This window comes from Narcine bancroftii, chromosome 6, assembly GCF_036971445.1.
Source record: "Narcine bancroftii isolate sNarBan1 chromosome 6, sNarBan1.hap1, whole genome shotgun sequence".
Lineage (NCBI taxonomy): Eukaryota > Metazoa > Chordata > Chondrichthyes > Torpediniformes > Narcinidae > Narcine > Narcine bancroftii.
The window spans coordinates 242,358,286-242,502,464 of NC_091474.1; the positions used below are offsets into that span (position 1 = coordinate 242,358,286).

Here is a 144,179-nt window from a genome sequence, read left to right on the forward strand (position 1 = left end):
AAACTGGCAGCGAAAAGAGGTTGTGAACACGGGCGTGGGGTCTTCTGTGATGTTGGCCACCGCGATCCCAGATTTTGGTGGGTTACTCCTGCTCCCATCTCATGTTTTGCAGTGACAGCCCCTGACCACTGAAGAGAGAGAGGTCTCAGACACAGAGAAAACATCCTTGCTGATTACAGACGTGTGAAGTGGTGATCAACACAATCCTTAATCCCATTTGAGTTATCTTCTGCTGAATATCCCCCCATTTCTCTCCCTTTCTCATGTAATCTCCTTCAATGGCTTAAGAGCAGAGTGAACCACCTTTATAATATCATTTAGCAAAATGGTCACACTTTAATGAGATTAACTTCCTACCTCCCATCCACTGCAGACCTCGAAGTGAGGGTCTGCCCCAAGGAGGCAGCCAACATCATAAAGCCCCCCCCCCCTCCAGTCACAACCTCTTCCCACTGCTACCTTCAAGAACAGTTTCTAGACCCGTCTGGTAAAAGTTTGACCTGCTGAGTTTCTCCAGCACTTTGTGAGGTTTTACTTCAACCATGGCGTCTACAGCATCTTGTGATTTACTTCTAGACCAGTCTGGAGTCCTTGCACTGCCAGGCATTGAGGGGCTGCAATCGAGGGGAAGCCCCTCAAACATCAGAGGGGGAGGAGGGAGTAACAACAAGGTGCCTCAGAGAATGAACGTAACACTGCACAACGATGGAAATGTATGGATGTGACATCAGGGATGTGAAAAGTCTTTGAACGGCTCTCTTTTGTAAATAATATATTGTGAATAAAGTTTATTTTTGGAAAAAAATGTTTCTTTTTTTCCCTGTAGTGATATGATTATATGTACTGGCTAGCCTGCCCTTCGGGTGTCCTTCGAACTATAGCGCCTACTCTTGGTGGCGATCGGTTTTGCAATCTGGGGTGAGGTTCGCGAACAGTGACGGGGTTGGGGGGGGGGAACCCGTACAGTGGTGAGGTTGCAGGACAGTGCCAGAGACTGGGTGCTGAGACCGCAGGATGGTGTCGGTGGCTGAGTGCTGGGACCACAAGGCAGTCCCGGGGACTAGTGGCTGTGGACAGTCAGCGGTGGTTGGGGGACCCCGAACGGTATTGTCAAACTCTTGAACTGACTCTAAAAGTCAAGGCCCAGGAGGATCAGTGCACAGAGGCGAAGCATAATTAACAATACAAAATCATTATAGCATTCCCCCCACCACCGTCAGTGACGCTACACAATACCCTCGGATACTGGTCTGTTGGTCCCTTGCAGCCATTGAAACCGTCCCAGTCATAGGTCGGACTGGGAGGGAGAGTCTCTGGACCACGTCGGGGTACACGAAACTTTCTGTGCTGCCGCTATCAAAATGACAGTTCGTTTCATGCCCATTCACCTCAATCCACATCATGGAGTTCGAGATTGGGTGAGGGCTGGCTTGATTCAAAGTAACCAATGCCAGGATCGTTGTCGTCGGTGGGGAGGCCTTCCCAAAATGGCGACCTCCATGTTGACCACGCAGTGTTCGATGAGGAAGAAGGCGGAAGTGGAGTCGTGGCGGTTGGACGTGACATCATCGGGGCGGTAGGCCGAGGAATGCATGCTGTGCTCCTCCCGGACTGCGTTCGGAACCTGCAAACCTTCTGGTAATGGCCCTTCTTCCCGCAGCCCAAACACGTAGCCCCTCTCGTGGGGCAGAGGCGTTGCAAATGCTTGGACTGCCCGCAGAAGTTGCATCTCGACAATACCACTGGCCTAATTGCAGCCGTGGTTGGGTCGGTAACGCCCAATGCTGTCCCAGGCCGAAGGCCCTTGCGGTGAAACATACGAAGATGGCCCACTTCTGCCCGCGATCGACACCATGTGGCGCTGGGCCGAGTCTAAAGTCCTGATTAAGTCAATAGCCTTTTTGAGTGGGAGTGGGTCCTCCTCGATGAGTCGTTGCCGGATGCAATCTGACCTCAGGCCCAACCCGCAGGAGTCTCCAATCAGTTCTTCCACGCACTGGGTTAGGAATATAGTGGCCATGGGTTCCCCCAGTCTTTTCCCAGTGTGACCAGGGACAGGACAAACTCTTCAGTGGACTCACCAGGCTGTTGTTTTCTGGACGCCAGCAAGTAACAGCAGTAGACCACGTTCATTTTAGGCTTGTACAGCTCCCGTAGCTCAGCCATCACCTCATTGTAGGTCGCACTGCCTTGGATGGTCAGGAAGGCCCTCTGGCCAACTCATGCCTGAAGGATGTTTAACTTCTTCTCGTCAGAGTCGACCACCTCAGCAGCAGCGTCGAGGAAGTTATTGAAGCAGTTCATCCACTGCTCGAAGAGTACTGAAGCACCTGCCACTTGGGGGTCAAATTCTAGTCGATCGGAGCGCAGGAATTTCTCCATTACCGGAGACCTCCAAAATCTAGTACAATAAATTGTTGGGCGCTATCAGTAGCTCCAATAATGACAAAGGCAAAGACTGAAGGGAATGATAGGCTTTATTATACTAGAGATTGCTGGCCCAGGTCCAAGGCTAGGATTGAGCGGGAAGGAGAGGAGACTCTACATTTATGGCCTGGGATCACATGGGCAGGACTAAGAGAGGAGCCAAGGTAGAAGGACACAAGGAGGGCGGGCCAGCCAGTAATCATATCATTACATTCCCCAAAAATAAATCTCTGTGGCAGCTCACCACAAGGCAGGCGAACCGGCCTCGTTTGTAAGCCATGTGGCAGGGCAACCGGCCAAAATGGCGCCGTCGGGGGTTTCCCTTCCTTCCAGCTCGGGGCTCGGAAACCCGTCCTTAGGGACCACGTGACGCTCGGGTGACGTCAGCGCCCTCCAGCCTGGTTCTCAGCCAGGTCCAGGCTGGGAGTACAAGTGCAGCCCAGCAGCCTGCAATGAACTAGTCTGCTCACTGAGCTCAACCCATCTGGTTGTGTGTGTTATTGCAGGAGCACTGTAGCCACCGCTACAAATCCTCTTTTTTCACGACTCAGGGGACTGGTTCGACTGCACAAAAAGACTATGGAAGCACCTCTTTCAATGGTTCCTTTTATTGTCATGCAATAATACATAAAAATGTAATATACGTATGTCGACTTTAGTCTGGCCTAAGGCAGAGTGTCCTCTTGAACACTGCCCAGCCACCCAAGGAGAAAGAGAAGCGAAAGTGGGTCCCTTCAGAGTCACTGAGTGTCCATGAATTCACCTTCAGCGCTCCCGCGGGGTCTCCAGTTCCATTCATCTGCCCCCACCCCCCCCCCTCACCGAGCTTTGGATCCAAACCTCCGACCCGATCAGGAAGCCCTCAGCGTCCAAGGCGCCTTCGGGATCCCCTTCTTGCCCTCAGTGCCCTATGGGATCCTGGATCCATTACCTGGTTCCCACCAGCCAGTCTCCTGCAACCCAGCAGCCTGTGGGACTTTTAGCTGTGAATATTGATGCTCTATCTTTTTAATGTAATTGAATTTATGCTGCTTTTATTTTTCAGTGTTACCTGGTCAGCTGCAGCAAGCAAGAATTTTGTACGGTGTGTATAACAATCATTAGCACCGTGGATTTAACTGGACTCATCTGCATGGCAGACGCTAGAATCTGGAGTGATGGAGAAACTGCAAGGGCCCACTGGGTCAGGTAGCGTCTGTGGGGAGTCAACGATTCAAGTCAGGACCCTTTGTGGAGATTCCATGGGCACTGCAATGCAATGTAGTGCTGGCATTCATTCGAAGAGGAATAGAAGTCCACAAGTCCTTGGAGCAGAGACAGGCCATTCAGCCCCAAGTCTGCCCCCACCATTTCACCACGAACTGATCCATTTTCCTTCTCCCATAACCTTTGATGCCCTGGCTAATCCAGAGCCTATCAGTCTCTGCCTTAAATGCACCCAATGACCCGGCTTCCACAACGGCCTGTAGGATGATTCGGGAAATGAAAGGATTATTGTATGCGGAGCGTTTGACAGCTCTAGACCTACTCCCTTTGGTATATACAAGAATGGGGTGGAGAGGGGGGGACGAAATTGCATTGAAACATTTTGAATGTTGAAAGCTGTGGTCAGAGTAAATGCAGAACGGTTGTTTCCCATGCTGGGAGAGTTCAGGGGAAGAGAGCATAACTTCAGGACTGAAGGGTGTTCACTTAGAACAGAGGAATTTCTTTAATCAGAGGGTGGTAAATCTGTGGAATTTGCAGTTGTAGAGGCTGGGTTATTGGGTGGATTTAAGGCAGAGACTGACAAGTTCTTGATTAGCCAGGGCATCAAAGGTTATGGGGAGATGTGAGGGGTGGGGTGGGGGCTGAGTGGAAAAATGGATCAGCTCATGATTAAATGGTGGGGCAGACTCGATGGGCTGAATGGCCTATTTCTGCTCCTATGACTTATGGTCCTAAAAGAACACTCATGCCCCTGTGCAATGGCTGCACGAGGTTCTCTGTGAAGAGGTGAAGATCTGTAGACCAATCAGGCCCGAGTCTGTCTTCCTGCCCCTCACGAACACCACACAAAGTGGTGGCCAGACACTGCTCTCCCATGCACCTCCTGGTTAGAGCCACAACTGGTCACCCCCTCTTCTCACTGCTACCTTCAGGCAGAAGGTACAGAACCACAGAGCACTACAGCACAGAAATAGGTCCTTCTAGTCTGTGCCAAACAATTATTCTGCCAAGTCCCACTGACTTGCACCCAAGTCCACAGTTTTCTTTAGACAGCAATGTCAGAAAAATCTGAGAAAAATTTAACATCAGTTAACAGAATTACTCACCTTGTGGTCGTTTACACTGCACACCTTAAGTTCCTGTGGGCGTTAGTCCCGATGCTTACATGGAGCAACCTAGCCTAATTCATCAGCTGGACGTCGAATTCATGAGGTGAGCTTTGCGGCGCGATTTAGACTGCAGGCTTCCCCCGAAAAGTAGTAGGGGGTCCTGCAGGGTCAATCGTGGTGCAGGGATTGATTAAAAATTCCTGCACTTTCTTTTCTAGACTGCCCACGTTACAGCAAATTTAGTTGATTGTGCCGTTACATGCCTGCAGTCTGAAAACCACTCAGTTCCGTCCATACTCCTTCCTTCCACATATCTACCCAAATTTTACTTAAAGGTAAAAACTGAGCCCACATTCACCACTTCAGCTGGCAGTTCGTTCCACACTCCCACCTCTCTCTGGATGAAGAAGTTCCCCTAAACTTCTCCTCTTTCTCCCTTAACCTCTGGTTTGTATCTCTCCTAAACTCAGTGGAAAAACCTGCCTGAATTTACTTCGTCTACCCCCCTCATAATTTTGTATGTCAAATCTCCCCTCATCCTCCCACACTCCAAGGAATAAACCCCTAACCTGTTTAATCTCTCCCTGTTATCTCTCAGTTCCTCAATCCTGGCAACATCCTTGTAAATCTCCTCTTTGCTGTTTCAGTCTTATTGATATCCTTCCTGTAGTTAGCTTACCACAACTGCACTCAACGTTTGGCCTCAACAATGTCTTGTTCCACTTGATCATAACATCCCAACTCTACTCAATACTTTGATTTATAAACTCCAATGTTCCAAAAGCTCTCTAGAAGCCTGAAAGCCTGAACAGTGGTGCATATATATTTATAAACATTCTATCCTGGACCCGCTCCTCCTCATTAGCCAGGAAGGCATGAGGAGGGCAAGGCTACCGGCCCCCATCTTGATGTCCTTTTACGGGAGTTCAATTGTCTGGCTACCAAAGTTCGGTAGGTGCAAAGCATCAGACCGGAAGTTAACAAAGAGGATCATCAAAATGGCCACAAGGATCACTGGGGTCTCCCTTTCCTCACTAGGAGTGTTGTTTAAATAGGGCTTAGTGAATTATTGAGGACCCTTTCCATCCAACACACAGGATCTTTGACCTTCTACCATCAGGAAGAAAGTACAGGAGCATCCAAATCAGGACGGCCTGGCTGGGAAATAGCTTCTTTCCGCAGGCTTTGAGATTGATGAACCGTATCATGTTATTGAGTAAATCTTCTCAAAATATTTATACAGTATATATTATATTGGTATGTGATTATTATGTGCTGTGTATTAAATGTGTATGTGTGTATACCATGGTCTGGAGAAACGCTGTTTGGACTATGTGTACAGTCAGATGGTAATAAATGAATTATAACTGTGAATATTGATATCTATCCTTGTAATCTCTCACCTATTTGTCCCGCCCACCTGCAGTGACTGACACCCACTGGTCCCATAGGAACATAGGAAGTGGGAACAGGAGTAGGTCAAAACTGGCCCATCGAGCCTGCTCCGCCATTCAATACGATCATGGCTGATCTAATTTAGGACCTAACTCCACCTACCTGCCTTCTCCCGCCACCTAGAGTGACCAACACCCACCTGGAGTGACTAACACCCACTGACCACGCCCACATGGAATGACTGACACCCACTGGCCACGCCCACCTGGAGTGACTGACAACTATTGGTCTGAATCCATTGAACCTGCTGGTGATAGTGATTGACATCCACAGGGCACACCCACCATATGTCATCACTGATTGACATCCACAGGACCCACTCACCAGAAGCTGTCAGCAACTGACCCGCCCATGCAAAAAAAAAGCTGGGAGCTGAAGAGAACATACAGAAACGATTCTGACATTTATTTTTCCACCAAATTATAAAAACTGAGGAGGCAAACGTCTCGGTCAGTGTCCAGAACTCTGGCCTGGCTGCAGATCAAAACACTGCCCGTTATTAGAGTCAAGTGTTGGAGCAATGCACTAAGGAGTGGCTCCAGCTGAAGTTGACACAACCCCACCACTTGGTGCCATGTGAGGGGGGATTAATTGGGAACGTCAGAGGGTCTCGGAGAGGGAGCAAGCCTGTGCCTCCCAACATCCGCTCAGGGCATGGGGCAAGGTCGACCAGCCCCTCACTTCCTCCTGCCCTTGGCTGCCTTGGCCAAGAGAGAGGGGTCGATCTGCTCCCTGGACAGGCCCTTGACGGAGAACAACCTGGCAGCTCGCTCCTGGAGAGTTCCACCACACTTTAACCCCAGGCCCAGCAGTTCTCTCTTCAGACGGTCCAGTCCCAGGGTCTCCAGCTCCTGTGCAGAATTAAACACTGTCCAGTCCTCCAGCCCGTGGTCCTGTGGAGGGGCAGAGAGGCAAAGGGTCAGTCATTCAGCGGGACAACTCCAGATGCCTCTGGACGGAGGGTCACAGCCCCAAACATCAAATTACCCATTTCCAGTTACTCCAGCCTGGTGGAGGTGCTCAGCAGAATGTGAAAGGGAGCCAACATTTTGCGTTTGGGCCCTTCATTAAAAGGTACAACCAAAAACCGGCCGGCGCCTGTATAAAAAGGTACAGGAGGGGGAGCACAGGCTAACAGGTGAGGGGTAATAGGTAGATCCACAGGTGGGATGATAAAGAAGCTGAGGTGACGGGGGGAGTGGGCAGAGGGATGAGCAGGGTAGCCATTCCACCCACGGATGCTGCCTACCCTCCTGAGTTTGCTTGAGAGTCCTTCCCCTCGTATGTCCTGGGGCTTTGCAGGGGTGGATCATTAACTAAACCATCGTCAGCTTCACAATGAACAGAGGAACAGGGGGAGGCCTTTCAGCCCCTCGAGTCCACCTTGCCAGTTCACCTGCCTCCCCAGTGCCATCAGTCCCCTGACCTTTCAAAGATAATACCCACTTCTCCATTAAATACCCCCAGGGAGAGAGGTTCACCACCCTCTCCGAGAGAAAGAGAGATCGATAGATACATACCTGTTTTAAATGACCACTCCAGTGAAAACATTTATTACAGCTAAGGATATGATTCAATGATATCACCTCCACCCTCACATATTGAACACAATATTACAGTACAGGCCCTTCGGCCCACAAACCTACTTCACTACAACCTATCCCTTCCCTACCTCACACCCACCACCCTCTATTTTTGTTTTACATCCATGTGTGGTGGAGGCTTGTACAGGCACCCACCTCTGACGTCTCCCCTAAACTTTCCTCTATTCACCTTAAACATGACTGGCATTTGCTATTGTCGCCCGGGAAGAAGATGCTGGCTGTCCACTCTATCAAAGCCCCTCATAACATTATACGCCTCTGTTAAATCTCCTCTCATGCTCTGTCGCTCCAAAGAGAAAAGCCCGAGCTCTGATAACATTGCTTCATACGACGTGTTCTCCAATCCTGGTGAATCTCCTCTGCACCCTCTCCAATCCACCTTCCTGTAATGAGGTGACGAGAACGAATGACTAAAGTTCGGACAAAGGGCGTGGAACACAAAGCACTACTTCGATTTCTTTCTCCACACACGCTGCCTGGCCTGTTGAGGGTTTCTACTTCTGTCTGTTTTCATTTCTAATCTCTGTTTCTACTGAATCTGTGACCAGATTCACTTGCTCCACTGACGATGGCTGTAATCGGCCAGGATACTTCATTCACAATCAGTAACCAGAGGATGTGGGCTAAAGGTGAGGGGGGAGAGATTTAACAAGAAACTGAGGGGAAACTTTTTTTTATGCACACAGAGGGTGGTGGGTGCATGGAATGGGGTGGCAACGTTAAAGAAACTTTTGGACTGACACATGGATAGGATGCTATAGGTGCTCTGTGGTTAGTAAAGGATTACCTAAGATGGCATGTGGGCGGGGGGGTGGGTGGTGAAAAAAAGGTTGAGAACCACTGGTTTAAAGAGATAAGGGCCAAACGCAGGGAGGAGGGACCAGTGCAGGTGGGACAGTTTGGTTGGTGTGGGCAAGTTGGGCCAAGGAGGCTGTTTCCACACTGTATGACCACCGCCAGAGGGTCAGGGTAATGTTTCCGATAAGAGGCGGTACCTCCCACCTGATAGAGGTGCACAAAATCATTGATTGAGTGGGCAGTCAGGACCTTTCCCCATGGGGGAGAATGTTAATAAGTTGATTGACATACACTCTGCGTTGTGTACAGATTCTCCAAGATTCTCACTTGCTGCAATCGAACAGGTACTTGTTTTTAAAAAAAAACTACAAAAGTACACATTAAAATGAAAGGAGATAATAAATTCAAAGATGGCGAATAAATATTCACAGCTACCATAGAGCAGACAATCCTTTTGTGGAGAAGGAGCAGTCCCTGACAGATGTACCAAGGGGAGTTTCTAGCTGTTGGAAAGAAACTGTGGTTGAACCTAGAGATGCTTCTCTCTCTACCTTCTGCCTGAAGGGAGCAAATAGGTTGTGACCGGGATGATGGAGGTCCTTTGTGAAAACGTCACACGCTCTAGAGGTTTAAGGGGACAGGGAACAAGTTTAAGGGAGATGTGCGGGGGAGCAAGGGTTTACACAGGGAGAGGTTGTAATGATCTACTTCCTCTGCTGCTGACCTTCTCCAAGTAGCCAAGTCAAGAATGTGGACAAACTCCTGATCAGGACACTTTCTGAAACAGTTTCCAATTTTATGCCTCAGGAACTGGGTTCCTGTGCTTGGTGTCTACCACCCTCTGGTGGAGGACCTGCATCACTACAACTGCACCCTCCGAGACAGCAGGCATCTTGACCCTGCTTGGGAGCGTTACACTACTCTAAGTCAGGTTGGGGGACGAGTACAACGCACAGACTCAGCAGATCAGGCAGCATCCAGGGAAAGCCCTTCATCAAGAATGTGCACAACCGAAGGAGTCACGTGATGGAGTAGTGGCCGGTAGGAAAGTACCAGCCCTCTCCAGAAAAGAAGGAAAAAAGCAAAGCCCCAGACACACAAATCATAGCAAATAAAAAATAAAGGTGTGGAGAAAATGACGCCTAAGAAAGAAAAGCCAAAAACAACGGGAAGAAAAGAAGAAGGAAGGACACCGGAAGAGAAAGGTGAAGGCCTTACCTGCACGAAAAAGCAGGGACCCGCCGTGGAAAGAGGAGCCCGCTCCCCAAGGTTAGTGGAGACCCTGCAGGGTCGCGACCCACCAACTGCGGGACTGCAAAAATGGCTCATGGAGCCAAACAGGGGTGCGCAACTGCACACGACAAGGAGAACAGCGACGGGAGGGGGGACCAGCTGTGGAGTTTCACTCCACAGCACGAACAGCTGAGAGAGGCCCAACAGCAGGTCCCCCAGCTGGAAGATAAAGAAAGCAACAGGAAGGGGAGGGGTAAGAAAGAAAAAAGGAAACTAGAGACACAACAGATGACCAGCCCAGAAGAAGAGGACCAACATCAAGAAACTATGGAAAAGGATCGGAGTCACGTGATGGAGTAGTGGCCGGACGGTGAACTCCAGCCCTCTCCAGAAAAGTCGGGAAAAACAAAGGAAAACACAAAGGCACAGAAATAAAAGTTACAGAAAAGTGAGTATAAAGGTGGAAAGAAGATGGCGACAAAAAAAGAAAAATCGAAAGCAACGGTAAGAAGAGAGGAAGAGAAGACAAAGGAGGAAAAAAGTGAAGGCCTTACCTGTCCGAAGAGGCCCGTTGTGGAGAGAGAAACCCGCTCCCTCAGGTCGGTAAATAATGGACTACAAAAATGGCTCGCAGAGACGAGTAAAAGTGCGCAACCGCGCATGCGCGATGCGAATGAAAAAAAACACACCGACGGGAGGGGGGACCAGCTGGGGAGTCGATCTCCACAGCCGGCAACGACAGCTGCAGAACACCTGCAGCAAGAAGAGACCACAGAAGACAATAGAAACAAGAAAGAAGAGGAGGAAAGGGCAACAAAGAAACAACAGATGGTCAACCCAGAGGAAGAAGAAGAGGAAGAGTATGGTGAAACAGAAGAAGAAAAGATAGGCAAGGTAAAGGATATACTTGCTCTTATTAAAGGATACATGGAGTCATTTAAAGAATGGCAAACACAGGAATTTAAGGATTTAAGAAAAAGAATAAACAACACAGAAGAGAAAATAAATAAAATGGAGATGACCTTAACAGAAATGGGAAAGAAAATGGACAAGATGGAAGAGCGGGCAGTAGCAGCAGAAATGGAGGTAGAAGACTTAAAAAAGAAATTGGAGAAATCTAATAAAAAAACTAAAGAGACACAAGAACTACTAGCTCAAAAAATAGATACAATGGAAAACCATAACAGAAGAAATAACATAAAGATAGTGGGCCTTAAGGAAGATGAAGAAGGCAAGAATATGAGGGAGTTTATAAAAGAGTCGATCCCTAAGACCCTAGGATGTCCAGAACTACAGCAAGAAATGGAAATAGAAAGGGCACATAGAGTATTGGCCTCTAAACCACAACCACAACAAAAACCAAGATCTATTGTAGTAAAATTCCTAAGATATACTACAAGAGAAAAGGTACTGGAGAAGACAATGGAAAAAGTAAGAGAGGGCAACAAACCACTGGAGTATAAAGGGCAAAAAATTTTCATTTATCCAGATATAAGTTTTGAACTCCTAAAGAAGAGAAAAGAGTTCAATACAGCAAAGGCGATTTTATGGAAGAAAGGGTATAAATTTATACTAAAGCATCCAGCGGTATTGAAAATATTTATTCCAGGACAACAAAACAAACTATTCTCGGATCCAGAAGAAGCACGAAAATTTGCAGAACAATTACAAAAATAGACTGAGGGAGGAAGACGGGTAATGAGAGTTAAAATGATCACGATTGATATATATGTGGGTAAAGACAAAAATAGACTGAGGGATGAAGACGGGTAATGAGAGTAAAAATGATCACGATTGATATGTATGTGGGTAAAGACAAAAATAGACTGAGGGAGGAAGACGGGTAATGAGAGTTAAAATGATCACGATTGATATGTATGTGGGTAAAGACAAAAATAGACTGAGGGATGAAGACGGGTAATGAGAGTAAAAATGATCACGATTGATATGTATGCGGGTAAAGAGGTATAAGAGTGAATAGAGACAATGAGCATACATGAATGTATCTGTACTTAGAGGAAAATATAGATAGTATAGACAAGAATTAATAAGGGAAGGTAATGGAATAGAGAGAATAAGGAGGGAATTAAAAGAGTGACCTTTGTGACATATGAAAAGTGAAATCTTTTCTGGGGGAGGCGGGGTGGGGGGAAATAGCGGTCACTGCAAAATCAGTTGACGCTTGCGAGTGGATTCGCAAATCCAAATGGAGAGGGGAGATGTGGTTGTCCGACAAGGGATAAAGGACAACTCAGGAGGTGAAGGGGAGATTGGGGATAAATAAGATAGAAATAGGAGAATAAGGAAAATGTTGGATGTTGTAGAAATGTTGTCTTATAAAGAGTTGAAAATAAGAAAACAGAAATGGAAAAGGAGGAAAGGTAATGATGGAAAAACGGAAAGAGAAGATAAACAAAATATAAAAGGGCTACGCTGAACTATATGTCTTTAAATATTAATGGAATACATAACCAAATTAAAAAGGAAGAAACTACTAAATTTAAATGAATAAATGTATTCCATTAGAAAAAATAACATATAGGTTAAGAAATAATATTGAAATATTCAAACAAGTATAGGAGCCTTACATTAAATACAATAGCGAAAACCTACCGGGGACAAACATTACCTAAGTTGATGAAAGGAGAAGGAAAGAAAAGAATGGACTCAGTAGAATTTCTGGTGTAATTTTGTTGAATGACAACATTGTCTGACTGGCTTAATGCAACCTAGATTGTATACCTAAAATGGATGAGAGGGGGGGGTGGGGGGGTGGCTTGGGAGGAGGGGGGGGGAGAAAAAGTCACTGTATATGTGTGAAAAAGAAATAGTGTATATCATGGCTAATGTGATTTATGGTGTGAAAAATAAAAAAATAAAAAAACCATGGAAAAAAAACACCCAACAAACTGAGACAAGCAGCGCAACAAGAAAGACAGAAGAGACACAGATACAAGGAAGAGAAATAGAAGACACAAACCCAAGAGCAGATACAGAAGAAGAAGAAGGAGAACATCAAGCTCTGCACAGACGAATAGGAGGTAAAATGAATGGACAGTACATAGATTTTAAAAATTTTCAAGAACAAATGAAAGCATTAAAAGAATGGTTGACACTAGAATTTAGTGAAATAAAAGAATGAAAAGTACAGAAGAAAAAGTGAGTAGAATAGAGCTGGTCATAGCAGATGTAGAGAAAAGATTAGAAAATGTGGAAGAACGTGCAATGGCGGTAGAAATGGAAGTGAGCGACTTAAAAAGTACATTGGAAGAAAGTGACAAAAAAGTTAAAGAAGCACAGGAGTTGTTAGCGCAGAAGATGGATATAATGGAAAACTATAGTAGGCGAAACAATATAAAGATAGTGGGCCTTAAGGAAGATGAAGAAGGCACAGATATGAAAGAATTTATAAAAGAATGGAACCCCAAGGTCCTGGGAATGCCAGAAATGCAGGAAGGAATGGAAATAGAAAGGGCACACAGAACATTAGCCTCGAAACCACAGTCACAACAAAAACCAAGATCCGTTTTAATAAAATTCCTGAGATACACGACAAGAGAAAATATATTGGAGAAGGCAATGAATAAAACGAGAGAAGACAAAAAACCACTGGAATACAAAGGTCAAAAAAAAATTTTCTACCCAGACATCAGTTTTGAACTCCTAAAGAAGAGGAAGGAGTTTAACGCAGCAAAATCGATCCTATGGAAAAAAGGCTATAAATTTATGTTAAGATATCCAGCGGTGCTTAAAATAGTTATCCCGGGGCAGCAAAACAGACTGTTCTTGGATCCGGAGAAAGCACAAGAATATGCAGAATGCCTGCAGGACAGAAAGAGAGATGAAGAGATGTAACAAGAACAAGAATGACAACAAACTTAATATAAAGAAGAAAAATAATGTATAAGTAAGAAAGAACTAAAAGAGGGAAGAAAAGGGGAGTAAGGGAGAAGGGGGGAAAAAAGAGGAGGGGTTAAAAAAATAAATAAAGAAGAAAAGAGGGGGAGCTTTGTTGTAATGTGAAGATAAAAGTCTTCTGGAGGGGGTTGGGTGGGAGAGAATAACAGTCACTGCAAAATCAGTTGACACTTGCGAACGGGTTCGCAGTCCGAATGGAGAGGGGAGTTGTGGTTGCCCGGCAAGGGACAAGGGGGGACTCGAGTGGGGGGGGGGGGGACACACTTGGGATTAAGGGAATTTTAGATGTGGGAATGGTTGAAATATTTTATGTTTTAGAAGTGTTGTCATACAGTGTGTTCAAAAAAAGAAAACTGAGAAATGAAAATGGGGAAAAGGGGAAAGGTGGTGGTGAGGAAACAGAAATGAGATGTAAACAGATTATGAGATGGCCATGTTGAACTATATGACTATAAATATTAACGGAATACATAACCAAATTAAAAGGAAGAGGCTATTAAATTTACTGAAAAAAGAAAAAATAGATAGAGCATTCATGCAGGAAACGCATCTAACTGAAGTGGAACACAAGAAATTAAAGAGAGACTGGGAAGGGCACGTAACGACAGCATTGTATAATTCAAAAGCTAGAGGTGTAGCTATATTAATCAATAAAAATGTACCAATCAAAATAGAGGAGGAAATAATAGATCCAGTAGGGAGATATGTAATGATAAAGTGTCAGATATATTCTGGAATTTACTCAATATATATGTACCTAATGAAGAGGATCAAAAGTTTATGCAAGATATTTTTTTGAAGATTGTAGATATATTGATAGGAGGGGACTTTAACCTTAATTTGGATTCAAAGATGGATAAAACTGGACAAAAGACTAGCAGAAAGAACAAAGTTGCCAAATTTATGGATAAATCAATGCAGGAAATGCAAGTTTTGGATATACGGAGGAGACAACACCCAAAGGAGAAGGAATACACATATTATTCGAGTAGACATAAAACATACTCAAGGATTGACCTGTTCCTGTTGTCAGCCCATATCCAAGGAAGAGTTAGGAAAACGGAATATAAAGCTAGACTGTTATCGGATCACTCACCCCTGTTATTAGCAATAGAACTGGAGGACATCCCACCAAGAATGTATAGATGGAGATTAAACTCCATGCTACTTAAAAGACAGGATTTTAGAGAATTTATTGAGCGACAAATTAAAATGTACTTTGAAATAAATACGGAATCAGTAAAAGACAAATTTATATTATGGGATGCAATGAAAGCCTTCATCAGAGGGCAGAAAATAAGTTATGTAACTAAGATGAAGAAGGACTACAATTGGGAAATAGAACAGGTGGAAAGGGAGATAGTAAATACAGAAAAAGAATTAGCAATAAGGGAAGTACAACAAGAAGAGAATTGGCAGACAAAAAAATAAAATTCAAAACACTACAAAAGTATAAGGTGGAGAAGAACATAATGAAAATAACGCAGAAGTATTATGAGCTAGGAGAAAAAAACGCACAAAATACTGGCTTGCCAGCTTAAAACAGAACAAGCTAAAAGAATGGTATTGGCATCAAGGAAAAAGGACAAACAAATTACGTATAACCCAACAGAGATCAATGAAAACTTCAAGGAATTCTACGAGCAACTATATCGAATTGAGAACGAAGGGAAAGAAGACAAAATAGGTGAGTTTCTAGCTAAAATTGAACTACCGAAATTGCAAGAAGAGCAAAACAAATTGATAAAACCATTTGAAATAGAGGAAATACAAGATACATTAAAAAAGCTACCTAACAATAAACTGCTTGGGGAGGACGGACTCCCAATAGAATTCTATAAAGCATTTAAAGAGTTACTAATTCCTCCTCTCCTGGAAATAATGAACCAGATAGAAGAAACACAAAACATGCCAGATTCCTGTAAAACAGCAATAATTACAGTAATATCAAAGACGGGGAAAGATCCACTAACACCAGCATCGGAAAGACCAATATCTCTATTTAACTCAGATTATAAGATAATAGCAAAACTATTAGCAAACTGTGGACCAAAAATAGTAAAACTAGATCAAACTGGATTTATTAAGAAAAGACGAACAGCATATAATGTCTCTAAGTTCATTAATTTAATTCATGCAGTTCAAGGAAATAAGATACCAACAGTGGCTGTTGCTTTAGACACAGAAAAAGACTTTGACAGGGTAGAATAGAATTAATTATTCAAAGTATTACAGAGGTTCAACCTACCAGAGAAATATATTAATTGGATTAATGCATTATGTAAGGATCCAATGGCGAAGGTGACAGTAAATGGATATATATCGAACCAATTTAAATTAAGCAGGTCAACTAGGCAGGGATGTCCACTATCTCCCTCACTGTTCGCTTTGGCAATAGAACCATTGGCAGAACTGATAAGAACAGAAAATAAAATAAAAGGGATAAAAATAAAGAGGAATATAAAATCAGTCTATTTGCAGATGACATCATAGTATACTTAACAGAACCAGAATTATCAATAAAAGAATTATGTAAGAAATTGAAGGAATATGGAGAAATATCGGGGTACAAGATCAACGCAAATAAAAGTGAAGCGATGCCAATGAACAATGCGGATTTCACAAAGTTTAAAAAAGAATCACCATTTAAATGGCAAACACAAGCAATCCGATACCTAGGTATTAGACTAGATAATAATCTAAGCCATCTATACAAATTAAATTATCAGCCATTAATGAAGAAATTACAAGATGACTTAGAACATTGGAAAGATTTACCACTAACACTGATAGGAAGGGTAAATTGCATTAAAATGAATATCTTCCCAAGGATACAATACCTATTTCAATCGTTACCAATTCCCTTAACAGAGAAATTCTTCAATGAGCTAAAGAAAATAATAAGGAAATTCTTATGGAAAGGGGGGAAACCGAGGATAGCACTAGATAAATTAACAGAATGGTATAAACAAGGTGGTTTGCAGCTACCAAACTTTAAGAATTATTATAGAGCAGCACAATTAAGATACCTATCAGATTTTTATCAAACAAGTGAAAAACCAGATTGGACCAGGATAGAGCTAGATAAAATAGGGGAGAAGGTACCAGAACATATACTTTATAAGTGGGATGAAAAGCTGGTCCAATATAGAAGTTCACCAGTACTGCACCATCTGCTCAACATTTGGAAGAAGATTCACGTAGAAAGGAAAAAAACAAATTACCAACTACCAAAATTATTATTGACACAAAATCAACTAATCCCTTTCACAATAGATAACCTTTCCTTTAGAGAATGGGAGAGAAAAAGGATCAAAAGAATAGAAATTTTTGGGGGGGAAATAATTTATTATCATTTGAACAAATAAGTACAAATATGGAATAACTCATGCTACAATGTTTGCATACCATCAACTGAAAACCTGCTTGAAGGACAAATTAGGAAACAGGCTGAGGTTACCAGAAGGAAGCAATTTTGAATATGTGATTACAGACACAATGATAATTAAAAGATTTATAACAAACATGTACATCAAACTGCAAGAGAAAGAAAATTATGAAATAAGCTATAAACCCAAACAAAAATGGGAACAAGATCTAAACAAAGGTAAAGAATGAAACATGGGAAAAGCTATGCTCCGGATCTATGAGAAATACAATAAACATGAGTTTACGCATGATACAATATAAGTGGTTACACAGGCTATATATCACGCCCCAAAAGTTAAATAAATGGGACCCAACAGTATCAGACAGATGTTTTCGCTGTAAAAAGGAAACGGGAACAACAGTACATGCAATTTGGGCATGTGATAAAGTGGAAAAGTTTTGGGAAGATCTAAACCAGGTATTAAATAAAATCATAAAAAGCAACATACCAAAAAATCCAGAGATTTTTCTTCTAAGTAATATAAGAAATAAAGAACTTGGACTCGATTTGGATGGAGCACAAAAAAGATTTATTATGATAGCCTTAGCTGTAGCAAAAAAATGTATAATGTCAACTTGGAAATTAGAAGATAGCCTGAGAATACAGCAATGGTATATAGAAATGAATAAATGTATTCCATTGGAAAAACTAACATATAATTTAAAAAATAAAATCACAGTATTCGAACAAATTTGGGAACCGTATATGGAGCACAACAGAGAAGGCTTGCCTCGGACTTCCAGTCCCTAAAATGATAAGAAGACAAAATGAACTGACCCAGTGTGTAAAAGTAGAAGACACATTTTTCTTGTTTATTTTCATTGTGTGATGACATTGTTTAATGGGTTTAATGTATCATATATGTTGAATGTTGAGTGAGTGGGGAGGGGGTTGGGAGGAGGGAGGGGGGAAAGGGGAGAAAATGACACTGTGTATATTCAAGAGGGAAATGTCTGTATGTATTTTGATTGATATAGTTCATAGTGTGAAAAATAAATTTTTTTAAAAAGAATGTGCACAACCAGGCTCTGAATGACAAGGTGCGGGGAGGGAGGAGAGGAGCACAGGAGATACAGGTGGTAGGGTAGAAGGGAAAGAAGCTGAGAAGTGATGGGGGATCAGGCTGAGGGCTAAGAAGGGTAGTTCTCTGATAGGAGGAAGGAAGGAAAGAGGGTAGGGAGCTGGAGGAAAGGAGGCAGAGGGATAGAGAGAGAGAGAGAGACTCAGGGGAAGGAGGGGTATCAGATTTTGGAGGTCGGTATTGATTCTGTCTGCTTGGCGACTGGAGAGACAGTATACAGGGTGTGGTTTCTCCGGGCGCCACTGTTAGCGTAGCGGTGAGCGAAATGCTGTTGCAACTCCAGCAACTGGGGTTGAAATCCTGCGCTGTAAGGAGTTTGCACGTTGTCCCTGTCTGCGTGGGATTTCGGGTTTCCTCCCATCCTTCAAAAATGTATGGGAGTGGGTTAATTGAGTGGCATGGGTTTGTGGGCTGGAAGGAATAGGAGCAGGAGTCGGCCATCTGGCCCGTCGAGCCTGTTCTGCCCTTCAATGAGATCATGGCTGATCTGATCAGTGGCTCAACTCCACCCATCTGCCTTTTTCCCATATCCCCAAATTCCTTTTTGATGTAAAAATCTATCTAATTGAACCTTAAATATGTTTAATGAAGACACCTCAACCACTTCCCTGGACAGAGAATTCCACAGATTCATTCGTCTCTGGGAAAAACAGTTTTTCCTCATCTCCATCTTAAATCTACTCCCCTGAATCTTGAGGCTGTGTCCCCTAGTTTTGGTCTCACCTACCAGTGAAAACAATTTTCCCGCCTCTATCCCCTTCATAATTTTATATGTTTCTATAAGATCTCCCCTCGTTCTTCTCAATTCAAGTATAATCCCAGGCAATTTAGTCTTTCCTCATAGGTCAACCTGGTGAACCTCCTTTGGACGGGCTCCAAGGCCAGTATATCCTTCCTCAAGTATGGAGACCAGAACTCCACACAGTACTCCAGGTGCAGCCTCACCAGTACATTGTACAGTTGCAGCATGACCTCCCTGCTCTTGACTTCAATTCCATGAGCGATGAAGGCCAACATTCCATTTGCCTTCTTAATAACCTGTTGTACCTGCATAACAAACTTTTGTGATTCGTGCACAAGCCCTCCCAAGTCCTTCTGCACAACAGCACCTGCTACAGTCTTTCACCATATAAATAATAATCTGTTCTTCTATTTTTCCTGCCAAAGTTGATGACCTCACGTCTACTAACGTTGCACTCCATCTGCCAGACCTTTGCCCCACTCCCCTAACTTAACAACATCCTTCTGCAGCCTCTCCACATCCTCTGTACAATTTGCTTTTCCACTCAATTTAGTATCATCCACAAATTTGGCTGCAAGACACTCTGTCCCCTCTTCCATATCATCAGTCTAAATGGTAAACAGCTGCGGGCCCAGCACCGACCCCTGTGGCCCCCCACCATCTGCCAATCAGAAAAACACCCATTTATCCCAACTCTCTGCCTTCTGTCAGTTAACCAGTCCTCAATCCATGCCAATGAAAAAGAAAAAGTGTATATCATGGCTAACGTGATTTATGGTGTGAAAATTAAAAAAATAAAAAAAAAAAATAAAAAAATCCATGCCAATGCACTTCCCCCAACTCCATTCATCTGTATCTTATTGATAAGTCTTTTGTGCGGCACCTTATCAAACACCTTCTAGAAATCCAAATATACAACATCAACCTGTTTTCCTCTATCTACCACACCCATTATATCCTCAAAGAACTCCAGCAAGTCTGTCAAACAAGACCTGCCCTTTCTGAATCCCTGCTGCGTCTGCCTGATGGAACCCCTTCCTTCTAAATGTCTCGTTATTTCACCTTAATGACAGCTTCAAGGATTTTCCCCTATATAAACCAATCCCACAAATTAACCCTTCCCTACCTCACACCCATAACCCTCTATGTTCCTACACTCATTGATTGGCCTGTCTAAAAGTCTTTTAAATGTCCTTATTGGACCAGCCTCCACCACCACCCCTGGCAATCCAGCCACTACTCTATGTAAAAAAACCTCAACTTACTCCTGACATCTCGCCTACACCTTCCTCCCCTCACTTTGTACAGGCGTCCTCTGGTGTTCCTATTCTCGCCCTGTGAAAAAGAAGCTGGCTGTCCACCCTATCTGTGCCTCTTCTCGACCTCTATTAAGCCACCTCTCGTCCTTCTACACTCCAAAGAGAAAACTCCCTGCTCTGCTAACCAGCTTATTGGCTCATAGTTACCCATCTTCTACCTACATTCCTTTTTAAAAAGTGGCCTGACATTTGTTGTCTTCCAATCTGCCTGTTACTGTGTTGTATGTCTAAAAAAAAAATTGCAGGTGGCCTCGATTTGGCAATGCACGAGGTCATAGACGGATGTGTGGGTGTGGGAATGACGGGTGGAATTAAAATGGTTGGCCACTGCAGCAGACAGAGTGAAGGTGCTCAGAGCTTCTCTTCTTCCCCCCCCCATCCCCCCGCCCTTACTGCATCTATCCATCTCCTCTGAATAAAAAGATGGGGGGTGGTAAGGGGGAGGAGCACAGGCTAACAGGTGGATATGGGTGAGAGGGTAGAAGAAAAACGAGCTGAGAAGTGAGTAGGGGGGGAGATGCCGGGGGGTTGTCGGTTAGAAGGAAGGGAAAGGGGTCTAAACTAAGGATCAATGTGGAGTCACAGGAGATGGGTGAGGTCTTAAATGACTATTTCAGAATCAGAATTTATTGTTATGAATACAAGTCACGAAATTTGCTGTATTGATATTTCATCTGTACAATACTTCACCTGTAATTACAGTGGAGGTGGTCATGGATGTAAGGAATGAAGGGAAATGAACAATATCCACAGGAGGTGCTGGGGGTCTTATGTGGAACAAGCTGTCAGAGAAAGTGGTAAAGATAGGGATAATAATAAAAATTCAAATACAGCGAGACAGGCCTATGCACAGCACGGATCTACAGGGTCCTACTGCTCGGTCATGTGGCTGACAACTCTTTACAGGCTTTAGACAGCCTGCTAGAGAAGCCAAGTGTTTTTTTTTGTGCCCAACTTCAACAGGATATTCCAACTCCTGTATTCATTCCTCTAATTTATGAAGGCCAACATACCAAATGCTTTCTCCACCACTACATATGACACTCAACTCATCTGCACCTGATACTGTGCTCCATGTCTAAATTATGAACTCATTTGACAACTTCTACAGAACAAAATATGGAGAGATAATTTCAATCAGTTACACTCAGTGACAGAGATACCTACTTAGACGGGAGGTAGAGATCAACCGTGTAACGGAGAGAGAGCTTTTGGCTCATTGGCGTAAATCAAGGTATTGAGTGCAGGAATTGGGATGCTATGGTGATGTTGTACAAGACATTGGCGAGGCCATATTTAAATTTAAAAAATAAATTTAGACATACAGGACGGTTACAGGCCTTTCTGACCCACAAGCCTGTACTGGCGAAATACCCAAAATAACCTCCAAATCCATACACTTTGAATTTCGTGACTTGTTCATGACAAAAAGTTCTGATTCTGAAACTCACACAGACACAGGGAGAACGTTCAAACTCCTTTTAGTCAGGGGCAGATTCAAACCTGGGTCACTGGCACTGCAATTGCTGGCTGCTATGTTAACCATGCCACCCAAATTTGGAGTATCGTGTATGGTTTTGGTCACCTACTGTAACTACAATAACAGGATCAAAAGAGTGCAATGAAAATTTACTAGGATGTTGCCAGATCTTAAGGAACGGTGTTTCAGGGAAAGGTTAAACAGGTTAGGACTTTATTTCCTGGAGCGTCAGAGAATGAGGGGAGATTTGATGGAGGCAAACAAAATTATGAGGGGCATAGATGGAGTAAATGCCAGCAGGCTTTTTCCGCTGAGGTTGGGTGAGACAAGAATTAGAGGTCATGGGTTAAGGATGAAAGGTTTAAGGGGAACTTCATGCAGTGAGTGGTGAGAAGATGGAACGAGCTGAAGTGGTGTATGTGGGCTCGATTTCAACATCTTAGAGAAGATTGGATAGGTACATGGATGGGAGGGTAATAGTCCAGGTGAAAGGGACTAAGTGGAATAAAAAGTTTGGCATGAACTGGATGGGCTGAACAGTCTGCTCCTGTTCTATGGTTCTAGGATTGTTAACTATTTCTGTCAGGACGGCATGGGTGAGGGGGTTCTTACCGATCTTAGAACTTCCATAATAATTTTTCTTGTAAATAAAACTTTTCTCCCCAGCTCACAGAAAAAAGTTTATTGTCACACAGAAGATTGGAGGTGTTGTGGACAGCTTTCAAAGCTAGCAGAGGGATCTGAACCAGCTGGGAGAATGGCCTGGAAAATGGCAGATGGAATCCAATGCAGAAAAGTGTGAGGTGCTGCACTTTGGAAGGACAAACCAAGGTATGACAAACACGGTCAATGGTAGGGCACTGAGGAGTGTGGTAGAACAGAGGGATCTGGGAACATAATTCCCTGAAGTGGCGTCACAGGTGGATAGGATTGTAAAGGGAGCTTTTGGCATATTGGCCTCCATAAATCAAAGTGGTGAGTGCAGGGATTGGATGTAATGGTGAAGTTGTACAAGACCTTGGCGAGGCCAAATTTGGTGCATTGCATTCAGGAAAGATATCAATAAGGTAGAAAGAGTGCAGACAAGATTTACCTGGACTTCAGGAACTGAGTTATAGGGAAAAGTTAAACAGGTTAGGACTTTATTCACTGGACCGTTGAAGAATGAGGGGAGATTTGATAGAGGTATTTAAAATTATGAGGGGGATGGATAGAGTAAATGTAAGAAGGCTTTATTTCACTGAGGTTGGGAGAGATAAAAACTCAAGGACACGAGTTAAGGATAAAAGGTGAAATGTTTAAAGGGAACATTAGAGGGAACTTCTCCATGCAGAGTCTGGTGGGAGTGTGGAACTGCCAGTGGAATTGGTGAATGAGGGCTAAATTTTGACATTAAAGAAAAATGTTGGCAGACATACAGACGAGAGGGATATGGTCTAGGTGCGGGTCATTGGAACAAAGCAGAATAATAGTTTGATACGGACTAGAAGGGCTTAAAGGACTACTTCTGTGTTGTAGTGTTCTACATTCCATAAGTGCGTCTGGACAATTGCAACACTTATTTTTCTTGCACAATGGTAACTGTGAATATTTATCTCATCTATTTTTAGAATTTAATACACAGTATTGATTTTTAAAATAAAGTCCTTTTTTTACTGCAGCATGCACAATTTTCACTGCATGTTTCATGGTACAATGTGTATGACAATAAACTCATTAATAATGATATTTTTATCATTATAATGTATATATCCACTGAAATTCTTACTTGCCTCGGCTGGACTCTTCGGCCCAACTTGCCCACATCGACTATAATGTCTCACCCTTCCAATCCCTGCATCTTCACCAATAAAAACCACCACAATACGTGAAATTAAATGGATAGAAAGATAATAAATAGGAAATATAAATACTTGCAGTTACCACTGTGCAAGAAAAAAGATTTGCCGACTCTATAAATCAAGCCTCCATTAGTTAAAGTTTTGAGCTCAAGATCCTTGAGGTAACGTAGTAGCTCTATACAACTCTGGTCAAATGGAGTATTGTGTTCGGTTCCAGTTGCCCCATTACAGAAAGGATGTGGAAAGTACGGAGAGGGCGCAGAGGAGGGCGCATTTACCAGGATGTTGACTGAATTGGAGAATGTGTCTTATGAGGTAAGGTTAGCAGAGCAGGGAGTTTTCTCTTTGCAGTGTAGAAGGATGAGAGGTGACTTAATAGAGGTCGAGAAGATTCTAAGAGGCACAGATAGGGTGGACAGCCAGCTTCCTTTTCACAGGACGAGAATAGCAACACCAGAGGACGCCTGTACAAAGTGAGGGGAGGAAGGTGTAGGCAAGGCGTCAGGAGTAAGTTGAGGTTTTTTTTACATAGAGTAGTGGTTGGATTGCCAGGGGTGGTGGTGGAGGCTGATCCAATAAGGACATTTAAAAGACTCTTAGACAGGCCAATGAGTGTAGGAACATAGAGGGTTATGGGTGTGAGGTCGGGAAGGGTTAGTTTGTGGGATTGGTTTATATCGGTGGGCTAAATGTCTGTGTCCTAGAACCTTCGATAGTTCATACAAATTAAGTTACCACCCTATGCCAAGACAGAAAAAGATAGAAAAATATTCACCGTTGCAGTTAGTGTACGAAGAAGAAAACAATGCTTTAAAGTGCAGACAGATCTTTTTGTTGTCCCAGAGTAGTTCATGATCAAGGTTTGGAAAACACAGGAATCAATTGTCAGACATCGATCGTGCACGTACGCAGTTTCCAACTTTGATGCATGAACTACCCTATCGAGACACTAGGCCCTTTCAAACTGCTGCGTGAAATGGGGTTAACCAGGCAATTTGCCCAGTTAGCGTCCCAGTTACGCGGCAGTAAGAAAGGATCTGACCCGGTCAACCCCGTTGGAATCCGACTGGGTCCTTGACCTGTGGTGAATGTCTGCCAAGCTGCCTGTCCCCCCCGCCCTCTGGTGAGCCTTGCTGTACTAACATTGGCTGTGGATTATCTCTACTGTTAAGGACACTCCCCTTGGATATAACTGTATATGCACCTAATGTCTTTCATTATTGTACCATGAGTTTCTGCTAATAAAAGCCACGATTATTGTTTGACCACATCATCTTTGTCTACTTCATCAACTGGCACTTCAATTTTATTAGCAGAAATGGATGCAGCCCTCAGGCCAGAGCGGCTGATAATTGACCAGTCTGCCCTGAGGGCCAGAGAAATTTTCAACCACTGGATTGCTTGTTTCGATTACTGCATGGCTCGAAACAATGGGGCCACCTGAATTCTCTGCTGGGTGAGGTCCCTTTCACCGTAACGCAAGGAGCTACCACTCTGGGTATAGCCCGGGAACGTCTGATTGCTTACAATGCAGCGCCACGGAATGTGGTGCTTGCTCGACACCAGTTGCTGACTAGATGACATAAACCCGGGGAAAGTGATGCTGCCTATGCACTGGCTCTCGATTCACTGGCAAATGAATGTGATGTCAGGGCAGTCAATGTGCAACAACACCGCAGTGCCTTGAAGCTGGATGTTTTAGTCAACGGGATTGACCCCAGTTACATCCGACAGAGGCTGCTGGAGCCCTTAACCTACATCCGGGCAGTCACTCTAGCCAAAACACTGAGAAGTGCCATGTGATCCAGTGAAATGCTAGAAACCGAAAAGGAAATATCCAGGAATGCTGGAACCCCGAAGGAAAGAAAAGGGCAAACTCCTGAAAAATGCTACTTCTGTGATAAGAGCTGGCACCCCAGACAGAAGCGTCCGGCTTGATTTGCTACCTGCAGCTATTGTGGGAAACTCGCCCACTTCGCTAAAGTGTGTAAGGCGAAAAGTACTCCCACTGATAAGATGAAGAGAAGCACCAAGAAAATGTGTCCTGGAGCTGCAGGAATGGAAGACAACTGTGAAAAGGGGGAATCTTCAGACGAGCAGGCTGAATCGACAGATCCCCTGTGATACCTCAATTGACTCCAAAGCTTGGGGGATATTATGGACTGGAACGGTCGACTATGAAGGGGGAGGTGAATGGTGAAACTCTATACAGCCTTTGAGGTTGATGGGGGGTTTAAAAGGGTACCTTTTGGAGTCACTAATGGTGTGTCAGTGTTTCAGAGGGAAATGGATAAGATTGTAAGGACGTATGAGTTACAGGGTACATTTCCCTATCTGGATAATGTCACTACCTGTGGGATAACACAGGCTGAGTACAACAACTTAAAAGAAATTTTTAGCAGATCAACCTTACATTTAACGAGGGCAAATGTCTGTTCAATGCGACAGAGCTACCCATTCTGGGCTACATTGTCCACAAGGGCGAAATCTGCCCAGACCCGGAAAGAATGGCCCCCCTTAAGAAGTTATCACACTCAAACTCAGCAAAAGCCCATAAAAGGTGTATGGGATTCTTTTCCTACTACTGCAAATGGGTTTGGGACGACACCACGAAGGCACGCCCTCTGTTTGACACTAAATCTTTTCCTCTCTCTCCAATGGCCTTGAAGGCTTGAGAAAGAATTAAATCTGATATTGCCAAAGCTGCACTCTCGTCCATTGACGAGGATGTCCAATTCCAAGTGGAAACTGATGCCTCGAATTGTGCCTTGGCAGGAACCCTTAATCAAAAGGGCAGACCTGTGGCATTCTTCTCCCGCACGTTACGCGGACCTGAACTTAAACATCCTACCATTGAAAAAGAAGCCCAGGCTATTATTGAAGCTGTTCGCTACTGGAGACACTTTTTAGCTGGCAGAAAATTTACTCTTGTCACTGATCAGAAATCTGTAGCCCACATGTTCAGTACTAAACACAAAAGTACAATCAAGAACGATAAGATGGCACGCTGGCGAATAGAACTCTCAACTTATAATTATGAGATCCAGTCCAGACCAGGCAGGTTAAACGATCCCTCTGACGCATTGTCACGATCTGCTGCTGGTACTCAGCTGGAGGGGCTAAAAGAGATCCATAGCAGACTGTGCCACCCAGGAGTCACGAGGTTCTTCCACTACATAAGGGCTAACAACCTTCCTTACTCTCTGGAAGAAGTCAGGAAACTGACCAAAAGCTGTCCTGTTTGCGCAGAATGCAAACCGCATTCAAATCTCCGGAGGCCACTCTCATCAAGGCAACCCGACCTTTTGAGAGGATTAGCTTAGTTTTTAAGGGGCCATTACCATCCAACAACAAAAATGTACATTTCCTTACTGTAATTGAAGAATATTCTAGGTTTCCCTTTGCGATACCCTGCCCTGACGTCTCGTCAGCATCTGTCATTAAGTCAATTGACAGAATTTTCATCATTTTTGGTTTTCCCAATTACATTCACACCGATAGAGGCTCAGCATTCATGAGCGCTGAACTGCGGCGAGCCCTGCTACAGAAGGGGATTGCCACCAGCCCTACCACGAGCTACAACCCACAGAGCAATGGGCAGGTTGAAAGGATTAATGCTACAGTCTGGAAGACTGTTAATCTTGCTTTAAAAACACATGGATGGTTACCCTGGTACCCGGTGGCAGGAGGCGTTGCCTGAGGCACTACATTCTATTTGGTCTTTATTGTGTACTGCAACAAATCAAACACCTCATGAAGTTATGTTTGCCTTTCCTAGGTAATCAGGAACTGTGAAGGACTGGCCAGCCTGTTTATCTGAGCCTGGAACCGTGTTGCTGAAGATCCACGCTCGGGCGCGTAAAACAGACCCCCTACTCCAACCAGTTCAGCTACTGCATACTGACCCCAACTACGCTCATGTTAACTTCCCAGACGGGAGTACTGACACTGTACCCCTAAGAGATCTGGCCTTGCCTGGTTTGCTCCTTCCTCGCACCACTACTCAGTGAGCCTGAAGAGCTTGGACTCACCTCCCCCAGCCTGTGATCCCCTAGTCAGCTTTCAGATAGCCATGCTGAGGCTCCACTGCCTCACGCTGGCGATTCTGGAGCAGGTCCAGAAGTCAGTCCTTCCCACACTACTGACCCAGGACCTGTACCAGTTCCCAAGGTTGCAAAGGAGCCTGTTTTGAGACAAAGCACCGGAATTCGTAAACAACCTGATAGGCTGACACATTCATAAAACATCTCATTGTATTTCGATTGCTTGCTAGATACTGGCGTATTTTGGCTGTTAGAGTATCTCAAGGCCAAACATGGTATCCATGTATCGCTTGCTTTAGTCTTTCCTAGCAGCTGTCCTTTTGATTTTAACCCTTCTGCCAGGGGGAGACTGTGGTGAATGTCTGTCAAGCTGCCTGTCTCCCCTCTGGCGAGCCTTGCTGTACTAACATTGGCTGTGCATTATCTCTACCGTTAAGGACACTCCCCTTGGATATAACTGTATATGTACCCATTGTCTTTCATTACTGTACCATGAGTTTCTGGTAATAAAAGCCATGATTATGGTTTGACCACATCGTCTTTGTCTACTTCATCAACTGGCACTTCATGACCTACCTCAGGGAACTCAGTTAAACTTACCTAGGTCACGTCCACAGGCAATTTGAACAGGAAAATGGCCAACCCACTTATTCGGGTGACGTCAGTGCTTGAATGTGTGCGTCACCAGGAAGCCAGCATCCAAACATCAGGCAATACTTCCGGTATTACAGGGGTGGGATTCCTCAAATCACCAAGTTGGACATTTAATTTGTCAATCCCACTGCAATTTAAAACCTTTGCCCCAGTAATCACACCCAGGTCCCAGGAGGGTCACCCAGAGGCTGCAGTTTAAAAGAGGCTACCGTCTCAGGCCCTGGCTTCAGACTGCCAGCACAGGTCCTTGTGGATGTGTAATGAGGCAGACAGGACTACAAGGTTTGTGAAGCAAGTGGTTCATACACAGAAACTTAAATGGATAAATGCCACCAAAGACAAATAAAAGCCAGGGTTTATAAACCATGTCACCTCACTGCCCAACATGTCTGTGGAGAGATAACCAGCGAATAGGTATCACAAATTGACTGGAGATCTGATGGGAAACATTGTTAGCAAATCCTTTGCTTCTCATCTCTAGGCATTTCTTACAAGTTCCACTCACTTCAAACAAATGTAAATACCAAGCTGACTATGTAGAGCGCGTCGAAAGAACCAAAGACTTGTTGATCCAGACCAAGGCTTTTGTTAACTAAAAGACTGGAGCATATCACAAGTAGGTCGACCAGTCCAGAATGACCTAGTCTGGCTAGGAGCAATCCTTTAAGACCTGCCATTAGGTGTGGCTACACACTCAGCCAATCACAGTCATCCTACACGACCATCTGTACCATATACACATGGGTGATAGAATCTGTACCAATGTTAAATATTGCAGCATAAAGTTTAATGGGTCAGGCTAACATTGCAAAGCACAATTCACATGAAACAGCCCACTGAGTCAGTAGGCCATTTCAAATTCCCACGTAAAATGGGGTTAACTGGGCAATTTGCTCGGTTGATGAAAGGGTTCAACCAGGCCAATCCAGTCAAAACCCAAATGGGTCCCAGATCTACTTCAGAGGTGGTCAGGGAACCCAGTAAAACTTTCCTGGGTGTCCTCCTCTGGCAATTTGAAAAGGGAAATGGCCGAACCGGTTACTCCGGTAATGTCAGCGCTTGCATGCTTGCATTACAGGGAAACTCCTGGCTGGCTTACTGCAGGATGCTGTCACGGTTCTGCCTTGACGTGCTACTGCCGCGAACTGGGAGGGAGGGGGTTGGAAATGGTGCCTCGACGTGCCGCTGCAGTGAACAAGTGGTGACTGACAGGCAGGAGCGGGGGGGGGGGGGGACACGCGCAACTGACTGAGAGCCAGGAGCCAGGGAGGGGGGTTGTGACTGACAGGTGGTAGTTTAGGAGAACTTTAAAGAGAAAGGGATTCCCTGTGGGGCTGACTGTGACTGTGTGACACGTCACTCACCACATAATGGCAGGGGCAGGATCCCCTTAAATCACCGGGTTGGTGATTTAACAGGTAGGTTAGGCTGCTATTTGAAACGCGTATCCTGCTCACATGGCTGAGTAATCTTACCTGGGTCCCAGGTGCTGCAATTTGAAAGTGGTAACCATCTCAACCACATGGTTGGATTCCGACGGGGTTGACTGGGTCGGACCCTTTCTAATTGCTGCGTAACTGGGGCGCTAACCGGACAATTTGCCCGGTTAACCCCATTTCACACGGCAGTTTGAAAGGGCCTACTGAGCGTCTGTGGATTCGCCTCCAGCGCTCCCGCAGCTTCTGCAGTCACACAGACCCCTGTTCAGTTCAAACCACTAGCAAACCAAGCTCCAGATCCAAACCTACAAATTCTCTAGTTTTAGATTCCTCGATCTTGGGAAAAAGATTCTGACAGTTTACCCTATCTACGCACTGCATGGTTTTATAAATCTGCATAAGGTCACCTCGACTCCCCCTACCCACCCCCAGCTCCAGGGACAAAAGTCCCAGCCTGCACATCCACTTCCTCCAGCCCCGTTAATAGTCACGTGAATCTTTCTCGGCACCCTTTTCAGCTCAATAGCATCTTTCCTTCAGTTGGGTGACCAGAACAGCACACAATAATCCAAGTGCAGTCTCACCAGCTCCTTGTACAGCTGAAGCACGATCTGTCTGCTCCTGTACTCAGTGCCCCGACAGATGAAGGCAAGCATGCCAAGTGCCTTCTTCACCACCCCGTCTCCGTGTCACCACATTCATGGAGCGATGTACCTGTACCAAGCCTCTCTGTTCTACAACCCAGGCCGCTACCATTCACTGTGCAAGTCGAGCATCATTTGAACCTCCCAAAGTGAAGTAAAATATGCAGCTGCCCAAATTTTAACCAAAGGCTTGGAGTACAGATGAAATAGTACAACAAGGCAGCAGGGAAATAAGAATGAGGTGCAGAATTAGGCCATTCTGCCCATCAAGCCTGCTCCACCATTCAAATCACGGGTGATGTAATTTTCCTCTCAACTCCATTCTCCTCCCTTTTCGAATTAAGAACCTATCAACCTCTGCTTTAAATCTACCCAATGATTTTGCTTCTACCCGTGTTTGTGGCAACGAATCCCACGGATTTACCACCGTCTGGCTGAAGAAATTTCCCATCTCTGTTCTGAAGGGATGTCCTTTCTATTCAGGGGTTGTGACATCTGGCCCCAGACTCTTCCACTGCCTGAAATATCAAAAGGTCCATCAAGAACCGGGATGCAAGAGGATGCCGAGGGGGCCAAAGGTTTCCTGATCACGTCGGAGGGTCGGATCTGGAGCTTGGGCTACTGACGATTTCGACTGAGATGGATTAGGGAGCGCTGGAGGTGAATCCACAGACACTTGGGGACTCCAGGGGGTGGGGTTGGGGGCACTCTCTTTTGCCTCTCCTTCTCTGACTACTGGAGGCGCTTCAGGCAATTTCTGTGCTTGACAAATCTGTCTGCCTTACAGCAGCCAAAACCAAATTTAGAGCAATATTGCATTGTTTTTATTCCATGATCAAGATTCCATTTATTGTCATATAGACAGAAATCTGTCCTTTGTTTGCCCTGTAAATGCATTAGTTGAGGACCACTATCAAGAAATGATAAAAGAGTCTGTGGGAACCACTCCTCACGCCCCCCCCCTCGCCCCCCACCAAGCAATATTGCCACACATCCTGTTCAGTGATTATGGAGGTTACACAGGTGCAGGAGGCAGAGGCAATGATTCCCATGGATGTTCAATGTTCCGGGGAAATCCCCTGAATAAAAAGAAGCCCCTTTAGAACAGAGATGAGGCATGCAGCTTGCCCACCCCTCAACACCACCCCCGCCCCCCCCCACCCCGGTTCAGCTAGGTAAAGAAATTACCTTAAATTTAAATGTAAATTTTAAATTTAAATTTAGGACATACAGCAACGGTAACAGGCCCTTCCAGCCCACGAGCCCATGCAACCCAAATACTCCAATTGACCTACAACCCCCATATGGTTTGAAGGGAAGAAACTAGAGCACCCGGAGGAAACCCACACAGACACGGGGAAGAGCACACAAACAAACAGCGCAGGATTCGAACTCGGGTCGCTGGCGCTGTAATTGCATCAGGCTAAATTCTAGCGTCAGCAAGCACAAAACCAGATTGCCACGTCCGGCTCACGGAGAGTTCCCTTCTGAGGAAATTACCGACAGCCCACATCAGAGGCTTTAGCAAGCCTTGTGACTCAGAAGGTGCCTTGCCAATGAGTCCAACAGGTCTTTAATGAATTAATGCACCAAATGTCAAAAGCATGAAGTGGGGAGAAATGCTGCCTTCAGATGGCAGGCTTAATGTTTTCATAGAACTTGTTTGTGTCTTGGGTTGTTTTTGTCTCCACATCCCGAAGTCAAGTCAGAATGAGTTACCATCCCAATGCAAGACTGAGTGCTAATGTCTTACAGCCTCTCATCAAACACAATGTGTATTCCAAGAGCTCCAAGCTTAGACAGTGATAATTCCCAAACAACAGGACATGTGGATTGTGGGCTTTTGCAGTCCAATGATTGTCCTTTCAGATTGCGGGATTTGTGAGCGGCCTTTGTAATGCAAACATCCGAGTCAACAACTGATGGAGGTGTGGAAACTACTGTGTACATGGGCACAGCAGTGGAAGGCTGCAGAGATTCAGTTGTGTTACAACTTTCGGGGAAAGTTTTGAGTGCACAAATTCTGCAATCGTAGGTAAAATCTAGTGCAGAGATGTCACTCTGAGCAGCCAACACACCCTAGCCCTGGAAACGACAGCCACCACCCCAAAAGGCAAGGGACAGGATGTGACTTGATGTTGCTAAGGATGAAAATGAACTAAAAAAGATTTTAATTTGGACATACAACAGGGTAACAGGCCCTTCCGGCCCATGAGCCCGTGCCGCCCAATTACACCCAGTTAACCAACCACCCTCGGACGTTTTTGAAAGGTGGGAAGAAATCCCAGTGTCCGAAGGAAACCCATGCAGACACGGGGAGAATGTATAAACTCCTGACAGACCACACTGGATTCGAACTCAGATCACTAGCACTGTAACAGCTTCAAGCTAACCACCACACTAACTGTGCCACCAAGGTTTAAAAATTTTTTTTGGACCTACAGCACAGTAACAGGTCATTTTGGCCCACCAGCCCATGCCGCTCCATTACACCTGATTAAGCTACAAACCCTGCTATGTTTCAAACTGTGGGAGGAAGCCGGAGCCCCCGGGGAAAATCCACACAGACATGGGGAGAACATACAAACTCCTTACAGACAGCGTGGGATTCGAACCCCAGTCCCGATCGTTGGCCCTGCTATGCCAAACGTTCTGCCCAAGTTGGTGGACAAAGAACTAGATTTTAGACTTACTGTAAATATTCGTGTATCATGCAAAAAAAATTCCCCCTTTTTCCCCTCAAAAAATGGGGGGGGGGTCACATTATACACAAGAGTAAAATTTTTTTAAAAATTTCTGCAGGCGGGCGGGTGAGCGGTAGTCGGCAGCGCGACTCAAAGAGGCCGGGCGGCCGGAGAGACGTGAGCACGACTCAGGAGGCCGGGCAGAGAGACGCAAGCACGACTAAGGAAGCCGGGAGGGCAGAGAGACGTGAGCACGACTAAGGAAGCCGGGAGGGCAGAGAGACACGAGTGTGACTCAAGAGGCCAGGGGAGCAGAGAGACGCCAGCATGACTCAGGCAGGTGAGGGGAGGAGGGGGTTGTATTTATACATGGGGGTAAAATTTTTCCCCCTTTTCCCCTCAAAAATGGGGGGGGGTGTCACATTATACATAAATATTTTTGGTAGGTTTATTCATTTATTGTTAGATTTTCCGCAACAGTGAGAACCATAGAACATTTCATAGGAAGGATGTGGAATCTATGGAGAAGGTGCAGAGGAGATTCAACACGATGTTAGCTGGATTGGAAAGTAAGTCTTATGAAGCAAGGTTAGCAGAGCTGGGACTTTTCTCTTTGGAACATAGAAGGATGAGTGGCAACAGAGGTCTACAAGATCGTGAGGGACATAGATAAAGTGGAGAGCCAGTGCCTTTTTCCAAGGGCAGGAGTAGCAAACACTAGGGGACATGTGCATAAAGTGAATGGGAAATATCAGGGGCCATGTTTTTTTTACACAGAGCTGTGGGTGCCTGGGATGCCTTGCCAGGGATGATGGTGGAGGCTGAAACATTAAAGGCATTTAAGAGACTCTAAGATAGGCCCATGGATGAAGCACATTTTTAGTTTAAAGAGAGCAATGAAACAGGCCCTTTGGCCCATTTAGTCCGTGCCAAACTATTATTCTGCTTTGTCCCATTGATCCACTACACTAACTGTTCAGGGTGCTGGTGAGGCCGCATTTGGAGTACAGCGTACAGTTCTGGTTTTCTTATTTAAGAAACTATACACTGGCTTTGGAGGTGGAGCAGATGAGGTTCACCAGGTAATGAACCGGTGATGAGGGGGTTAATCTAAACTTGGCTGGAATTTGGAAGAATGAGAGTTGATCTTATCGAAACATATAACATTATGAATGAGAAAGATAAGAGAGAGACAGGGAAGCTGATCTCACAACTAGAACTCGGGGACAGAGCCTTAAGATTCAGGGATGAGGAGGAACTACTTTTCTCGGAGAATCTGTGGAAATATCTGCCCAAGGAAACAGTAGAGACTGCCTCACTAAATATATTTGATGCACATATTTTTGAATTATATGGGGAATTAAGGGTTATGGGGAAAAGGCATGTAAGTGGAGCTGAGTCTATGGCCAGATCAGCCATGATCTCATTAAGTGGTAGACCAGGTTCAACAAGTCAGATAGCCAGAGGAACATAGAACATTTCAGCACAGGAACAGGCCCCTTCGGCCCTTCTAGTCTGTGCTGAACCATTTTTTACCTTGTTCCTCTGCCCTGTGTCAAGTTCATACCGCTCCCACACACATACCTGTCCAAATTCTTCTTAAATGTTAAAATTGAGCCCGCATTCACCATCTCAGCTGGCAGGTCGTTCCAAACACCAACCATTTTCTGTGTGAAGTTCCCCCTAAACTTTTCCCCTTTCACTCTTAACCCATGTCCTCTGGTTTGTATCTCACCTACCCTCAGTGGAAAAAGCCCATCTACATTTACTCTGTCTGTCCCCCTCATAATTTTAAATACCTCTCTCAAATCTCTCCTCATTCTCCTATGCTCCAGGGAATAAAGTCCTAATCTGCTTAACCTTTCACAGTAATTCAGTTTCTGAAGTCCCGGCAACATCCTAGTAATCTTCTCTGCACTCTTTCCATCTTATTGATATCTTTCCTGTATTAGGTGACCAAAACTGCACACAATACTCCAAATCTAGCCTCGCCAATGTCTTATACAACTTTACCATAACATCCCAACTCCTGTAATCAAAAATTTGATTTATGAAGGCCAATATGCCAAAAGCTCTCTTCACCACCTTATCCACCTGTGATGCCTCTTTCAGGGAATTACGTATCTGTATTCCCAGATCCCCCTGTCCTACTGCACTCCTCGGTGCCCGACCATTTACTGAGTACGTCCTTTCTTGGTTTGTCCTTCCAAAATGCAACACCTCACACTTGTCGGAATTAAACTCCATCTGCCATTTTTCATCCCATTTTTCCAGATCCCTCTGCAAGCTTTAAGAACCATCTTCACAGTCCACAACACATTCAATCTTAGTGTCATCTGCAAACTTGCTGATCCAATTGACCACATTAACATCCAGATCATTGATATAGATGGCAAACAGCAATGGTTCCAGCACCAATCCCTGAAGTACACCACTAGTCACAGGCCTCCAGTCTGAGAAGCATCATCCACCACTACTCTCTGGTTTCTCCCATCCAGCCATTGTTGAACCATTTTACTACTTAATCCATTGATACTGAGCCTTCCTGACTAACCTCCCATGTGGATCTTGTCAAAGGCCTCACCAAGTAAACAATATCCACAGCCTTTTCTTTGTCATCTTTCCTGGTAACCTCCTCAAAAAACTCTATAAGAGTGGTAAAACACAACTTACCAACACAAAGCCATGTTGATTTAATCTGTCCCTAATCTGTCCAGGGATATCCAAATAATTGTATATCTGATCTCTTAGAACACCTTCCAATAATTTATCTACTACTGACATCAGTCTCACTGGTCAATAATTTCCAGGGTTACTTTTGGAGTCTTTTTTGAACAGCAGAACAACGTGAGCTACCCTTAATCGTCCGGAAACACACCTGTAGCTAAGGACATTTTTAAATATTTCTGCCAGAGCCCCTGCATTTTCTACACTTGCCACTCTCAAGGTCCGAAGGAATATCTTGTCAGGCCCTGGGGATTTATTCACCATTCTTTGCTTGAAGACAGCAAGAACCTCCTCCTCTTTGATCTGTGTAGTTCATGACCTCACTGCTTGTTTTCCTTACTTCCCACAACTCTGTGGCTGTTTCCTGAGTGAATGCTGATTTTAAAAAAATACTTGAGCCCACTCCCATCTCTTTTGGGTCCATATAAAGCCGACCACTCTGATTGTCAAGGGGACCAATTTTACCTATTATCATCTTCTTAATATAACTGGAGAAACCCCTAGGATTTTCCTTCACTTTGTCTGCCAAAGCAATCTCAGGGCTTATTTTACATAGAACAGCACAGTACAGGCCCTTCAGCCCACAATGTTGTGCCAACCTTTAGACCCTGCCTCCACTTTAAATTCTTCCATATACTTGTCTAGCAGACTCTTAAATTTCACCAATGTACCTGCCTCCACCATGGACCCAGACCGTGCATTCCACGCACCAACCACTCTCTGGATAAACCACCTTCCCCTGATATCTCCCTTGAACTTCCCATCCATTACCTTAAAGCCATGCTGTAGGTTTCTGTGAGGGGCGCTGGACAAAGTGGCGACTCGCTGTCTGCCTTATGGTAGACAAAAGTTAAAGAATTTCATGTCTGTTACATTCTAAAATGTAGCATTACTTGACAATAATGGAACCTTTACCTTTGTTGCACTCTCTCCAGTAAAATTAAAAGGTTCGCTACCCCTGCTCTATTTGGTACCTCTAGCCGAATCCTCCAGTTTTTTTATGTTCTTCCATTGATCACCTCCACACAGAAACAAGCCCTTTGGCCCATCTAGTCTGTTCCAAACTATTACTTTGCCCCGTCTCACTGACTTGCACCAGGACCACAGCCACCCATACTCCTCCAATCCATGGACCTATCCAAATTTTTATCAAGCCTGCGTTCACCTCTCAAGCTGGCAGCTCATTCCACACTCACCATCCCCCGCATGAAGAGGCTCCCCCTTTCACCCTTAATCCATGTCCTCAGGTTCTCAGGGGGGGAAAGCGCCTGCTTGCATTCTCTCATAATGTTGTACACCTCTATCAAGTCTCCCCTTGTTCTTCTACACTCCAGGGGTAAAAAATCCTAACCGGTTTAACCTTTCCCTGCAACTCAGTTCCTCAACTCCTGCAACATCCTTGTAAATCTTCTCTGCACTCTTTCAATTTTATTGATACCTTTCCTATAGGTTCGTGACCAAAACTACACTCAAGACCCCAAATTTAGCCTCACCAACGTCTTGTACCACTTCACCATGATATCCTAGTGTCATCACCCACTACTCCAAGCACCTCTTGTGTCTTCCATATGCCTGTAACTTTTCTTACTTCCAGCCACAGCTTCCTTGATGTTATCCTTTTAATAGCGTGGGATAGGGAGAAGGCCTTCGACAGAGTAGAATGGAATTACTTGTTCAAAGTATTGCAAAAATTCAGTTTACCGGAGAAGTATATTAATTGGATTAAAGCATTATATAAGGGACCGTTAGCGAAAGTGACAGTAAATGGACATGTATCAAAGCAATTTAACTTAAGCAGGTCAACGCGGCAGGGATGCCCACTATCACCATTATTGTTTGCGCTAGCTATAGAACCACTAGCAGAATCGATAAGAAGAGATAATAATATAAAAGGAATAAAAATAAAAGACAGGGAATATAAAATCAGTCTGTTTGCGGATGATGTGATAGTGTACTTAACAGAACCAGAACTATCAATAAAAGAACTATATAAGAAATTGAAGGAATATGGAGAAGTGTCGGGATACAAGATAAACGTAAATAAAAGTGAAGCAATGCCTATGAATAACGCGGATTTCTCAAAATTTAAGGAGGAATCCCCATTCAGATGGCAAACGCAGGCAATAAGATACCTAGGTGTGCAAATAAACAAAAATCTAGGCCAATTATATAAACTCAATTACAATCCACTAATGAAAAAACTACAGGACGATTTAGAGCATTGGAAAGAGCTACCACTAACACTGATAGGAAGGATAAACTGTATTAAAATGAACATTTTTCCAAGGATACTATACTTATTTCAGGCATTGCCAATACAACTGACAGAAAAATTCTTCAAAGAGTTAAAGAAAATAATAAGGAGATTTTTATGGAGAGGGGGGAAACCGAGGATAGCACTAGACAAATTAACAGAATGGTATAAACAAGGAGGCTTACAATTGCCAAACTTCAAAAATTATTATAGAGCCGCACAATTAAGGTACCTATCAGATTTTTATCAAACAAGGGAAAAACCAGACTGGACGAGACTAGAATTAGATAAAATAGGGGAAAAGATACCTGAACACATATTATATAAATGGGACGAAAAATTGGTACAACATAGAACTTCTCCAGTATTACACCATCTCCTCAATATATGGAAGAAGATACATGTAGAAAGAAATAAAATAAATTACCAAATACCAAAACTAATATTGACGCAAAATAAGCTACTCCCTTTTACAATAGACAACCTTGCCTTTAGAAAATGGGAAAAAAAAGGGATTAAAAGAATAGAAAATTGTTTTTCAGGAAGTAGATTCTTATCCTTTGAACAAATGAGAGATAAGTACAATATAACGGGAGATACAGCGCTGGCATATTACCAACTGAGATCCTACTTGAAAGATAAATTAGGAAGCAACTTGAGTTTACCAGAGGGAAGTAACCTTGAATATGTGATTACAGATACAATGTTAATCAAAAGATTTATAAAAAATATGTATATTAAACTGCAAGAAAAGGAAAATGAGGAAACAAATGGTAAAACTAAACAAAAATGGGAACAAGATTTAAATATAAAGATAAAAAAGGAAACATGGGAGAAGTTATGCTCTGGAACGATGAGAAATACAATAAATACGAGGCTGCGTATGATACAATATAATTGGTTACACAGACTATACATCACACCGCAAAAGTTAAATAAATGGGACCCAACAGTATCTGATAGATGTTTTCGATGTAAAAAAGAAAGGGGAACAACAATTCATGCAATCTGGACATGTGAGAGAGTAGAAAAATTTTGGGATGATCTCAATCAGATATTAAATAAAATAACAGAAAACAATATACCAAAGAATCCAGAGATCTTTCTCCTAAGTAACATAAAAAATAAAGAATTTGGAATTGACTTGGAGGATGCACAAAAAAGATTTGTTAAGATAGCCCTAGCTGTAGCAAAAAAATGTATTATGTCAACCTGGAAATTGGAAGATAATTTGAAAATACAACAATGGTATATAGAAATGAATAAATGTATTCCATTAGAAAAAATAACATATAGTTTAAGAAATAATATCGAAATATTCGAACAAGTATGGGAGCCTTACATTAAATACAATAGCGAAAACCTACCGGGAACAAACATTACCTAAGTTGATGGAAGGAGAAGAGAAGAAAAAAATGGACTCAGTAGAATTTCTGGTGTATTTTTGTTGAATGACAACATTGTCTAACTGAATTAATGCAACCTAGATTGTATAACTAAAATGGATGAGAGGGGGGAGGGATGGGGTGGTGGCTTGGGAGGAGGGAGGGGGGAGGGAGAAAAAGTCACTGTAAATGTGTGGAAAAGAAAAAGTGTATATCATGGCTATTGTGATTTATGGTGTGAAAAATAAAAAAAAAACAAAAAAAAAAAAAAAAAAAAAAAAAAAAAAAAAAAAAAAAAAAAAGGTTGGCTAGCTCTCTCTCTGCATATTTGAGATAATTGGTTAGTTTTGAATTTCTTTGTTTTACGAAATGGAAGAAATTAATTTTGTTCTGACTTTTATTGACCATTTAATCATTGTTTTAGTACCATATGTCAATTTTTTTAACAGCTTGTATTAATGTAGTAGCAGATATAATGTTTAATAAAATATGGAAAATTCAAAAAAAAAAAAAAAAAAAAAAAAAAAAAAAAAAAAAAAAAAAAAAAGAAATGAATAAATCTATTCCATTGGAAAAAATAACATATAATTTAAAAAATAACGTCACAGTATTCGAACAAATTTGAGAACCGTACATGGAACACAACAGAGAGGGCCTACCGTGGACCTCCACCCCTAAAATAATAGAATGAGAAGAACACGAAATGAACTGACCCAGTGTGTATAAGTAGATGACAGAATTTTCTTGTTTATTTTCATTGTGTGATGACATTGTTTAATGGGTTTATTGTATTGTATATGTTGAACGTTTAGTGGGTAAGGGAGGGGGGTGGGAAGGAGAGAAGGGAGGGGGAAAAAGGGGAGAAAATTACACTGTGCATATTCAAGAGGGAAATGTTTGTGTATATTTTGGTTAATATGGTTCATAGTGTGAAAAGTAAAAAAATGTTAAAAAAAAAAAAAAAAAAAAAAAAAAAAAAAATAGCGTGGGATAGGGAGATTGCCGGCTTTTATATCTCACCTCAATGAGCAGAGAATGGAGCTGCTGCAGAGCCTGTGGTGACGTTCTCCCAGCATAGGGCAGTCCGAAACCGGAGGGCACGGACTTCAGGTGAGATGGGAAAGATTTAAAGCACACTGGATGGCCAACTTTTGCTGCGTCAGTGACCCAGGTTCAAATCCAGCATGTCAGCCCATTCCAGGCACAAAGCAAACTTGACCTTAAATTCGCCCACTCACCCTCCCACTTTAAATGTACATCCTCTAGAGTGTGGTATTTTTACTCTGGGGACTACATTTAACACTACGTTGTTTCAATTTGCCTGAATGATTTTGTTCTATCGGTAATTTCTCTCCACATCCCTCATGACTGGTTTACGAATTGACAAGTTCCTGCAATATTCTGTCTAAGATGAGAATGTGAGCCTAAGACAAGAATGCTGGCAGGTTATTTGGAGAATATTCCAAATATCAAAAAGCCTTGCAAAATTATGTATATAAAATTATGAGGGGTATAGATAGAGGAAATGGAAGTAGCTTCCTCCATTGAGGTCAGGTGAGATACAAACCAGAGGACATGGGTTAAGGGTGAAAGGGGAAAAATTTAAGGGGAAGATTTAAGGACTGCACAGTTACCAAAGCTGTTAGCGCAACGCTGTTAAAGCACCAGCAATGGGGACCAGGGTTCAAATCCCGCACCGTCTGTAAGGATTTTGTACACTGTCCCCGTGTCTGAGTGGGTTTCGTCCTGATGCTCCAGTTTCTTCCTACCCCTCAAAATGCACCAGGGGTATAAATCAATTCGGCGGCTCAAACTTGTGAGCTAACCTCGTATTGCTGTTACCGTATTGCAGGTCAAAATTTAATTTAAGTTTAAAAGACTGTCTACCTTATCAGTGCCTATAATTTTATAAAGCTCTATCAGGTCACCACCTCAGTCTCACTAATAACAGGACCAGCAACCCGGGTTTGAATCCAACGCTGTCTATAAGGAGTTTGTCCGTTCTCCCCGTGACCTGTTTGAGTTTTCCCTGGGTGCTCCGGTTTCCTCCCACCCTCTGGTTAGGAGGGTTAATTGTGCTTTACCCTGTTATATCGTTACATTTAAATTAAAAAAAAACTTTATCCACACAGAGGGTTCAAGCCAAGTTCAAGCTTATCGCCACACGTACCGACTAACATACAGTGGTCACGTTTGTTTTGCAAGCAGTTCTACTAATCGACCCACGCATAGTACAACAGCAAACAAAGTACAACAGTATGACAGAGGTCAGTTAGACTAGGGGGTCTCCAAAGTGGTTGATGGGACTATCCAGGGTGAGTCTATAAATGGCAAGGTTTGGGGGGGGGGGTGTCAATATTGCAGGAGGGAGGAGGGTAAATTTTAAATAGCGCCTCCACACCATCCGTCCCACCCCCCTCCATCCAGCGGGGAGATTGGGGGGAAGGGGGAGGCTTACCTGCCATGAACCTTTGAGCATCACTGTCACATTTCCTCCTCATTGCTCGTGCATCAGCCGGCCGCGCAGAGCCTGCGGACCCTGGGACGCTGCATTTAACAGGGAAGTACCCTTTCTGCCCTTTAATTTGTCCTCATTGGGGGGGGGGAATAGGACATACACGCCCAAATGGAGGACAACATCCGGCTTGAGGTGGTGCCGAACGGAGGACATAGGACTCAAAAGCTAGACTGTCCAGCCTAAAACCGGGCGTCTGGCTACCCTACCCAGCCCAGCCATCCAGCCTCAGCCCCCCACAACGCCCCACCCTGTCCAGCACCGACTCTCCATGCCTGGGGGCCGATAAGGGGCCATGTAGTCCCTGAAGGAAGGGTCAACGGTCTAAAAGGTTTGGGGACCCCTGAGTTAGAGCAAAGGCAATGTTATATTATTGATGTTGGGGGGAGGGGGCAGGCGCAGGGGGGGGTTTGGGTATATGAATTGCTCTGTTGGAGAAAGTGGTGGAGAAGGGTACAATTAGGACATACAAGACATCAGGAAAGTTGTGTGTATTGGGGTGCCGGGCTCGGGGGCCAGAAGTGCCTGTTACCATGTTGTATCTGTCCCAGAGGCTGCTTTTTGCTAAGATTTTCCCACCCTGGTACAATTTGAATTCAGACTCTCCCTGACTTATGACTGTACATACAACGGAAAAAAAATACTGTATAAATTAACATCACTTCCATTCATTGTTGGGGGTAGGTTATGGGCTATCGGGAGGGAGGGACCAGGGCAGAGGATTGTTGTGGGGACTGGTGATGGCCTGCCGGGGGAGAGGGGAGAGAAAACAGGGCGGTGGGATCGGTGTGGGGGCTGGTGGTGGGCTGTCGGTCCCCGCACTGGTCCCGCTGCCCTGCACTCTCCTGGCGGCCCGCCACCAGCACCCACACCGATCCACCGCCCCACTCCCAATGGACGAACGATAAAATGGATAGAGTGAATTTATGGCTTGTGTCCATTTCAAGATACGACCGGTGAGTCGGACCAGAACTTGGATGTATGTTGGGTACAGTAGTAAAACACTAAAAGCTGCAGACGCAGTAATTGAAGTAAAAACACAATTCTGGAGGATCTCAGCAGGTCAAACAGTGAACTTTATATAGCAAAGATAAGACACAGAACCAACGTTTCAAGCTTGAGCCCGTCATTAAGGTATGACTCAGTTTGATGCACTTTTTCACCTGCTGAGTTTCACCACCAGTGTGTTTTTGCAGTTTGAATACACTCAGGTTAACCATGGCTGTATTAAAAGGCATCTTTATTATCCACAGAGTAGTAAAATTTGATTTGAGAATGACTTGTAATTGTGTATATTTGATCAGTCGATAGTCATTCTAAAGAGGTAATTTTCATGTTGATTTGCTACTTCCTAACCCAATGCCAGCTATCTATTAACTGGCACTTAATTATTGTAATGAAGAATTAAGTCTGACAACATTAGCACCGCATTTGGCTGAGAGAGGGGCCAAGGTGGCGACTGTATATTGCAATCCGTACTGGGTCAGACACACACCAGGCACTTTCAAGCTGCCCTGTAAATTGGGGTTAACTGGGCAATTTGCCCGGTTAGTGCCCCACTCACAAGGCGGCTTGAAAGGATCCAACCTGGTCAGTGTGCTCCTAAATCAACCGGGTCCCTGCCCTACCTTGGAGGTCGTCAGGGAACCCAGTTAAACTGACCTAGGCCTCGTCCACCGGCGGCTTGAAAATGAAAATGGCCAACCCGTGCGTGCATCACTGGGCAGCATGTTGGCACCAAGTTCAAATGTAGAGGAGGAACTCAGCAGTGCTTCCCAGGAAGAGTAAGGTTAAAACCTTTTACTTCATTTCATCTGGTGAGTGCGTGATGCGTCACTCACCGCGTCATCACGGGGGCGGGATTCCCCAGGTTGGCAATTTAATGGGGTGATTCCCCCTGCAGGTTAAAAGGTACTGAGAGCACCTTCGACCCATTAAACGCACCAGAGTCCCAGGGGGGCTACCCAGGTGCGGCGGTTTAACAGTACCTACTGAAACCATTCAAATCCTTTAGCACAGGCAGTAGCTGAGGCCACAAACACACACCAATGTAAGGGGAAGCAAGATGTTAAGAATGAGCTACAATGAATGCTTGATTTGGGAGGTACGGTTAGGGCACACTATTAGAGTTGTGGCCCTGTGCTGTCTGTAAGGAGTATGCATGTTCTCCCCGTGACCTGCGTGGGTTTCCTCCCACCCTCCAAAACATACAAGGTTGTAGGTTAATTGGGGTATTTGGGTGGCGTGGGGTCATGGGCCGGAAGGGCCTGTAACTGTGCTGTCATGTCTAAAATTCATTTAAAGAGGAGGAGTAGCGCATCAGCTCACACACCCCTCATCTCAAGCCAACACCAGAAATGGGTCTCCACCGTCACAGATCGCAAGAATCTTCACCTCCCTCCTTCAGTAATGCCACAGCTCAGCATTTTTTAAAAATATAAATGCTCCAATGCAAAAGATGCGGTCATCTTATCCCGGTAATTTTGGGAAATTGACTGTTATTGCTGGTTTTGCAATACCTTAGACAAACTGAAGTTCAATGGCTTTAAAGTTCAATGAAGTTCAAGGACTCTCGCAAACTTCTGCAGGTGTACCGAGGAGAACACTCTGAATGGTTACATCACTGTCTGGTGCAGAGGTGCCAAAGCACAGAACAGAGAGAGGCTAGAGAGCCGTGAACTTGGTCAGCTCCATCACGGGTACCAGCCTTCACTCCATCAAGGACATCTACATGAGACAGTGTCCCAAGAAAGCAAGGACCCCCACCACCCAGGCCATGCCCTCCTCTCACTGCTACCATCAGGAAGGAGATACAGGAGCCTGAAGACAAACACCCAGTGGTACAAAAAACAGCGTCTACCATCAGATTTCTGAATGGACAATGAAGTGCAGGTACTACCCCACTTTCCCTTCTTTTGCACTAATTTATTAAAAATGTAATTTATAGTAATTTTACACTGTGATACGGCTGCAAAACAACGAATTTCATGACACGTTCAGAACAATAAATCCTGATTCTCTCACCAATGAGGTCCACTGAATAGCAGATACCACTTCACTGCCCTTGATCTTGACAGAAGTTGTGGTTAAATTCGTGACTGTGCCCCAGTGAAGAGATTAGCACTGGAATTGACTGATAGGAGGAGGAAACCCACGCAAATACGGGGAGAATGTATAAACTCCTTACAGACTGGAACCTGGGTCGTTGGCACTGTAACAGCATGGTGCTAAACAAGCCACCCATTTCTATCTATGGATGCCGTCTGACCCACTGCTTTCAAATTGCAGCCCTCCTGGGACCAGGGTGTGATTACTGGGTGCAGGATGCACCTACTGAGTACCTCCAACAGCAGCTCATTGTTAGGCTCAAGTACACAGCCTTATGCTGATTACAAACAGTCCAAAGGCTGGTTAATCACAATGCAAATATTGCCGGGGGGGGGGGGGGGTTGCCTCAAGCCCATCCCACGAGTTAATTTGCAATTGCCACACAACCTGAAAGGTGTCAATCAAATTCACTGGGAGGGTCTGAGCTGTAGACTTTGATGTCTGCACCCTTTATATACTCTGCTTTGTCTAGATGGCAGCTACTCGAGGGCAATCATCAGCTTGTAAGAGACAGAGCCTTTCACCAGTGGACCAGAGGCAGGACTCCTCAGACAGCAGGGAGATGTCCAGCATCGACAACTGTCCCACTGTGATGAAGCTTTCCCTCGCCTGCTTGGTGCTGCAGGCAGCTTTGGTGAGCGGAGTCTCCCACGACAGCATCAAGAATGCCATGCTCCGTCAGCTGGGGCTGGTGGATGTGCCGCAGATCGGGAGGGGGGACCTGGAGAAGGTGGTGGTGCCCGCCCGCCTGAGGAACAAGTACGCCTCCCTGCTACGGCTTCACAAGCAGAGGAAGAGGAGGGCGCTGCCCAGCCTGGCCGGCATCCTGCGGGGAATTACAGGTGCTGCAGGTGAGCAGGGTTCAAATGGGGAGGCGCAGCTAGCACGGCTGTTCGAGAAATACCATTAATGGCACTAGTGACTCTGGTTCGAATCCAGGGCTGTCAGTAACAAGTTTGGACGTTCTCCCCATGACTTGCGCAGGTTTCCTCCAGGTGCTCCAGTCCCTTCCCATATTGCAAAGACAAACAGGGCTATTGGTTAATTAGTCACATGGGTGTGTTTTGGTGGCATGGGCTCGTGGCCAGAAGAGCCTCTTACTGAGCTGACTTCCAAATTAAAACTTTTAAAAAATTAATTCAAGGTACAGTACAGCACAGGAACAGGCCCTTCTGTGCCCAATGTGAAGTCCAAATTAAATTAAAACTCCAACGCTTGAAATTGATCATCTCTTTCTATCCATGTGTCTATCTATAGAACTCCATAGAGCATGACAGCATAGAAACAGGCCATTTGGCCCTTTTAGTCTGTACCAAACGATAATTCTGTCTCGTCCCACTGACTTGTACCCAGGCCAAATCCCTCCATATTCCTTCCATCCAGGTATCTATCCAAATTTTTCTTCAATATCAAAATTGACCTTGCCTTCACCAATTAAGATGGGAGCTCATTCCATGCCCTCACCACTCTCTGCGTGAAGAGGTTCCCCCTAATGTTGCCTTTAAACTTTCCCCCTTTCACCCTTAACCCATGTCCTCTAGTTTTTAATCTCACCCAACCTCAGTAGGAAAAGCCTTCTGGCATTTTCTCTATCTACACCCCTCATAATCTCCCTCCTTGTGTATTAACCCTCTCATCCCCAGGGTCAGAAGCCTTTTATCTCTCCTGACAGCCTGTTCCAGGCACCTAACAGTGTGTGGAAAAAAAAATACTTCCTCTGTATATCTCCCCCCACCCCCACCCCCTTAAATATACATCCTCTAGTGTGTGATATTTTTAGCCCAGGGAAAAGATTCTGACGTGCACCCCATCAGTACCTCTGATAATTTTATAAAGCTCGGTCAGATCTCCCATCAGTACTTCTGATGACCCAGGTTTGTCCATTCTCTCCCTCTAAACCAAGCAACATCCTGGTAAACCGTTTCAATATCCCTGCTGGTTTATTTTAGTAACCAGAGATAGAACCATCTCTAACCCCATAACCCATCTAGAACACAGACCATTACAGCACAGTACACGCCCTTCAGCCCACAATGTTGTTCCTACCTAAATGAACCTACTCCACAATCTAACCCTTCCCTACCTCACACCTGTAACCCTCTATCTATTTTTCTTGCATCCATGTGTCTAAGAGACTTTTAAATGTCCCTGTTGTATCAGCCTCCACACCACCCCCAGCAATGCATTCCAGGCAGCCACCGCTCTCTGGGTAAAAAATCCTAACTCTGATGTCTCCCCTAAACTTTCCTCACCGTGTACACACGTCTTTTGGTGTTTGTCACTCTTGTACCTGGAAAAAGGTGGTGGCTGACCACCCCATCTATTATTCTTGTGACTTCTTAGCTCTCCTAACCTTGCCTCATAAGACATGTTCTCCCACCTCTTGGCTCAACCTTTCCAAACATTGCATTGGGTCAGGGGCTGGCATGTTACAGCACTGCATTGGGTTGGAGACTGCCATATTGCAGAAGTGCATTGGGTTCAAGGCTAGCATGTAAAGCAATGTATTGGGTCGGGACTGGCATATTACTGCAATGTAGTCAACGAAGAGATGTACCATTCTCACTATTATCACCTATACCCCACAGAGTAAATGTAAGAAATGTATCCCATTGCCAGCTGGGTTCGTTCCAAACAGGACTCCTCCACTGGAACAGACAGCATGCACATTCCAGAGAAGGAAAACAAAAGAGCTGAGCAGGGAAATCCCTGCACAAAAACATCATGATGTACATTCTCCCAAGGTTTGACACTGGGAGCATTGCCAGCTGTGAGACCATCCATGTCTACATGAAGTGCACAGGGCTAGAGTTCCCTGATTCGAGAGAGCGAAATCTGATTTTGTATACAGTTCTGGACTCTCTGTGATAAGAAGGATGTCATGAAGTTGGAAAGGGTGTGAAAAAGAATTCAAAAGAATGTTACCAAGACTTTGGTGGGGGTGGGGTTTGAATTATAAGAAGAGACTGGATAGGCTGGGACCTTTATACCCTAGAGTGTGGGAGGCTGAGGCATTACCTCGGAATTTTAAAAAAACCACGAGGGCCAGAGATTCAGTGAATGACCACGTCCTATTCCCCCAGGGTTGGGGAGTCGAAAACTAGAGGATGAGAGGGGAAAGATTTAAAAAGGGATCAAGGGACAACCTTTTGTACTGCAAGTACCTTGGTGAAGGGCTCAAACCTGAAACTTTGATTGTGTACCTTTATCTTGTATGTCTGCAGGTTTGGCATCGATGAATGCTGATTCATCGGGTTGCACTTGTACAATCAGATAACAATAAACTTGACTTGATCTTTGCTATATAAAGTACACCCTTTGACCAGCCGAGTTTCTCCAGCATTTACTTCAACCACAGTGTCTACTAGGGAGGGTGGGATGGGAGGAGGGAGGGGGGGGGAGAAAATGGCACTGTATATGTGTGAAAAGGAAAAAGTGTGTTTCAAGGTTAATGTGATTTATGGTGTGCAAAATAAAAAATTGAAAAAAAAAGAAAAAAGATTTTAAAAGGAAAAAAAACCCCACAGTGTCTACAGACTTCAGTGTTTCACATTTTGCACTGTGCGCTGAGTATTTGGAATGAACTGCTAGAGGAAGTGGCAGAGGCAGGTACAATTTAACACACCACAGCAAAGGCCCTTCAGCCCACGTGTCTGTGCAGAACTGGACATCCAAATCAAGCTTAAAATCCTGCTTTCACTCGATACACTGCATATTCATGAGCCCATCTAGAAGCCTTTTAAATGCTATTTTTATCTGCTTCTTCCATTACTCCTGGCAGCCCGTTCCATGCACCTACCACTCACCTCTGTGTAAAAAAGTTGGCTCATGCATATCCCTTGAACCCCCTCACCTTAAATGCAAATCTTCTCATGCTTGATGCTTTTCCCTACAGGGAAAACTGCTACCAATTAGGATTTTATTCCCTGGATTGTAGAAGAATCAGGGGAAATTTGATAAACATATTTAAAATTACTAGGGGGATAGACCGAGTAAATATAGGTAGGCTTTTTCCACTGAGGGTGGGTGAGATACAAACCGGAGATCATGGGTTAACGGTGAAAGGGGAAAAGTTTAGCGGGAACATGAGGGGGAACTTTTTCACATGAGAGAGGTGGGGGTGTGGAACAAGCTTCTAGCTAAAGTAGTGAATGCAAGCTCAATTTTAACATTTAAGAAGAATTTGGACAGGTACTTGGATGGTAGGGGTGTTGTGGGGTCTGGACTGGGTGCAGGACAGTGGAACTAGGCAGAAAAATAGTTCACCAAGGACTAGAAGGGCCGAAGGACACTGTTTCTATGTTATAATTTTCTGTGGTTCCACGGTTCTATCACCATTTCAAGATTTCCCTCAGTGTCCTCAAGCGATTCAAACGTGACTAACCCTATTACCCTGCTGTATGTCTTAAAAAACTGTCAATGGCCAAGACTGCAGCTTCACACCCAGTCAAGTGCAGGAAGCCAATATATCCAAGATGGAAAATTATGGTAAAATCACCTTCTCTGCACCCTCCTGTTTCTCCCCCTCCTCCCCCCAGATACCACGGGAGACGTTCTCTACTCAGACCCCACCAGGCAGAGGCTGGTTTTCAACATGAAGGGGCTGATCCCGGAGAACAGTGAGGTGACCATGGCGGAGCTCAAGCTCTTCAAGAGAGGTGTCCACAAGGGGGAGCTCCCCCCCAGGAGGCACAGCCGACCGGTCAACAACGCCAGGGTTAGCGTGTACTGGCTCAAGACCATGGCTGACGGCAGCAACAGGACCTCGCTGATCGACTCCAGGTGAGAACAAGATTAATACTGGAACGTAAAAGGTTACAGCACAATCCAGGCCCTTTAGCCCACACTGCTGTGCTGGCAATGTTGTCTCTAATTTTTAGTGGTCAGTGTGCACAAAAATCTTGTGCAAATTTTTTCCCCTGTGGCAAAAGTCTGTGCACACTGAATGCTTGTGCAAATGTAAACCTGAAATTGTCTCTCATTGTGAATAAAACTGTATTGGCATGTTTTAATAAAATACAAGTATGATTAACTACTTGTTTAACCGACTAGTTAACAGAAAGATTTAGCTAAGAGATTATTTTCAATAAGTATAATTATTCATGACTATGTTATTTTAGGTAACTAAATTTTGTGCACTGGTTGTAAAACGGAGCACAGCTTAGAAGGAACTGTGGTGCCGACCTATGTAAATCTATCCCAGCATCAATCTAACCCAGTGGTTCTCAACCTTTTTCTTTCCACTCACATCCCACTTTAAGTAATCTCTATGGCATCGGTGCTCTGTGATCAGTAAGGGGTTGCTTAAGGTGGTATGTGGGTGGAAAGAAAATGTTTGGAAACCACTGTTTTAATCGTACCAAATTGACTCGTTATGTGCACGGTTTCAGAACTCCAAAGGAAATGGACCAATGACAATTTTTCTCAAGCAAAATATCTCAGTAACAATTGGGTCCAGATCAGTGATTCTCAACCTTCCCTTCCCACTCACATCCCTTACTAATCACAGAGTACCAGTGGCATAAGGATTACTTCAAGTGGTATGTGAATGGAAAGAAAAAGGCTGAGAACCACTGATCTAACCCTTCCCAACCTCACATCCATAACCCTCTATTTCTCTTACATCCATCTGCCAAAGAGTCTTTTGAATGTCCCTACTGAGCTAGCCTCCACCACCAAACCCCTGGCAAAGCATTCCAAGTGGAATTGAACTGTTCTCCACTCACTTCTGCCCTTCGCCCAAACTATCCCTCCAGCCAGAGACTCACACAACACGTCCGCCAGCGTAATCTCCAATCAAATTAATCTTTTGTAATGTACAAGTATCCATTTATTAAAATGGATTTTTGCACAATCTTTTAAAGTATAGAGCAAAAGATTCACAAGTACAATTTAACATAGAAGCTAAATGTGTCAAATTACATCTTCCATCTGCTGTTAAAATAGCAACTGGCCAACACAATCTGGAGGGGGAACTCAACGGGTCAAGCTGCACCCGTGGGAGAAGAATGGTCACTGTTTCGGGCTAGCACCCTTTATCCATGAAGGGCTTTTGCTCCGAACATCCTCAGAAAAGGGTTTGGGTCTGAAATGTCACTCATTCATTCTCTCCCAGTAACGCTGCTCGACCCGCTGAGTTTCTCCAGCAGATTGTGTATGGCTTCACATTCCAGCATCTGCCATGTGCCTCCCATAACCATATAACCATCACAGTATGGAGACAGGCCATCTCGGCCCCTCTAGACCGCACCAATTTAAGAGATCTCCTCTAGTCCCACCTACCTGGTCCCTGTCCATAACCCTCCAATCCCCTCACATCCAAGCACTTATCCAACCTCCTCTTAAATGACAAAATTGACCCTGCTGCAACCACTTCTTCCAGAAGGTCATTCCACTCAGCCACCCCTCTCTGACTTTTGCCCCCTAACCCTTATGACCCCTCATTCCAATCTCTCCTACCCTCAAGGGGAAGAGCCTATTCACATCTACTCCATCTATTCCCCCTCACAATTTTAAATACCTCTATCAAATCCCCCCTCAACCTTCTACACTCCAATGAATAAAGTCCCAGTTTACTCAATCTTTCTCCGTATTCTAGATACTGCAATCCAGGCAACATTTTAGTAAATCTTTTCTGCCCCCTCTCTACCTTATTGATATCCTTCCTATAATTTGGGGACCAGAACTGCATACAATATTCCAAACTTGGCCTCACCAAGGCCTTGAACAGTCTTAACATCACCTCCCAGCTCCTATATTCTATTCTTTGATTTACTATCTACATGAGATTCCACTTTCAAAGAATGATGACCTGTTATTCCAAGATCTCTCTGTTCCTCTGAATTCCTCAACGCCCTCCCCTTCATCGTATACGGCCTGTTTTGGTTATTCTTCCCAAAATGAAGTACCTCACACTTATCTACATTAAACTCCATCTGCCACCTTTCAGCCCACTCTTCTAAGCCATCCAAATCCTTCTGTAGTCTCTGAAAACCATCCTCACTATCCACAACTCCCCCTATTTTTGTATCATCCACATATTTACTAACCCAATTTACCACCCCATCATCCAAATCATTAATGTAAATGACGAACAACAAGGGACCCAACACCGATCCCTGAGGCACACCGCTTGTCACTGCCCTCCATCCTGACAGACATTTATCCACCTTGACTCTCTGGCATCTACCTTCTAGCCACCATTGAACCCATCTGACTATCTCAACATTAATACTATACTGTGGTGACTTTTCACAGGAGCCTTACAAGAAAGCAAAGGGCTACTTGACGAGCAGAGAATGGGAGCTGAAACCAATCCTACCCTTGTTTACTTTGAGGATCAAGAAATCTATCAGAACCCAAACAAATACTGTATATTTACCCTCCAAATGGGTCAATCAAGCCCAATTACAGCACTAACCTCCTCCCCCCACTCTAATTATTTACCACATCCTTTAAATTTAGATATAAAGTTGCAGCATGTAAATAGGCCCTTCCAGCTCACGGCTGACTAACCCCGTACGTCTTTGGAACATGAGAGGACACCGAGGCACCCGGTGGAAACATATTCAGTCACGAGGAGAACGTACAACCTCCTTACAGACAGCAGCAGGTTTAAACATGGGTCTCTGGCACTGTAATCGATCATATCAGTTGCAGATAACCTCAACCTGGGTGGTATTTAAGAGTCCGCACAGGGTAGATCTTGAAGATGAAATGTGTGTACCCATGAAATGCGACAAGAATTCCTTTACAGAAAATGGTAGAAAATGGGAAATTTTATTCATGTGGCAAACTTGACATGGAATCCAATCCCCAATGAATAATGTGAGCAAATGAAATAAGAGCTCTTGGAAAGAAATGGGCCTACTACACAAGGGGCTGTTGTGCAGGACTAGAGAGACAATAGTAAATTCCAGAGAGCGCCTGTTTCAGGTGAGCGGAGGAAAGTTTGGATTCCACTTTCAAAGAACGATGAACTCTAAAGAAACAGAGAGTGGTTGATATCTGGAATGTATTGCCAGGGTTGGTAGTGAAGGCTGGTACAATAGGGACATTCAAAGACTCAGACAGAAAATAGAGGGCTATGTGCGCGAAGTAGAGAAAAATTAGATTGCTGCATAGATGAAGGAAAGGCTGTGGTAGTTGTCTACATGAACTTTAGTAAAGCCTTTGATAAGGTCCCGCATGGAAGGTTAGTTCAGAAGGTTAGGTCACTACGTATCCATGGAGAGGCTCTAAACTGAATTCGAAATTAGCTGTGTGGGAGGAAACAGACTGGAGGCCTGTGACTTGTGGAGGGCCTCAGGGATCTATGTTGGGACCATTGTTATTTGTTGTCTATATCAACAATCTAGATGCTAATGTTGCAAATTGGATCAGCAAGAGAGGAGGCGTAGTGGACAGAGATTTTCAAACCTTGCAGAGGGATCTGGACCAACTGGGAGAATGAGCCAAAAAAAAGGCAGGTGGAGTTTAATGCAGACAAGTGTGAGGTGTTGCATTTTGGAAGGGCAGGACATACACAGTGAATGTAGAGCACTGAGGAGTGCGGAGGAACAAAGGGATCTGGGAATACAGATACATTGTTCCCCGAAGGTGGTGTCACAGGTAAACAGGGTTGTAAAGAAACCTTTTGGTAGCTTAGCCTTTATAAATCCAAGTACTGATTATAGGAGATGGGATTTTATGCTGAAGTTGTTTTAAGACATTGGTGAGGCCCAATTTGAAGTATTGTGTGCAGTTCTGGACGCCTAAATACAGGAAGAATATCAGTGAGATTGAAGGGGTGTAAAGATTTACTAAGATGTTTCCGGGTCTTCAGGAGTTGAGTTACAGGGAAAGGTTAGGACGTTATTCCTTGGAGTGGAGAAGAATGAGGGGAGATTTGATAGAGGTTTACAAGATCATGAAAGGTATAGATAGAGTGGGCTTTTTCCACTTAGACTGGGGGAGATAAATACGAGAGCGTCATAGTTTTAAGCTGAAAGGGGAAAGCTTTAGGGGGAACATTAGGGGAAAGTTCTTCACTCAGAGTGGTTAGAGTGTGGAAACGAGCTGCCATCTGATGTGGTGAATGCAGGCTCGATCTCGTGCTTTAAAAATATATTGGATAGATACATGGATGGGAGCAGTCTGGAAAGCTATGGAACAGGTGCAGGTTAATGGGCCTAGTGGAACAATGGCCAGCACAGACTAGAAGGGCTGAATGGCCTGTTTTTTTTTTGTGCTGTGGCATTCTATGGTGCAGTAAGTTTACATAGGCCAGCACAACATCATGGGCTGAAGGGCCTATACTGTAATGTTCTATGAATGGACAATTCCGGCTTCTTGTCCATTAAATTATTTTGTTTACCCTTCGCAAATTTTTGATGACAACTTGACCGTCGAAGGAGATGGTGAGAAACAGAAACTGCAGTAAATGCTAATGTTGCAAATTGGATCAGCAAGAGAGGAGGCGTAGTGGATCTTCATCTCTCAAGGTGCTGATACCTGCTCAACTTTACATCCACCCTAACGGAGAGAGGAAAACAGTCAGTCTACTGGAGGAGCTAAGCAGGTCTAGCAGTTTCAGTGCGAGAAAAATGTTTCGGGTCAGAGCCCTTCATCAAGTCTCGATCCGAAGTGCTACCCACTCTTTCTCCTCCGACCCGCTAAGTTCTTCTGGCAGATTGTTTAGTGCAACATTATTCCAGGACCAGTTAACTGGGTTCGAATCCAGTGCTGTCTGTACGTCCACCCTGTGACCTGCGTGGATTTTAAATGTTAAATTTAGATGTACAGCATGGTAACAGGCCGTTCTGGCCCACAAGCCTGCGCCCCCAAATATCCAAATTAAACTATAACCCCCCCCATACGCTTTGTAGGGTAGGAGGAAGGAAACACGCAAACCTTGGGAGAATGTACAAACTCTTTACAGACAGTGCCATATTCGAACCTGGGATGCTGGCGTTGCGCTAAGCGTCACCTTTCCCTGAGTGCTCGGTTTCCTCCCACCCTCCAAAACGTACGGGGTTTATAAGTTAATTGGGTGGCTCAGGTTTCAGTGGGCATTAAAAAATTTAAAAAATAAGATTCCAGCATCTGCAGTCTCTCATGAATCTCCAACAACCCCGCCAATCTTTCCAATCAAGTCTTTTTTTTTTGCACGTCCGGTCAGGTTGGTGCCCATCCTCGATGCCGGCTGGAGAAGCCTGGACGTCACGCAGGCGGTGCACTACTGGATGGCGGATGCAGAGACGCCAATGTTCCTGGAGATCCGGATCGAGGCGGAGCGACTGGGCAGCTACGCAGCTGAACTGGCCAAACTGGTGCACTTCACCGCTCAGGGTACCGCTGACCAGGCACTGGGCAAACCGGAATTGGTCCTCTACACCCTCAATCTTGAAGAGTATGGGTACGTGGCTTTTGTTAGGTCACCTGTCTGGGTGAGCAGCCAATTTCCTCCCTCAGCTCCCACAGCTCATTCTGACCATCCAAAATACTCGAGTGCCATACCAAACATGCTGGAGAAACTCAGCAGGTCACTCATTATCCATAGGGTAAAAGGCCCAGGCCCTAAACATTGGTTACCCTTCACTTCCCACGAACACTGCACAACCTGCTGAGTTTCTCCAGCACAGTTCTGTACTTGCGCAGGATTCCCGAAAGGTTAACCTCCAGGTTGAGTCAGTGGTGAAGAAAGCAAATAGTTGGCCCTCACAACCAGAGGAATAGGATACAAGAGCAGGAATGAGATGTTGAGGCTCTACAAGGGTGAGGCCTCACTTGGGAGTATGGGTACAGTTTAGAGCTCCTTATTTAAGAAAGGATGTGCTGGCATTGGAGAAGGTTCAGAGAAGATTCACAAGAATGATCAGCATATGAGGAATGTTTGATGGCTTGGAAGCTCACAGAAACATTTTGAATGTTGAAAGGCCTGGACAAGGGTAGACATGGCAAAGTTGAGTCTAGGCAAAGAGGGCACAACTTCAAAATTGAAGGGCGCCCATTTAAAACAGAGAAGTGGGGGAATTTCTTTATCCAGAGTGGTGAACCTCTGCAATTTGCTACCACGGATGGCTGTAGAAACCAAGTTGTTCAGTGTACTCAACAGTCAGGGTATCAAGGGTTATGGGGAGAAGGCAGGGGAGTGGGGCTGAGTTGGAAAATGATTGAATGGTGGGGCAGACTCAATGGGCCGAATAGCCCATTTCTGCTCCTGTGTCATGGTACGGCACTCAACACTAGCATTCGCAGTCTATCTTTTGTAACTATTTATTAAGTCTGCTGCACTGGAAAAGTCATATTTTAAATTTTAGACATACAGCATGGGTCTGTGCCCCCCAATTAATCTACAATCTACAACCCCGGTACTTTTCAAACGGGGGGGGGGAGGAAACCGGAGCCCCTAGGGAAAACCCACACAGGTACAGGGAGAACATGCAAACTCCTTACAGAAAGCGTGGGATTCAAACCCTGGCCTCGATCACAGGCGCTGTAAAAACATCGCCATCGAGCTTCCCCCAGGTTTTAAGTTTATGAGGCGTCGAGCCTGCTCCACCATTCAATGAGATCATGGCTGACTTGGCCATGGACTCAGCTCCACTGGCCTGTCCATTCCCCACAACCGTGAAATCCCCAACTCTGCAAATCTAACTCTGTCTTGAGGGCGACGCGGTTAACGCAGTTCTATTCCAGCACCAGCGACACGGGCTCGAATCTGCCGCAATCTCCCGGTGACCCCTGCGTGGAATTCCTCCGGGTGCTCTGGTTTCCTCTCGCAATGTACGGGGCTAGTAGGTCAATTGGTCACTCGAGCTGAATTAGTCTCCTGAGCCTGAAGGTCACGTTACCGTGCTTTATCTCGAAATTACAAAACAATTAAAAGTATATTTTCAGAGAATTCCAGATTCACTATTCTCTGGGAGAAACAGTTCCTCCTCATCTACATCCTAAGTCTACTCCCCAAATCAAAGAGGATCACGTCACATTTCTTAATTTACAAATTAGTGCAAACTTGTTTTTTGCTACCACAGTGAGTTCTATCACCGCCACTTATTTCAAGTTATTTAAAATGTTTTAATTATTGAAACACGCTATAATTCAGTCTCCCAGTTCTCCCAGCCACAAAGTAAATCCCAAGCAAAGCGGGGCTACGATTGCAATACACAGATGTGCTGGAGAAACTCGGCAGCATCCGTACGAAGTAAAAGGTAGCCAACGTTGCGGGCCTGAGCCCTTCGTCAGGACTGTTCCTTTGTCCTCTGAAGAAGGGCTCAGGCACTTATGGTTTTTAGAATGCAATGTTGGGAAATTTGCTGAAAATATTAACGTAATTACTGCCTGCGTGGTTGTTCACACTGGGTGCCTTTTTTGACTGCAAGTACCTGAGTGCAACAGTCCTGGTGGTTGGACGTGCAGCAGAGTGGGTGACCGTCAATGAATTTTTCCGGTACAATTTACAATTCCCTCCAAAACATTGTAGGGGTCCTGCAAGATAAAACGCGGTGCAGGAATTGACTCAAAATTCCTGCACATTCCTTTTTCGACTGGAGGCAAAATTCCTTTGTGCCCTTACATGCCTGCAGTCTAAAAACCAGAATTGGACCCCTTTACTTCCTATGAATGCTGCGTGCCCTGCTGAGTTTCTCCAGTGCGTTTGTGTATTGCACTCAACCCTAGTATTTACGGACTTTCTGGTTTAACTCCTCGGGGCTGAGGTTTATATTTGAAGGGCTGCACTTACCCTTCCACCTAGCAAGAAGTGGAATAAATAAATCTCACAATTTTTTTCAAAAATGCATGAAGATAAAGTCTGCCAGTTCCCCAATTACACAGATAACACGATCCTTGATTGATCAACACTTTATCTTTTGATTTTCCAGAGGTTCGCAAGTTGGAATATTCATAACCCGTCAAAGTTTATTCAAGAGCACACAATCCTTGACACCTTTTCTATTTCAATCAACAGTTTCCTGACAGAACATTACCCTTCCCGCCCCCCCCACCCCACCGAAAACTTAAGATGCACTCTTTTCAAATCAACAGCAGGCAGTGTTTCTAAGACTCCAATCTAATTAAGAGGTCTGACCTGCTCAATCTGCCCTCCTGCCATTTGTGATTAGATTAGAGCCTCCCCCTTGGCTCTTTTACATTATCTTATATTTAATCTGTGTATTGGTAGTAAAAGAATTTAGAACATAAGAAACAGAAGCAGGTGTCCGTCGAGCCTGCTCTACCATTCAATGAGATCATGGCTGATTCGGCCATGGATGCAGCTCCACTACATTTCCCTGTGATTTCCCGATCTAATTTAATTATTCAAATCAGAAAATAGTGCTTTGGATTTGGAATTTAATGCTAACTTGCCAAAATAATTCACAGCGGCTGTTCAATTTACTCCATTGATGCACAAACATGCTGGAGAAACTTAGCAAGGCCACACAGTGTCCAGTAGTCACCACAACGCTCCTCTTCTCCTAACCTTTTATTCAGGTGCCTGCCTGTGCTTACATTTGATGAGTGGCCCAAGCTCTTTGGTTGTTCCTAATATCCTAAAGACCAGTGGTTCTCAACCTTGTTCTTTTCGTTCGCATCCCCCTTTAAGTAATCCCTATGCCATCAGTGCTCTGTGATTAGTAAGGGATTGCTTAAGGTGGGATGTGGGTGGGAAGGGAAGGTTAAGAATCACTGCTCTAGCCCAAAACATTGGTGATGTATCTTTACCGTTGCTATATAAAGGCACTGTTTGACCTGCTAAGTTTCTCCAGCATTTGTGTGTGTTTTTCACAGCTCTGGACCCGATTGTTACTGAAATATTTTGCTTGAGAAAAATTGTCATTGGCCCATTTCCTTTGGAGTTCTGAAACCGTGCACATAACGAGTCAATGAGGGACAATTAAAAGAGTGGTTTTCAAACGTTTTCTTCCCACCCACATCCCACCTTAAGCAATCCCTTACTAATCACAGAGCACCGATGGCAGAGGGATTACTTAAAGGGGGATGTGAGTGGAAAGAAAAAGGTTGAGAACCCCTGCTCTAGATGCTGCGTGACCTGCTAAGTTTCTCCAGCACGTGTGTATTGCACTCGACCCCGGCATCTGCAGACTTTCCTGTTTCACTTTTGTGTACCGTACGGTTTCTTTAGGTTCCATCAGTCATGTAACATACGTAACCTTTTGCAGGTGGTCCCCGACATACGTCCGAATTCCACTCTAACCGATTGGTAGGATCTCGAAATGGACACAAGTACATTTTGACATTCAATGACATTAATATCTATCTCTGAGTTGCTACCAGTGGCATTTTGAATTTCACTGGACCTATGCTCACCCCCACCCCCCCCCACCTTGAACACCGGGTCCGCCACCGCTTTAGTGGTCCTGAAAACAGAACACATTTGGCAGTAGTGGCTTCCTGGCCAAGTTGGTCTGTCAAAATTAACAGATCGCCAGGACCTGATGCGTATTTTTTTTATATTTACAGCTACATTTTCTTTATTTTTAAAAAATGTATACAGTATACTTTTTTGGTTGTATGTATGGATGGTCATAATTCGCCTTGGTCGTAAGTAGGGGACTACCTGTACTTATTAGCCTGCGCTCCTCACCCCGCCCCTTCTTCCCTCCTCTCCTTTTCATTTCAACATCTGCCCATTTTGGGTTATACCTGATGAAGGGCTCAGGCCTGAAACACTGGTTACCCTTTACTTCCTATTGACACAGCATGACCGTAGGCTTCTCCAGCATGTTTGTGTATTGCACTCGACCCCAGAGTCTGCAGGCTTTCTTCTTTAACTTCATCTTTAGCTGGGCAATTACTATGTTTGGGCTAAACAGAGAAAATGGAAAGACCCGGCAAGTCGGGGAGCATCCATGGAGAGAAAGGGCCAGTCATCATTTTGGGTCGGGATGCTACATTGAGGCTAGATGGTGAAGGGAAGTTAGCAAGGCATAGAAGCAGGGGGAGGGAACGCCTAGAGTCTGGATTCACTACTGGACAGGAGGCCGCATGGCTAAGGGGGCCCTGGGGCAGAGGGATCGGAGGTGGCAGGATCCACCCAATGTCGGGGCTCTTCTTCTCACCTTGATGGCGGCACTGCATTAACAGTCTTTATAGGGCAAAGGAAAAGAATTGTGTATTTTATGTACCCAGCAATAAATGGGACCTTGAGAGGCTGGGGAGAGGCCAAGAGGTGAGAGGGGTCTGGATGAAAGGTGGGAAGGGTGGGCGGGGAGGAGAGTACCTGGGAGGAGCAGGGGAGAAGATTTGAGAGAAAAGTCAGAACAGTTTTTTGCCCCCCAGAGTAGTGACTTTGTGGAATTCCCTGCCCAAAGAAGCAGTGGCGGCTGCTTCATTAAATGTATTTAAGACACAGGCCTTTGCATAGAAGGGGAATAAGGGATTATGGGAAAAAAGAGGTAGGTGGAGCTGAGTCCTCGGCTAGATCAGCCATGACCTTATTGAATGCCAGATGTTCCCGTTTCTGATGTAGAACAGGAACTGATGAAGGAGAAATGTGAAAAATTGGAACCAAATAAGGGAGGGGCATTTACTTAAAATTGGAAAAATACGTGCATTTAAACATACACCATGGTAACAGGCCCTTCCGATCCCTGAGACCGTGCCACCCAATTGACCTACATAGCCCTCACGTTTTGGAGGGTGGGAGGAAACTGGAGCACCCGGAGGTAACCCATGTAGACATGGGGAGATCGTACAATCTCCTTTCAGACAGTGCCAGATTCGAACCCAGGTCGCGGGTGCTGTAATAGCTTCGCGCTAACCATGCCACCCCTAAAATTCAATTTTCAAATTCCATTATTCACTGAACTGTGCATTTCTGTGTTCATGGGAGATTCAAGATAAATGCTTTTAAAGTTGTAGTAGGATTTTGTCAGCAAGTCATTAATCAGGAAGGGGCAGCAGTGCCTACACGAGCTAAGCAGGTTTTTTTTTCCAATGGAATACATTTATTCATTTCTTTTTTTTTTTAAATTTTTTTATTTTTCACACCATAAATCACATTAGCCATGATATACACTATTTCTTTTTCACACATATACAGTGACTTTTTCTCCCCCCCCCCTTTCCTCCCAAACCACCCCCCCACCCCCCCCTCTCATCCATTTTAGGTATACAATCTAGGTTGCATTAAGCCAGTCAGACAATGTTGTCATTCAACAAAATTACACCAGAAATTCTACTGAGTCCATTCTTTTCTTTCCTTCTCCTTCCATCAACTTAGGTACTGTTTGTCCCCGGTAGGTTTTCGCTATTGTATTTAATGTAAGGCTCCTATACTTGTTCGAATATTTCAATCTTATTTCTTAACCAATATGTTATTTTTTTTAATGGAATACATTTATTCATTTAAATTTGGTAGTTTCTTCCTTTTAATTTGGTTATGTATTCCATTAATATTTAAAGACATATAGTTCAGCGTAGCCCTTTTATATTTTGTTTATCTTCTCTTTCCGTTTTTCCATCATTACCTTTCCTCCTTTTCCATTTCTGTTTTCTTATTTTCAACTCTTTATAAGACAACATTCCTACAACATCTAACATTTTCCTTATTCTCCTATTTCTATCTTATTTATCCCCAATCTCCCCTTCCCCTCCTGAGTTGTCCTTTATCCCTTGTCGGACAACCACATCTCCCCTCTCCATTTGGATTTGCGAATCCACTCGCAAGCGTCAACTGATTTTGCAGTGACCGCTATTTCCCCCCACCCCGCCTCCCCCAGAAAAGATTTCACTTTTCATATGTCACAACGGTCACTCTTTTAATTCCCTCCTTATTCTCTCTATTCCATTACCTTCCCTTATTAATTCTTGTCTATACTATCTATATTTTCCTCTAAGTACAGATACATTCATGTATGCTCATTGTCTCTATTCACTCTTATACCTCTTTACCCGCATACATATCAATCGTGATCATTTTTACTCTCATTACCCGTCTTCATCCCTCAGTCTATTTTTGTCTTTACCCACATACATATCAATCGTGATCATTTTAACTCTCATTACCCGTCTTCCTCCCTCAGTCTATTTTTGTAATTGTTCTGCAAATTTTCGTGCTTCTTCTGGATCCGAGAATAGTCTGTTTTGTTGTCCTGGAATAAATATTTTCAATACCGCTGGATGCTATAGTATAAATTTATACCCTTTCTTCCATAAAATCGCCTTTGCTGTATTGAACTCTTTTCTCTTCTTTAGGAGTTCAAAACTTATATCTGGGTAAATGAAGATTTTTTGCCCTTTATACTCCAGTGGTTTGTTGCCCTCTCTTACTTTTTCCATTGTCTTCTCCAGTACCTTTTCTCTTGTAGTATATCTTAGGAATTTTACTACAATAGATCTTGGTTTTTGTTGTGGTTGTGGTTTAGAGGCCAATACTCTATGTGCCCTTTCTATTTCCATTTCTTGGTGTAGTTCTGGACATCCTAGGGTCTTAGGTATCCAATCTTTTATAAACTCCCTCATATTCTTGCCTTCTTCATCTTCCTTAAGGCCCACTATCTTTATGTTATTTCTTCTGTTAAAATTTTCCATTGTATCTATTTTTTGAGCTAGTAGTTCTTGTGTCTCTATAACTTTTTTATTAGATTCCTCTAATTTCTTTTTTAAGTCTTCTACCTCCATTTCTGCTGCTACTGCCCGCTCTTCCATCTTGTCCATTTTTTTTCCCATTTCTGTTAAGGTCATCTCCATTTTATTTATTTTCTCTTCTGTGTTGTTTATTCTTTTTCTTAAATCCTTAAATTCCTGTGTTTGCCATTCTTTAAATGACTCCATGTATCCTTTAATAAGAGCAAGTATATCCTTTACCTTGCCTTTCTTTTCTTCTTCTATTTCACTGTACTCTTCCTCTTCCTCTGGGTTGACCATCTGTTGTTTCTTTGGTGCCCTTTCCTCCTCTTCTTTCTTGTTTCTATTGTCTTCTGTGGTCTCTTCTTGCTGCAGGTGTTCTGCAGCTGTCGTTGCCGGCTGTGGAGATCGACTCCCCAGCTGGTCCCCCCTCCCGTCGGTGTGTTTCTTTTCATTCGCATCGCGCATGCGCGAAGTATCGCGCATGCGCGGTTGCGCACTTTTACTCGGCTCAGCGAGCCATTTTTGTAGTCCATTATTTACCGACCTGAGGGAGCGGGTTTCTCTCTCCGCAGCGGGCCTCTTCGGACAGGTAAGGCCTTCACCTTTTTCCTCCTTTGTCTTCTCTTCCTCTCTTCTTGCCGTTGCTTTCGATTTTTCTTTTTTTGTCGCCATCTTCTTTCCACCTTTATACTCACTTTTCTGTAACTTTTATTTCTGTGCCTTTGTGTTTTCTCTTGTTTTTCCCGACTTTTCTGGAGAGGGCTGGAGTTCACCTTCCGGCCACTACTCCATCACGTGACTCCTCACGAGCTAAGCAGGTTGAGGAGAGCAAGACTCCCATCTTGACATTTTACTGGAGCACAATTGAGAGGGTCCTGTCTGCCTGCAACATTGTGTGGTACAGTAGTTGCAAAGCATTGGACTAGAAGTCAACACAAAGGATCATGAGAAGGGCTGAGATCCCTTTCCTCTACTGACACCATTCAACGTTGCTTATATAGGACTCAAAAAGTTAATTTCCTATCCAGCTCACAGTACCTTTGGCCCACTACCATCAGGAAGGAGGTGCAGGAACATCAAAATCAGGACTTCCAGGCTGAGGAATAGCTTCTTCTCAAAGGCTGTGAGATTGATGAACTGAATCAGGAATTCACATACCCTCAGCTGGGTCTTCCAGGCTGAGGAATTAGGAGATATGGGGAGAAGGCAGGTAGGTGGAGTTAGGTCATAAATTAGATCATCAAATATCTCAAAATATTAATTTTAAATGATATCTTTATGAATATACAGGTATGTGATTATTAGGTGTTGTGTATGTGCATCATGGAAACACTGATTTAATTGGCTAAACAAGTACAGTCACATTTAGCATATTACAACGCCCAGAAACCCGGGTTCGAACCCAGCACTGTCATTAAGGAGTTTGCATGATCTCCCCATGTCTGTGTTGGTTTCCTCCGGGTGCTCCGGTTTCCTGCTACCCTTCAAAATGTATGGGGGTTCTAGGTTCATTGAGGTATAGGGGAGCACGGGCTCCTGGTCAGAAGGGTCTGTTACTGGGCTTAAATAAGTTTAAATTTGAACTTGTTCATTCAAGATTCCAGCATCTGCAGATTTTGCGTTTGACTATTATTTTCTTTTATCACATTCAGGAGTAGCGGTGACTGTGGCTTAGAAAGAGGCCAGTCCTGCTGCAGGCAGGAGTACTTCATCAACTTCCGGGAGCTGTCCTGGACCCAGTACTGGATCATCGAGCCCCCTAGCTACCAGGCCTTCCGCTGCGTGGGGGTCTGCAAGCAGCCCCACTGGTCCCATGGGTACGGGGAGAGGAGCTGCGCGGCGGTGGAGAGCGCCTCGCTGCCCGTGATGTACCTGGTGAATAAGGGCGCCTACACGGAGATCGAGGTGGCGGAGTTCCCCAACATGATCACAGAGAAGTGCGGCTGTGCCACCGACAACGTGTCCGTCATCTAGCTGCAGGCTTAGGGACCTTCCACCTCAAAAGTCTCTTCAATCTTCCTTCAAAGCAGACATGCACAATCCAGAAGCACTTTTATGTAAATAATTCGATTTGAAAATGTATATTTTTACTACTTTTTCCTGTGAAACATTGGTAACTAAATTTACTTTCTCTGGCAGTTAGCGGCAGGAGTTCTTTGTCAATGGAAGGATGGCAATTACTGCAGCTGTTAGCACAACACTATCACAGCGCCGGAGACCCAGGTTCGAATCTGACGCTGTCCGAAAGGAATTTGTATATTCTCCCCGTGTCAGAGTGGTTTTCCTCCCACTGTTCAAAACATACGGGGGTATAGATTATTTGGTGCATTCAGTGGTCATGGGCTCGTGGACCGGAAGGGCCTGTTATTGTGCTATACGTCTGAACCAGTGGTTTTCAAACTTGTTCTTTCCACTCACGTATCACCTTAAGTAATCCCTATGCCACAGGTGCTCTGTGATTAGTAAGGGGTGGTCTGTGGATGGGAAGAACAAGTCCCTGATTGACTCATTATGTGCAGTTTCATAACTCCAAAGGAAATGGGCCAGTGACAATTTACCTCAAACAAAATATTTCAGTAACAATTGGGTCTAGAGCAGTGATTCTCAACCTTCCCTTCCCACCCACATCCCACCTTAAGCAATCCCTGACTAATCATAGGGCACCGATGGCATAGGGATTACTTAAAGTGGTACGTGAGTGGAAAGAAAAAGGTTGAGAACAACTGGTTTACGGTAACAGGGGAAAGAAAGGATCCAAGAGGCAACTTTTTCCAACACAGCGATAATGGGTATGTAGAATGAGCTGCCACAGGAAGTGAGAGAGGCTGGACAATAGAAGAGACATTTAGACTGGAATATAGATAGAAAATGTTTCAAGGTGAATGCAATTAGCTCAGGTGGGGGTCAGCATTGATGGTGCAGCGAAGGACCTGTTTCTATGCTTTATAACTGTACCTCAATTCTCTTGGGACAAGTATACAAGGTTTGTATACACGACACGATTGGCTTAGCAGTTAGCACGATACCATTACAACACCAGTGACTTGGGTTGAAATCTGGTGATATATGCAAGAAGTTCGTACATTCTCCCCATACCTGCGTGGGTTTCCTCCAGGTGCTCAGGTTTACCCCATCCTTCAAAACGTACAGGAGTTAATTGGGGTATTTAGGTGGCAATGCATTTGTGGAACAGAAATTTGACACTTAGAAAATTTGAAGAACACTTGTTGGATCTGTTCAATGTCTGTTAACTATCTCAAAATGTTACACCAGCTGCAGAGAGTGCAGTAAACAGTCACCAAATGAATTCCTGGGTTGGTGAGTCTTTCACATTGGCAAGATTGCATAGGGTGAGCGCCTGTTCTTTCGAGTTCAAAAAATTGATGTACAAAATACCCAAAACCCTAACAAGGTTAGTTCAGGAAGCTTGGCTCCCATCTGAGAAACAAGGGGATTCACAGTTTATAACGCGATCATACTGAAACATGCAAGATCCTTAGTGCGGAGGAAGAACATCAAATGCTTTCACAAGTGGAAGGATCACAGAGTTTCAAAATAAGAAGCCAATCAATCACAACCTTAGCTCAGTAGAAATTTTCTCCTCAAAGAGTGGCGACTCCCTGGAATTTTCCTGACCCAGAGGGCTGTGGAAATTAATTGAACATATTTAAAGTGGAAGCAGATAAATTTATCAATGGTCATGGGAACTCTGGCCAGGGAAGATTGACTTCGAATGGCAGCACAGGTTGGAGGGGCTGAGTGGTCTTCTAGGCTTTGCGTTCAGTCAGGATTCTGCCATTTAGCATCGAAAGAATAAATGGCGGCACTGCTGGAGCTTCTGTCACGGCAGTGCTGCCCCTGGGGCGGACCTGGAGGGGAGACGCACCACTGATATTGATGCCGTGTGGTTGGAGTCTGCCCAGATGGAATATCGGATGTTGTCCCTCCCGATTTGCGGGTGGCCTCAATTTGGCAGTGAATGAAGCCACAGACAGACATGTCTGTGCATGGCCATGGTGTGCGGAAATGAAATGGTGTGCCGGGGGAGGTCCTTGCTGTTGCAGCTGACTGACATGACAATAAAAGAACCCGCGTAAGGGTGAAACAACCTCTACAAGGTAAAGCTGTGGCAGAGTTGCTGCATCACAACTCCAATGAGAGTCCAATCCCAGCCTTGGGTGCTGGCCAGGCAAAACCCTTCCCAGCATTGAGGGCCGTCGGAGAGCAGCAGCAATCATCATGGATCCACACCACCCACTGCTACCATTGGAAAAGAGGTATAGGTGCCACCAGATTCAGGAACAGCTGCTCCTCCTCCACCATCAGACTCAACGACAAACTCAATCAGGGACCTACAGCATTTAAGGAATCTTAATTTTGCATTTTATTGATTTTTTCCCTCTCTGCATTGCAGTCAGTTTGTTTAGATTACATGTGCACACTGTGTCCAGGTTTTTTGGTAATTCTGCCTGCAGGAAGAAGAATCTCAGGGTTGTATGTGATATCATGTATGAATTCTGAAAATCTGAAATCTGTTGTATTTTAGAGGTGGAAGAATCTGAGGGGATGTAGATGGGAATGTGGGGAGAACAAATAATAGGTGCTTAATGGTTAGCACAGTCTGAACGGACCGAGGAGCTTACATTCGTGCTCTGAGAATCTACATCACCCAGTACTCACTGTGGCTGCTGGTGCGTCCACAGCGATCTCAGTGTCTGCCATCCTGTCTGCTGTTTCTTTGGGACTTTCACCATCGATTGCCCCTTCTGCAGAGAGGTCGACTTCCGGCGAGACCAAACTCTTGGCCTCCGCTTCGTCACTGGGTTCCGGTTCTGTTGGGCTGAGTTCACTCTGCTGCACGGGAAATGAGTCTGGCACGTCAGGGCTGGCACTGGGCTCGGGAGCGCCATCTGTCGGATCGCTGGCATGACTGCAGGCGACTTTTGCCTGCACCTCGGAACTCCCTGAGTGGGAAGACGAATCTAAGGAACAGCTCTCCGCCATGCACTCCTCATCAGAGCTCCCTGATCCTTCCAAACCCTCCACTCCCATCCTGCAATAAGAGGTGGGAAAGTCAAATCAAGTTCATTATCAACTGACTATACATACATAACCAGACGAAACAGCGTTTCTCCAGATAACAGTACACACACAGACACAAACACACACACACATGAACTTATAATTTAAAATAAAAAAATATAAATATTTTGGAATGGTTTAAGACCATGACACAAGAAAACATAGAAGCAGAAATAGGCCATTCAGCCCATCGAGTCTGTCCTGCCATTTAATCATGAGCTGATCCATTTCCCCACTCAGCCCCTCCTGCCCGGCCTTCTCCCTTTGATGCCCCGGGTATCAATCTCTGCCTTAAATATACCCAATGACCTGGCCTCACAACCATAAATTCCACAGATTTACTATCTTCTGGCTAAATAACCATCATGAGCTGATCCATTCTCCTGTTCACACCCCTCCCTTGCCCTCTCCACGTAACACTTAGCACTCTGTCTATTCAGATACCTATTGATCTCTGCCTTAAATATACCCAGTGACAGCCTCCACAACTGTCTGTGGCAACAAATTCTAGATTCACCACCTTCTAGCTGAAGAAATTCCTCCTCATCTCAGTTCTAAGTAGATTCCCTTCAATCCTGTTGTGCCCTATTGTCTTAGACTCTCCCATCATACATCCACTCTGTCCACGCTTTTCGATGTCTGAAATGTTTCAATGTGATTTCCCCCCCCATCCCCCCATTCTCCTAAGTTCCAATGTGTACAGGCCAAGAGCCTTTCATTCCCATCTGGACCTTCTCCAACAGCAGCAGAGCCTTTCTCAAATGAGCCCAAAACTACTCCCAATACTCCGAGCGAGGTCTCACTAGTAGAGCCTCAACATCATATCCCTGCTCTTATATTCTGTTCCTTTTGAGAAGAATGCCAGCATTTGGCTTCTTCACCGCTGACTCAACATGCAAGTTCACCTTGAAATTAACCTGTACGAGGACTCCCAGGTCCCTTTGCATCTGAGTATTTTTAAATTTTCTCCCCATTACAAAATATTTTTTTTAACCAAAATGCACGTCCGAACACTGTATTTAATTTGCCATTTCTCTGCCCATTCTCCTCATCTAAGTCCTTCTGCAGCCTCCCCACTTCCTCAACACTACCTGTTCCTCCACTTACCTTTGTATTATCTGCAAACCTGGCCACAAAGACATTCAATGTCTTTTAATTAATTGATTAAAATGGAGTATAAAAAGAAGCGGTCCATCACCGACCCCACTGGAGCACCAATAGAAAATGGCAGACAACCGGAAATACGATCCCTGCATTCCGACACTCTGCTTCCAGACGACTACCCATGCTAGTAAGTTTCCTGTTATATATGGGGCTCTTATCTTGTTAAGTAGCCTCATGTGCGGCACTTTGTCAAAGGCCTTCTGAAAATTCTCCTCTGTGGTGTAACTATTACAGGATTCAGTTCATCAATCTCATTACCAGAGGACTGAGTTCAAGAGCAGCGAGGTAACATTAGAACACACTTAAAACTATGGAGTTCAGATCTGGTCAACTCATTACAGGAAGAATGTGGAAGCTTTGGAGAGGGTGCAGAAAAGATTGACCAGGAGGTCACATGGAATGGAGAGTATGTCTTATAAAGAAAGGTTTTTCTCCTTGGAGCAAAGAAGGATGAGAGGTATATAGGATTATGTGGGACTTAGATAAGGTGGACACCCAGCACTTTTTTCCAAGGATGACAACAGATTCTGGGAAATAGAACACTACAGCACAGAAACAGGCAATTTCGGTCCTTCTAGTCTGTGCTGAACCATTTTATTTTTGCTGAGACTCACTGACCTGCACCCAGTCCTTAACCCTCCCATCCACGTACCTGTCTAAATTTTTCTTAAATGTTAAAATTGAGCCCACATTCACCACTTCAGCTGGCAGCTCAGTCCACAATCCCACCACTCCCTGAGTGCAGAAGTTCCCCTTGTCTATCCCCCTTATAATTTTAAATACTTCCATCAAATCTCCCTTCATTCTTCTACATTCCAGGGAATAAAGTCCTAACCTGTTTAACCTTTCCCTGTAACTCAGTCCCTGAAGTCTGGGCAACATCCTAGTCAATCTTCTCTGCACTCTTTCTATCTTATTGATATCTTTCCTGTATTAGGTGACCAAAACTGCACACAATACACCAAATTTGGCCTCACCAATGTCTTATACAACTTTACCATAACATCCCAACTCCTGTATTCAATTCTTTGATTTATGAAGGCCAACATGCCAATGTGATAGTACAGATTCTATCACCAATGTGTATATGTACAGATTGTAGTGTAGGATGACTGTGATTGGCTGAGTGTGTAGCCACACCTACTGGCAGGTCTTAAAGGATTGCTCCTAGCCAGACCAGGTCATTCTGGACTGGTCGACATACTTGTTATATGCTCCAGTCTTTTAGTTAATAAAACCCTTGGTTTGGATCAACAAGTCTTTGGTTCTTTCGACGCGCATTACAGCCATAAACTCTCTTTCCAACTCTATCCACCTGTGATGCCACTTTCAGGGAATAATGTATCTGTATTCCCATATCCCTCTGTTCTACTGCACTCCTCAGTGCCCGACCATTTACTGTGTATGTCCTTTCTTGGTTTGTCCTTCCGAAATGCAACACCTCACACTTGTCTGCATTAAATTCCATCTGCTATTTTTCAGCCCATTTTTCCAGTTGGCCCAGATCCCTCTCCTAGCTTTGAAAACCTTCCTTGCTGTCCACTACGCCTCCAATCTTTGTGTCATCTGCAAACTTGCTGATCCAATTTACCACATTATCATCCAGATCATTGATATAGATGACAAACAACAATAGTGGCAGCTCCGATCCCAGAGGCTCCACTCGTCACAGGCCTCCAGTCTGAGAAGCAGAAGCAATCACCACCCTTCTCCTTTCAGCAATCGTTGAATGCTGACAAACTCCAAACCATCCAGCCCTTTTACAGTATGGGAGTCCTAGACAATATGTGGAAAGTTAAAATCTCCCACGATCACAACCTTGTGTTTCCTGCTTCTGTCTGATATCTCTCTACAGATTTGCTCTTCCAATTCTCGCTGACTATTGGGTGGTCTATAATACAACCCCATACCTTTCTCGGTTCTCAGCTCCATCCATATAGTCTCAGTAGACGAGCCCTCTGGTCTGTCCTGCCCAAGATATTTTCCCTGATGAGCAATGCCACTCCTCCCCCTTTCATCCCACCCATTCTATCGCGTCTGAAGTCTACAATATTCAGCTGCCAGTCCTACAACCAAATTCCACCAATGGCCACAATGTCAGTCTAACCTCGTCTGCCTTTCCTACAATACTCCTGCATTGAAATAAATGAACCTGAGAACATCTCCACCACATTCAACCTGTTGCATTCTAACAGTACATGCAATTTTAACATCATCTTTTCCCTCCTCCACTCCTCTATCTGCTCTGGCCATCTGCTTCCCATTCCCTGCAAATCTAGTTTAAATCCACCAGAGCAGCACTAGCAAACATTCCCGCAAGGATATTAGTCCCCTTCCAATTCAGATCCAAACCATCCCGGCAGGACAGGTCCCATCTTCCCTGGAAAAGAGCCCAATGATCCAAAAACCTGAAGTCTTTCCTCCTGCACCACATCTTTAGCTACATTATCCTCCCATTTCTAACCTCACTAGCTCGTGGCATGGGTAGCAGTCCTAAGATCACAAGCCTGGATATCCTGTCCTTCACCTAACTCCCTGAACTCTCCTTGTAGGACCTCCTCACCTTTCCTACCAACATCATTGGTGTTTACCTGGACTATGACATCTGACTGCTCACCCTCCCTCCTGAGAATGCCATTTTAACTCGATCTGAGATATTTCGGGCCCTGGCACCAGGGAGATAACATACCATCCGGGATACTCAATCTCTTACACAGAACCTCTTATCCATTTCCTTAACTATGAAATCCCCTATCACTAGAGCTCGCCTCTTCTCCTATCTTCCCTTCTTAGCCACAGGACCAGATGCTTTGCCAGAGACCTGATCGCCGTGGCTTGTGACTGGTAGGTCGTTTAACCCCCCCCCCACAATAGTATCTAAAATGGTATACTTGTTATTGAGGGGATGGCCACAGGGGTCCCCTACACTGACTGCCTGTCCCCTTTCCTTCTCCTGACTATCGCCCATCCACCCTCCTCCTGCCTCCTAGGTGTAATAGTGTCCCAGTAACTCCAGTTTATCATCCCCTCTTCCTCCCAAATGATCTAGAGCTCATCCAACTCCAGCGCCAATCCCTTAACTCAGCTTGTCAGGAGCTGCAGCTGGATGCACTTCTCGCTGATGAGTCATCAGGGATACTGCTGGCTTCCATGGAGATCCACATTCTGCAGAGGAGCATCCCCTGCCTTGGCTGCCATTCCTGCTGTTTATGACTGGAGGAACAAAGTGCAAAAGCTTTATGTTCCTGTTAGGTTAAAAGGAGGGGCAAAAGGATTGAGAGAGCCGTGGTTTTCAAGGAATATTGGAAACTTGGTTCGAAGAAAAAGGGAGGCATACATTAGATATAAGAAGCATGGAGTTAAGGGGATGTTTGAAAGATACATTGAATGTAAGAGGAATCTTAAGAGAGGAATTAGGAAAGCTAAAAGAAGGTACGAGGAAACTATGGCAAGCAGGGTGAAAACTAATCCAAAAGAGTTCTACAAATATGTTAATGGTAAAAGGAAAGCTAGAGACAAAATTGGTCCCTTAGAGAATCAGAGCGGAAAACTGTGTGTGGAGCCTAGAGAAATGGGGGAGATATTGAACAGTTTCTTTTCTTCGGTATTCACTAAGGAGAATGTGAGATAAAAAAAGCAAATTGGGTAAATATGGGGAATATAGAGATTACAAAAGATGTAGTTTTAGGGCTTTTGAAGAATATAAAGATGGATAAGTCTCCGGGACCAGACGGGATCTTCCCCAGGACATTGAGAGAAGTGAAGGAGGAAATAGCAGAGGCTCTGGCGGTAATTTTCCAAATGTCATTAGATATGGGGATAGTGCCGGAGGATTGGCGCATTGCGCATGTGGTTCCGTTATTTAAAAAGGGTTCAAGGAGGAAGCCTGGCAACTATCGGCCTGTAAGTTTGACGTCTGTGGTAGGTAAATTAATGGAGAAAATTCTTAGAGATAGTACTTATAAACATCTGGATAGACAGGGTCTGATCAGGAGCACTCAACATGGATTTGTGGGAGGAAGGTCATGTTTGACCAATCTGATTGAATTTTTTGAAGAAGTGACTAGGAATGTGGATGAGGGTAGCGCAGTGGATGTTGTCTATATGGACTTCAGTAAGGCCTTCGATAAGGTACCACATGGAAGGTTAGTTAAGAAGGTGCAGTCTTTAGGTATAAATTTTGAGATAGTCAAATGGATTGAACATTGGCTGAAAGGGAGAGGCCAGAGATAGTGGATAATTGTCTGTCAGGTTGGAGGCCGGTGACCAGTGGTGTGCCTCAAGGATCTGTATTGGGCCCATTGTTGTTCGTTATATACATTAATGATCTAGATGATGGGGTGGTAAATTGGATTAGTAAATATGCAGACGATACTAAGATAGGTGGAATAGTGGATAATGAAGAAGGTTTTCAAGGATTGCAGAGGGATTTGAGCTGCTTAGAAAAGTGGGCTGAAAAATGGCAGATGGAATTTTAATGCTGATAAGTGTGAGGTGCTTCATTTTGGTAAGAAGAATCAGAACAGGACATACGTGGTAAATGGGAGAGCATTGATGAATACAGAAGAGCAGAAAGATTTAGGAGTAACGGTACATCGTTCCCTGAAGGTAGAAACTCACGTGAATAGGGTGGTGAAGAAGGCTTTTAGTATGCTGGCCTTTATCAATCATTGCATGGAATATAGGAGTTGGGAGGTGATGTTGAGATTGTATAAGACGTTGGTGCGGCCTAATTTGGAGTTCTGTGTGCAGTTCTGGTCGCCTAATTATAGGAAGGATATAAACAGAGTGGAGAGAGTGCAGAGAAGGTTTACCAGAATGTTACCTGGGTTTAAGCATCTGGAGTATAGGGAGAGATTGGACAGATTAGGTCTTTATTCTTTGGAGCGTAGAAGGTTGAGAGGGGATTTGATAGAAGTATTTAAGATTATGAAAGGGATAGACAGAGTGGATGTGGATAGACTATTTCCGTTAAGAGGAGGAAAGATTAAAACAAGAGGACATGAGTTAAGAATTAAGGGGCAGAGGTTTAGAGGTAACATGAGGGGGAACTTCTTTACTCAGAGAGTGGTAGCTGTGTGGAATGATCTTCCGGGAGAAATAGTGGCGGCGGAGTCAATTGTATTATTTAAGAAAAGGTTGGACAGGTATATGGATGAGAAGAAGATGGAGGGTTATGGGCATTGTGCAGGGAGGTGGGACTAGAGAGGGGTGTTTGGTTCGGTGCGGACTAGAAGGGCCTAATGGCCTGTTTCCGTGCTGTAATTGTTATGTTATGTTATATGAAACTGTATCTAAAAGCTGCCCTTACCTGTTTCTACCTGCTGAATCCTCTTTGTTCCTTGAAAAGGGTGGCCCTTTCTTACTTTAACTCCTACTATCCCTCACCTCTTACCTGTTGAGCTAAAGCCTTACCACTGTGACTCAGTCTACTCCGACAATGACTACCTAGCTACACTGTCCCTCACTTTTGTAGTGATATAGATTTGGGATGGAGACAAGGACAACCTGCTTCTCCCAGGGTAGTCAACCTGAGGAATTCTCTGCCCGAGAAAGCAGAATGAATGAAATGAAGCCGCAGTTCAACAGATATTTGCATAGTAGGGGAATTAAGGGTTTCAGGAAGGTGGTCGGACATGACCTTTTTAAATGGCTGAGCAGACAGATCGGGCCAGATAGTCAAGTCCTGCTTCCATCACTCAAGTTATTTACCAGAGACAGCTTTTCTTTCCTGGCCCAGTGTTGCGCGTTGTTGGACAGGCACGCTTTCGGGATCCACCTTCCGCTGCCACCGCCTCACTCGACGATGCTTGTAAACCTGAAGAGAAAAGCAGAAGTTAAGAATGCCATATACACCTCAGTTTCATTTTCTGAGAATAATCTAGTGTGGGTGGTGCAAGGTTAGGGAGGGGTGGGGGTGGGAAATTAGCCTTGTTTCTTCGTTTAGTGACACGGGTGTTCAGGCAGCACAGCAGGAACTGGAGCTCTACTCGTTAACTGAATACAGCAAGATAATTCTCTTCCGTTTTAATAAATAAATATTTTGGCATCTTGTGGGTTCACTTCCAATATCACTGCCGCTGACATTAACAAATCCAGCTGTTTAACTATTTAAACTAGCAGTGCACGTTAGCTTGGAATCAATAAGACCATGTGACAACTCCACAATGCAGAATAGGAGCAGAAGGCCATTCAGCCTTTCAAGCCTTTCTGATCATGCAATCCCAGTACCCTATCCCTGCTTTCTTCCCGTACCCATGGACCACTTTAGCCAATGGGGCTACATTCAACTCCCTATTGAATTCCAAGGAATTGGCCTCCACAACGTGGAGAGTTCCACGTTCACAACTCATCTCAGTCCTAAATGACTTCCTCTTTTTCCTTAGACTGTGACCTCTTGTTCTGGTCTTCCCCTCAACATCAGGAACATTCTTCCTGCATCTAACCTGCCTGGTCCTGTCCGAATTTTACACCTCACTGAGATCGACTCAAGTCTCTCCAGTTCTCGGCCAATGCTGCAGAGCGGTGGGAGCGTGGAACGAGCTACCATCTGAAGTGGTGAATGTGGGTTTGACTTTGACACTGAAGAAAAATGTAGTGCTCCGGAGATTCATTGTCCGATGTCTTGGGGGGGGTGGGGGGGGGGTCACCACTGGATCCACAGTTTCATTTTTATTTATTATGTAAGGTAACCTTGATCAGAGGGAAGGGGTAGCTTAGATTTTTTTTCTCCATTTGCTTTACTCAGCAAACGGGTTTAACATGGTTTTACAGATCAATTCAAATTATTATTTCTTACATTTATTAAGGAGTTCTCGACTTAGCTTCATCTATTTTTTGTGGGCTTACATGTGTACAAATGATTTGTTATCCGCTTTCTTTTCTAAAACTCTGTAAGTAAGCTTATAAGTTAAACTCAATAAAGATATTTTAAAAAGAAAGAAAAATTTGGACAGGAGGGGTATAGAGGACTATGGACTGGGCGTAGGTCAGTGGGACCAGGCAGAATAACAGTTCGACACAGACTAGATGGGCTGAAGGAGCTGTTTTAGTGATGAGTGTTCTATAGTTCGAATGGTTCTAGAGCTCAACGGTTACAATTATGATGGTATATCTTTTATAAAAATAGAGAAAATAGTAAAGGAGAAAAACTCAAGACCCCCTGCCTAACAGCGCGGCCAGATGCTGTATATGATTATTTTTAAAAGAAAAATGAAGGTAGAAAAAAAATAAATAAAAAGAATGTAGATAAAGATACAAGTCAGACAATTTAATTACATCGGAGTGAAATTATAAAGTAAGATGGTGAGCCACAAATGACTCCCAGAGCATCTGAAATCTTATATCTGAATTATTAACTGAATAATTAATCTTTTCCATATTCCGACAGGACACGAGGTCCACAAGACCACTGGTCATGAGTAGGCGGGGCACCATCCTTCCACTGAAATAAAATCGCTCGCCTCGCCGCGACTCTGGACCGAGGACAAAGAAGAAAAGTAAAACACAAAGGGGTACTTTTTTTTAAAAAAACACAGAGTTGTGGGTGCCTGACATGCTTTGCCAGGGACGGTGGTGGAAGCTGAAACACTGGGGGCATTTAAGAGATCCTTAGATGGACATATGGATGAAAGAAAAATAGAGGGTTTCGGGACAGGGAGTGTTTAGTACTTTCTTTTTTTTTTCCTGAGGAAGAAATAGATATGCTGGCACAACATTGATGGCCAAAGGGCCTGTACTGTGCTGTTTTATTCAATCGGTTACAGGGATTTCCCAGTGGCCAATCATTTCAATTCTGCACCCCACTCCCATGCTCATATGTCTATCCTTGCCCTCATGCTGTTAAATTGGAGGAACAACATTTGATTTTCTGTCTGGACACTCTAAAGCCTGAAATGTTGGTTATGTGCCTTTATCTTTGCAGCCTGCAGCTGACGTGGACATTACCCCTCCATAAATCTTTCGTCCGCGAAGCCAAGCCAAAGAAGATAAGAACACCATTTGACCAGCTGAGTTTCTCCAGCATTGCATTTTTACTTGTTGTAATAATTATGTTCATTGCATGCTGGAGAGTAAAGTTATGGTTTGAAAAAGTAAATGAAAAGGAATCATAGATTATACAGAATTTCTATGGTTAATTATTTCCCCTGTAATCTTCTTCAGAAAAAGATGCAACTGATCAGATCAATAGATTATCACCTGGTCTGACTTTGAGGTTTCTAAATTCTCGGTTAAGGGTTAAAATAGGATTCTTTGTTACTTATTTTTAAACTGTAAAATAAAATTTAGGTTCAAGATGGTAACAAGATCCCAAATGAATTTGTATTCATGGCCAACGTGGTGGATACACAGAATGTATTGCCAGCAACAGTGGTGGATGCAGGTACAATAGGATCTTTGAAGAGATCGGTATGTGGATTATGCTGCAGGGAAATTCGAAGTAATTGTTGGGATTAGGTTATGTGGTGGGGCGAAGGGCCTGTACTATGCAGTATATCTCTATGTTCTAATCACTGATTGATGTTTGTCCTTTAATTTAGACATACAACATGGTAACAGGCAATTTCGCCCCACGAGTCCGTGCCGCCCAATTTACACCCACGTAACCTACACCGCTGGTACTTCTTGAATGGTGGAAGGAAACCGGAGTCCCCGGAGACAACCCATACAGACACAGGGAAAACAGACAAACTCCCGACAGACAGTGCAATATTCAAACCCAGACCCTATCGCTGGCGCTGTAAAGGTGTTGCGCGAACTGCTACGCCAACTGTGCCGCTTTTTTCCAGGACAAACTGGTTTGCAAGCACAGCCGTACCTTTGAGCACAGAGTCCTCCAGGCGCTCCGACATCTCATCCAACTGCTGCTCATACTTCGGGTCGGTGAAGTAGTGCTTGGGCTCAGCCACCCTGCGCTGCAACCGTTCCAGCCGCCTCTGCTCCTTCTCCGTTTCCCGCTCTGCCTGCTTCTTTATCCATTCGGCCATCCTGGAGCCAATCAAGCAAGGACCCCATTAGTGCACAGCTCGGCTCATCACCCGCCGCAGGTCGCAGCAGGACCCCCTTCAGCCCCTGAATTCTGCTTGGGGCCAGCTGAATGAGTGTCGTTACACGGCAACAGGCCCTTCTGACCCACAATCCTGCTCCGCCCAAAAACACCCATGCAACCAATTAATCCACCAACCCCGTACGTCTTTGAAATGTGGAAGGAAACCGGAGCACCCGAAGGAAACCCACGCAGACACGTCCAAACTCCTACAGACAGCGCCAGATTCGATCCCAGGTTGATAGCACTCTAATAGCACTATACTAATGCTGCACTAACTAGACTGGTATTTTTGCTCCAGATTGTAGTATAAGATACAGGACCAGAAGTGGGCCATTCAGCCCATCTAGTCCACTCAGGCATTCCATCATGAGCTGATCCATTCTCCCACTCAGTTCCACTCCCCTGCCTCTTCCCCATAACCTGACTATTCAGATACTCATTAATCTCTGCCTTAAATACACCCAACAACCTGGCCTCAACAAACGACCGTGGTAGCAAATTCCAGAGGTTCACCACACTCTAGCTAAAGAAATTCCTCCACGTCTCTGTTATAATGGGCGCCCTGCAATCCTGAAGTTGTACCCTCTTGTCCTAGACTTCCCTAACATGGGAAACAACCTTGCAACCTACTCCATCCAGGGCCTTCAACATTCAAAATGTTTCTTCAAGATCTCCCCTCATTTTTCTGAATGTACAATCCAAGAGCTGTCAAATGCTCCTTGTGTGATAATCCCTTAATTCCAGGAATCATTCTTGTGAATAAATCTGCAGCCTCTCCAGTGGGTCCCCAGTCTCTCGTGTCAGCTGGAATGTCCCATCAACATCACTGCTCAGAAGGAATCACGTGATGCAGTAGTGGCCGGTCGGGAAAACCAGCCATCTCCAGAAAAAAAGTCAGGAAAAGACAAAGCTCAACAAATATAAAATACAAGAAATAGAAGATAAAGTTACAGAGAAGAAAATGAAGATGGCACCCAAGAAGGAGAAAGTAAAAACAACCGGAAAACAAGAAGGAAAGTCACCGGAGAAGAAAGAAGACGGCCTTGCCTGCACGAAGGAACAGGGAACTGTGTTGGTGAGGAGTGCCCAATCCCCAAGGTTGGTGCCTGCCCTGTGGAGTCGCGACCTCCCGACCGGAGGACTTCAAAAATGGCTCTTGGAGCCAAACAAAAGAGCGCAATCAAAGGAAAAAGAAAACACCGATGGGAGAGGGGGCTCAGCCGAGGAGCGGGCAGCCACAGCGCGGCCAGCTGAGGGATGCCCGACAGCAGGGCGCTCAGCTGGAGGATGTGGATGGCGGCAGGGGAGGGAGCGAGGTACCAGGCGAGAGAGAAAGATGGTGGGGTGACTGACAAGAGGATCAACAGCAGGAGACCTGACAGACGAGAAGCCCAGGAGGGGAGGTCCAACAGCAAGAGGCCCAGCAAGAAGAGGCCCGACAAAGAGATATAAGCAACTCATCAGGAAAAACAGAAGAGACACAGACACAAAGAAGAGAAGAGACAAACACAAAAGAGGTACAGACACAAAAGAGGAGGAAAAAGAAGACCAAGATCTTCACAGAGAAATAGAAGGTAAAACTGATGAACAGAATATAGATAAAGCTTTTTTTGAGAACAAATGAGAGCATTAAAAGAATGGTTGTCATCAGAATTCAGTGAAATTAAAAGGAAAATTAAAAGAGCTAGAAGATAAAATGCAAAGTTTAGAACTGGTAATGACAGAAATAGGGAAAAGAGTAGAGAATGTGGAAGAGCGGAAAACGGCTGTAGAAATGGAAGTAAATGACTTAAGAGAAAAATTGGAAGAAAGTGACAAAAAATTAAAGAGACACAAGAGTTGTTATCTCAGAAAATTGATATGTTGGAAAATTATAGTAGGCGAAACAACATAAAAATAGTGGGCCTGAAGGAGGGTGAAGTAGGCACAGATATGAAGGAATTTATAAAAGGATAGATCCCGAAGGTCCTGGGAACGACAGAAATGCAGGAAGAAATGGAAATAGAAAGGGCACACAGAGCATTAGCTCCTAAACCGCAGACACATCAAAAACCAAGATCCATCTTAGTAAAATTTTTGAGATATACGACAAGAGAAAATAAACTGGAGCGGGCAAGGAATAAAGTTAAAGAAGATAATAAGCAATTGGAATACAAGGGTCAAACAATATTTTTTTACCCAGACATCAGTTTTGAACTCTTAAAGAGGAGGAAGGAGATTAATACAGCAAAATCAATCCTATGGAAAAAAGTTATAAATTCATGTTAAGACATCCAGCCGTGATTAAAATATTTATACCCGGGGAGCAAAAGAGACTGTTCTCGGATCCGGAGGAAGCACAAGAATTCTCAGAACGTTTGCAGGACAGAAGGAGAGATGAAGAGATGTAATAAGAATGAAGAACGGTGATAAAGTATATATAAAGATGTAAAAACAATATACATGTAAAGAACTAAAGAGGGAAAAGAGAAGGGAAAGAAGGAAGGGGGAAAAAAGAGAACTTTGTTATATGTGTAAAAAAAGTGTTTTCTGGGGGGGCTTGGGGGAGAGGGAATAACCGTCACTGCAAAATCAGTTGACGCTTGCGAGCAAGATCGCAATCCAAATGGAAAGGGGAGTTGAGGTTACCCGACAAGGGATAAGGGGCAACCCAGAGAGGGGGGAAGCATTTGGGGTTAAGGTATTATTGGGTGTGGGAATTGTTGAAGTATTTTTTTTTATTTTTTATTTTTCACACTATAAACTACATTGATCAAGATACATACATTTTCCTTTTCAAATATATAGTGTCGTTTTCTTCCCCCCCCCCTTCCCATCCCACCCTCCCTACTTTCCCTCCCATTCATTTAAAGTTCAGAATCTAAGATACATTAAACCCGTCAAACAATGTTGTCACTCAATAAAAATAAACAAGAAATTCCACTGAGTCAATTCTTTTCATTTCCTTCTCCTTCTGTCATTTTAGGTGGTAGATGTCCCCTGTAGGATTTCTCTATTGTGTTTCATGTATGGCTCCCATATTTGTTCAAATATTGTAATATTATTTATTAAATTATATGTTATTTTTTCTAATGGAATACATTTATTCATTTCTATATACCATTGTTGTATTCTCAAGTTATCTTCTAATTTCCAGGCTGACATAATACATTTTTTTGCTACAGCTAGGGCTATCCTAACAAATCTTTTTTGTGCTCCATCCAAATCAAGTCCAAATTCTTTGTTTTTTATGTTACTTAGGAGGAAGATCTCTGGGTTTTTTGGTATATTGCTTACTGTGATCTTATTTAATATCTGATTTAGATCTTCCCAAAATTTTTTCACTTTCTCACACGTCCAGATGGCATGAATTGTTGTTCCCATTTCCTTTTTACAACTAAAACATCTGTCCCATTTATTTAACTTTTGAGGTGTAATATATAGCCTGTGTATCCAGTTATATTGTATCATACGTAACCTCGTGTTTATTGTATTTCTCATAGTTCCAGAGCATAACTTCTCCCATGTTTCCTTCTTTATCTTTATGTTTAAATCTTGTTCCCATTTTTGTTTAGTTTGACCATTTGTTTCCTCATTCTCCTTTTCTTGCAGTTTAATATACATATTTGTTATAAATCTTTTGATTATCATTGTGTCTGTAATCACATATTCAAAATTACTTCCCTCTGGTAACCTCAGACTGCTTCCTAATTTGTCCTTCAAGTAGGATTTCAGTTGGTAGTATGCCAACACTGTATCTTGAGTTATATTATATTTAATCCTTCATTTGTTCAAAGGATAGTAATTTATTTCCTGAAAAGCAATTTTCTATTCTTTTGATCCCTTTTTTCTCCCATTCTCTAAAGGAAAGGTTATCTATTGTAAAAGGGATTAGTTGATTTTGCGTCAGTATTAGTTTTGGTAATTGGTAATTTGTTTTATTCCTTTCTACATGAATCTTCTTCCAAATATTGATCAGATGATGTAATACTGGAGAATTCCTACGTTGTACCAATTTTTCATGCCATTTATATAATATATGTTCAGGTATCTTCTCCCCTATTTTATCTAGTTCTAATCTAGTCCAATCTGGCTTTTCCCTTGTTTGATAAAAATCTGATAGGTATCTTAATTGTGCGGCTCTATAATAATTTTTAAAGTTTGGCAGTTGTAAGCCTCCTTGTTTATACCAATTGTTTGAGTATTTTATGTTTTAAATGTGTTGTCGTACATTGAGTTTAAAAAGGGAAAACTGAGAGATGAAAATGGGAGGTGGTGAGGAAGCGGAAAAGAAGTGTAAGCAAGATATAAGATGACCACGTTGAACTATATGACTATAAACATTAATGGAATACATAACCAAATTAAAAGAGGCTACTAAATTTACTGAAGAAAGAGAAAAATAGAATATAGCATTTGTGTAGGAAATGCATCTAACTGAAGTGAAACATAATAAATTAAAGAGAGACTAGATAGGACACATAGCGGCAGCATCATATAATTCAAAAGCTAGAGGTGCAGCTATATTAATTAATAAAAATGTACCAATCAAAATAGAGGAGGAAATAATAGATCCAGCAGGGAGGTATGTAATGATAAAGTGTCAGATATACTCAGAATTTTGGAATTTCCTCAATATATATGCACCTAATGAGGAGAATCAAAAGTTTATGCAGGATATTGTTTTGAAGACTGTAGATACACAAGGAAATATATTGATAGGAGGGGATTTTAACCTTAATTTGGATCCAATATTTGATAAAACTGGACAAAAGACAAGCAAAAAGAACAAAGTAGCCAAATTTATGGTTAAATCAATACAGGAAATGAAACATGGATATATGGAGGAGGCAGCACCCAAGAGAGAAGGAATATTCATATTATACAAGTAGGCATAAAACATACTCAAGGATTGATATGTTTTTGTTGTTGGCCCATATTCAAGAGTTAGGAAAACTGAGTATAAAGCTAGAATACTATCTGATCATTCATCCCTGTTATTAGCAATAGAACTGGAGGACGTCCCACCAAGAACATATAGATGGAGGTTAAACTCCATGCTACTTAAAAGGCAGGAATTTAGAAAGTTTAATAAACGCCAAATTAAAATATATTTTGAAATAAACACAGAATCAGTGAAAGACAAATTTATATCGTGGGATACAATAAAAGCCTTCATTAGAGGGCAGATAATAAGTTACGTGACTAAGATGAAAAAGGACTACAATCGGGAAATAGAGCAGTTGGAAAGGGAGATAGTAAGTATAGAAAAGGAACTAGTAAAAAGGGATGATATAACGAAAAGGAGAGAATTGGCGGACAGAAAAGTAAAATACGAAACATTACAAACGTACAAGGTGGAGAAGAACATAATGAGAACAAAGCAAAAGTACTACGAACTGGGAGAAAAAGCACATAAAATATTAGCCTGGGAACTTAAAACAGAACAAGCTAAAAGAACTGTATTGGCATCAAGGACAAAGGACAAACAAATTACATATAACCCAATAGAGATTAATGAAAACTTTAAGGAATTTTATGAACAATTATACCAAACTGAGAACGAGGGGAAAGATGATAAAATAGAAGAGTTTTTAGCTAAAATTGAACTGCCGAAATTGCAAGAAGAGGAACAAACCAAACTAATAAAACCATTTGAAATAGAGGAAGTACAGGATATATTAAAAAAGCTGCCGAACAATAAAACACCAGGAAAGGATGGATTCCCAATAGAATTGTAGAAAATATTTAAAGAGTTATTAATTCCTCCTCTCCTGGAAGTAATGAACCAGGTAGAAGAAACACAAAACTTGTCAGATTCATGTAAGTCAGCAATAATTACAGTAATACCAAAGACAGGGAAGGATCCATTAACACCAGCATCATATAGACCAATATCTCTGCTTAACTCAGATTATAAGATAATAGCAAAATTATTAGCAGAGATTGGCTGATTGTGTACCAAAAATAGTAAAACAAGATCAAACTGAATTTAATAAGAAATAATGTCTGTAATGTCTGTAATGCGGATAATGTCTGTAAACTTATTAATCTAATTCATGCAGTTCAAGGAAATAAGAAACCAACAGTGGCTGTTGCTTTAGACGCAGAAAAAGCCTTTGACAGAGTAGAGTGGAACTATTTATTTAAAGTATTACAGAGGTTCAATCTACCAGAAAAATAAATAAATTGGATTAAAGCATTGTATAATGGACCATTGGTGAAGGTAACAGTAAATGGATATGTATCGGACCAATTTAAATTAAATAGGTCAACTAGACAGGGATGTCCATTATCCCCCTCAATGTTTGCCTTAGCAATAGAACCATTGGCCGAATAGATAAGAATAGAAAATAAAATAAAAGAGATAAAAATGAAGGAGGAGTATAAAATCATTTTATTTGCAGATGACATCATAGTATATCTAACAGAACCAGAGGTGTCAATAAAAGAACTACATAAGAAATTGAAGGAATATGGAGAAATATTGGGGTACAAGATCAACACAAATAAAAGTGAAGCGATGCCAATGAATACTGCGGATTACACAGAGTTTAAAAAAGAATCAGCATTTAAATGGCAAACACAAGCAATCCGATACCTAGGATTTAGATTAGATAATAACTTAAGCCACTTTTACAAACTAAATTATCAGCCGCTAATAAAGAAATTCCAGGAAGACTTAGAACATTGGAAAGAATTACCGCTAACATTGATGAGGAGGGTAAACTGCATTAAAATGAATGTGTTCCCAAGGATACAATACTTATTTCAAATGTTACCAATTCCCTTAACAGAGAAATTCTTTAATGAACTAAAGAGAATAATAAGGATCTTCTTGTGGAAAGGGAGGAATCCAAGGTTAGCGTTAGATAAATTAACAGAGAGGTATAACCAAGGTGTTTGCAGTTACCAAACTTTAGAAATTATTATAGAGCCGCACAATTAGGATATTTATCAATTTTTACCAGACAAGGGAAAAACCAGACTGGACTAAGATAGAACTAGATAAAATAGGGAAGAAGGTACCAGAACATATACTTTATAAGTGGGATGAAAAGTTGGTGCAATATAAAAGCTCACCAGTATTGCATCATTTACTTAATATGTGGAAGAAGATCCACTTAGAAAGGAAAAAAAACGAATTACCAAATACCAAAATTATTATTGACGCAAAATCCACTAATCCCTTTTACAATAGATAACCTTTCCTTTAGAGAATGGGAGAGAAAAGGAATCAAAAGAATAGAAAATTGTTTTTTGGGAAATAATTTATTAACATTTGAAAAGTTGTTTTTTAAAAAATTTTAATTTTTCACACTATGAACCATATTGACCAAAATACACATAAACATTTCCCTCTTGAATATACACAGTGTCATTTTCTCCCCTTCTCCCCCCCTCCCTTCCCTCCCTCCTTCACCCCCCCCACCCACCCAACGCCCAACACACATGATACATTAAACCCATTAAACAATGTCATCACACAATGAAAATAAACAAGAAATTTGTGTTATCTACTTTTGCATACTGGGTCAGTTCATTTCGTCTTCTTCTCCTTCTGTCATTTTAGGGGGTGGAGGTCCACGGTAGGACTTCTCTGTTGTGTTCCATGTACGGTTCCCAAATTTGTTCGAATACTGTGATGTTATTTCTTAAATTATATGTTATTTTTTCCAATGGAATACATTTATTCATTTCTATGTACCATTGCTGTATTCTCAGGCTATCTTCTAATTTCCAGGTTGACATAATACATTTTTTCGCTACAGCTAAGGCTATCATAATAAAGCTTTTTTGAGCTCCATCCAAATCGGGGCCAAGTTCTTTACTTCTTATATTACTTAGAAGAAATATCTCTGGATTTTTTGGTATGTTGCTTTTTGTGATTTTATTTAAATCCTGGTTTAGATCTTCCCAAAACTTTCCACTTTTTCACATGCCCAAATTGCATGTACTGTTGTTCCCGTTTCCTTCTTACAGCGAAAACATCTGTCTGATACTGTTGGGTCCCATTTATTTAACTTTTGGGGCATGATGTATAGCCTGTGTAACCAATTATATTGTATCATGCATAACCTCGTGTTTATTGTATTTCTCATAGTTCTGGAGCATAGCTTTTCCCATGTTTCATTCTTTATCTTTAGATCTTGTTCCCACTTTTGTTTGGGTTTACAGCTTATTTGTTCATTCTCTTTCTCTTGCAGTTTGATGTACATGTTTGTTATAAATCTTTTAATTATCATGTCTGTAATCACATATTCAAAATTGCTTCCTTCTGGTAACCGCAGCCTGTTTCCCAATTTGTCCTTCATGTAGGTTTTCAGTTGGTAGTATGCAAAATTGTGCTGAGTTATACCATATTTGTACTTCATTTGTTCAGAAGATAATAATTTATTTCCCAAAAATCAATTTTCTATTCTTTTGATCCCTTTTCTCTCCCATTCTCTAAAGGAAAGGTTATCTATTGTGAAGGGGATTAGTTGATTTTGCGTCAATATTAGTTTTGATAGTTGATCATTTGTTTTATTCTTTTCTACGTGAATCTTCTTTCAAATGTTGAGCAGATGGTGCAGTACTGCTGAATACCTATGTTACACCAGCTTTTCATCCCACTTATATAGTATATGTTCAGGTACCTTCTCCCCTATTTTATCTAGCTCTAATTGGTCCAATCTGGTTTTTCCCTTGTTTGATAAAAATCTGATAGCTATCTTAATTGTGCTGCTCTACAATAATTCTTAAAGATTGGTAGCTGTGAGCCCCCTTGTTTGTACCATTCTGTTAATTTATCTAGCGCTATCCTCGGTTACCCCCCCTTTCCATAAAAATTTCCTTATTATTTTCTTTAGCTCCTTGAAGAATTTCTCTGTTAGGTGAATTGTTAACGATTGAATTAGGTATTGTATCCTTGGGAAGATATTCATTTTAATGCAATTTACCCTTCCTATCAGTGTTAGTGGTAAATCTTTCCAATGTTCTAAGTCATCTTGTAATTTCTTCATTAATGGCTGATAATTTAATTTGTATAGATGGCCTAGATTATTATCTAGTTGAATATCTAGGTATCGGATTGCTTGTGTTTGCCATTTAAATGGTGATTCTTTCCTAAATTTTGTGAAATCTGCATTATTCATTGCTATCGCTTCATTTTTATTTGCATTGATCTTGTACCCCGATACTTCTCCATATTCCTTCAATTTCTTATGTAATTCTTTTATTGATAATTCTGGTTCTGTTAAGTATACTATGACGTCATCTGCAAATAGACTGATTTTATATTCCTTCTCTTTTATTTTTATGCCTCTTATTTTATTTTCTGTTCTTATCAGTTCTGCCAATGGTTCTATAGCTAACGTGAACAGTGAGGGAGATAGTGGACATCCCTGCCTAGTTGACCTGCTTAATTTAAATTGGTTTGATATATATCCATTCACTGTCACCTTTGCCAATGGTCCCTTATAATATGCTTTAATCCAATATATTTCTCTGATACGTTGAACCTCTGCAGTACTTTGAATAAATAATTCCATTCTAATCTATCAAAGGCTTTCTCTGCGTCTAAGGCAACCGCCACTGTTGAAGTCTTGCACTGCATGGATTAAGTTAATGAATTTACAGATCTTGTCCGCTGTTCGTTTTTTCTTAATAAATCCAGTTTGATCTAGTTTTACTATTTTTGGCACACAGTCGGCCAATCTGTTTGCTAATAGTTTGGCTATTATCTTATAATCTGTGTTGAGTAGAGATATTGGTCTATACGATGCTGGTGTTAGTGGATCTTTCCCTGTCTTTGGTATTACTGTAATTATTGCTATTTTACATGAATCTGGCATGTTTTGTGTTTCTTCGATCTGGTTCATTACTTCCAGGAGAGGAGGAATTAATGTCTTTAAATGTTTTATAGAATTCTATTGGGAGTCTGTCCTCTCCCGGCGTTTTATTGTTCGGTAGTTTTTTTAAAAATATCTTGTATTTCCTCTATTTCAAATGATTTTATTAATTTGTTTTGCTCCTCTTCTTGCAAATTCGGTAGTTCAATTTTAGCTAGAAACTCATCTATTTTGTCTTCTTTCCCTTCGTTCTCAGTTCGATATAATTGCTCATAGAATTCCTTGAAGTTTTTATTGATCTCCGTTGGGTTATATGTAATTTGTTTGTCCTTTGTCCTTGATGCCAACACCGTTCTTTTAGTTTATTCTGTTTTAAGCTTCCAAGCTAGTGTTTTATGTTTTTTCTCCTAGCTCATAATACTTCTGTTTTGTCTTCATTATGTTCTTCTCCACCTTGTACATTTGTAATGTTTTGTATTTTATTTTTTTTGTCCGCCAATTCTCTTCTTTTTGTTGTATCTTCCCTTGTTGCTAGTTCTTTTTCTGTACTTCCTATTTCCCTTTCCAGCTGTTCTATTTCCCGATTGTAGTCCTTCTTCGTCTTAGTTACATAACTTATTATCAGCCCTCTGATAAACGCTTTCATTGCATCCCACAGAATAAATTTATCTTTCACTGATTCCATATTTATTTCAAAGTACATTTTATTTTGTCGCTCAATGAATTCTCTAAAATCCTGCCTTTTAAGTAGCATGGAGTTTAATCTCCATCTATACATTCTCGGTGGGATGTCCTCTAGCTCTATTGCTAATACAGGGGTGAGTGATCCGATAACAGTCTAGCTTTATATTCCGTTTTCCTAACTCTTCCTTGGATATGGGCTGACAACAGGAACAGGTCAATCCTTGAGTATGTTTTATGTCTACTCGAATAATATGAGTATTCCTTCTCCTTTGGGTGTTGTCTCCTCCATATATCCAAAAGTTGCATTTCCTGCATCGATTTAACGATAAATTCGGTTACTTTGTTCTTTCTGTTAGTTTTTTTTCCAGTTTTATCCATGTTTGAGTCCAAATTAAGGTTGAAATCCCCTCCTATCAGTATATTCCCCTGCGAATCTGCAATCTTCAAAAAGATATCTTGCATAAATTGTTGATCCTCTTCATTAGGTGAATATACATTGAGCAAATTCCAAAATTCTGAGTATATCTGACACTTTATCATTACATACCTCCCTGCTGGATCTATTATTTCCTCCTCTATTTTGATTGGTACATTTTTATTGATTAATATAGCTACTCCTCTGGCTTTTGAATTATACGATGCTGCCGTTACGTGTCCTACCCAGTCTCTCCTTAATTTCTTGTGTTCCTCTTCTGTTAGATGTGTTTCCTGCATGAATGCTATATCAATTTTTCCTTTCTTCAGTAAATTTAACAGCCTTTTCCTTTTGATGTGGTTATGTATTCCATTAATATTTAAAGTCATATAGTTCAATATGGCCATTTCATACTTTGTTTACCTCTCATTTCCGCTTCCTCATCACCACCCTCCCTCCTTATCCATTTCTGTTTTCTTTTTTTGAACACACTGTAAGACAACACTTCTAAAACATAAAATATTTCCATTTTTCCCACATCTAAAATTCCCTTAACCCCAAATGTCTCCCCCCACTTTCTGAGTTGCCCCTTGTCCCTTGTCGAGCAACCACATCTCCCCTCTCCATTTGGATTGTGAACCCACTCGCAAGCATCAACTGATTTCGCGGTGACTGTTATTCTCTCCCACCTAACCCCCTCCAGAAGACTTTTATCTTCACATATAACAAAGCTCACCCTCTTAATTCACCCCCTTACTTCCTTTCTTCCCTTTTCTTCCCCTCCTTAATTCTTACTTATACATTATTTTTCTTCTTTATATGAAGTTTGTTGCCATTCTTGTTCTTGTTACATCTCTTCATCTCTCTCTCTGTTTTGCAGGCATTCTGCAAATTCTCGTGCTTTCTCCGGATCCGAGAACAGTCTGCTTTGCTGCCCCAGGATAACTATTTTAAGCACCGCTGGATATCTTAACATAAATTTATAGCCTTTCTTCCAAAGGATCAATTTTGCTGCGTTAAACTCCTTCCTCTTCTTCAGGAGTTCAAAATTTATGTCTGGGGAGAAAATTTTATTTTGACTTTTGTATTCCAGTGGTTTTTTTTGTCTTCTCTCATTTTTTTCATTGCCTTCTCCAATATATTTTCTCTTATCGTGTATCTCAGGAATTTTTCTAGAATGGATCTTGGTTTTTGTTGTGGCTGTGGTTTTGGGGCTAATGTTCTGTGTGCCCTTTCTATTTCCATTCCTTCCTGCATTTCTGGCATTCCCAGGACCTTGGGGATCCATTCTTTTATAAATTCTTTCATATCTTTGCCTTCTTCATCTTCCTTAAGGCCCACTATCTTTATATTGTTTCTCCTATTATAGTTTTCCATTATATCCATCTTCTGAGCTCACAACTCCTGTGTTTCTTTAACTTTTTTATCAGATTCTTCCAATTTCCTTAAGTCGTCCACTTCCATTTCTACGGCTGTTTCTCGTTCTACCACCTTGTCTACTCTTTTCCCTATTTCTGTTATAACCAGCTCTAATTTACTCACTTTTTCTTCTGTACTTTTCATTCTTCTTTTTATTTCACTAAATTCTCATGTCAGCCATTCTTTTAATGCTTCCATATATTCTTGAATTTTTTAAAAATCTATGTACTGTCCATTCCCTTTATCTTCTATTCCTCTGTACAGAGCTTGATGTTCTCCTTCTCCTTCTTCTGTGTCTGCTCTAGGGTTTGTGTCTTCTACTTCTCTTCCTTGTATCTGTGTCTCTTCTGACTTTCTTGTTGGGCTGTTTGTCTCAGTTTGTTGGGTATTTTTTTATGATGTCTTAATATTGGTCCTCTTCCTCTGGGCTGGTCATCTGCTGTGTCTCTGATTTCCTTTTTTCATTCTCCTCCCTCCCGTTCCCATTATTTTCTATATCTTCCCGCTGGGAGCCCTGCTGTCGGGTCTTACTCAGCTGTTCTAGCTGTGGAGTTCCACTCCACAGCTGGTTCCCCCCTCCCATCGGTGTTGTCTTTGTCATGCGCGGTTGCGCACCTCTGTTTGGCTCCGTGAGCCATCTTTGCAGTCCTGCATTCGGTGAGTCACGACCCTGCGGGGTTTCCACTGACTTCGGGGAGTGGGCTCCTCTTTCCACAGCGGGTCTCTGCTTCTTCGTACAGGTAAGGCCTTCACCTTTCTCTTCCGGCATCTTTCCTTCTTCTTTTCTTCCCGTTGTTTTTCGCTTTTCTTTCTTAGGCGCCATTTCCTCCACACATTTATTTTTTTATTTGTTGTGATTTGTGTGTCTGGGGCTTCGTTTTTTTCTTTACTTTTTTCCTTCTTTTCTGGAGAGGGCAGGTATTCTCCTACCGGCCACTACACCATCACGTGACTCCTCCAACATTTGAATAGTTGAAGTACAAATATAGAATAACCCATGGTACAATGTTTACTCATTTAAAGGATAAATTGGGAAACAGATTGAGATTACCAGAAGGAAGCAGCTTTGAATATGTGATTACAGACACAATGATTAATTAAAAGATTTATAATAAGCTGCAAGAGAAGGAAAATGATGAAATAAGCTATAAACCTAAACAAAAGTGGGAAAAGGATTTAAACATAAAGATAAAGAATGAAACATGGGAAAAGCTATGCTCCGGAACTATGAGAAATATAATAAACACGAGGTTACCTATGATACAATATAAGTGGTTACACAGGCTATACATCACACCTCAAAAGTTAAATAAATGGGACCCAACAGTATCAGACAGATGTTTTCACTGTAAGAAGGAAACGGGAACAACAGTACATGCAATTTGGGCATGTGAGAAAGTGGAAAAGTTTTGGGAAGATCTAAACCAGGTATTAAATAAAACCACAAAAAGCAACATACCAAAAAATCCAGAGATCTTTCTTCTAAGTAATATAAGAAGTAAAGAACTTGGACTCAATTTGGATGGAGCACAAAAAAGATTTATTATGATAGCCTTAGCTGTAGCAAAAAAATGTATTATGTCAACCTGGAAATTAGAGTATAGCCTGAGAATACAGCAATGGTACATAGAAATTAATAAATGTATTCCATTGGAAAAAATAACATATAATTTAAGAAATAACATCACAGTATTCAAACAAATTTGAGAACCGTACATGGAACAGAACAGAGAGGGCCTACTGCGGACCTCCACCGCCTAAAATGACAGAAGGAGAAGACTAAATGAACTGACCCAGTATGTAAAAGTAGATGACACAAATTTCTTGTTTATTTTCATTGTGTGATGACATTGTTTAATGGGTTTAATGTATCACATAGGTTGAATGTTGAGTGGGTGGGGAGATGGGGTGAAGAAGGGAGGGAAGGGAGGGGGGGAAAGGGGAGAAAATAACACTGTGCATCTTCAAGAGGGAAATGTTTGTGTGTATTTTGGTCAGTATGGTTCATAGTGTGAAAATTTTTTTTTAATTTAATAAAAGTAGAGAATTAGGCCTCAAAATGGATAAAGTGCAAAAAAGATTCATTATGATAGCCTTAGCAGTAGCAAAAAAAATGTATAATATCAACTTGGAAAATGGAAGAGCATGAGAATACGTTGAATATTTATGGGTTTTGGAGGGGGTGGGAAGAGTGGAGGAAGGAAAAGGGGGGGTAAAAGGGAGAAAATGCTACTGTGTACATCTAATGAGAAATGTTTGTACATATTTTGGTTGATAGAGTTCACAGTGTGAAAAATAAAAAAATATTTAAAAAAAAAAATCACTGCTCAGGTGCCATTTCACAAAAGGAAATGGTGGGCTGATCTTACCCCAGCTCTGACAGGGTCATCAGTGGACCTCTCCCTCAGCCTAGCAGAGGGCTCATTTAAAGCCAGTAATGTTTAAATCGGCACCTTAAGGAAAATATCGAGCGTAGTTGAGAAGGCAGAATGCCTTACGCTTTTTCATGGTTCACGTCTCGCAGCCTTCTCCCACTCAGGTCCCGGCACGCCTCTCGATTGGTGGTTTTCTCGATCTGCGCCCCGAGAGCGCGGAGCATTGACCCGAAACCTGAAAAATGACACATGGCAAAAAATGTACAGAGTCCCGGTTTATAGCTTGGGGTGAGGGGAAATGGGAGCAGTGGTTAAAGAAGGTGCATGGGGCAGTTTATTTTTTAACTTGAGAAGCTGAATGCTAGGTAAGTCTCCCAGACCCAGATGGTATGCACCCTCAGGTTCTGAAAGAGGTAGCTCTAGAGTGGTGGAGGGCTGGAACAATGGTGAAAGTAGATAGAATATATAGAACAGAACAGACCCTTCAGCCCACATTGTAACAACCCACATAAACCTATCCCTTCCCTCCCTGTCCATAACCCTTGTTGACCTTTTTTGTTACATCACAGTACATGAAACAAATGCATTAAGCAAGTGATCTATGCTCATTGCTCTGTTACCCAAAGAAAAATCCATAGCCAGCTATGATAGTCTCTTGGCAAGTCCATGCTGATTGGTTAACCTCTGCTCACTAAATGCCCATTCGTAGAACATAGAAATCTACAGCACAGGCCCTTAGGCCCACAGTGTTGTGCCAACCTTATAACCTACTCTAACAACTTCCTAGAGTTTTCCTACTCTCCGTGTTTTAACTTGACATTCAGAACAGATGCTGTAAAAGACAATTTTACTCAATTTATCCCTTTCTTTTTATATAACAGTTCCACACCAACGGCTTTCCACTGCTCCAACGAGACAAATCGATCCATCCATGGCCCATCCCTTTGCAAGCGAAGATGAACATGGTGCCTTGTAGCTTTTCAGCTTTAGGCACCGTGTGCCGGGGCAAGGACTTGGAGGCGAGTGCTTGCCCAGGACAAACGCCTCCCTCTGGATCCCATGCCACTGAGCCTGGCACTACAGCCAGAGTGATGCGGGATTGCTGTACAGTGGTCTGTTTCAAGACCATGCTTGCTGGCTGTTATCCTTACGGATCCTTCGCCCACCGAGTTTGCTGCTGTAGACCACTAGGGAAATTGTTTCCCGCACTCTGTCACAGCTGCCAGTCCCTGCTGCCAGACTGACATGTGCTATTTGCCCATAGCTGGGGCCCTTTCCAGGTACTGACGGTTGGGCGAGCCGAGCCAGGGTTTTGAAGTCAGAGTTACCTTCTCCTGGCCTTTGCCCTAAAGAGGCAAAATCTGTAAGGCAGATGAGACAAAAGGACTTTGGAAGTTGATGGTCAGAGCATCCACTACTTTTTGCCTTGTTCCACTGAAGGATGCTTAAGGTGGAGAGAAATGGGTGCTTGTCATACGGGGAGCACGACCATAATCCAGACAACCTTGCATATTATTATGTAAAATACCTTTACTCCTGTAAGATTCATATCTATCTGTGGCGAAAGAGGTAGAATAGGTCATAAAGATATCTTTATCTTCAATAAATCCAAATACTGAGCACAGAAGTTGCGATGTAATGCTCAAAGTTGTAAAAGACATCAGTGAGGGCAAATTTGGAGTAATGTGTGCAGTTTTGGTCACCGACCTACAGGAAAGACATCAATAAGATTGAAAGAGTGCAGAGAAAAGTAACAAAGAGGTTGCCAGGATTTGACGATCAACGGGTTGGGACTTTATTGCCTGAAGCATGAGAATGAGAGGTTTGATAGAGCTACATGAATAATGATGAGGTATAGATCGAGTAAACGTAGGCAGGTTTTTCCACTGAGGTTGGGTGAGGCAAGAACGAGAGGGTTAAGGGTGAAAGGTGACATGTTTAAGGGGAACTTCTTCACTCAGAAGGGAGAGTGGAACGAGATGCCAGTGGAGGTGGTGGATGGGGGTACGATTACAATATTCAAGAGAAGATTTTATAGGTTATGCGGATGGGCGGTCTATGGAGAGATATGTGTTATTATCCATGTAACTAAAAACTACATTTCCCAGCATGCAATGCACACAGTTGCCCAGAAACCAGAAGTGGCAGATGACAGGGGTTGCAGTTGGAAGTCAGTTGAAGCAGATCAAGGAAAATAAAGTCAGTTAAGTGTGAAACCCACATAAAGAACAAGCATAACATGGTGTCAGAAGTGTCTCAGTGAGTAAGAATCCAGTGCTGGAGAAATTCAGCAGGTCAAACAGTGTCCTTTATGTGGCGAAGGTAAAAATACAGAACCGACGTTTTGGGCTTCAGCCTTTCATCAAGGTGTGGGAAAATGTCGGCAGGTATCCGAGCAAAAGAGTAAGGTAGGGGAGGGATGGTCGCAAAGGCAGGAGGTGACAGGTGGAGGAGAGGGCGGGCACAGTGACGATCAAGGGCAGGAGGGATGGCTAGGTGAAGGGAGGGAGGAGAACAGGAAATGGAAAGGGGATGATGAGAGCAGGTCAGCAGAAACCAGAAAAGTCGACGTTAATGCCAACTGGTTGGAGAGGGGCCAGATGGAAAATCAGGTGTTGGATAGTAAACAAGGCTGTGGATGGACATGTGAGTGTGGGAGCGTGACACAGAACTGAATGATTGGCTAATAGGAGGTCTCTGTCACAGTTGCGGACGGAGCAAAGGTGCTCAGTGAAGCAATTTCCCAATCTGCGCCCAGTCTCTCCAGTGTTGTGCATGGCCTTGTGTACTATTCCCACTTTGACAATCCGCAGATTGGAGGAACACCTGATATTCCATCTGGGCACTCTCCAGCCAGATGGCATTAACATAGACTTCTCGAAACGTGCTCACCTTTTTTTTCGCCGCCTCCTTTCCTGTCTTTCCAGTTCTCCCCTTTCTTCCTGCTCCCCCACACTGCTGCTGTTCCCTCCATCCTTTCTCCACCTCTCATCTCCTGCCTATGCCACCCACTTCCCCTTTGTTTGGATGCCTGTCGGCATTCTCATACCTTGATGAAGGGCTGAAGCCCGAAACATTGGTGATGTATCTTTACCGTTGCTACATGAAGGACACTGTTGGACCTGCTGAGTTTCTCCAGCTTTTTGTGTTTTTACTTCAACCACAGTGTCTACAGATTTTCTTGATTTACTTTTTTTCTCCCAATGGCCACAAAGGGAGCACCAGATGCAGTAAATCAGTCCAGATACACATGCTGATTCACTTGAAAGGCCTGTTTGGGGCCCCGGACCGTGGTGAGGGTGCAAGTATTGCACCTCCTCAGGCCACAGGGGAAGCTGCCGGGGGGGTGGGGGGGAGATTGGTGGAGAGGGATGAGGGCACAAGGGAGTCACGGAGGGAACAGTCCCTATGGAAGACAGAGAGGGGAGGGGAGGGGAAGATGTGTAAGATCCTGTTGTAAGTGCCAGAAATTCCGGAGGATAATGTGTTGGGTGCGGCCGCCGGTGGGGTGGCAGGTGAGGATAAGGGAGACTCTTATGCTTGTTACGTCTGGGAGCGGGGACAGATGAGTGGGAAATTGATGCGATGCGGGTCAGCGCTGAGTTGTTGGTGGTGGAGGGAAGCCACGTTTGTGGAAGAAGGAAGACATTTCGGAAGATCTGGAATGGACGACCTCATCTTGGGAACAGATGCACCAGAGACGGAGAAATTGAGAGAATAGAATCCTTGCAGGAGGAATCCTTGCCTGTGAGGAAGTGTAGTCAAGCTAGTTGTGGGTCCCGAGAGATCCAGGAAGGGAAGAGTTTGAGATCGGGGTGGAAGTTGGACACAAAATGGATGAAGTTGACAAGCTCATCACGGGTGCATGAGGCAGCCCTGATGTTGTCGTCGATATACCAAAGGAAGGCTTGAGGAGTCTTGCCTGTGTAGGCTTGCAGCATGGATTGCTCCACAAAGCCCACAGACCGGCTGCTGGGACCCATGAGGGTACCCATGGCTACTCCTTTGATTCAGAGGAAGAGGGATGAGTTAAAGGAGAAGCTGTTTAGAGCAAGGACAAGTTGCACCAGGCAGAGAAGGGTGGTGGTAGAAGGTTGCTGGTTGGGTCTCTGGCCCAGAAAGAGCAAAATACTTTAAGACCTTCTGTATGGGAGACGGAGGTATAAAGGGATTGGAATAGTTTGTGGAATCCCAAGTAATGGACTGTTGAGTGAAGTATATTTGACTTTGGAAAAGATTGTGAATTTGTATAGGGCAGCAGAGATCACACGAGCACAAGCTAAGGAGCTGAACAGGATAGACACAACAGTCCACATGATGAAAACAGATAACCAGAGCACCAGGAGTTTCCCAAAGTAACAACAAAACAAAGCAGTAAGGTCAAACAGCAAATGCAGCAGGTGCGGAGGTACACATATTCCAAAGATGTGTCTTGTCTATGGAAAGTACGGCTACAAATGTGGGAAGAAGAATCGTTTTGCCGAGTGCTGCAATGCAGGGGCAACCAAGAGAAAGTGGACGAAGAAATGGAGGTATTTTTGGTGGATGAGTTTTACAGACTGGTGCTGGTAAAACTGAATGGATTATTCCAGTGACTGTGAATGAGATAGTAATTCCATTTGACACTGGAGCCCAGGTGGATCTATTATCTCTGGAGCCTCATTGTAAAGAGCAATTAAAAGTGACAAGCTACACTGAAGAGGAAGTTCCATTAAAAGGGGGCTGTAAACCTTCAAACACAAAGGGCAGCATCTAAAGTGACAGCTACCGATTGTAGGAAGGAGAGTACAGCCAAAATGAGGTCTGAGTGCACATGAAGAGCTCAACCTGGTAAAAAGAGTTTTCATAGTGGCTTCACACACCAAAAATAAGCACCCAAGAGTAGGCAGATGTCTTTGAGGGGATATTTAACTGGTGTACACAAGATCCATGTTGATGAGACAGTGACTCCTGTTGTCCATGCATGCAGGAAAGTTCCACTTCCACTTAGAGACAAACTTAAACAAGAACTAGTATGCATTGAACAGAGGAAAGTCACCTAGAAAACTGAAGAACCTACAGAATGGGTCAGCTCACTGGTTATCGTGCAAAAGAAAAATGGAGCATTGCACACACGTCTGGACCCAAGAGATCTCAATAAAGCCAACAAGAGAGAGCATTTTAAATTGCCAACACAGGAGGAAATCACGTCCTGGTTTGCAGGTGCCAAGTGATTTAGGAAGCTCGAATCATCATCAGGGTTTTGGCAGATGAAGTTCGATGAGACATGTTCAAGACTGCGCTTTCAATTCTCCACAAGGAACATACCGCTTTATTCGGCTACCATATGGGATCTTGTCCGCAACAGAGGTCTATCATAAAACTATCCACATGATCTTTGAAAGTATACCTGGAGTAGAGACCATGATGCATGACATCATTGTACGGGGTTCACCAAGAATGAATGTAATACACGATTAAAGCAAGTGCTTGAACTGACACGGAGTGTCAATTTGAAATTAAATAAAGAGAAATATGAGTGTAAAGCCACTGACCTTCATGGGAGATGTCGTATCTGAACAGGGAGAGGAGCCTGATCCAAGAAAGACATCAGCCAGTGAGAATTTTGCAAGGCCCCAAAAGAAAGAGGAGGTGAGACATTTCTTGGGGATATATATATATATATAGACCTAAGGAGAGGCTGTGACTGGGAATCCGGTTCAATCCTTTCAAGATTCAATGGCCACAGTTAAGACATCAGTGAACTGGCTAGTTGTGCGGTCAGAGGTTGTATGAGATAACTACACATCTGCATTGCTCAGCCCACAAGTATCCAAGACCATTAACCGAGTGGATATCCCTGCACATTTGATCGGGAATCCCACCTACCCACTCAGGGATCAGCTAATGGAAGGGGTTCACAGACCACCATGCTGTCAATCAACAGAAGCAGAACTTCAACTTCCATCTGAGCTAAGCCCGGATGGTGGTCGAGAATGCTCTCGGACATCTCGAAGGCCGCTGCAGGTGCTTGGCCAAACGACTTGGCATTCGTATCACTTTTGTGTCTGACATTGTTACTGCCTGTTGCGTCCTACATAATATATGTGAGATTAACAAGGAGCACTTCTTGCCAGAGTGGATCACTGAGGTAGCAGATCTCCCTCTGCTAGAGTTCCTTATCGGAGTATCTGTGAGGGTATTATATCCATTTTGTGAACGCATCAGGCAACCAAATTAAGCTTTTAAGTGAAAGTTTAGTGAACAATTTAAAAAAAAACAAAATAATGCACCTGAAATATGTAAAAGAGCTAGAACCATTGGCATTAAAAAAGGGTGGCATCAAATTTTAAGTTAAAATTTAAAATTCAAAATGTAAACTGTTAATGACCATGTACAACTATAAACCAGACACTATTCTCACTGCTGCAGTCAGGAAAGAGGTGCGGGTGCCACAAGACTCGGACCACCAGGTTCAGGAACAGCTGCTCCCCCTCCGCCATCAGACCCCTCGACGACAAACTCAATCAGGGACTCGTTTAAGGACTAGTACTTGTGCACTTTATTGATTTTCTTTGTTCTGTATTGCTCAGTTTGTTTACATTCATTATCTGTTTCCAGTTCTTTTATTTGTTTACATGTTTCACACTGTGTACAGTTTATTTTTGCACTACCAATTTGTGGCAATTCTGCCACACCTGCAGGAAAAAGGAATCTCAGGGTTGTATGTGATGTCATGCATGTCTTCAGACAACAAATCTGAAATCTGAATAAACAACTAATGATCATCCTCTAACTGCAGGAAGGAGAAGGATCAAAAGATGCGTAGCCCTCCTCTGAGTGGGTCCGGCTGTGCTCCCCACTCGCCAGCAAGGAATAATATTGCGGTGGGGGGACAGGAGCATGGTGTTGCTGTAGGGGTCTTTGGTCCATTGGGGCAGGAGGATGGTGAAGGGAGGAGGGAGGAGGGTGGAGGCATGCTGGAGAGCCAAGCATTCCAATCAGGTCTCTCATCAGGCTTGATTGTGACTGCATTTCCTGTTGAAGACTGGAGATCATGTGTGTGAATTGGCCCATATTCCTCTCCCACTCCTGCCGGTCAGCCTCCCGAGCCTGCCTCTCTGCTTCATGGTGTGCTCGCATCAGCCTCTCCTCCCGCTTTGCTTGCCTCTCCTGACGCAGGCGATCACGCTCCAGATTGTCCCGGTTAATCTCACGGAGCAAGCCCCTGATCTCAGTGATCACCTTCTGCGCCCGAGTCGGCTTCCTCCTCCTCCTCCTCCCCTCAGATCCTGGAGAGCAATGGAACACATGGGAAATTAGCAAGATGGCACTTCGTGGGCAGGCATTCACAAAACCCATGAGAAAAATATGTTTTACCTGGCTGTTGTTGTGGCTCAGCAGCTGATATACTGGGGGCAATGGTCTCCTCAGTGGTGCTGACGTCCCCTCTCTCTGTGCTGGTGTACCCCAGCAGCGACTCGACGGGAGTCTTCTCGCTGGGCCCTGGGTTGTCCACGTTGGACATCAGGGACATAGGGTTTGCTGACCGGCTGGCGCCTCAGATCCCGTAGGTGAGGTCAAAGTATGGCCACTCCAGCTGGCCCCTCCCACTCCTACTGTTTTGATCAACAGCCTGAAGAAACTTTGTACGAAGATTCGTCAGCTTGTTGATCACCTGGGCAAAATCCCAGGCAAACGCTGTCCCGGAGATCACAGGAAATCCTCTCATGTAACAGGCTGTCATTAATGGTGCCCGTTATATGTTCAGAGATTTCCTCCTCGGCCCTTATCGAGAGGAGCTCCCACACTTCCCAGTCCCCCCCAGTTCGCCACCATTTTTTTTGGTTAATAGTTATTCTGGAAAAATCCAACACTACCTGCCTGCCCTCTCTGCATCCCCAGGAGATCGCACGCACGCAAGAACGTCATCAGCGTGTCACTTATGGAACCCAGCTAACCAGGGTTGCCCGCTTACAGTGGAGCAGATTCAAAATGGATACTACCTTCCCAGGTGGTTAAGACCCACGTTGATTTGGACACACCTCCCCTCCCCCAAAATACCATTTTGGGAACGTTCACACTGGTAAATTGACAGTTAATTCCCAGTTTCACGTGCCAGTGTGAAAGGGGCTATTGTCTCGAGCAGTTGACAAGAAAGAAGAGGTTAATGCAGAGTTACAGGCTAATGTTGACATGATTATCACCTCACTTCCAGAACGCAGTTTAATGTGGATAAATGTGAGGTTATCCACTTTGGTAGCAAGAACAGGAAGGCAGATTACTATCTGAATGGTGTCAGGTTAGGAAAAGAACAAGATCTAGGTGTCCTTGTTCATCAATCACTAAAAGTAAGCGTGCAGATACAGCAGGCAGTGAAGAAAGCTAATAACCTGTTGGCCTTCATAACAAGGGGAGTTGAGTATAGGAGCAAAGAGGTCCTTCTGCAGTTGTACAGGGCCATGGTGTATTGTGGAGACCACACCTGGAGCATTGTGTACAGTTTTGGTCTCCAAGTTTGAGGAAGGACATTCTTGCTATTGAGGGAGTGCACCGTAGGTTCATGAGGTTGATTCCCAGGATGGCGGGACTGTCACATGTTGAAAGATTGGAGCGACTGGGCTTGTATGCACTGGAATTTAGAAGGATTGAGAGGGGATCTGATTGTAACATATGAGATTATTAAGGGATTGGGCACACTAGAGGCAGGAAACATTCCTGATGTTGGGGGGAGTCCAGAACCAGAGGCCACAGTTTAAGGGTTAGGCTATTTAGAACGTAGTTGAGGAAAAACTTTTTCACCCAGAGAGTTGTGGATCTGTGTAATGCTCGCCTCAGAGGCAGTGGAGGCCAATTCTCTGGATGCTTTCAAGAAAGAGTTAGATAGAGCTCTTAAAGATAGCGATGTCAAGGGATTTGGAGAGAAGACAGGAACAGGGTACTGTTTGTGGATGATCAGCTATGATCACAGTAAATGGCACTGTTCCATTTCTACTCCTCCACCTATTGTCTAGTATCCTGGGATAAAACAGAGCAGATCAGGAAAGCAACAGAGACAGGTGAAATAATGAAAGAGTTAAAGATACAATATCGAAAGGATGGGCGACAGCTAAGAATGACTCTCCAATAGGTATTTGGGATTACTGGTGCCTGCAGAGATGAACTATCAGTTGAGAAAGGTATAGTCTTCAAAGGGAACAGGTTTCTGATTCCAGAGTTGCTTTGCGAGGAAATTTTCCAGAGGATACATGAAGGACATCTTGGTGATGAAAAATGCAAACGTAGAGCTTGACAGGTGATGTTCTGGCCAAGAATGAACCAAGAATCAAACCAGACCACTACTTCATATGAAATATGCCTTGCCCAAAGACCAAAACAGCTATTAGAACCACTTATGCCACACCCTGTACCAGACAAGCCCTACTTCAAAGTTGGAGTAGATTTGCTTGACTGTAATAGAAAGAGTCGTATAGAAGTAACAGAGGAAACAACACTGCAGTCAACATCGAGCAAAGCAGTTATCAGTTTCATGAAAAAAGTGTTTGCGAGGCATGGAGTTCCTTGTGAAGTAGACACTGGTCCACAATTTGCGGGCAGTGAATTTGAGTCTTTTGCCAATACTTGCAAAAGTATGAGCCTCACGAAGAAAGCATATAATGGACAAAAAGATTTTCACAGAAGTCTACTGATTACAGGATGGACCATCTCCAGGGTAAATGTTGATGGGCCGACGTAACTGTACCAATCTTCCAATGTGTGAAAATCTGTTGACACCAAAAGGAGCACACAAGGACAAAGAGGCTGAAGTGGAAGAGGAAATAAAAAAGAAATAGTATCACAATAAGATTGTGAAAGGCCAACCAGTCCTAAAGCCTGGAGTTCCAGTGTGAATCCAAGCTCACAATTCTGGCACATGGGCCTTGCCAGGATATGTGCAAGAGGAAACAGACCTAACAGAGAGGGACACCTCTGAGAAGGAAGTGCGTGGATCTACAACCACAATCTCCAACCCATTGTCGTGACCCGTCACCTCTCAGTACAGTGCAGGAAGAAAAGGAACATGTTGTTCAGAGTCCACAGAAAGACAGTAAGTCTAACGCAGCAAATGCAAGCAGCACACCTGTGGAAACACATAGCAGACCAAAAAGGACTATTAAACCACCTCAGAGACTGATTGAAAGCTGCTGAGTGGAAAGAGACTGGCCACAAAATTTAGATACTTTTGTTACGTAGACATAGTACGTGCTTGGTGTTTTTTTTTAAAAAGGGGAAAGATGTGTTACCATATATTTTGGCGTATAAGTCAACCTTCAGATAAGTCAGGTCCCCATTTTCAGCCTCATTTTCATGATTTTATCATATATCAGGTGTATAAGTCAATCCCCCAAAAATCACACTGAGCAAAATGACAAAAAGTATGAAGTAATAGAAATGGCCAAGAATGGGCAGCTACAAGAAAATTTGAAATATATGAGATGTTGTTCGTAGGGGATTGGAGAAAGAAAGAAGATATTTTAAGAAAAATACCAAAAAGCAATGTTCGATGAAAGAGGACCCCGTCATTGGCCAGAGTTGGAAAATCATGTTGCAGAATTGGTACATGAACAGTGGCAAGATTGCTACCTCGTCACACAAAATAAGACCATTAACACTGAAGTGGACAAAGTCACACCCAGAGCACAGTAAAGATTTTGAAGCTACAGTAGGCTGGTGAAACTGCTTCATGAACAGGAAAAATTTGGTGTTACAGCAAGAAACAAAAATTGCACAGAAACTACCAAAGTATGTTGCAAGTTTTCACCATTTTATTACAGGTGCCTAACCTTTTATCTAGGCGGGGAGAGACAGCAGCGTGCCTCGGGCAGGCGAGGGGGGAAGAGACATGGCCGTACGTCCGGTGGGGGGGGGGGGGGAGTGGAAGGACACGGCCACGCATCCTGGGCGAGCAAGTGGAGGTTGGAGACACAGCCACGTGTCCCGGGCAGGTGAGGGGGGAGACGAGGGAAAGTGGTAAAGGGGCTGCTATTTTAAAATGGTTCCGAAATCCAGAAGGTTCCAAACAACAGCAGGTGATCGGACCTGATGACCCCAGATAAAAAGGTTAGGCACCTGTATACAGAACCGGCAGAAGCACCAGTTTGGAAACATGGACAAAACCCCCATGAATTTCAACATGATAGACAATAGAATGGAAAGGTGTGAAAACTGTGCAAACCAGAAGTACAGGCCATGAAAGAACCAGGTTTACTGTGGTGTTTTCGTGCATGGCCAACGGGACAAAGACTCATGCAAATCTTCAAGCGCAAACTTAAACCCAAAATAAAATTCCCAGCAAGCATTTTTGTAAGTTTTCACGAAAAAGGATGGATGGATGAAAATGGTGCAAGACTATGGAGACTGTGGACAGACAAGGTGTGCAACAGGCGGCCAGGCAGTTTACACAAGGAACAGAGTTTGCTGGTCTGGGTTATGTTTTGAGGCCGCTTAACTGAGAATGCTAAAAGTAGATTAACACTAAATGATACTTACATGGCAGTTATCCCATGTAGTTTGACAACTCTATTGCAACCTCTTGATGTCTGCTTGAACAGGCCATGTGCGTGAAGAAAGGAATACATGGATGCCTAGTCCAGAAAAAATCATTCACAAAAGGAGGGGCAATGTGTGCCGAATCACTTGATATGCTGTATAACTTTGTGCTCAAAACATGGGACAAAATAAAAATAGAGACTGTTTAAAATATGTGGCATCTCTTGTGCAGTGGATGGCACGGCCGATGATTTATTGTGGGACACTGACAATGAAGCTGAAGCCGCCTCATCAGATACAGACTGGGAGCTGTATGTGGACAGTTTAAAGTGAGAATTTGGATGTGCTGCCGTCATCTTTGCTTCAGACCTCGACAGTGATTTTGAAGGATTCGTTCTTTTTAAAATATTTTTATTAATTTAAATAAAGAGCTTATAATACTTATACAATGCAATAAAATGATATGGATAGTTACACGTAATTAATAAAACAATCAGTCGATCGAAAGCAAAAGTAAATTGTAAAACATATCCATAATTCATAGACCAATTTTTTTTTAAAAAAGCAAAACCAAAATAATAAAAAAAGGAAATAAAAGAGAAAGGAAAAGATAAGAGGAAAAAAAGGAGAGACAAAACAAAAAGACAAAACTCAGTTCCCCTCCCTAAGTGTTGCCAGATGCTGTACATGAAAAACATTAAAGAAAAAACAAAGGGAGAGAAATAAAAATGTGAAAAGGTGGAAAAGATACGAGTCAGACAATTCAATTACATTGAAGTGAAATTAAAAAATAAGAAAGTGAGTCATAAATAACGCCTCCCCATAGCATCTGAATTATTAACCGAATAATGAATCTTCTCCATATTCCAACAGGACATAATGTCACGCGACCACTGATCATGAGTAGGAAGGGCAGCATCCTTCCATTTAAGGAAAATCGCTCGCCTCGCCAAAAGAGAGAGCACGACTCTGAACCAGGGACAAAGAAGAATCATTCCCTCCCATTGTACCAAAGTGGGCCACCAAAGGATTCGTTATAACATTTATATTGAAAATGGTAGACAAAGTGCGGAAAACCTCTCTCCGGTATTTTGCTAGACTAGGTTAAGTCCAGAACACATGAATTAAATGATGCTTCTCCGCTCTTATATCAGAGTAAAAAAGAGACATGTGCTCTGTGTACTATTAACCAACTTGAGAAGTGTGTCCCAAACCACATCCGATAGTCAAATTTAAGTCCTCTTTCCAAGCATATTTAATTTTAACGAGCGGTCTGTTTTAAACATAATTTTTCAAAAATAGTAGATATTAACCCTTTACGAGAAGGCATTAAACTAAAAAACTCATCGGCAAAATTTGATTCAGACTCTCTTGGGGAAAAAAATATCAGCAAGTTGCGATTCAAGAAAATGTCAGATCGGGGAGTCACGTGATGGAGTAGTGGCCGGACGGTGAACTCCAGCCCTCTCCAGAAAAGTCGGGAAAAACAAAGGAAAACACAAAGGCACAGAAATAAAAGTTACAGAAAAGTGAGTATAAAGGTGGAAAGAAGATGGCGACAAAAAAAGAAAAATCGAAAGCAACGGTAAGAAGAGAGGAAGAGAAGACAAAGGAGGAAAAAGGTGAAGGCCTTACCTGTCCGAAGAGGCCCGCTGCGGAGAGAGAAAAACCCGCTCCCTCAGGTCGGTAAATAATGGACTACAAAAATGGCTTGCAGAGCCGAGTAAAAGTGCGCAACCGCGCATGCGCGACGGGAGGGGGGACCAGCTGGGGAGTCGATCTCCACAGCCGGCAACGACAGCTGCAGAACACCTGCAGCAAGAAGAGACCACAGAAGACAATGGAAACAAGAAAGAAGAGGAGGAAAGGGCAACAAAGAAACAACAGATGGCCAACCCAGAGGAAGAAGAAGAGGAAGAGTATGGTGAAATAGAAGAAGAAAAGAAAGGCAAGGTAAAGGATATACTTGCTCTTATTAGAGGATACATGGAGTCATTTAAAGAATGGCAAACACAGGAATTTAAGGATTTAAGAAAAAGAATAAACAACACAGAAGAGAAAATAAATAAAATGGAGATGACCTTAACAGAAATGGGAAAGAAAATGGACAAGATGGAAGAGCGGGCAGTAGCAGCAGAAATGGAGGTAGAAGACTTAAAAAAGAAATTGGAGGAATCTAATAAAAAAACTAAAGAGACACAAGAACTACTAGCTCAAAAAATAGATACAATGGAAAACCATAACAGAAGAAATAACATAAAGATAGTGGGCCTTAAGGAAGATGAAGAAGGCAAGAATATGAGGGAGTTTATAAAAGATTGGATCCCTAAGACCCTAGGATGTCCAAAACTACACCAAGAAATGGAAATAGAAAGGGCACATAGAGTATTGGCCTCTAAACCACAACCACAACAAAAACCAAGATCTATCGTAGTAAAATTCCTAAGATATACTACAAGAGAAAAGGTACTGGAGAAGACAATGGAAAAAGTAAGAGAGGGCAACAAACCACTGGAGTATAAAGGGCAAAAAATCTTCATTTATCCAGATATAAGTTTTGAACTCCTAAAGAAGAGAAAAGAGTTCAATACAGCAAAGGCGGTTTTATGGAAGAAAGGGTATAAATTTATACTAAAGCATCCAGCGGTATTGAAAATATTTATTCCAGGACAACAAAACAGACTATTCTCGGATCCAGAAGAAGCACGAAAATTTGCAGAACAATTACAAAAATAGACTGAGGGAGGAAGACGGGTAATGAGAGTTAAAATGATCACGATTGATATGTATGTGGGTAAAGACAAAAATAGACTGAGGGATGAAGACGGGTAATGAGAGTAAAAATGATCACGATTGATATGTATGCGGGTAAAGAGGTATAAGAGTGAATAGAGACAATGAGCATACATGAATGTATCTGTACTTAGAGGAAAATATAGATAGTATAGACAAGAATTAATAAAGGAAGGTAATGGAATAGAGAGAATAAGGAGGGAATTAAAAGAGTGACCTTTGTGACATATGAAAAGTGAAATCTTTTCTGGGGGAGGCGGGGTGGGGGGAAATAGCGGTCACTGCAAAATCAGTTGACGCTTGCGAGTGGATTCGCAAATCCAAATGGAGAGGGGAGATGTGGTTGTCCGACAAGGGATAAAGGACAACTCAGGAGGGGAAGGGGAGATTGGGGATAAATAAGATAGAAATAGGAGAATAAGGAAAATGTTGGATGTTGTAGAAATGTTGTGTTATAAAGAGTTGAAAATAAGAAAACAGAAATGGAAAAGGAGGAAAGGTAATGATGGAAAAACGGAAAGAGAAGATAAACAAAATATAAAAGGGCTACGCTGAACTATATGTCTTTAAATATTAATGGAATACATAACCAAATTAAAAAGGAAGAAACTACTAAATTTAAATGAATAAATGTATTCCATTAGAAAAAATAACATATAGGTTAAGAAATAATATTGAAATATTCGAACAAGTATAGGAGCCTTACATTAAATACAATAGCGAAAACCTACCGGGGACAAACATTACCTAAGTTGATGGAAGGAGAAGGAAAGAAAAGAATGGACTCAGTAGAATTTCTGGTGTAATTTTGTTGAATGACAACATTGTCTGACTGGCTTAATGCAACCTAGATTGTATACCTAAAATGGATGAGGGGGGGGTGGGGGGGTGGCTTGGGAGGAGGGGGGGGGGGAGAAAAAGTCACTGTATATGTGTGAAAAAGAAATAGTGTATATCATGGCTAATGTGATTTATGGTGTGAAAAAAAAAAAAAAAAAAAAATTGTCAGATCTGCAAATATCTAAAAAATTGAGATTTGGGCAGGTCAAATTTAGCAGAAAGCTGCTCAAATGATACAAAATATCCATCGATGAAGAGATCCTTAAAACACAGGCTACCCTCTCTATACCATCTCTGAAAAACAGCATCATGTAAAGGTTAAAAAAGTGATTGGATCTGATAGGGCTCGAAAGAGAGAAATTATGAAATGCAAAATGTTTTCTAAACTGTGCCCAAATTCTCACAGAATGTTTAACAATTGCATTATTTATTAACTTAGCTGAAAATGGAAGTGAAGGGCCAAGAAGCGCTAAATCAGAAAAAAAATTGGGACGGATTCAGTTCCATTGATACCCATTATGAGCGGTCAGAATGATTACGGAAAAAAAAAAGAGTCTAAAATGTAAGACATCATATATTGACTTCCCAATAGAAAAATCTTAAGTCAGGTAAAATCATCTCTGTAGAAGAACTTTATTAAGGCGAGGATGCTTACCATATGTAAGATGATATAGCCGAATTAAGCAAGTCAAAAAGTGATTTAGGAACAAAAATTGGAACAGATTGAAAAAATATATAAAAATGTAAGTAAGATATTTATTTTAATAGAATTTATACAGCCAACTGAAGTTGTAGACATAGGTGGCATTAAGTCAGGGAAGGCTTCACTTGTTTAAACATAGGAAGATAATTCTCCTTAAAAAGATGTTTTGTAATTGTAATACCAAGATTGTAAAAAAAAAATCTTAAAAGGAAAACCATCAAACATTGATACAGGTGAGTTCAGTGGAAGAAGTTCACTTTTGTGTACGTTCAATTTAATGAGGGAGGGAGGCAACTGGATCCAAAATGAAAAGTAGATCATCTGCACGACCTTATGTTAAATCCCTTTCCTCCGTATCCCCAAGATGTCTTTGGACTTACGAAAAGCTATTGCTAATAGTTCAATTGCCAGATCAAATAATAAAGGTCTCATCCTTGATGAGTGCCACGATTCGTAAGCATTGTGGCAGATAGATACAATAATTTAACCCATGTAATAAAATCTGAACCAAAATTAAACTTTTCAAGAGTTGTAAACAAATATGCCCATTCTCTTTGATCAAAAGCTTTTTCTGCATCTAATGAAAGAATACCCTCAGGAGTTTTCCCAGAGAGCAAATACATAATATTCATTAAGTGACGAATATTCAAATAGGAACATCGGTTAATAAACCCCATCTGATGATATTTGCTGAAGAATTTTCTAGACCGATTGAATATCCCTAAGATTTCTTTGTAGTCAGATTAGAATTAGAATGTTTTCCATCCTATTACTAAATGTTGATGCTAAAATTTTAGCTAAAGAAATTGGTCTATAGGAGGAACATTCGATTGTGTCTTTACCCATCTTTGCAATTAAAGATAGGCAAGCCTCACTAAACAATTTACCTTGTTTAAACAAATCTGCAAACACCACATGATATATGCAATTGAGAAAATAATTTAAAAAATTCCACAGGAAACTCATCGGGTCCTGGGCCTTCCCAGATTGTAATGAGGAAATAGCAACTGTTATTTCTTCTTGAGAGATAGATTCATCCCGTCTAATCTGACTATGAAGAAATCTTAGGGATATTCAATCGGTCTAGAAAATTCTTCATAAAATTACCATCATTCGTACATTTAGAAGAGTATAGTTTGGAATAGAATCTTTTGAATGTATCATTTATCTCAGAATGACCTGAAGTCATAATACCATTATGCAATGCACACAGTTGGCCAGAAACCAAAAGTGACATATGACGGGGGTTGTCGTTGGAAGTCGCTCAAGGAAAACAAAGTTGGTTAAGTGTTAAACCCACATAAAGTTGTTCTTCTTGAAAGAAAAAGCCTAACAGGATATGGTCCTGGTGAAGGTTAATGGAACTAGACAGAATAATAGTTTGGAACACACTAAATGGCTTGAAGGACCCGTTTCTGTGCTATAGTGTTCTATGGTTCTATCTTGCCCAGGCTGAAGAAACACTTATGGCTCAGAGACTAGAACATGTGCTATCACAAGCATGAATATCAAGTTGGCATTATGAGAACAGGTTATGACAAACTCCCCCCCCCCTTCCTCCCACCTCCTTAATTTTCAGGGAATCAGCCTCCCTCACACCTCTCAAGAACAATGACACCATCACAACCCACAAGGTATCTGATATTACAAAGTCATACAGCAGGTCCTTCAGCCCAACTCACCCATTCTGGCCAAATCACCAACCCGAGGTAGTCCCAGCCCTCAGCATTTGGCCCATATCCCTCTGAACCCTTCCTGTTGCTGTCCCTGTTAAAATGTTATCATCAGCTCTACCAATGTGTCTGGCAATTCAGCCCACACATTCACCACTTCAGCCTTTTTCAAACCTTTTCTCCTCTCACCTTAGATCTGTATCCTCCAGATTTGGACTCTCCTACCCTAAATCTACAAGGTCACCCAAAAAGCCCCATCTGATCTAGTCTCTCTTCACAACTCCAGCTGCCTGATCCCAATAACAGCCCTGCACCCTTTGCAGCTTAATGACATCCATCTAGCAGAGAGGTGACCAGGACTGCTACCTCCACCAAAGGCATGGCATTACAATGAAAATGGCAACGCTGGTGAGCAGAGTTACGATGCACCTCCGGGGCTCCCACTGCCTGCCCCATACAGGCTTTAAATAGCCTGTAAATGGAGCTGACGGTGGATTTATTTAAAAATCCTGCAACCGCAGGGTCTGTGCTCAAGATGGCAATGCCTTGATCAACAGGGGTTACAGACTCCGGGGGGAGCAGAGGACTGGCGCAGGGCAGCAGAAAACGGGGAGACCACCCACCTATTTGAGAAGAAGCCGAGGAGATGACCCACAGGACAGTGACCATGGTGGTGGACCAGTGAGGGGTTCTGCGGTTGAAGAAACACACAGGCGGCTCAAGGCAACTAACCCACGCAGGCTGGTGGCTGCTGACGACTGCAGTCAATGGATTCGTACCGGGCTGCGCACTGATGGAGACTGGCTGAAGGGGTAAAAGATATCGGAACCAGGATGTGAGAGGGAGCCGAAGGGTTACTGACCATTTTGGAGGTTTGGATCTGGAACTCGGGCTGCTAATTGTTTGGACTGGACACTGCGGCTGCGCGAGCATTGAAGGTGAATCTACAGACACGCAGTGACTCTGAGGGGGGCTCTCTTTACCTTCCCTTTCTCCAAGAGGCATTTCAGGCAATTTGTGCTAAATGATGGATCTGTCTGCCTTAGGGCAGAAGATGAAAACAAACTGTGTAATATTGCACTGTCTTTATTACATGATAATGAATTGAATCTTGAGATCTTACCTCCTTTCCCTCCAACCAGTCTCGTCTCCAGACTGTAGGTTGCTCCATCCTGCAACTCCACCTCTTCGCCAACCAACTTTCCGTTACACGTTAGATAGACATCGGCAGCAGGGATACCCTACATCCAGGAAATTAAATTGGAAGAAATAAAGTTTAAAGTCAAAGTTCCAATTTATTGTCAGAGAACTGTATTTAATGGCATACAAGACCCGCTTACCACCCCCCACCCCCTCAAGAAGGTCAAAAATATCCCCCGGGTCTTGTATGCAAAGTTGAAATTATGGTGATAACGGTGAGTAACGTCGACGGTGATCGTCTTTGCTGCCTGGCTCACAAGCATCACTGTCAGCTATCGTTAGGGGCTGGTGGCAGGCTGTCAGAGGAAGCGGGGTGACGGGATCAGTGTGGGGGCTGGTGGTGAGCTGTTAGGAGACTCCTGGCAGCCCAATGTTGGTCCCCACACTGGTCCTGCTCCTTCCCCCTACCGAAGGGAGGGAGTGGGACAACAGGCTGGAGGGAGGATGCAGGCAGTGAGACCAGCGCAGGGACCAACAGCAGGCCACCAGGAGAGAGCAGACAGTGAGACCAGCATGGGAACCGACAGCGGCAGTTTGTTTTTATAAAATGTTCTCTGCAAAACCTAATCTGTTTTTGTTTTCTCTTGTAAATTACAGCAGTATTATTAAAAAGATTTTTCCTAATTGTATGTTTCTTAACTATACATATTTCAATAATATTAAATGGTTATCCACAAATACACAAAAAAATTCTTAATATTCCCTGCTGAAATGGGGGGGGGGGGGGGGAAAGAGTGGGTCCTATGTGCCCATGGGTCTTAAATGCCATCAAATATGGTAGATACCCAACATCACATACAACCCGAGTTTCTTTCAGAGTTTTAATGCAGAAAAGTGAGATGAAGAACATTTCACAAGGTCAAAATTGAAGGCTGAAAACCATGTTAATGGGAGGACTCTGAGCAGTATGGACAAACAGAGAGATCTTGGGGTCCGTGTCCACAGGACACAGATGCTGCCACGTTTTTAGCATTGTTTAAAAGGCTTATAGTGTGTTGGCCTTCATATACTGAGCAAATGAATTCAAGAGCTGTGAAGTGATGTTTTCAACTGAGTTTGTATTTATGGTCAACATGGTGGGGGTGCATGGAATGCCTGCCAGTTATGGTGGTGGAAGGCAGGGTCAATGTGATCTTTTAAGAGACTATTAGATAGGTACATGGAACAGAGCAAAATGGAGGGTTATTTTAAACTTAATTTTTTTGGTATTTAGACATAAACCACAATAATAGGTCCTTCCAGCCCATAAGACTATGCCACCCAAATACCCCCATTAACCTACAACCCCAGTACCATTTTTGAAGGGACCCAAGGAAACCCATGAAGAAACGGGAGAATTTACAAACTCTTTACAGACAACACCAGATTCGAACCTGGGCCGCTGACACTGTAATGTCGTTGCGCTGACTGTGCTGCCCAGAAGGGAAGCTCTAGGCAGTAGAAGAGTAGAGAGAGAAAGAGAGCGAGAGCGAGGAGTGGGGTGGAGACAGGGAGCTCAGGGTGGCCTGCAGCAGGGAGCAAAATACATGGGGCAGGACAGAAAGGGGTTTCGAGGGAAAAGGATTGAGGATGAGTGAAACATTCCACGAGAAACACAACTGAAAATGCTGGAATCCTGAGTCGATTCACTTTACACCTACAAATGTGTAGCTCGGTATCACAATAACGCTATCTACAAATTTGCCAACAATTCCATGGTAGTGGGTTGTATAAAGGGGACGAGTCAGCGTACAGGAGGGAGACTGGAAAACTTGGCTTGATGATGCAGCAAAACAACCTTGCATTCAATGTCACCAAAACTAAGGAGCTGGTTGACATTAGGAAAGCTAGAGGTATGCAATCCAATGATCATGGTGGGGTGGGTTGGGAGAATCAACAGTGGAGAGGGTGAGCAAAGTTAAGTTCTTGGGAGTCACTATCTCAGAGATCCTTTCCTGGTCCCAACCCATCAATGTCATAATGAAGAAAGCACGTCAACAGGGACGTGGCCATGCTGAGGACCTAGCCAGACGTAGGTTGAAGAGCTATCCATGAAGATTGATTAAAAGACCAATTTAAAGTCAACAAGATTTTTAAAAAATTCTGTTTAAAAATAAAGGATTGATGGGGAAGAAGGAACAAGACCCAGAAAAATAAAACTGAAGCTCAGAAGTCACCGAGATCGTCGACAGAAAGTCCACAAGAAAATAGTGAAGGTGGAACAAGCCCAAGGAAATGGGGGTTAAAACAAAAGATTTCCAAAAAATGATAAAATCTTTGGAAGTTCTGAGTGAATGATCTCCAAGGTGCTAAGAGAGGAGGCAGGAAAAATAACAGGTGCTTTCAAGCTGAAGCACCCGGGTAGCCCACCTGGGACCCAGGTGCGATTAGTGGGACAAAGGTGCTTCCAGCACATTTCAAGCTGAGGAGGGATAGCACTAGAAGATCACCAACCTGGTGATTTAAGGAGGTCCCACCCTGTAATGATACGGTAAGTGACATGTCATGCAAATTGGTCTCCCTCGTCCACCCCACAAGATGCCAGTCTCCCTCCCACCATCAATTGTGCCCCCCCACCGCGGCAGCCGACCCCTCTCCCCTCCCCCCCATGGCAGCCGACCCCTCTCCCCTCCCCACCACGGCAGCCGACCCCTCTCCCCTCCCCACCACGGCAGCCGACCCCTCTCCCCTCCCCACCACGGCAGCCGACCCCTCTCCCCTCCCCACCACGGCAGCCGACCCCTCTCCCCTCCCCACCACGGCAGCCGACCCCTCTCCCCTCCCCACCACGGCAGCCAACCCCTCTCCCCTCCCCACCATGGCAGCCAACCCCTCTCCCAAGCCTACAAATGTCAAGGGAGAGTTGGGAGTCGGATCTAGGTGTTACAATACCAGAGGGAGGCTAGTCTGACTGGTGTTTGGACAGTGTGACATTAACCATTAATGCGCAATTATCGACTGGTCCAATATTATTTTCTGTATCAATTATATCTCACACCACAAAAACTACATGGTCGTGTGTGAAGGTAAGTCCATTCTAACATGATATCACTGAAACACTAACAGATTAAAAGGAGTGACCTTCATATATGACCCAGAGCTGTATCTTCTGGGCAAACTTATGAATACGAAATTAACTAAATTTCAAATCTGTTTTGTTCAAATAGCTTTGGCTGTAGCAAAGTGTTTAACCATATAACCATTTACAGCACAGAAACAGGCCAGTTTGGCCCTACTAGTCCATGCCGAACATCTTCTCCCACCTAGTCCCACTGACCTGCAATTGGCCCACAACTCTCCACACCTCTCCCATCCACATACCTATCCAACCTTTCCTTGAATATTAACGTCAATCTCGGTTCTACCACCATTGGCAGAAGTTCATTCCATACCCCCACCACCTTCTGCGTGAAGAAATTCCCCCTCGTGTTTCCCTTAAACTTTTCCCCTTATACTTTCAATCCATGCCCTCTTGTTTGAATCTCGCCCACTCTCAGTGGAAAAAGCCTATCCACATCGACTCTATCCGTCCCCCTTATAATTTTGAATACCTCTCAAACTTCTACGCTCCAGGGAATAACATCCCAGCCTGCTCAACCTTTCCCTGTAACTCAAACCCTGAAACCCCAGTAACATTCTCGTAAACCTCCTCTGCCCTCTCTCTATACTGTTTATATCCTTCCTGTAATTCTGCGACCAAAACTGTACACAATATTCCAAATTTGGCCTCACCAATGCCTTATACAATTTCAACATAACATCCCAACTCCCATATTCTGTACTCTGATTTATGAAAGCCAACATACTAAATGCCTTCTTCACCACCCTATCCACATGTGATTCAACTTTCAGGGAATTATGTTCCATGACTCCTAAATCATTTGGAAGTCCGATTCTCCCCTACTTCTTGCTCGATGGGCTGGGGAGATGCATAGCTGTCTACCCATGGAGAAAACTGCTTATAACTTAAAATAAATAAACATGACACTTTCATTAAGATATAGCAACCATACTTAGATTATGCAGGGATCCAATTGAAAAGAGGGAAAAAAAAGAGGGAATTTTTTCTTGTAAACATAATATTTGAAATGTATAAAAGTTTAAAAACTGTATGGTTCTGGGAAAAAATATTTTTTTTAAAAAAGAAAGCATGTCAGCACCTCTACTTCCTCAGGAGTTTGTGGAGGTTTGGTCTGACACCAGAAATCCCGACAAATTTCTACAGAGATGTGGTGGAAAGTGTGCTAACCAGCTGCATCACGGTCTGGTATGGGAACACCAATACCCCTGAGCGTAAAACCATGCAAAAAGTAACGGACACAGCCCAGGACATCACAGGCAAAACCCTCCCCACTACTGAGTACATCTATAGGGAAAAGCTGCTGTCAGAGAGCAGCAGGAAGCATCAGACTCCTCAACAACAAACTCTGAGATAACAACTCAATCAGAGACTCATTTAAGGACTCGTACTTTATTGATTTTTTAAATTCTCTTTGCACAGTTTGTTTACATTCATTATCTGTTTAAAGTTCTTTATTTGTTTATATGTATAGTTTTTTTTTTGGCACTACAGATTAGTGGTAATTCTGTCATGCCTGGAGGAAAAAGAATCTCGGGGCTGTACATGATGTCATGTATGTACTCTGACAATAAATCTGAAATCAAAAGGATGTTGACAGACTCAGCAGGTAAGAAGCAATACAGAGGGAAGTGGTCAGTCACAGCTTCAGGTCAGGAACTTTCAATGGAGTGGAAAGGGGAGATATCAAGCATAAAAAGGGGGAGAAAAGATGGAGGGCCAAGAGTTTTATTCAGGCACCTGAAATTTGAAGGGCCTGTTTCTGCGCTGCACGACTCGAACCCGATTTCAAATTTATTGTCAAGAGTACGTACATGACATCACATACAACCCTGAGATTCAGGCAAGGCAGAATTACCATTTATTGGTCGTGCAAAAAAAACTGTACACAGCGGGCACATGTAAACAAATAAAGAAATGTAAACAAACTGTCTTTGCAATACTGAGAGAAAAAATAAATAAATAAAGTGCAAAAGAGACCTTAAATGGGTCCCTGATTGAGTTTGTTGTTGAGGAGACTGGTGGTGGAGGGAGTAACAGCTCTTCCTGAATCTGGTGGTGCGAGTCTTGGGGCATCAAGATCTCTTTCCTGATGGCAGCAGTGAGAGCAGAGCGCATGCTGGGTGATGCAAATCCTTGATGAATGCTGTTACTCTCCAACGGCAGCATTCGCGGTAGATGTTCTCGATGGTGGAGGGGGTTTAGCCTGCAATATCCTGGGCTGTGTCCACTCCCTTTTATAGGGCTTTATGCTCAGGGGTATCAGTGCCTCCATACCAGTCTGTAATGCAGCCAGTCAGGTTTGGCACTACCATTAGGCCAACTAGGCAGCTGCCAAGGGCTCAGACCTCAAAGAGGCACTGTTTAAGAGAGATTCTGGCACCTCTGCGTCATGAATGACATGGTTCTGAGTAATGCGCTATAAGTCGGGTAAGTTGGAGGAATAAAGTGGTATGGCGCACATCAAACCAGGTATTGCACCCACTGTTCAGTAACCCCCCCCCTTCCCCCACTCCTCAGCTTGGTCAGCAACCCTCCACCCCCCTCCCACCGCGCTCAGCCTGGCTTAGGTCGCAAAATAGTCTGGCATCGGTTCTGCAAGTCAGCAAACTTTCCACCTCACATCTGAAGAAATTTGCCAGGGTTTCCACTGTCACGCCAAATCCACGACCTCCTGAGGAAGTAGAGGCACTGATGTGCTTTCTTCACGATGCTGTTAGTGTGTTGGATTCAGGAAAAAATCCTCCAAGAGTGACTCCCAAGAGCTTAAATTTGCTCACCCTCTCCACCTCTGAAGTCCCAATGACCACCATCATCAAATATATATTTGTGAAGGTCTGTCTGTTCTCCATGCAAATCAATATAGTGCACTCTAGAAGTGTCCAACAAGGTTCAGTCGAGGTAACATTTGATGCTGAAGGCTATGACCAGATTGAATTTAACCCTTTAAGGTCATATGAAGTTCAAAAAAAATTGAGCTTCGCCCAAGGACGCCTCAATTAGTTACAGTCCTGTGTGCATCAGTACACATTCTTTCTGTCGATGCTTCCAGACCTGCAAGGAGCAGGCAGCCGGCAGGAAACAGAACACCAGCACTGACTTGGAGTGCTATAATTGTGGTAACATTTGATGCTGAAAGTCATGACCACATCGAATTTCTCCATTAAGGCCATATGAAGTTTTTTGGGGGGCATCTTGTTTCAACCATGTAGCCAGCAACTGAGTTTTTGATTTCCCAGGAAATGCAGGATATCCTGCTAGTGTAACAGATGTTATAACCAGCCCCCACCCCCACCGTCCAGCCCCCACCCCCACCGTCCATCCCCCATCCCCACCGTCCAGCCCCCACACCCCACCCCAACCCAACCCCCACCTGCTGCGTCCAGCCCCCACCACCCTACCCCCACCCCCACCAGCTGCGTCCAGCCCCCACCCCCACCGTCCAGCCCCCACCTCCAACCCAACCCCCACCTGCTGCGTCCAGCCCCCACCACCCCACCCCCACCCCCACCAGCTGCGTCCAGCCCCCACCACCCCACCCCCACCCCCACCAGCTGCGTCCAGCCCCCACCCCCACCGTCCAGCCCCCACCCCCACCATCCAGCCCCCACCCCCCAACCCAACCCAACCCAACCCCCACCTGCTGCGTCCAGCCCCCACCCCCATCAGCTGCGTCCAGCTCGCACCCCCACCGTCCAGCCCCTCCCTCCCGGCCTGGCTAAACATTACGCAGGACACGCAGCATCCAGAGGAAGTCGAAGGCTGTCCCCCGGCTCCAGACCAGCGCCCCGTCCCACCAGGCCCTCACTCGACCCCCAGCCCAGCGCACCTGTCCGTAGAGGCACAGCTTCAGGTCGAGGCCGGAGGAGCCGGGCGGCAACGCCGCGGCCACTGACCGAACGCCCCCGCCGCGCACCCAGACCTCCATGACAGCCGAGCCGCGCAGGCGCACCACCACCCCCCCCCCCCGGCGGCGGAACTGCGCCTGCGCGCGCACCGACGCTGGGCGAGGATCAGGAGCCCTGCAGACCGCTTCTTCCGGTGACGTTCATGAGTGACACGTCGTGTGACGCGATGACGTTGCGCGGGAAAAGGCTAATTCCCGCGCGGAGGAAGAGGGGCGGAAGTTAGCAGTGGGCATGGTTGAATGAGAGCAGGGATTTGGGCCGAAGGGAAGCCCAGTGTAAAACAGAGGTGGTGCTGGAACATTGCAATGGATGCAAGCGAATAAATGCTGGAAACAAGCAACAAATCCTCGGTGGTGATTTGTATATACTGCTGTGTATCTGCCCACTGATGACTTGCTCCCTCCCCTTGACCTCCCTCCCCATGTCCTTCATTCAAATACATGGAATCAGGCCAGCTACAATCTAAGGTGCATTAAGGCCTTTGGTTTCTCACTCACTGACTTTGGAGTCATTGATTGAGCGTATCAATCTCATGCACTTTTAATTTCCACACAGGATGCTGCGACCCAACAGGCTCAACATCGATCTGCAGATGCCTGGAGCTGCTGAGCGGTAGATCGAGTGCTTCTTGAACTTTATGGAAGTCGCAGAGGACCTCGTGGGCCTCGGATGAGAAGAGGCTCAAGGTCCTGCAAGCGAGAGTTGGCCATCAAGCGATCAGAGGCTGCACGACCTACCCAGCTGCAGTGACTAAACTCTGCAGCCTCTACCGACCCCGGGTGAACGAAGTTTGCTCACGATACCTTCTGGCCTCAAGGAAGCAGCTGCCCGCTGAGTCCGTGGACAGGTTCTTTTGAGCCCTGCGCGACCTGGGGAGAGACTGTAGGGGCAATCTCCCGACCCCGGTCCCGAGCAGCTCAACCCAGGAGTCGCCATCTGACTGGACATCACGTCTGCCGCCTGACTATTCCTCGCCCGGTATGGCTGCGTGGTCAAAATGGGGGTCGCCACCTTTCCGATCAGCCCCCACCCCCGACAGCAACGATCCAGTTCTGGCATCCGTGATACTGAACCAAGGCAGCCCTCACCCGATCATCCACTCGATGTTGGAGATTGAGCTAAACGGGAACTGCCTGTTTGACAGTGGAAGCACAGAGAGCCTCATCCATCCGGGCACTGCTCACAAACTCTCTCTGTTGGACCAATCTCAATGGCCACCAAGGACCAATCCACTGAGATATGCGGATACTGTATTGCATTGTTGACGGATGGGGGGGGGAGCAAACATTATGGTAACTTTAAGTTACTGGTAGGGTGTTCTACGTGCCAATCTTCCTGGGCCTCAACTTCCAAAGCCAGTTCAGGAGTGTTAACGATGGCATTTGGAGGACCACACCGCCCATAACGATACAAACCCCTCAGCTTACGGCCCTCCCAGCAGCCAGCCACAGCCTGCAGCCTCTCCACCCTCCTCATACCCCTTCTGTCATTATTTGAGAGCCCAAACCTGGAATGTAAGCCCATTGCAACAAAGGGCAGGGGCTATAGCACTGAGAACAGGGCATTTATGAGGTCCAGCGACTCCTGGCACACGGGGTCATAGCCCACAGTTCCAGCCCATGGAGAGCCCAAGTCATGGTGGTCAGGGGCGGAGTAAACCCCATATGGTGACTGACTACATCCAGACGATCAACCGCTTCACACAGCTGGATGCTTACCCCCTGCCCCAGATCGCTAACAAGATCATCCAGTATAGGGTGTTCTCCACCACTGACCTAAAGTCGGCATACCGCCAACTCCCCCTACACCCAGGAGATCACCAGTGGATGGCGGGCTCTACCACTTCCTCTGGGTACCCCTCGGAGTCACTAATGATGTCTCCGTGTTCCAAAGAGAAATGGATCGGATGATAGACAGGCACAAACTGATGGCCACTTTCCCCTACCTAGACAACGTCACCATCTGCAGCCACGACCAGCAGAACCACCACGCAAACCTTGTGAAATTCCTCCACACTGCTAAGTCCCCTCAATCTGACCTACAACGAGGATAGGTGTGTGTTTAGCACCACTTGCCTGGCCCTCCTCGGATGCATCGTGGCACGGTGTCATTGCCCCCAATCCCGACCGCATGTGTCCCCTCATGGAGATCCTGAACCCACACAACCTCAAGGTGCTAAAAAGGTGCCTGGAGTTCTTTTCCTACTATGCCCGATGGGTGCCAAATTATCCTGATAAAGCCTACCTCCCAGTAAGATCCACAACCTTCCCTTTATCGGCAGAAGCCTGGGCTGCATTCGCCCAAATCAAAGGAGACATTGCTAAAGCCGCGATGCGTGCCGTGGACGAATCCACCCCATTCCAGGTGGAAAGCAATACTTCCGACTTCACGATGGCCGCCACTCTCAACCAGGCGGGAGGCCAGTGGCATTTTTTTTCCCACTTCCTCCACGGCCGCGAGACACAGCACACCTCTGTTGAGAAGGAGGCACAGGCGATCATCACTATGTGGCTGGGAAAAGATTTACCCTGCTAACGGACCAACGGGCCAAGGCCTTTATATTCAACACCAAATTGCGGGATAAAATCAAGAATGACCAAATCCTGAGGTGGAGAATCTACGATATAACTATGATATCCTGTACCAGCTGGGCAAGCTCAACTACCCCCCCAGATGCCCTATCCCAGGAGACATGTGCCAGCGTGCATTCAGTCACCTTCAGTCCCTCCACAATGAGATACAAGCCTGTTCCACTTCATTAAAGCTCGGAACCTCCCATACTCCCTCGAGGATGTTGGGTCTCTGACCAGACACTATCGGGTCTGCGTGGAATGTAAACCACAGTTCTTCTGGCCCGACGAGTTGCACCTCATTAAAGCCACACACACCTTTGAATGACTCAGTATAGAATTCAAGGGGTGCCTGCCCTTGTCCAGCAGGAATGTCTATTTCCTCAACATCATCGACAAGTGCTCCAGGTTCCCTTTTGCCATCCCCTGTCCTGACATAAACTCAGCCACTGTTATCAGGGCACTCCACAGCATGTTCACCCTCTTTGGGTACCCGAATTATATCCACAGTGATCAGGAGTCCTCTTTCGTGAGTGACGAGCTGCGGCAGTACCTGTTGGCCTGAGGCATGGCCTCTCATAGAACCACAAGCTATAACCCCAGGGAAAACGGCCAGACAGAAAGAAAACGCCACTGTTTGGAAGACAGTCCTTCTGGCCCTTGTTCAAAGGCCTGGCAGGAAGTCCTGCCGGAAGCATTCCATGCCATCAAATCCTGCCAATGCACCATTACCAGCACGACCCCATATGAACGCATGTTTTTCTTCCCTGGGAAGTCAGCGACCGGAACCGCACTGCTGCCCCAGCTCTCATCTCTGGGCCCCTTCCTGCTGCGGAAACACATGAGGGGTCATAAGTCCGATCTGTTGGTTGAAGAGGTGCAGCTCCTGCACGCCAACCCTCAGTATGCCTACGTGCTGTACCCTGACGGCCATGAGGACACAGTCCCCCATCCGGAATCTGGCACGTGCCGAAGATACACACCCACTCCCTACCCCATTCAACCCAGGTCCGACCTACACCCCCATCGCCCCCCTCAAGGACTCGGTGCAGCTCAGCCACGCACCCCGGACCCCCTTCCAGCTGCTCCGACCACCATAACTGCGCCCCCATACAACAAAGCCCCACTTCCTACAGAGACTGCCCTCCTTCCCCAGCCTCAGGACACATGACCGGCAAAGGAGCCACCGGCGGAACTGCGCCAATCACAGAGGCAGAGGAGACCACCCGACCGGCTGAGCCTCTAGAATTCTAACCCTGCGGGGGTTTTGCGATGACATGTATGTATGACTCTGTATGGGTAGGTGGCCAGTCCACTGATGTCTCGCTCGCTATTAACTCCTCCCCTTGAGACCCGGCCGTAAAGGTCGACCTCCCTCCCCCGTCCTTCATGTGGAATCAGGCCAACTACAATCTAAAGTGTATGAAAGCCTATCGTTTCTCACTCACTGTCTTTGGAGTCATTGATAGAGCGCCTCATCCTCCTTGCATGTGGGCAACCTTTCCAGGCTAACATTGCATGAAGCCCAGCCAGCAAATGTGGCTCATTCTGCATTCACAACCTCAGAACCCTAGTTACCGACAACCCACACTCTGCCCGCTGTAAACAAAAAAAGGAAAGAGTAGAAATGGGCAAGAAATCCACAGGAGAGGCAGGGAGGATCATTGAAGTTTCCCCCATCGACACGATCTACCGGGATCGTTGTCTGAAGAGGGAGTGCAAAATCAATGAGGACCCCTTCCACCTTGCACGCTGTGTCTTTCAGCTGCTCCCGTCAGGGAAAGAGATCCAGGAGGATCAGAGCCAGCACCACCAGGCTGAGGAACAGCTGCTTCTCACGGACGGGCAGGGAGAACACTGAACGACCAAAGGAACTGCTCATACTGACCACTCTCTGTGGTGTTACAACACCAGCCTACTGCAGGGGGCGACCTCTGAACCTGCAGAAGAGCACTGGAGGACAAGGCAACACCTGGCCGGCTGTCAATCAGCCGACCTGAATGGACCAAGTCCCACCCAGTCGGCTGCCAATCACCCTCGAGGTCAGTCTCAGAACCAGCACAGCTACTCTCACAGCCAGCTCTGTGGAAGTTTGTGCGGAATAAAGCCTGTTGAACAGACTTTATGTTTTGTGTCTGCTTTTCTGCTCGATAGCACATCACACTCTCCTATTCATAAAAATTATTCATTGTATAGATGAAAACATGACCTGAATATGTATTGTTTGTCTGTCGGTGTGTTATGTCTGGTTGTGTGTCTGTGTTTTGCACTGAGGACTGGAGAACGTTGTTTTCTTGGGTTGTACTTGTGCAATCAAATGACAATAAACTTGACAATATCTTTGGAGAAGAAAACCAGATTGTCTCAGGAAGGCAGCCAAAGTTCCTTTCATTGTAATGATACAGAAAATGCCATTTTCATGACGTATTCCAACTTCTGCCTGACGTAAGGCAAACTAAAAGCCGCCATGACCATCACCTGGTGCCCCTAACAAAGTAAGAGAAAGGGAAGCAAAAGAGAGTCCCTCCAGGGACATGGAGTGTCCGCGGATCCGCCTCCAGCGCTCCCCGCGGCCTCTGCAGCCGCACAGACTACAGCTCAAGCCATCGGCAGCAGAGCTGCAGATCCCCGGACATGCCTTCTTCGCACTGGTCCCTTCGGGCAGAAGGGACAGAAGCCCGAAGATCAGCTCCTCTCGGTTCAAGAGTGATCCAACAGTGATCAGGCTCTAGATCCTTGATGTACCACCCTAATCCTATCTATAAACTACTCTGGGACCACCAAATGATCTGACTGAACTGTTCTTCATCGCAACAGCAACAAAATGTTTGTTTATTCTTTGATATATCTCTCCGATTTGCTTTTGTGGTCGTTTAAATCTCTGCTACTGCTTTTGGTGTTTCTTGTGCATCCGTTTGGCTGCAGCAGATCACTTTGAGCAGAGATGAGGATTTTTTTTTAACCTGGAATTCGTTGAGGCTGAGGTAGTTAGGTTCTTTGTTAGGAAGGGAATCCAGGTGAGAAGGCAGGACAATGGGGTTGAAAAGAATAGTATATCTGTCATGATGAAATAGTAGGGCAGAATCAATGGGCTGAATGGTCTAATTCCACTCCTGTGTGTGTGGTGGGTGTTGCCCAATGCGCTAAGTTACCCATCTTCCTGTTACTCCCAGAATTCCAGCGGCTGCAGTTATAGTCACGTAGCAGGGTAACAGACCCTTCAGCCCAAATTGCCCATGCCGTCCAAAATGTCCCACCCACACAAGTCCTACCTGCCTGCCTTTGGCCCATATCCTGCTAAACCCATCCTATCCATAAATCCGTCCAATTTTATATTAAATGTTGCAATAGTGCCTGCCTCAACTCCTTCCTCATACAGTCCATTCCACACACCCACCCCACCTCTGTGTAAAAACAGTTATCCCTGAGGTTCCTGTTAAATTTCTCCCCCCCCCACCACCTTAAACCCGCAACCTCTGGTTACTTCCTGCATTCATCTGATCTATTCCTCTTGTGATTTTATACACCTCCATGAGATCACCCCTCATCCTCCTGTGCTCCAAAGAATAAAGCCCCGGCCTGCTCAACACCCCCCCCCCTCCAGTCCTGGTAATCTCTACACCCTTTCCAGCTTGACAACATCTATTCTGCAGCTCGGTGACCAAAGCTCCTCCAGATGGGGCTCCTCCAGATGGGGTCCCACCAGCATCTAATTCAACTGCAACACGACCTCCCAACTATGATACATACTTAATATACATTCATGGTTGGCGCAGTTTGTATGGTGGTCAGTGTTGCAATGCTGTTACAGCACCAATGACCCAGGTTCAAATCTCCCTATGTCGACTGGGTTTCCTCTCACCCTTAAAAATGTACTGAGGGTTGTAGGTTGGAGTATTTGGACAGCATGGGCTTGTGCGCCAAAAGGGCCTATTACCATGCTGCCTGTCTAAATTTAAAATGGTCAGCAGGGACTTGATGGGCGAGAAAGCCCAATTCTGTGCTGGGTGTCTCTGCGGCCTGGGTCGCCAGGAGGGAGGAGGTTACAGTAGAGTGAAGGCAGAGGAGATTCAGCTGGATGCTGCCTGCATTGGCGAGCGTTACCGATATAACCATATAACCACTTACAGCACAGAACAGGCCAGTTTGGCCCTACTAGTCCATGCCGTAACAAATTCCCACCCTCCTAGTCCCACTGACCAGCACCTGGTCCATACCCCTCCAGTCCTCTCCTATCCATGTAACTATCCAGTCTTTCCTTAAATGTAACCAATGATCCCGCCTCAACTACGTCTGCCGGAAGCTCATTCCACATCCCTACCACCCTTTGTGTAAAGAAATTTCCCCTCAAAAGCCAGATTGGACTAGATTAGAATTAGATAAAATAGGGGAAAAGATACCTGAACACATATTATATAAATGGGATGAAAAATTGGTACAACATAGAAGTTCTCCAGTATTACATCATCTACTCAATATTTGGAAAAAGATTCATGTAGAAAGGAATAAAACAAATTATCAATTACCAAAACTAATATTGACGCAAAATAAGTTACTCCCTTTTACAATAGATAACCTTTCCTTAAGAGAATGGGAGAAAAAAGGGATCAAAAGAATAGAAAATTGTTTTTCAGGAAATAGATTCTTATCCTTTGAACAAATGAAAGATAAATACAATATAACTCAAGATACAGTGCTGGCATATTACCAATTGAGATCCTACTTGAAGGACAAATTAGGAAGCAGTCTGAGGTTACCAGAGGGAAGTAACTTTGAATATGTGATTACAGATAGAATGATAATTAAAATATTTATAACAAATATGTATATTAAACTGCAAGAAAAGGAGAATGAGGAAACAAATGGTCAAACTAAACAAAAATGGGAACAAGATTTAAATATGAAGATAAAAAAGGAAACATGGGAGAAGTTATGTTCTGGAACGATGAGAAATACAATAAATACGAGGTTACGTATGATACAATATAACTGGATACACAGGCTATACATTACACCTCAAAAGTTAAATAAATGGGACCCAACAGTATCTGATAGATGTTTTCGATGTAAAAAAGAAATGGGAACAACAATTCATGCAATCTGGACATGTGAGAAAGTAGAAAAATTTTGGGAAGATCTAAACCAGATATTAAATAAAATTACAGAAAACAATATACCAAAAAACCCAGAGATCTTCCTCCTAAGTAACATAAAAAATAAAGAATTTGGAATTGATTTGGAGGATGCACAAAAAAGATTTGTTAAGATAGCTCTAGCCGTAGCAAAAAAATGTATTATGTCAACCTGGAAATTGGAAGATAATTTGAAAATACAACAATGGTATATAGAAATGAATAAATGTATTCCATTAGAAAAAAATACATATAGTTTAAGAAATAATATTGAAATATTTGAACAAATATGGGAGCCTTACATGAAACACAATAGAGCAAACCTACCGGGGACATTCACTACCTAAATTAACGAAAGGAGAAGGAAATGAAAAGAATTGACTCAGTGGAATTTCTTGTTTATTTTTATTGAATGACAACATTGTTTGACTGGTTTAATGTATCCTAGATTTTGTACTTTAAATGGACGGGGGTGGGGGGGGGGTGTAGGGAGGGTGGAATGGGAGGAGGGAGGGGGGGAGAAAATGGCACTATATATATTTGAAAAGGAAAAAGTATGTATCATGTGGTTTACGGTGTGAAAAATAAAAAATTAAAAAAAAAAGAAATTTCCCCTCATTTTCCCTTTATAATTTTCCCCCTTCAATCTTAAACCATGCCCTCTAGTTTGAATCCCCCCCACTCTTAATTGAAAAAGCCTATCCACATTTACTCTGTCTGTCCCTTTTAAAATCTTAAACACCTCTATCAATTCCCCTCTCAATCTTCTATGCTCCAGAGAAAAAAGCCCCAGTCTGCACAACCTTTCCCTGTAACTCAAACCTTGAAATCCTGTCAACATTCTCGGAACCTTCTCTGCACTCTCTCTATTTTGTTTATATCTTTCCTATAATTTGGTGACCAAAACTGTACACAGTACTCCAAATTTGGCCTCACCAATGCCTTGTACAATTTCATCATAACCTCCCTACTCTTGAATTCAATACTCCGATTTATGAAGGCCAACATTCCAAATGCCTTCTTCACCACACCATCTACCTGAGTATCAGCCTTGAGGGTACTATTTACCACAACTCCTAAATCCCTTTGTTGCTCTGCACTCCTCAATAGCCTACCATTTAATGCACATGACCTATTTAGATTTGCCTTTCCAAAATGTAACACTTCACACTTATCTGTATTAAATTCCATCAGCCATTTCTCAGCCCACACCTCCAGCCTTCCTAAATCACCTTTTAATCTACGGTAATCTTCCTCACTGTCCACCACACCACCAATCTTTGTGTCATCCGCAAACTTGCTTATCCAATTCTCCACCCCGGGGAGAGAATGGAGAGGCGGGGCTTGGTGAACACCACTCAGCCCACCCACACTCCCTCCACACCTCCCGCTGCCTCAGAAAAACTGCCAAAATGTCAAAAGACCCATCCCATCCCAACCACACCCCACCTCCTGTTGGGAAGAAGATCTACGAATGTGAGATCATGCACCCCAGATTCAAGCAGTTTCTTTCCAGCTGTTATCAGGCTCCTGAATGAACCTCACACCTCATAAAATGCGGCCTTTCCTCTGTTGTAAGTTCTCTTTGTAACTGCACTCTGTACCATGTTTTTTTTTAACTGCTATACTGTTGACTATTAGGATTGCTTGCAAAACAAACCTTTTCTCGGTGATCGTAAACCTGAACTGAACTGTTTTCCCTGGAGAAAAGGAGGCTGGGAGGTGACCTGATAAACGTATAGTCGATTATGAGTGTCACAGAGTCGTAAAGCACAGAAGCAGGCCCTTCAGCCCAACTTGCTCATGCTGACCAAACTGCCTCACCCCACCCCCCATTCATCCCCATCTACCTGCATTTGGCTCATATCCCTCAAAACCCACCCTATCCATGTATCCACCTAAATATTTATAAATGTTGCAATATTACCTGCCTCACCCACTTCCTCTGGCACCTCCTTCAATAAAGCCAGCACATTCTGTTCTCCACTCCTCCCACCATTTTGTTTGGGCACTGTCCACATTTTGCTTGCACCTTGATGAGGGGCTCAAACCCAAAACGTTGGTCGTGTATCTTTATCTTTGCTGTGTAAAGAACACTGTTTGACCAGCTGAGTTTCTCCAGCGCCGTGTTTTTAGACTCTGTTACCTCTCACCCCCCACCTCACCTTAAACCTGTGTCCGCCAGTTCTAGAATCTCCCTGAGGAAAAGATTGTACCCCTCACGATTTTGTAACCCAAGGTTATTCCTCTGGCTCTGACGCTCCAGGGAATAAAGACTCCTCCCATCCAACCTCTCCGGATATTGGTTTCAGGACACATGGGAGGGAATTCCAACCTGAAGTCAATGTACAAAGGTTGTTTCCCCACATTGGGAGAATTGAGGACAAGAGGGCACCATTTCAGGATTGAAGGGCGTCCACTTCGAACAGGTGCAGAGAAATTTCTTGAGCCAGTGGGTGGTAAATCTGTGGAATTTTTTTTGCTACAAGCCGTTGTGGAGATCAGGTCATTGGGGGTATTTAAGAGAGTTTGATAGGTACTTGATTAGCCAGGGCACCAAATATGATGGGGAGACGGCCGGGCAGTGGGGGTGAGTGGGAAAATGGATCTGCTCGTGATTAAATGGTGGGGCAGACTCGATAGGCTGAATAGCCTATTTCTGCTCCTATGTCTTATGGACCCCGGAGGAGGGGGAGATCTCATCAGAAAGGTTCATTCCTGGCAGTGGGCCATCTCTCTGGAGGACTATTGAGATTTTCAGTGTGGAATCTCCGTTCATGTCTTCAGCGAGTGTTGGTGGGGGGGGGGGGTTTAATACCTCATACAGGGAGTGGTGCCCTGAACCCCAAGTTGGGTGAACTTTCTCAAGGCTGTCAAAGTAAAATGCCAGGACTTTGTAAATGTTCACAGCTCATTCGGAAGGAAGTTGAAACACATGCTGGAGAAACTCAGCAGGTTCAGACAGTGTATAGAGCAAAGATAAAGATCCAGAACCAACCTTTCGGTCTTGAGCCCTTCATTAAGGTGTGACAAGATATAGGCAGGCTGAGCGTTGTAGTTTGGTTGCCATTGTCTTGTCGCACTTGATGAGGGGCTCAAGCCCAAAACGTTGGTTCTGGATCTTGCTCTATAAAGGACACTGTTTGACCTGCTGAGTGTCTCCAGCGTTGTGTTTCTACTTCAACCACGGGTGTCTGCCGACTCTCATGCTTTATTCTCGAAGGAAGCTGCATCATTTTGACATTGAAGTGCCTGGGTCTGGGGAGGGGTCGATTCACCCAGCCACCACCTCGTCAGCGCTCCACACCCGTCGACTGCAACCTCTCGTTCAGTGGGTGTGTGCAACAACCCAGTGAAGGGAGGGAGGGTTATTAGACGGAAGCAAGAGCTTCTGGGAGGGCCTCGACAGCCATTTTCTGCAATCGTGTTTTCCCCAGCGAGAGAGGGGAAATTTCTTTCTTTTTTTCGGTCCATTTCTTTCCCCACCCCCTCCCCCCACTGAAGAGTTTGAGCGCCGAAGAGGAAGGCGAAGGTGAGCATCAGCGTGTTGCGTTTCATGCACGAGGTGGCAACTTTCACAGGGGCGTCAATGCAAAGTTTCCCCGCCCCCCCGTATGTTTTTGTTTCTCTCTGTAGACAGATCTTGGTGAAGAGCCAGCGCCGCGGTAACAAACTTTAAGGTATCCATTTTGTAGCAGCAACATTGTAGCAAGAAGTAGCGCGTTCCCGGGTCAACGTTCCATTCCCCTCCGGCCCAACGTTCCATTCCCCTCCGGCCCAACGTTCCATTCCCCTTCGGCCCGTCCCCACTGTTTCATCTCCCCGCTGCGCTGCAACCTCCGTTCAGCTCGCCCTGTTTACTTGGAGGGGGGGGGGGGGCACAACTCCAGCCCTGCCAAATGCAGTTATTTTTGTTTCGCCGACAGCAGGGAACTCGCAAACGTGGGTGGTCCTCCAGTGTTTGGAACCATTTTCCTTGCAAAGGGATTAAGCCGGGACCTGCTGCATTTTTTCTTTGTTGCCTCTCTTTGTGGAGGTGTCCACTGACCATCAGATCCAAAGCACCCTCAGCCAAACAACGGCCGCCCTGCTTTGGAGTTTGGTCTCGGCGTTCCATCTTGCCACGCCAAATTGGGAGAAGGAAGAGTGGGGGCGAGTGGCAGATCGTTCGTGCCCTGCTGCGCTGGCCGACCTGATCAGGGGTGGCATTGGTCCGGCACCTCCGTGTGATTAGGGTCGTTCGCGACTCCAACAGTCTGGAACAGTGGAGATGACATGACAGCGGACATGCACCTGTACCTGGCCCGTCGGGAGCACAGGACGGACAAACAGGATCGGAGCGCGTTGCAAGAGCGAATCTAATTCTGAAGACAGTGCCATTATTCCACGACCCTTCTCCTTGGGTGGGTGCAGTTTGAAATCCAAGCCATTGAAATTAAGGCAACCCCCCACCACCACCACGCAGAGAAATTTTCACCCAGTGCGAGATGTTATTTGCATTTAACTTCTTGAATTGATTAAGAAAAAGTAAATCCACCAGGTGCTACCAGAGGAGATGGTGTCTGTCCGGACAACAGCACATAATAATGCTCAAGATATGATAAGATGAATAAATATTGGGGGGTGATCTACTCGGTTCATCTGCGGGAAGAAGCTTGGCCGTCCTGATTTTGATGCCCCTGTATCTCCGTCCCGATGGTAGTGGGTCAAAAGATCCTGCGTTGCTGGATGGAAAGGGTCCTCAATAATTCTTTTGAGCCCTAATGAGTGTCACCAACAGAGAAGCTGCTCTCGGGTGCTCGGACGCAGATAATGCCCCCGGCAGACGCGGCTGGGGGGAGTGCAGGTGGCCGTGGAGAAGACGCCTTTCTGTCCCCTGAACGTGCCAGCTGAAGGAGAGCCGTGTCCGAGCGAATGCTGACTCCAGTCGTCCCACTGCTGCTTTCAGGTGCAACGGGGATTCTCCGAGCCGGAGATTGCCCTCCTGGCCGGGTTCTCCACTTTCAGGTGGCCTCCCGACAGCCGCATTGGGGTAGAATAGACGGCTTTACATCAGGGTATTTTGGCCACCTAAAAGTGCCTAAAGAGAGAGCCCAGTGATCTTCTCAGTCATTCTGATGATCCTCTGTCTTGACTTCCGGTCCAATGCTTTTACTGTCCCACACAGTGATGCTGCTTTACAGGACACTCAACGGTGATTGAGAGAAAGACTTTGTAGACGTAGCTCTGCCGCGGGGAGCGAGGGAGCAGAGATGCAGCATTCCCACAGGGTCTAGCCGCCCAGTCGATTGCTATTGGCTCAGCACGGGCTTGAAATGGCCCGTTGAGGGAGCTGACTGATTTTAGTTGAAATCTCATGACTGCGGGGTGGCGCCTATTAATCGGCAGCAGGCCACGATGGGCTGCAGACTCTGGGAAAGCGGAGGACCAGAGAACGGGAAAATCACCCCCAGTCTGAGAAGGAGCAGCGAAAGGGATGACCCACAGGATTGTGACTATGGCAGCGAACCAGTGAGGGGGCTCTGCGGCCAAGGGACCAGTGCAAGTGGCAGGCAGGTGGCGACTTGAGGCGAGGAGCCCGCAGAAGCTGTGGGCTGCTGGAGACTGCGGTAGGGAGACAGTAGGGGCCCACGGACTGCTGGAGGCTGGCTGGAGAGGGTGCCATGTATCAGAACCGGGATGTGAGGAGGTGCCTGGGGCGCTGAAGTGTTCCTGGCCGTGCCAGAGGTTCAGATCTGGAGCTTGGGTCGCCTATGGTTTGGACTGGAGTCTGTGGGGCTGTGGAAGTGCTGGAGGTGAATCTACAGATGGTGGCTCGGTGGGAGGGGCAGGATCTCTTTTGTTTTTCTCTCTGACTGTAAGACTAGGAGGTGCTTAGGCAATTCCTGGCAGTGGCGAATCTGCCTGCCTTGCAGCAGGCACAAAGGGAATTTCACGTTATCCAACGCTGTTTTATTACAATGACAATAAATTGAATCTTGAACATTAAAATTAGCTAGAAATGTAAAAGCTGAACGCAATCCTTCAAATGGGGCCTCACCAACATCTTGTACAACTGCAATGTGACCTTCCAACTTCTATACTCTGCTCTTATGAAGGCCAACATGCCGAAAGCTTTTGTGACCTGTTATGCCACATTCAAGGTACTCCTGAATCCCTCTGCTCTCCAACACTCCCCAGAACCTGGCCACGCACTGTGTAGGTCCCACTCATGTGCCGCCTCTCAGAATGCATTGCCTCACATTTCTCTGCGTTAAATGCCATCACCCATTCCACTGCCCAACCGATCAAGATCCTGCTATAATCTTTGCTGATCATTCCCAATCGGGCTGAAAGATTTAATCACAGAGAAATGCATCATTCACAAGATCGCACAAGATGTAAGGAGTAGGCCAATCGGCCCATCAGGTCTGCTCTGGCATTTAATCATGAGCTAATCCTCATCACTCGGCCTCACTCCCCAGCCTTCTCCCCGTATCCCCATTCGCATGAATCTCTCCACATTTCCCATCCCCTAAGGTTCTACCCCTCGCCTATACCGCAGAGTCAGTGGCTATCAATCCGTTAACCGACCAACCCACACATCTTTGAGGCATGGGAGGAAACCAGAACACCCGGGGGGTGGGGGATGGACTGTAAACTCCACATAAGAAAGTGCCCGAGGTCAAGATTGAACCCAGGCCTCTGGCGCCGTGAGGCACTGTCTCTACCAGTTGTGCCGCGCTGCTCACGGAACCCGGTCTTTATACCCCTGAGTTACAGGCAAGAGATGGCATCGAGTTAGAGGAGGTGGCTGGATGGGCTGCAGCAGCTGGCACATTGGGGAAACTGGTGGCACGTCATCAAATCGGAGCTTCTGACCCGCTGGTGTACACACCTCCACAGACTGAACACCCATAGTTCGTTGGTGACCAGAGTGATATTGAAGTGGTCTGGGATAGTGTAAATCAGCTATGATTCTACTGAATGTCAGAGAGGGCTCGAGTGTCCTCGTCATACAGCTTGGAAACAGGCCCAACTTCCCACACCGACCAAACTATTGCACCCACACTAGTCTCACCTTTTAAATATATTTTTAAAATTTAGATGTACAGCACGGTAACAGGCCATTTCGCCCCAAGAGTCTTGCTGCCCACTTTAAAACTACACCCCCAGTGCGTTTGGAAGCCGGAGTCCCCTGGGGAAAACCCACACAGACACGGGGAGAACATCCAAACTCCTCACAGCGCGGGATTCGAACCCTGGTCCCCATCTCTGGCACTGTAAAGGCATTGAGCTAACCGCTATGCCAACTGGGCCACCTATTGGTGGCGGGTTTTGTGTTTCAGCGTCGAGGGTTAACCGGAAAGAAGGAAGATGGCTCGAACCAAGCAAACCGCCCGCAAGTCCACTGGCGGGAAGGCACCGAGAAAGCAGCTGGCAACCAAGGCCGCGCGGAAGAGCGCCCCATCGACTGGCGGTGTGAAGAAGCCTCACCGTTACCGGTCAGTGGCATGAGCTTGACCCGGGGTTTGGGTCTGAGCTTCAGGAGGTCTCCGCCACAATATCCTCACTCCAGTCCTCGGGGTGGGGTGAGGGAGGGGAGCAGTCGCATCCAGTTCCTGCAGAACAGTGCAATGCAGAAAATGGCCCTTCAGCCCATCTAGTCCATGCCAGTGTTTTATTACCCGTGGATATTTCATCAAAGGGGAGGCTGATCCTCGAGGGGCATGGGGATAGTGCAGGAAGATGGGTAGAGGACTGGCCACGTTCTCAAGGAATGGCAGGATAGGGTCAAGGAATCTTACCTCCAGGAGTCGCTCAAATTATCCGTAATATCAGTTAAGAAAGTCTGCAGATGATGGGGTCGAGTGCAATATACTCAAGAAACTCAGCAGGTCAGGAAGTAACGTGCAACCAGCGTTTTGGGTCTGGCTCATTCCTGATGTAGAGCCCAGTTCCGAGACGGTGGTCCTATGGATGCTGCCTGACCTGCCGAGTTTCTCCAGCCCGTTTGTGTGTAGCATGTGCTTTGGGGTGGGTGGGGGGGGTCAATCGATGAGCCGTCCCGCTGTTCCAACCTATCGGGCAAGGTTGACAGGGCTAGGGCTTTTCTCTTTGGAGGGAAGAAAGATAATGAGAGAGAACTTTATTATAGAGGTCTGCCAGATTATGAGAGGCATAAGTAAGGTGGACAGTCAGCACCTTTTTCCCAGGCCAGTGGTAGCAAATACCAGAGGTATGTACGAAGCGAGGGGAGAAAAGTTTAGGGGCGAAGTCAAGGATAAAACAAAAGCACAATTCTGGAGAAACTCAGCAGGTCAAACATCAGGGCAAGTTTTGTCTTTACACAGAAAGCGGTGGGTGCCTGGATGCATTAGTGGGTGGTGGTGGAGGCTGGTACAATAGGTACATTCTAAAGACTATTAGATAGACATATGGATGTAACAAAAATAGAGAAATGCAAGGGAGGGAAGGGTTGGATTGTTGTGGAGGTCTACGTAGGTCAGCACATCATTGTGGGCTGAAGGGCCTGTGCTGTGCTGGAATGTTTTGTGTTCTATGTGTGTAGACGACGGTGATATCTAGGATAAATGGAGGGAGAATCTCAGATGAGGGGCACTGTTAAAAGTAGAGGGTGGCCATTTAAAGGTGGTGTGTGTCAATATGAAGGAGGGAAGGTTTAGGTCAGCACGACATTGGGCCTGTACTGTGCTGGAACGGTCTGTTCCATTTCCTCAGAAGCCTGCTCTAACGCTTTGCTGTGGGCGCATGGAATGCGCAAGTTCAGGAATGTGGGAATGTGGAGGCACCCACTGATCTCCTTGACCTTCTCTCTCAGCCCGGGTACCGTGGCTCTCCGAGAAATCAGGCGCTATCAGAAGTCCACCGAGCTTCTGATCCGCAAGCTCCCCTTCCAGCGGCTCGTGAGGGAAATTGCTCAGGACTTCAAGACGGACCTGCGCTTCCAGAGTGCTGCCATTGGTGCTTTGCAGGTAACTTTGTGTTGGCTCCCATGCCCCCCCACCCCCCCGCCGCTGTATGTTGGGGGGGGGGTGGGGTGAGTAAGAGTGGCTGGGCAAATGGGTAATGGGTTCAAAGAATAGCAGGTCTGGAAGCAGGTTGAATGCAGAAATAATCTTTATCGGAACACACATAAGGGGATCGCAACAGAACACACGCAAGTATCCTAAATCACACAACACAGCGGCATGGTTGACATAGCGGTTAGCGCAATGCCTTTACAGCACCGGCGATCGGGACCGGGGTTTGAATCCCGCGCTGTCCATAAAGAGTTTGTACGTTCTTCCTGTGTCTCTGTGGGTTTCCCCCCAGGGGCTCTGGTTTCCTCCCACCGTTCAAAATGTACCGGGGGTGTAAGTTAATTGGGTGGCACGGATTTGTGGGCTGAAATGGCCTTTTACCATGCTGCGTGTCTTTATATATATATTATATATATATTTTAAAAAAAGTCAACCAGTCACGTTGGACTTTACGGAACTACCAGCAACTGATTACATTTTAAAACCCAGTCACATCAGACTTAACGCTACCGACTCTAGCAACTCTTTATACAAACTCAACACACCAAGGACTGCAATAGGCTACCCACCGTTCCTTGTCCAACGTGGGCATGACTCTGATGCCATCTACAACCACCACTGTATACAACAGCCCTGATCCCCATATAGTGCACCCTTACCAACGACTCCTCCAGTATTGTCCATAGCAGGGCTGAAGGGTTAAAACAACAATAGCTAATGCGCATGGTGGACTTTACGGTATAGGAAGCTGGAGGGTCTGGCCCAGGTAATCACTAGGTAATTAAAGGGGCCATTGGTCAGGTGTGCACCAATGGATGGGCAGAGTCCAACCCTGATTGGTAGGTGAGGTGACTTCTGACTAGGTTCCAGACAGGTCACATGACCCTCCACAATCCACACTGCAGTGGCACAAGTAAATCCCACATCTTTGGGACTGTAGTGCTCGTCCAGTTACTATGTAAATGCAGTGAGGCTTTCTGCTTCCAGCCTCTGAGTTCCCGATACTGTGGATCAGCCCTCTGTCCGAGCCTTTGTATGACTTAATGCTGTATTAATGCTCCTGCATCCGTTACTCCCTGGGGAATCTGATCCTGGAATCTGCCAGGATCAAAACATAATCTGTCAGCCAGCATCGGTGAGAGGAATATCATCTGGCCTGTGTGAGACTCATCCTGCTCCACCTCACCTCTCCCATGCTCCGCCCCTCTCCCCCTCTCCCGCCCATCTCTTCCACCCCCCATCTCTCCTGTCTTCCACATTCTCTCCCTCCCCCCCACCACCTGTTAATCAATTGCCTCTACCCATCATCCTTTCCCTGCTTCACGAATCTCCTACAGCCCCGGTCCAGCACCCCTCCCACAGTGTCCTCACTACACCAGCCATCTCTCTTAAGTGACAAAATTGTCCCTGCTTCAATCACCTCCCAGCTCTGATATCCTATGCTTTGATTTATAAAGCCCAGCATGCCAAAAGCTTTCTTCACCACCATATCTACATGAGAATCCACCTTCAAAGAACGTTGAACCATTATTCCAAGATCTCTCTGTTCCTCTGCATTCCTCAACGCCCTCCCCTTCACCGTATATGTCCTGTTTTGATTATTCTTCCCAAAATGAAGAACCTCACACTTATCTACATTAAACTCCATCTGCCACCTTTCAGCCCACTCTTCTAAGCAGTCCAAATCCTTCTGTAGTCCCCGAAAACCATCCTCACTATCCACAACTCCCCCTATTTTTGTATCGTCCACATATTTACTAACCCAATTTACAACTCCATCATCCAAATCATTAATGTAAATGACGAACAACAAGGGACCCAACACCGATCCCTGAGGCACACCGCTCGTCACTGGCCTCCATCCTGCCAGACACTTATCCACCATGACTATCTGGCATCTACCTTCTAGCCACCGTTGAGCCCATCTGACCATCTCAACATTAATACTTAGTGCCTGAAACTTCCGCACCAAGCTTCCATGTGGAACCTTATTGAAGGCTTACTGAAATCCATATAGACAACAGCTACTGCTCCACCCTCATCAACCTTCCTAGTCATCGCCTCAAAAAATTCAACAAGATTTGTCAAACATGACTTTCCCGCACAAACCCACGTTGGATGTCCCTGATCCATCCCTGCTCTCTAGATACTTATACATATTATCTCTAAGAATACTTTCCATTAGTTTTACAACCATTGGTGTCAAACTTACTGGTCCCCCATCTCATTTGGTTCCGCACACAGTGGTCTGCTCTGATTCTCTAAGGGATCAATTACCCTCCCCCCTTAGGATGGCTTGGACACGAGAACTTCGGACCCTGGCACCAGGGAGCCAAACCACCATCCGGTTTTCTTTATCGTATCCACAGATCCCCTATCTGTCCTCCTGACCATTAAACCCTCTGTAACTATTGCCCTCCTCTTCCTTTCCCTACCCTCTGGGCTACAGAGGCTGACCTTTTGCCAGAGACACAGCCACTGCTGCCTTCCCCAGCCTGACTGTCCCCCCAACAGTACTCAAGGAGGAGTACATATTGTTGAGGGCTACAGGCACAGGGGCCCTCTCTTGTACGTGTTTCTTCCCTTTCCCTCTCCTAACTGTAGCCCACTGATCCTCCTCCCATGGCCCTGCTGAGACCACCTGGCTATAACTCCTATCTATGACAGCCTCACTCTCCCTGACCAGAGCGAGGTCATCGAGGTGCAGCTCCAGTTCCCTAACACTGTCCATGAGACGCTGCAGCTTAGCACACCTACTGTAGACGTAGATGTCCGGGAGGCTAGAAGACTCTAGAATCTTCCACATCTGACACTGAGAACAGCAAACTGCTCTTACACTCATCCCTTCTCTCTCCCCTTCACCGTACAAAGAGAATAAATAACTAAATAAATAACACCGTCTTACCTTAATCCCGATATGCTCGCCCAATCCTCTCCAGCCAAAGCCTCAAAGCCCCACTCCTTCACTGGGCCACTCCTTCACTGGGCCACTCCTTTGCTTTACCCTCCTTTTATTGGCCCTTGACCAATTAACCCCGTCACTCTCGCCTCACTCCTTCTCCTTCTCTGGTTACCGCCTCCTCCGACTCGCTGCTCGAACCGACAAGAGCCCCAGGATGGTGGGTGAAGGCGGGGGGTGGGGAGGGGGTGTAGGTATAGGAATTCTTCCACTTACAGTTGCATTGGGAAGTGCCTGTCCAGGGCAGTGGGGAACATGCTGCACGTCAACAGTTCAGTCTTTTGAATAAGGTCAGGTTTCAGATTTATTACCTGAGTGCATATGTGACATCACATATAGCCCTGAGATTCATTTTCCCTGCAGGTGTGGCAGAATTATCACTAATTGGTAGTGCAAAAGAACTACACAGTGTAAACGTGTAAACAAACTGTAATACCAAGAGAACAAAGAAAATCAATGGTGCACAAGTAAGAGTCCTTAAATGAGTCCTGATTGAGTTGGTTGTTGAGGAGTCTGATGATGGAGGGGTAGCAGCTGTTCCTGAACCTGGTGGTGCAAATTGTGGCACCGATGCCTCTTTCCTGATGGCAGCAGCAAGAACAGTGTGTGTGCTGGGTGGTGAGGGTCTTTGATGATTGGTGCTGCCCTCCGATGGCAGCGTTCCCTGGAGGTTGTTCTCGATAGTGGGGAGGGTTTTGCTTGTGATGTCCTGGGCTGTGTCCACTACCTTTTGGAGGACTTTACGCTCAGGAGTATTGGTGTCTTCTTGCCAGACCGTGATGCAGCCGGTCAGCACACTTTCCATCACATCTCTGAAGAAATTTTCCAGGGTTTCTGGTGTCATAGCAAACCTCCGCAAACTCTTGAGGAAGTAGAGGCGCATTAGGTCCAGGAAAGATCCTCCAAGGTAGCGACTCCCAAGAACTTAAATGTGATCACCCTCTGATCCCCCAATGATCACTGGATCGTACATCCCTGATTTTCCCTTCCTGAAGTCCATAATCAGCTCCTTAGTTTTGGTGACATTGGGTGCAAGGTTGTTGTTGGTGCAGCCAAGTTTTCAATCTCCCTTGACCTACCACCTTTCTTTATACAACTCACTACCGTGGTGTTGTCAGAAAATTGTCATTGACCCTGGCCAAAGTGGAACCATAAAACTTTAGAGCACAGAAACTGTCCCTTCTAGTCTCTGTCTCTGCCTGGTCCCACTGACTTGCATTTCGTCCATACCCCTCTCATCCATCTACCCGTCCCAATTCTTCTCAAATGTTAAAATGGAGCCTGTATTCACCACCTCAGCTGGCAGCTTGTTCCACACTCCCACCGCGCTCTGTGTGAAGAAGTTCCCCCCTCAATGTTTCCCCTTTCACCCTTAACCCATGTCCTCTGTATCTCACCTTCCCCGAGTGGAAAAAGGCTGCTTCCATTTATTCTATTTCTTTGTGGACCTCGATCAAGTCTCCCCTCATTCTCTGGCACTCCAGGGAATAAAGTCCTAACCTGTTTAACCTTTCCCTGTAACCAAGTTCCTCAAGTCCTGGCGACATCCTAGTAAACCTCCTCTGCAGTTCTTTGTTCCTCGTCCACAGGCTGAAGGAGTGGTGGGCGAGCTAAGGGCCAATCGGATGAGCAGACGTTTTGGGGGCAATAGAGTCCTTACACTTGGGGACCTCACTCAGCGAACTTTGGGCTGAGTAGACTGAGCTCCTCTTCCAACGATAAGGGCGGAACAAGTTTTAAGTTTTGTCTAACCTGGCGCAGCAGGAAGGTTCTTCTGCGGACAGTCGAACAAGTTGCCTCTCACGTTTCTGCAGCTGTGTAAAGAGCTCAGGGTACTGGATTGCAAATGAAAAGGTTGATCAATCAGCATCAAGCCTGGTGGGGGTGGGGTCATTCAGGAGCCCGATGGCTGCAGGGAAAAAATAGTCTTTTAGCCTGCCACACGCTCTTGAGTCCCTCCCTCCCCCCACCATGGACGGAGGGAGAAGGATATGTGGTGGACTTTGGACAGGCTGTCTCTTGAATTAAACAAATGTTTTAACCATTCCTCCCTTAGGAAGCAAGTGAAGCATATCTGGTGGGACTGTTTGAAGACACCAACCTCTGTGCTATACATGCCAAGCGGGTGACGATCATGCCTAAAGACATACAGCTTGCACGTCGCATCCGTGGGGAGCGCGCTTAAGACATCCCGTCTTGGTTTGAGGGTGGGGGACAAGGAGGAGAGAATTATCATTCATCTTTCCTCAGCCTTCGAAACAAAAACCTCTCAAGAAAGCAACTTAAAATTGGCCTAATCTTCCTGTCTGGTAGTAGTCAGTGGGCGCTTATTTTTTATTTGGTGGGGGGGGGGGGTTTGCAGGGGTAGCGTGAAAGCTTTGGAAAGGATGAGAGTGGGATGAAGAAATTTGTGGGGGCAAAATTGAGGGGGGAGTGTGGGGAAGATGAGCATTAATCGGGGTGGGGAAGGGGCAGTTCTGTGATTCTGGACTCGGGGGAGTGCAGGGAAGATGAGCATTAATCGGGGTGGGGAGGGGGTGTTTCTGTGATTCTGGACTCATGGGGGGGGAAGCAGGGGTTGTCATCTCAACTGAGCGTGAATGGGACCGTGCTAGTCTAAGCCCCTGTGATTATTCCCCTGGATCAGAAAGGACAAAATTGATTATATTTACCAAGTTTTCACCAGCGCAGCTTTGAAAATACTTTAAAACAATGATTTTTGACCAGCATCAGCTTTTTTTTATATATACATAGGACAGACAAATTTCTTATCAGATCCGAAATATAAAATTTAATATTTTTCATAAAGTAGATCCCATTGTTTGCTTTACTTTTTATAAGAGATGTTTCTGGTGTATTTAGTAACTTTTAAAATATTTGTGTGTACTGTTTGATTTCTGGTAAGGTTTTCCTATTAAAGTATCTGAAACCGTGTGCAGTAATATGTGGTGAAACTAGTGTCAGATGTTGCTTACAAGATTTTGTTCCTTGGACCACAAGAAGATCCCATTAGAGCAGTGGTTCTCGACCTTTTTCTTTCCACTCACATCCCACTTTAAGTAATCACTAGGCCATTGGTGCTCTGTGATTAGTAAGGAATTGTTTAAGGTGGGATGTGAGTGGGAAAGGGAAGGTTGAGAATCACTGCTCCAGACCCAATTGTTACTGAAATATTTTGCTTGAGAAAAATTGCCATTGACCCATTTCCTTTGGAGTTCTGAAACTGTGCACATAACGAGTCAATAAAGGACGATTAAAACAGTGGTTTTCAAACCTTTTCTTCTCACCCACATCCCACCTTAAGCAATCCCTTCCTAATCACAGAGCATCGGTGGCATAGGGATTACCTAAAGTGGGATGTGAGTGGAAAGAAAAAGGTCGAGGATCACTGGTTTAGAGGGATATGGGCCAAATGCAGGCAGATGGGATAAGTATGGGTGGGATGTTTTGGTCGGCGTGGGCAAGTTGGGGTGAGGGGTCTGCTTCCAACTGCAGCTGCTGGAATTTTGAGCAAATCACGGTGGATGACTCAGCTCAGCGGGCAAGACCCGTGGGTAGAAATAGTCAATCAGTGAAGCTGGGGAGGAGCAGAGAGGTGTATATGTATATTAAGCTCTGCCTTGCCTGGGAGGTTTACTTGTGGACCTGGAGTTGTACAATACGATTTTATTTAACATAACATAACATAACAATTACAGCACGGAAACAGGCCATTAGGCCCTTCTAGTCCGCACCGAACCAAACACCCCTTTCTAGTCCCACCTCCCTGCACAATGCCCATAACCCTCCATCTTCTTCTCATCCATAGACCTGTCCAACCTTTTCTTAAATAATACAATTGACTCCGCCGCCACTATTTCTCCCGGAAGCTCATTCCACACGGCTACCACTCTCTGAGTAAAGAAGTTCCCCCTCATGTTACCTCTAAACCTCTGCCCCTTAATTCTTAACTCATGTCCTCTTGTTTTAATCTTTCCTCCTCTTAACGGAAATAGTCTATCCACATCCACTCTGTCTATCCCTTTCATAATCTTAAATACTTCTATCAAATCCCCTCTCAACCTTCTACGCTCCAAAGAATAAAGACCTAATCTGTCCAATCTCTCCCTATACTCTAGATGCTTAAACCCAGGTAACATTCTGGTCAACCTTCTCTGCACTCTCTCCACTCTGTTTATATCCTTCCTATAATTAGGCGACCAGAACTGCACACAGAACTCCAAATTAGGCCGCACCAACGTCTTATACAATCTCAACATCACCTCCCAACTCCTATATTCCATGCAATGATTGATAAAGGCCAGCATACTAAAAGCCTTCTTCACCACCCTATTCACGTGAGTTTCTACCTTCAGGGAACGATGTACCGTTACTCCTAAATCTTTCTGCACTTCTGTATTCCTCAATGCTCTCCCATTTACCACGTATGTCCTGTTCTGATTCTTCTTACCAAAATGAAGCACCTCACACTTATCAGCATTAAATTCCATCTGCCATTTTTCAGCCCACTTTTCTAAGCAGCCCAAATCCCTCTGCAATCCTTGAAAACCTTCTTCATTATCCACTATTCCACCTATCTTAGTATCGTCTGCATATTTACTAATTCAATTCACCACCCCATCATCTAGATCATTAATGTATATAACGAACAACAATGGGCCCAATACAGATCCTTGAGGCACACCACTGGTCACCGGCCTCCAACCTGACAGACAATTATCCACTACCACTCTCTGGCCTCTCCCTTTTAGCCAATGTTCAATCCATTTGACTATCTCAAAATTTGTACCTAAAGACTGCACCTTCCTAACTAACCTTCCATGTGGTACCTTATTGAAGGCCTTACTGAAGTCCAAATAGACAACATCCACTGCGCTACCCTCATCCACATTCCTAGTCACCTCTTCAAAAAATTCAATCAGATTGGTCAAACATGACCTTCCTCCCACAAATCCATGTTGAGTGCTCCTGATCAGACCCTGTCTATCCAGATGTTTATAAGTACTATCTCTAAGAATTTCCTCCATTAATTTACCTACCACAGACGTCAAACTTACAGGCCGATAGTTGCCAGGATTCCTCCTTAACGGAACCACATGCGCAATGCGCCAATCCTCCAGCACTATCCCCATATCTAATGACATTTGGAAAATTACCACCAGAGCCTCTGCTATTTCCTCCTTCACTTCTCTCAATGTCCTGGGAAAGATCCCGTCTTGTCCCGGAGACTTATCCACCTTTATATTCTTCAAAATCCTTAAAACTACACCTTTTGTAATCTCTATATTCCCCATATTTACCCAATTTGCTTTTTTTATCTCACATCTCCCAATATCCTTCTCCTTAGTGAATACAGAAGAAAAGAAACTGTTCAATATCTCCCCCATTTCTCTAGGCTCCACACACAGTTTTCCGCTCTGATTTTCTAAGGGACTAATTTTGTCTCTAGCTTTCCTTTTACCATTAACATATTTGTAGAACTCTTGGATTAGTTTTCACCCTGCTTGCCATAGTTTCCTCATACCTTCTTTTAGCTTTCCTAATTCCTCTCTTAAGATTCCTCTTACATTCAATGTATCTTTCAAACATCTCCTTAACTCCATGCTTCTTATATCTAATGTACGCCTCCCTTTTTCTTCGAACCAAGTTTCCAATATTCCTTGAAAACTACGGCTCTCTCAAACCTTTTGCCCCTCCTTTTAACCTAACAGGAACATAAAGCTTTTGCACTCTCAAAATCTGATCTTTAAAAGACTTCCATCTCTCTACTACATCCTGCCCATAAAACAAATTGTCCCAATGCACACCCTGCAAGTCCTTTCGCATCTCCTCAAATCTAGCCTTTCCCCAATCAAAAACCTCAACCCTTGGCCCTGACTTCTCTCTTTCCATAATGAGATTAAAGCTGATGGCATTATGATCACTGGACCCGAAGTGCTCGCCAACACTAACCTCCGTCACTTGACCCATCCCATTTGCCAGCAGTAGATCTAACACTGCTCCTTCTCTGGTCGGCACCTCTACATATTGTTGTAAAAAACTATCTTGCACACATTTCACAAACTCTAACCCATCCAGTCCTTTCACAGAATGTGTTTCCCAATCTATATGTGGAAAATTAAAATCTCCCATAATT

At 44.4% G+C, this 144,179-nt stretch overlaps 3 protein-coding genes across 5 annotated transcripts; 2 read left to right on the top strand and 1 right to left on the bottom strand.

The window, feature by feature from the left end:
• Window positions 1-6,573: 6,573 nt before the first annotated feature.
• On the bottom strand, window positions 6,574-118,490 carry sde2 (SDE2 telomere maintenance homolog (S. pombe)). Of its 2 annotated transcripts, none has more exons than XM_069887822.1 (7): window positions 118,281-118,490; window positions 111,317-111,434; window positions 92,800-92,911; window positions 77,741-77,910; window positions 74,635-74,740; window positions 67,357-67,729; window positions 6,574-7,093 (listed from the first exon to the last, which is right to left on the bottom strand). In XM_069887822.1, the coding sequence occupies exons 1-7, from the start codon at window positions 118,377-118,379 to the stop codon at window positions 6,878-6,880; spliced, it is 1,194 nt and encodes a 397-aa protein (XP_069743923.1). In that variant the 5' UTR covers window positions 118,380-118,490; the 3' UTR covers window positions 6,574-6,877. The 2 variants fall into 2 exon arrangements, with proteins under 2 accessions (XP_069743923.1, XP_069743924.1); XM_069887823.1 differs by lacking the exon at window positions 6,574-7,093 and adding an exon at window positions 66,255-66,320.
• On the top strand, window positions 45,692-64,650 carry LOC138737187 (left-right determination factor 2-like). The gene is made up of 4 exons (XM_069887824.1): window positions 45,692-45,950; window positions 49,638-49,881; window positions 55,259-55,495; window positions 64,329-64,650. The coding sequence occupies exons 1-4, from the start codon at window positions 45,692-45,694 to the stop codon at window positions 64,648-64,650; spliced, it is 1,062 nt and encodes a 353-aa protein (XP_069743925.1).
• A 10,933-nt stretch (window positions 118,491-129,423) lies between the features above and the next one.
• On the top strand, window positions 129,424-140,985 carry LOC138737191 (histone H3.3A). Of its 2 annotated transcripts, none has more exons than XM_069887830.1 (4): window positions 129,424-129,593; window positions 133,390-133,545; window positions 134,883-135,036; window positions 140,100-140,985. In XM_069887830.1, exons 2-4 carry the CDS (start codon window positions 133,418-133,420, stop codon window positions 140,226-140,228), a joined length of 411 nt encoding a protein of 136 aa, XP_069743931.1. In that variant the 5' UTR covers window positions 129,424-129,593; window positions 133,390-133,417; the 3' UTR covers window positions 140,229-140,985. The 2 variants fall into 2 exon arrangements, with proteins under 2 accessions (XP_069743931.1, XP_069743932.1); XM_069887831.1 differs by lacking the exon at window positions 129,424-129,593 and adding an exon at window positions 129,662-129,741.
• The last annotated feature ends 3,194 nt before the right edge of the window (window positions 140,986-144,179 follow it).

What these genes read in the sequence shown, in the direction of transcription:
- LOC138737187 (XM_069887824.1), top strand. Translation starts at nt 45,692, where the DNA reads ATGAAGCTTTCCCTCGCCTGCTTGGTGCTGCAGGCAGCTTTGGTGAGC. An exon ending in ACCTCGCTGATCGACTCCAG is followed by an intron (nt 49,882 to 55,258) that starts GTGAGAACAAGA and finishes ACGTCCGGTCAG; the next exon opens with GTTGGTGCCCATCCTCGATG. An exon ending in CTCAATCTTGAAGAGTATGG is followed by an intron (nt 55,496 to 64,328) that starts GTACGTGGCTTT and finishes TATCACATTCAG; the next exon opens with GAGTAGCGGTGACTGTGGCT.
- sde2 (XM_069887822.1), bottom strand. Translation starts at nt 118,379, where the DNA reads ATGGAGGTCTGGGTGCGCGGCGGGGGCGTTCGGTCAGTGGCCGCGGCG. An exon ending in ACTGGTTGGAGGGAAAGGAG is followed by an intron (nt 92,912 to 111,316) that starts GTAAGATCTCAA and finishes GTCATTTTTCAG; the next exon opens with GTTTCGGGTCAATGCTCCGC. An exon ending in GGAGGACTCTGTGCTCAAAG is followed by an intron (nt 74,741 to 77,740) that starts GTACGGCTGTGC and finishes TTTTCTCTTCAG; the next exon opens with GTTTACAAGCATCGTCGAGT.
- LOC138737191 (XM_069887830.1), top strand. Translation starts at nt 133,418, where the DNA reads ATGGCTCGAACCAAGCAAACCGCCCGCAAGTCCACTGGCGGGAAGGCA. An exon ending in AAGAAGCCTCACCGTTACCG is followed by an intron (nt 133,546 to 134,882) that starts GTCAGTGGCATG and finishes CTTCTCTCTCAG; the next exon opens with CCCGGGTACCGTGGCTCTCC. An exon ending in CTGCCATTGGTGCTTTGCAG is followed by an intron (nt 135,037 to 140,099) that starts GTAACTTTGTGT and finishes TTCCTCCCTTAG; the next exon opens with GAAGCAAGTGAAGCATATCT.